This window comes from Rutilus rutilus (assembly GCF_951802725.1).
Source record: "Rutilus rutilus genome assembly, chromosome: 14".
Lineage (NCBI taxonomy): Eukaryota > Metazoa > Chordata > Actinopteri > Cypriniformes > Leuciscidae > Rutilus > Rutilus rutilus.
This window is the reverse complement of record NC_140219.1, coordinates 19,583,304-19,725,278: the sequence shown is the minus strand read 5'-3', so window position 1 is coordinate 19,725,278 and position 141,975 is coordinate 19,583,304. Positions and strand designations below refer to the sequence as shown.

General features: G+C 38.2%; 14 protein-coding genes across 24 annotated transcripts in view; 6 read left to right on the top strand and 8 right to left on the bottom strand.

The window, feature by feature from the left end:
- fibpa (fibroblast growth factor (acidic) intracellular binding protein a) overlaps positions 1-4,141 on the bottom strand; it is a 7,206-nt gene extending 3,065 nt beyond the window's left edge. Inside the window, exons 1-6 of the mRNA XM_084429912.1 lie at positions 3,862-4,141; positions 3,487-3,597; positions 3,206-3,404; positions 2,975-3,101; positions 2,757-2,857; positions 1,828-1,961 (exon numbers count right to left, since the gene is read on the bottom strand). Of these exons, the coding sequence (XP_084286038.1) occupies positions 1,828-1,961; positions 2,757-2,857; positions 2,975-3,101; positions 3,206-3,404; positions 3,487-3,571 (646 nt within the window). The 5' untranslated portion in view covers positions 3,572-3,597; positions 3,862-4,141. The remainder of the gene's footprint in view (positions 1-1,827; positions 1,962-2,756; positions 2,858-2,974; positions 3,102-3,205; positions 3,405-3,486; positions 3,598-3,861) is intronic.
- A 1,702-nt stretch (positions 4,142-5,843) lies between these two features.
- ccdc85b (coiled-coil domain containing 85B) lies at positions 5,844-7,856 on the top strand. Its single transcript, XM_084429822.1, has 2 exons — positions 5,844-6,368; positions 6,486-7,856. Exon 2 carries the CDS (start codon positions 6,645-6,647, stop codon positions 7,245-7,247), a length of 603 nt encoding a protein of 200 aa, XP_084285948.1. The 5' UTR covers positions 5,844-6,368; positions 6,486-6,644; the 3' UTR covers positions 7,248-7,856.
- A 2,194-nt stretch (positions 7,857-10,050) lies between these two features.
- fosl1a (FOS like 1, AP-1 transcription factor subunit a) lies at positions 10,051-14,882 on the bottom strand. 2 transcript variants are annotated; one of them, XM_084429684.1, is made up of 4 exons: positions 14,232-14,882; positions 13,404-13,664; positions 12,401-12,508; positions 10,051-12,307 (listed from the first exon to the last, which is right to left on the bottom strand). In XM_084429684.1, the coding sequence occupies exons 1-4, from the start codon at positions 14,382-14,384 to the stop codon at positions 11,729-11,731; spliced, it is 1,101 nt and encodes a 366-aa protein (XP_084285810.1). In that variant the 5' UTR covers positions 14,385-14,882; the 3' UTR covers positions 10,051-11,728. The 2 variants fall into 2 exon arrangements, with proteins under 2 accessions (XP_084285810.1, XP_084285811.1); XM_084429685.1 differs by having other exon boundaries at positions 13,404-13,661.
- A 2,849-nt stretch (positions 14,883-17,731) lies between these two features.
- yif1a (Yip1 interacting factor homolog A) lies at positions 17,732-21,936 on the top strand. Of its 3 annotated transcripts, none has more exons than XM_084429539.1 (9): positions 17,732-17,804; positions 18,116-18,154; positions 18,583-18,824; positions 19,006-19,110; positions 19,443-19,521; positions 20,429-20,486; positions 20,674-20,829; positions 20,932-21,025; positions 21,104-21,936. In XM_084429539.1, the coding sequence occupies exons 2-9, from the start codon at positions 18,124-18,126 to the stop codon at positions 21,260-21,262; spliced, it is 924 nt and encodes a 307-aa protein (XP_084285665.1). In that variant the 5' UTR covers positions 17,732-17,804; positions 18,116-18,123; the 3' UTR covers positions 21,263-21,936. The 3 variants fall into 3 exon arrangements, with proteins under 3 accessions (XP_084285665.1, XP_084285664.1, XP_084285666.1); XM_084429538.1 differs by having other exon boundaries at positions 17,739-17,804; positions 18,113-18,154; XM_084429540.1 differs by lacking the exon at positions 17,732-17,804 and having other exon boundaries at positions 18,026-18,150.
- Positions 21,937-22,286: 350 nt separating this feature from the next.
- On the top strand, positions 22,287-26,372 carry LOC311303213 (forkhead box protein N2-like). 2 transcript variants are annotated; one of them, XM_084429537.1, is made up of 5 exons: positions 22,287-22,341; positions 22,837-23,443; positions 23,552-23,673; positions 23,828-23,883; positions 25,302-26,372. In XM_084429537.1, the coding sequence occupies exons 2-5, from the start codon at positions 22,883-22,885 to the stop codon at positions 25,592-25,594; spliced, it is 1,032 nt and encodes a 343-aa protein (XP_084285663.1). In that variant the 5' UTR covers positions 22,287-22,341; positions 22,837-22,882; the 3' UTR covers positions 25,595-26,372. The 2 variants fall into 2 exon arrangements, with proteins under 2 accessions (XP_084285663.1, XP_084285662.1); XM_084429536.1 differs by lacking the exon at positions 22,287-22,341 and having other exon boundaries at positions 22,743-23,443.
- A 1,110-nt stretch (positions 26,373-27,482) lies between these two features.
- Positions 27,483-41,294, top strand: atl3 (atlastin 3). The gene is made up of 14 exons (XM_084429413.1): positions 27,483-27,623; positions 28,634-28,861; positions 29,065-29,199; positions 31,480-31,584; positions 31,682-31,732; positions 33,735-33,791; positions 34,298-34,390; positions 34,487-34,625; positions 35,441-35,568; positions 35,653-35,709; positions 35,805-35,876; positions 37,089-37,280; positions 37,378-37,617; positions 39,897-41,294. Exons 2-14 carry the CDS (start codon positions 28,658-28,660, stop codon positions 39,963-39,965), a joined length of 1,542 nt encoding a protein of 513 aa, XP_084285539.1. The 5' UTR covers positions 27,483-27,623; positions 28,634-28,657; the 3' UTR covers positions 39,966-41,294.
- A 1,122-nt stretch (positions 41,295-42,416) lies between these two features.
- Positions 42,417-46,978, top strand: cfl1 (cofilin 1). The gene is given in 5 exon segments (XM_084430900.1): positions 42,417-42,546; positions 42,549-42,568; positions 45,438-45,736; positions 45,976-46,052; positions 46,156-46,978. Coding segments are annotated over 5 exon segments (630 nt in total). The 5' UTR covers positions 42,417-42,431; the 3' UTR covers positions 46,275-46,978.
- Positions 46,979-47,073: 95 nt separating this feature from the next.
- Positions 47,074-54,565, bottom strand: prss23 (serine protease 23). 4 transcript variants are annotated; one of them, XM_084430899.1, is made up of 2 exons: positions 54,547-54,565; positions 47,074-51,815 (listed from the first exon to the last, which is right to left on the bottom strand). In XM_084430899.1, the coding sequence occupies exon 2, from the start codon at positions 51,795-51,797 to the stop codon at positions 50,667-50,669; it is 1,131 nt and encodes a 376-aa protein (XP_084287025.1). In that variant the 5' UTR covers positions 51,798-51,815; positions 54,547-54,565; the 3' UTR covers positions 47,074-50,666. The 4 variants fall into 4 exon arrangements, with proteins under 4 accessions (XP_084287025.1, XP_084287022.1, XP_084287023.1 ...); XM_084430896.1 differs by lacking the exon at positions 54,547-54,565 and adding an exon at positions 53,222-53,507; XM_084430897.1 differs by lacking the exon at positions 54,547-54,565 and adding an exon at positions 53,227-53,507.
- Positions 54,566-79,489: 24,924 nt separating this feature from the next.
- ubl3b (ubiquitin-like 3b) lies at positions 79,490-88,330 on the bottom strand. Its single transcript, XM_084431253.1, has 7 exons — positions 88,019-88,330; positions 87,818-87,919; positions 87,265-87,419; positions 84,034-84,142; positions 83,223-83,309; positions 82,940-83,017; positions 79,490-81,114 (listed from the first exon to the last, which is right to left on the bottom strand). The coding sequence occupies exons 3-7, from the start codon at positions 87,289-87,291 to the stop codon at positions 81,062-81,064; spliced, it is 354 nt and encodes a 117-aa protein (XP_084287379.1). The 5' UTR covers positions 87,292-87,419; positions 87,818-87,919; positions 88,019-88,330; the 3' UTR covers positions 79,490-81,061.
- A 1,809-nt stretch (positions 88,331-90,139) lies between these two features.
- On the bottom strand, positions 90,140-100,689 carry slc7a3b (solute carrier family 7 member 3b). Its single transcript, XM_084430895.1, has 12 exons — positions 100,564-100,689; positions 96,992-97,404; positions 96,588-96,749; positions 96,040-96,211; positions 95,611-95,729; positions 95,296-95,518; positions 95,037-95,176; positions 94,832-94,934; positions 94,184-94,416; positions 93,253-93,419; positions 93,037-93,145; positions 90,140-92,464 (listed from the first exon to the last, which is right to left on the bottom strand). The coding sequence occupies exons 2-12, from the start codon at positions 97,359-97,361 to the stop codon at positions 92,334-92,336; spliced, it is 1,929 nt and encodes a 642-aa protein (XP_084287021.1). The 5' UTR covers positions 97,362-97,404; positions 100,564-100,689; the 3' UTR covers positions 90,140-92,333.
- A 225-nt stretch (positions 100,690-100,914) lies between these two features.
- LOC311304053 (uncharacterized protein) lies at positions 100,915-107,718 on the bottom strand. Of its 4 annotated transcripts, none has more exons than XM_084430893.1 (9): positions 107,553-107,718; positions 105,172-107,122; positions 105,024-105,066; positions 104,327-104,479; positions 104,043-104,132; positions 101,607-101,672; positions 101,428-101,499; positions 101,242-101,309; positions 100,915-101,094 (listed from the first exon to the last, which is right to left on the bottom strand). In XM_084430893.1, exons 2-8 carry the CDS (start codon positions 107,101-107,103, stop codon positions 101,242-101,244), a joined length of 2,424 nt encoding a protein of 807 aa, XP_084287019.1. In that variant the 5' UTR covers positions 107,104-107,122; positions 107,553-107,718; the 3' UTR covers positions 100,915-101,094. The 4 variants fall into 4 exon arrangements, 2 of the variants coding, with proteins under 2 accessions (XP_084287019.1, XP_084287020.1); XR_014629875.1 differs by having other exon boundaries at positions 100,916-101,094; positions 104,327-104,496; positions 107,553-107,689; XM_084430894.1 differs by lacking the exon at positions 104,043-104,132 and having other exon boundaries at positions 107,553-107,689.
- A 4,258-nt stretch (positions 107,719-111,976) lies between these two features.
- foxo4 (forkhead box O4) lies at positions 111,977-118,890 on the top strand. Its single transcript, XM_084430892.1, has 3 exons — positions 111,977-112,557; positions 113,155-114,622; positions 115,675-118,890. Exons 1-2 carry the CDS (start codon positions 112,126-112,128, stop codon positions 114,598-114,600), a joined length of 1,878 nt encoding a protein of 625 aa, XP_084287018.1. The 5' UTR covers positions 111,977-112,125; the 3' UTR covers positions 114,601-114,622; positions 115,675-118,890.
- A 1,602-nt stretch (positions 118,891-120,492) lies between these two features.
- On the bottom strand, positions 120,493-138,293 carry sesn4 (sestrin 4). Its single transcript, XM_084430232.1, has 8 exons — positions 138,059-138,293; positions 129,840-130,037; positions 128,630-129,058; positions 126,902-127,016; positions 126,570-126,694; positions 125,573-125,739; positions 125,198-125,342; positions 120,493-123,321 (listed from the first exon to the last, which is right to left on the bottom strand). The coding sequence occupies exons 1-8, from the start codon at positions 138,122-138,124 to the stop codon at positions 123,232-123,234; spliced, it is 1,335 nt and encodes a 444-aa protein (XP_084286358.1). The 5' UTR covers positions 138,125-138,293; the 3' UTR covers positions 120,493-123,231.
- A 3,268-nt stretch (positions 138,294-141,561) lies between these two features.
- cUnhxorf65 (chromosome Un CXorf65 homolog) overlaps positions 141,562-141,975 on the bottom strand; it is a 5,353-nt gene continuing 4,939 nt past the window's right edge. Inside the window, exon 4 of the mRNA XM_084431212.1 lies at positions 141,562-141,830. Coding sequence (XP_084287338.1) covers positions 141,780-141,830 — 51 coding nt within the window. The 3' untranslated portion in view covers positions 141,562-141,779. The remainder of the gene's footprint in view (positions 141,831-141,975) is intronic.

The window sequence follows — 141,975 nt, the reverse complement described above, 5'->3', positions numbered from 1 at the left end:
TGGTTAGTTCGGCCGGTGTGTTGTAATTGGCTAAACTGCGTCCGGAATCTTCACGCCCATTACCTTTACGGGCGACAGTTGCATGTGCTCCGGACCCGGTCAAATGTAATGGTGTCAATATTGCCTCATCAGTCTGAGCCAGAATCAGACCCAGAGAGCGGTGATAAAGAGAGTCAAGCAGAACCTCCGCAAACACGGCTCTTACTAAACGTTTCTGAATGGTAATTTTTTTTTATTATTATTATTTTCTCAAAGAATTTCCATACGCTGTTACTTGAAAATGCTACTGTTTGTTAGCTTTTGAGATACGGTTTCCCCCTGATTAAACATTTAATATAACTGAATACAGGACTGAGTAATACCGTTTTTTAAATATATTGTTTTATTGATAGAATGAACAACCGTTTAACTATTCACAAAACTTACCGGTAGTTTACTCAGTTTGTCGTTTTCTTACATGATAACAGCAGCTGAAGTTTGCTGTTGCGATCATTTTTTGAAGTTTGTACACGTTTCTTATACACACAAAATAACATCGAACTAACTAGCTACTATAACCAAACAGCTTTGGCATTGGTTTGCGTTCTTGATCAAATAAAAAAATTACGTCATAAAGTATACATGGAAAATACGTTTACAAAATTTGTACATATTACAAATTCGGATCCAAAATGTTTGTACGCATCTGTCATATACTAAAGCCAGCGCTGGCATTTTTTTACATCCTTGATAAAACTAAAACATTACGTCTTAAATTATACAGGCAAATACATTTAAAATGATTAAATCTTACTTGTAGGTTGTGGCCCAACAACTGCTGCCTCTGGTTTTATAGCTGTAACTGCTTCATGTTGGAGTAATAGTTTCTTGTTGAATCCGACATTGAACTCGTGTAGATTCTGGAAGCTGTCTTCCGTAAAATGCGCAGCACAGAGAGCTAAACTACGATTGTAATTGTCAGGAACATAATCAAACTTAAATTTTAACCATTGTTGACGAACTACAGCGTCTGTAGGAAGCCTGAACACAGAAGACCTGACAGCTACAGCTCTCTCCACTATAACTCCTCCTCTTCGACAGCAGAACATGTTCCGGAGGGAGGGTTGATGTAAATGTATGGGTTAGTTACGTATAAAACCCGGGAAGTATCTCGTTGTAGTCCCATTAGAGTCGTTTTTGTAGGCATTAAACTTCCTGATTTTTAAAAGACGATATCTCCGCTTACGTTGAACTTTCAGCGCAGCAACTTTGCAGATACTGTTCATGCACCAACAGCAACATAACAGTATTTAAAATGAAAAAAGTGAAATAGCAATCAACCACCCCTTTAATAGGCGTTCCCTCTCGGGAGCAGGTAGAGTGTTACGCACGTGCATTTTTTCAAAAAGTGGAGAGGGCGGTTCTTTTCTAAAATTCGGGAAAATCCTCCACTATACCTTTAAGACAAACCATGCGCAAATTCAACACCATCGCTGAGTATTTTCTCTTTGAAACTGCAGTGAACCAAGGACAGTCTCAAAAACGCGGTGTTTGAAATCGCTGGCGTTTCTGACGTCACAAACTACCATGTAACCAAAAAAATATGTAATTTTGGCGATCAAAGATGGGTTTTAAGGGATAAAATAATTGACTACAGGGGGACGTTAAAAATGTTTGAACTTTATATTAGTTATACTAGTAGTTTTTGCAGTGGTATCGAAATTGGAAATGACATTGTGAAATTTAGTTTAGTAGCCATTATACAAGAATATTTGACCACTGATTGCAACGATTGACCAATTTCAAGTATTGCAGTTGGCTGTGTAAGAGCTGTGTAACTGGTCTTACCAACAGCTCCTAGAGTCCAGTTGTTGATGAGCTGCCCAGCACAGAAGGCAAAGTCCTGGAAGGTTAGATACAGCAACTTTTTCTTCCCCGTCTCAAAACGATTATTGGCAAAGAACACTATTGCAGCATAGTCTCTGGAGGAGGAATTGGCAAGATCGTTTAGCAAGAGAAGGTGAAAAAGCAGCAAATCAGCACTGAAGCAACTGTTCATGGGATGAATATATCACTCAACATTTACCAATACATGTTTAAGATCAAGTGTATCTGTTAACATTATTTACATGAAAACCAACATTAACAAAGGTTAATCAATGCTCTAAGAATATATCGCTCATTGTTAGTTCATGTTAGTTAATGCATTAACTAATGTTAACAAATGAAACCTTATTGTAATGTGTCACCGAAACTTCAAGGAATAGATCTAAGCAGAGTAATTTAAAGGGATACTCCACTTTTTTTGGAAATAGGCTCATTTTACAACTCCCCCAGAGTTAAACATTTGAGTCTTACCGTTTTCGAATCCATTCAGCCGAACTCCGGGTCTGGCGGTACCACTTTTAGCATAGCTTAGCATAGATCATTGAATCGGACAGGACCATTAGCATCTCTCTCAAAAAAATGACCAAAGAGTTTTGATATTTTTCCTATTTAAAACTTGACTCTTCTGTAGTTCCATCGTGTACTAAGACCGACGGAAAATGTAAAGTTGCGATTTTCTAGGCTGATATGGCTAGGAACTATACTCTCATTCCTGCGTAATAATCAAGAAACTTTGCTGCCGTACCATCAGTCCAGCAGGTGTAATGATATGACGCAGCGCCTGAAAATAGTCCCCAGCTCAACTGTTTAACTCTGGGGGAGTTGTAAAATGAGCCTATTTCCAAAAAAAGTGGAGTATCCCTTTAAGCAAATGTTCATTTCTTTCTCACCTCGCTAATTGATCAGGTAACAGAAAGTGCTGCCGTATGTTTTCCACAAGGGGGCCCTTGAGTTCTTCCACCACTTTGAACACTCGCTTGAAGTTGTCAAACTATATTTGAGGAGATAGATATAATCATTTAATTCCCAAAAGTGTCTTGGTAAAGCATCCAAGCATAAATCATGTCAATGAGAGATATATAGTTTCAAATAGAGTAGGTCAGCCCACCTGTCTTCTGCAGCTCTTCAGCGTAATGCCTGTCTTTGTGCTAACATCATCAAGGTCTTTTTTTGTTCCTTTGGAGAGTTTTTTTCCCAGGACCTCTCGAACAAACAAATCATCAAAAGCATAATACCTAGAAGAAAATGTGGATAAATGTAGTTTAAACTCAATAATACAAAACTATTCAATCAATAAATAAAAACTATTTCAATTGGCAAGACACAAATCAGTGCACACCGTTCAATGAGCATGGCTTGTCGGTCTGGCGGTATCTGAAACAGAAGCTGATTGGCTAGTTTAGCTGGGTGGTGTAAAAGTCTCTCGCACATCTGGAAAGTTCTGTACTGGTCCATGGTGTCACTGAGCAGCACTTCTGCACTCACCTCACACTCCTCCATTACACCTCCTTCTATCCGCACCGTCACTGCATCATTCACTATGAAGGCAACCACATTGTTATAAACTTCTAAGCAGGTATTACAGTAGTTCATAGTCTCATGCACTAAGTTATACTTTACCTGTATATCCATTCAACCACAGTTGATACACCTCTTTGTCCATAATGGTGGTGTTTCCAACAAATACATCCAGCTCCACAGACATCTTGACATCGGTAATGTATGTTTAAGCTGTACAGAGGCACATGGTCATGGTAAGTTAATACCAAACGGATGCTTTTAACATCCAGTGACTTTGAGTTGAAAGGATAGTCTCACTCTTTGGCACTTTTTGCAAGTCAAGAACAAGACTTGGCAACAGTAACGTTAAACGAAGCTACGGCCGTTAACAAATCATTAACCATTTAACTAATCCCTAACACAATTTAACACACCACACATCTCAGACATGCTACATGACGTATTTTCCAAATATACTAAGTGGACTTAACTTACCAGACACACGTGACAAACGTATTACCGCGACGGCTGGTTTTGAATCACATTCAGATGTCACAGCATTAACGTTAGGTTTCTTTTTTGAATGTCTAGTTCCTTTCAAAATGTACTCGCTCGAAAACATAAGCTTATCGGATACGTACGTAGAAATAATTATCACGAGTCGATTATGCATTGGTAACCATCACAGTTATGTTTACCAAACACAAACTGTCAAATCGAGCGACTTCGCTTCATCCATAGCAACAGCACACCGTTATGATTACTTCCGGGTGTGCGCCGCATTCGTTTTACGTCACATTCACGTGACTGTAGTTTCAGTGAGTGAGTGTTCGGGTATCACAACAACTGTATATTAATATGAGCCCACCGTCAACTGAACTGGTCTTATAGTCAAATAGTGATCTTTGTGACTTTAATAGGTTTGAATAGGAATACTGACACTTTGAAGTTAAAAAATATAGATGTCAGGAGGAGTAAAAAGAGATTTTGCTACATTGAATAGATCCTATTAAAGGACTATCCTACAATTTGATTGTTAAAATGGAATGCGTGGTTTAAAAAAAAAGAATCCATCATGGTGATAGTGGTAGCCTTCTAATAACAAGAGCTTTAATTTCAGGTAGAGGTAACCTAGATAACCAAGAAAAAGTTACTGACATCACAATTCTGGTCTATGATGCCCTTGAGCCATTTATAAAGGGAAATGTCCTTGTCCTAGCATAGGCAAAGCATCTGTGTGGTAAACAAAGTAACCAAATTAAAACGTTCACATTCCCTAGTTCACCAAAATCCCTCAACATTTTAAAATGTATTTTGAATTGTAAATTGGCAGGGAAATAACATTTATTTAAGATGATTTTATATGTGAGAACATGATCTGATTTATTATTATAATGAAATACCAGACTCAGAGACAGGATTATCATCAAACAGGTATTTATTGGACAGATAAAACGCACAGGTGAATAGCGAGGTGAATAAAGAGTCATTGATGATTGATAATAGTGAATAACAAAGTAATTTCCTTTAACTAGCTTGGGAGGAGACTATGACCGGTGAGTGGAGGAGACTGAAGAGCACACACTTCGTGGATGGTTGGAACAGGTTTGGAAACAAATAGTAAAAATACACAGGAGTGCTTTCAAATAGTTTCTTACATTTCCAAGAAGAAGATTAGACTGACAAAGACATATTCTCTGCTTTCAATATGTTTCCAAGTAGCCTATAACCATTCCATCATTACCAGCTTATTATTGGATATTTCATTACAATAATGTTAAATATGTATAGGCTACTTTTTAATCCCCTGCGCAGCAGTTTAGGCAACATAAATCTAAATGTTTTCCTTGCACCCAAACTGCAATTAATTAACTGAATCCACCAAAGGAGCGCAAGCGTGTTTTTGACATGTCCTTATTATTCTGCACCTCTCCCCTATTGTCTTGCATGCCTTTGTTCACCCCTCCCGTTCGTTTATCCGAAAGTGTGGCCTGTTTCCATTCTCACTCCAGCAACCCCCCTCTCACCCCTGGCCCTGGTTAACACCCACATTGTTATGTCCTCGTGCGAGCAATTGTGCTGGAGAGCAGGGAGGAAGGATGTGGCTAAATACCATGGCTTAAAGTAGAGAAAAAGCTTTTGTCACCCTTTCCGTTAGTTTTGTGTGTGTCCCGTGTGTATGCATTGCAGTCTCATCGCCGCAGTGGGAAGACCTCACCCAGAGATATTTCAACATAAACCAATAGCCTTTGAAATACAGTATCTCTTCAGTGGTAGGAGCTTTAGACAACAGCTGTGAGAGGGAAACTCTCACTAGCCAGGATACAGTGCAGATTTTACGGTAAGGGAAGAGGGGAGGGGGTGAAGAGAACAGCTAGGGGGAGGAGAGGAGGAGATGAGGGAAGACATCACTGCCTCCAACCACCACCACCGCCAAAGGAAACACTAATCTCAAGGAACATCTCAGCGAATTCCTCAGGAATCACCACGAAGTAAACCCGCAGGCTGCAGGCAACCTCGTTGATTCGGATTATCCGGCATAGTTTTTTGGTAAAAACCGACCAATCGCATGCAGCACTAGTGTAACCTGCCTGTCCTACATTTTGACTCTGATTTATTTATTTATTTTTCATATTTATAACGCGTTTTAGGAACGCTAGCGATTGGATATCTTGCCTATTTAGACAGTAAATAATAACGTGATTATGCCGTGGATTGCACTGGAATGAGTGGAAGTTAGGGCGGAGAGAGAGAGAGAGAGAGAGAGAGAGAGAGAGAGAGAGAGAGAGAGAGAGAGACGGATGCGGACGGACATTGTGATCCCTGATAATACAGAAGAGAAGAGATGCTCCACGGGGATTATTTTAAACCTCTCTGTTGACCTCTCATCCCATCCCGAGGAGCAGGAACAACCGCGATTGAGCTTCAGTGCTTCCCAGAAGCCCAAATACTGAGAAATTAATGCTGCCAAATACGATTTAAAACACCGAGGAGAGAGAGAGGTAACGTTAGGCCTGTTCAGTGTTTTACAATCGGGATGAGCTTGTTGTTTTAATCGTTGAACATGGTCAAAGACAAGCCTGTTTGCATATAAGAACTGTGATTTTCCCTTATTGTAGGTTATAAATATCGGACCGAAGAGGAAATGGCCGTTTTCTTCGTGCCTGGGTGAGGAATGTTGCGATTCATTTACAGTGACAGACATCTCATGTGCCTCGTAAGACTTATTTTGTAGTTTAACCGCTGTAATATCAATTGATGGTGAATTTGTCTACAATATGGGGAGCGACAGTGAAATATTGAACCGGGAGCTGTCAAAGATGTCCGATGAAGACTTGCTGACTTGTTCTAAGGAAGAGCTGGTGAATCGACTCCGCAAAGAAGAATCGGATAAGATGTCCGCTCTCATACAGCGCGGCCGATTAATAAAGGAGGTCAATAAACAACTGCAGGGACATCTGCTTGAAATCAGGGAACTCAAAGTCATCAACCAGCGGCTGCAAGAGGAGAACCAGGAACTTCGGGATTTATGCTGCTTTCTGGACGACGACCGTCTGAAAGTGAAGAAGCTCGCGCGTGAGTGGCAACTATTCGGCCATCACGCGGCCAAAGTGATGCGCGAGGACCTCGGCGGATACCTCAAGAAACTCGCCGACCTGGAGCGGATGCAGGACGGTCTGGTGAAGGAGAATCTGGATCTGAAGGAACTTTGTTTGGTGCTTGAGGAAGAGTGCGTGAGCAGAAGTGATTCCAGCCCGGGTGGCTCCACGGATCTCAACATACCGTGTATGGTGGCCCGGGATGTGGGTGACGGGAGCTCCAGCACCGGGAGTGTTGGCAGTCCAGACCAGCTGCACTTGGTGTGTTCACCAGATGACTGAAGGAGAGGAGCAGAGCCATATTACTTAACCTTCTCTCTTGATGCTGAGACAGACTTTTTGTCTACAAGAGTAGTTTACATTTTCTGGAAATGACATCTCAGATTTCAGTGGAAAAAAAATTGACCAGGACATCAGTAGGCTAGTTTACTCATGGCCTTTTGATGCCATAAGTACAGTTTCTCTATATTTCATTGATTAACATTTTATAGTTGGCAGACCTTTAAAACTTGAGGGAAATTATTGGGTGCCAGACAAAATAGAATTATTTTTAAGCTTTAAAGTGACAGCCTTTTCTTTCCAAACCTGTCCTCCTGCTGGAAAATCCATCTTTAAGAAATAGTTTACACAAAAATGCAAAATCTGTGTTTATTTACTCACCCTCATGTCATTCTCAAACCTGTAGACTTTCTTTCTTCTGCAGAACACAAATGAAGATATTGTGAAGATATTTCATTTGAAGAACTGTTTTTATCCATAAAATAAAACTCTTAGGTGTCCAAAACAGAATTGGACCCCATTGACTTTTACCGTACAGGCTTCACAAATTGGGGGTTTGTGAGGGAACTGCAAGGGGTTCATGAAAGCTAATAATTAAATTATAAAAGTGTGAAATTAAAATAATTTTAAAATAAGACAAAATAAAAAAAATATTTTAGGGCAATTTTTCAGCTGACAAAAATGTTTGGGAATCCCTATGTTTGGACAGAAACATAAGCATTTTCATAATATCTTCTTTTGTTTTGGTATGGAATGAATGAGAGTAAATCATCACTTTCCCCTTAAGCTGTGTTTTGGAACATGGTGGCCGGTTTCTTGCTGGTCTAAGCTAGTCGAAAACCATCTGGACCACCTTAAAATGATATGACAAACTGGTCTAATTCGGGTCTAAGACGGTCTACCGGCTTGAACTTTCTAGAAACCATCCACCATGTTTCAAAATCTATACATTTTCCTGCAGGCCTATTTATCGTATTAGTAGCATTATTTGAATGTATGTTTTTCCAAGTGTTGCTGGAATGTTTCCCTCTCATCTCTTACAGGGGTTGTAGATAGGGGCAAATTAGGGTTTAGTTTTGGGGTTGACATTTTAAACAACATTGGGAGAAACTGCTAACTTTTACCAGGTTTTACTGTGCACTGATCTGTTCACGGGCTGATGTTTCTCCTATGATGCACTATGACAGGGCTGCAATGAATCTTCAATCTTTAGAGATTCACATTTTTACTGATTAGAGCCATATACTATAATGATCTGTTTGAGATCATTTACAAAAAGCACTGAATCATTTTCAACAATGGAGAGGAACTGGTAGTATCAAATGATTGTGCAAAGCAAAGCCTCCATTGTAAGCAGATCAGATTTTTTTGTGAAATAATATGGCTGTTTTCGCTATTGTGGAGGCCCAAGAATGATTCACTGGAAATGCACATGTTACTAGACCACTTTTCTACAGTATGAGATTGTTAATTCTTGTTTATTTTGAACTGGACAGTATAATTCACTAGATGTAGTGACGTGTGCTCCACTAAACAGTGTTACTGTGCTCTGCACTGAATCCAAAATGAACTTTCTTTTGCATTAACCCCACTTTAACCATAGCTGTACTGTACAAAGCTTTTTGTGTTCAGTTGTTGCTTTGACAAGACTTTAATTAATACATGCTGAATTGACACTGATGTTTGGAGGGGAAAACATTGAAAGAAATGTAGTTTTAAAATTATTGTGCTATATATTGTTATTATTATAGTCATTTTTGTTATATTTGCTGCATTCTACAAGACCCCTCCTACCTAGGATTGTTCTGTTGTACATGTTTTTATTCCAAATATATGATCAGTATTATTTCAATGACTTCAGTTTTATAGCTACAAGACCCAGCTCTCTGATTGATTAGCGTTTGCTTTGTTTCAGGCTATGCTCATAGTAATTGAGATAGCTTTAAATACACTTGACTGACACACCATGTTCTGTTCTGATCTTTTTTTCCTCATACTTTCACTTTCCATGAAAAAAAAAAAGAAATGATATATATATATATATATATAGCATATAATGAAATTTCCCCTGTCATCCATGGCTTAACGAGGCCATAGTCATGCTGTAGCTCAGGCCTTAATTTATTGATGTTTCACTGTTTTATTTTTGGCATGCTGTTTGCACAGCAGCACCGGAGCCAGAAATACTTTCACTGTGACTGGCATACAGAGGTCCTTTCAGCAGAACATGTGCTCGCCGGTTCATTCAGTACAAACTCTTCATTATCTCAATCATATGTTCTCATGTCCCCTCTAAGTGACTCACTTGAAATCAGAGCGATAACAGAGGACACAGTGTGGAGGAAATAGGGTCGCCATGTTTATTTAATATGCTCTCTGTATATTTATGTTTTTTGCCTCTTTTACCTCATACGCACTCTTTTACTTTGCCACTTTTGTTTATCCAGACTATTCATCTTTAATTGTTTTTAATGTATTTTCCATCTTTTTGTCACCATAGGCTATTAATTGCACTCTTAAAAATAAAGGATACATAAAAAACAAAGAAACTTTAACATCAATTGAATCTTTCCATTGCACTAAAGGTCCTTTAATAGTGGAAAAAGGTTCTTCAGATTTTTGGAAACATTTTTCACACTTAGACTTATTCGTCTATGGATGTGAAAACCCCCTTTTTAAGTGTGATAATATTTTTTTATTTTAATAATCCTCGCACACTTGTCATGCAGAGCACATGATTTTTTTTTTCCCATAAGCACAAGCATGCAGATGAAACGGAAAAAGAAAACACAGAAAGTTTGTCCTGAGTAGAAATTTGATTTCTGTTTATTCTTTCAAAACATCACATTAAGATCAACACTGTTAGAGGAGGGTGTTTAACAACTGTTTCCAGTTCAGAGGCAAATGTGTTTGTGACTCATTGAACTTTTTTTGACGTCCTACTAGGAAACTGCGCGCTTAACCCCTCCTCACACCCCTGCTCACTTTCCATTATGTAACTTACTAAGCCTTTACTTCATTGCATATATCCGTGTGCCCCCTGAAATAACATTACGGCTACAAAAAGACTTTTGAAGGGGCAAAACTTAAACAGCTTTTTCATACAGAATAGAAATAAATGGAATTGCTAATTTTAAGGCACTATTATTTTACAAAACATCTCAGAAGTCATAATATTGTGTAGTATTCCCAATAGCAGCACATATTTTCAGTAATTGTTTATTTGATGTTAAACAGCATGCAACATGTTTCCAGTAAAAAGTATTTAAAAAAATATCTCGTTTTCAAAAATAAATACAAAACTATATGTGGTCAAGCAATAGTTTATCCAATACAGTCCATCTTAATAATTTACTTCTACTGGCCTGCGAAATCATTCACTTTTGTACTTGTAGGGAAAACCCACTGTAGTGTAGCCACTGAAGTGTTTGGTGAAGGTCAAATATAATTTAACCAGTGTAACAGTAAACCGGTCATTGAAGTGTACGTTCTCAGTGTTGAGATGTGGGTGTTGCGGGCATTGTATGTGAAGAACCAGGTATAGGCTGCATCCCTTCAGTTTCTTTCAAACTAGCTTATTCAGCACACACTGTTATTATAACATTATGTTTCTTAAAACCAAGGTTAAAAACATAAAATGACATGACAAAGAAATAGCATTACGCTGGCTGTGTAAATCCACAACCGTGCACAGCAAGACAGTATAACCAATACAAATTCAGATCCATCAATTGAAACCATAACATTTCTAAAATGAACAATAACATACTAATAAATAACTTAATAGACAATCTTTAAAAATTGCTTTAAACATCCCTTCCTGAAAGGCATAATGGTTGTGCTCACAAACTTGCTAGTAGGCCAGATATTTAACTGCGACACTACCATCAATGTTACGCTAAATCTGTAGTTAAAATAAATGAATATATATCAATAATATTATCATTAATGCCACTAGTCAAACGTTATGGGCTTTAATGTCAGTCAGTTTTCTTTTCAGTGTTATATATATATATATATATATATATAAATACAGTATGTGCTGTGATGATTTCAGTCTACTTCATATGAAAGATGCTTTTACCTCTCGTTTTGCACTACACATGCATAAAGGTGAAGTGTGTAATTTCTGCGCCACTATTTCTTTCACCAACTAAAATGGCAAAAATAAAGACCATTTTTCTGAAACAAATCACACTGTCTGTCATAGGTTGGACAACAGATGCTCCTGGTTTAGCCAGTATTACTGATCAGCCAACGAATGGCATAGTTGTGTCTCCCTATTAAGCTGGGACGTCAAAACCGTTACACACATCACCTTTAACTCGTGCTTCTGTATTCTTATAATGCATTTAAGTGACTTGATAATAGCCATTAATAAAGGTAAACAGAATACACAGATAAAAGCATAACACATGCAGTACTTGCTTATGCTTGCATGTAGTAGTAAGGACACTTTTGGAAGTCATGAACACGTTGAGAAATCAAAGGGTGAGGATGGTTGGTGAGTTGAGAGAATGATCTGACTGATCCCCGCTGCTGCTGCTGCGGCGATGAGCGACACCACACGGCTGAGGGTTACGAGAAGGCTGGCTGGTACCGTGTTGAGAGGGGGCGAGACTGAGGGCTTGGGATGAAGTCGCTGAGCTGGTATCCATCGAAGATGGGTAGCTGAAGACCAGGCTGGCAGAAAAGGGAGTCAGAGATGGAGTGGAGATGAGGACAGGAGTATGAAGAGACTCTGATTCTAGAGGTATGCTGGTAACAGTGGAGGCTGAAGCTGGAGGTGGGATGGTAATTTTGGGTTTGGGTTTGGGGTTTTTAGGCTTGGTGTAACTCTTTGATTCTCCAGAGGGTCCAGGAAGATCAGGGTCCGCAGGCTCAATCTTGATTCCACTCAGTGATGGGAGGTCACTGTTGGAGTCAGAGTCCGAGTCAGAGTCCTGGACTTTGCAGATGGGTTTATGGGCCTCGAAGACCAACTCAAGCTTTTCTTTTTGCTTCTGAAGCTCTGCAATCTCCTTCTGCAGACGTGACTTTTCATCCTCTAACTGGTCAGTTTGCTGTGAAAAGTTGAAACGTTCAGTGTTTGGGTCCAAGAAATACAAAGACATTTCAATTGAAAGGAAATGTCAAATGAAGCTAAATTAACTTACATTTTGCAATGTGTCAGTCAGTTCGCGTCGACGATTCCTGCACTTAGCCGCAGCCATTTTGTTACGTTCCCTTCTAATTCTACGCCGCTCAAGTTCCTCAGCGGATAGCTGGAGTAAGAAAGTAAAGCAAATGTAAGAAACGTGTAAATAAATTCATATTCATGAGGTAGTTTGACATTGTACACAGGTAGGAAATGTATAAAATACAAAATATATATAAATCTTTGTATCTAATTGGAACCATGGTCAACTCAATTTTTATAGTTGTTAAACTTGTGGAAATACTGCCATCTAGGGGATGAGATTTTTAATTATATTGCAAAAATCATCAACTACCTTACATTCTGAGGCAAATGGCAATTTTCATCTCTATTATGAATCAATTTATATTCTGTAAATTAATTTCTCGCTCTCTTTCTTTTGTGAGCATCATTTGCAGTTTCCTGTCCTTGTACTGATGAATCACCTGCAAACACCCTAGTGACTCAGGAATGAGTCATATTCCTTTACTCCAGTGAATCACATGATATCCCATTTCCTGTCTCAATATTTCAGTCTCACACTGCCATACTCAAGACTTGGATGCATGAGTCAAGAAGGATTTCATGAGTTAATATCGATCGAGCATCTCTGCGATTCATCCTCGGTAGATGCTGTCTAGTATCTAGCATATTATAAAATCATAAGTATTTAAGAGTCTTATTCTATGCTCAATACATAGTTCCCACTCTTCAATAAGCCCAAATGAGATTCACACCCTGTATGTATCAGCAAACACGTTCACAGATCACACATACACACTACAGACTCACAACAGGATATTACACAATCTGTGTCTTCCACGCTTTGATTTAGAATACACGCATGACTGGGTTTGAGTTTGGTTTTGGCCAAGACCACTGACAAAAAATGGAGAGGATGACAGGTGAACATGGTGACAAACCATGCTGTCACAGTCTCCCGTCATGACTCATCACGTAGACAGACTGACAATTAAACTTACATGTTCATTATTTCTGCTTCTTGTTGAGCTGCCGACAGCTGTAGCTGCTCTAATAACACCTGGCCGGGACAGATGTGATAGAGTAAGTTGAGGATTCATAGATGGGATTCTTGGTGGCAGTGGGTAAGATGGTCGAAGTGCCCTGGATGGCCCTGGGGTGCCCAGAAGGGAGGGCTGAAGCATCCATTGAAGGTCCTGGTTTGAAGTTATAGCATTAAGACTGGGCACAAATTGACTGGATCCTGCCACAGAATACTTCTGCTTTAAAGTACAGGAGACACAGATAATATTTGATCAGTTACCAAGGCACTGGCATCAGAGATTTAAGGAGGAGACTTTATTATATCTCATTATGACGCAAAAACCCATTGTTGTTTTATTTGCAGAAACACCCAGATATAAACACCAACCTGAATAGGCAATCACACTTATAAAGATAATAACATTTTTGTTATTCATACTACTGTATGCTCTTATTTGGTCAATACAATTTAAACCAGGGGTTCTAATTGTACTCCAGGGGGTCCACAATGATATTTAAAACGTATGGAATTACATTTTTCATGTCAATTCAAACATGCCTGAATATGAATTACAACTCATTTCTAATTAAAATACATAATATGCTAAGCATTTTAAGTATAATGATATGTTAGTTTTAAAATATCACTGAGGTAATTTATCTTTAATGAACAATGAAAATGGTACTGTAACTGTCAATTATTATATATACTTGGTTAAATGTTAATTGAAACTGTTTTGAAATCTTAAATTCCTGAAAGAGTATAACATTATTATCTTGTTAGATATGATATAAAAGACGCTTACCTGTTGTTGTTGCTGTTGTTGTTGATGGTGGTGGTGTTGTTGTTGAGTTGTGACAGTGGTTGTAGTGAGAGATGCAGAGCTCGAGCCTGATCCAGAGCTGCTTTCTGGGAAGGTCCGGTCGATTCCTCTGCCCAAGTTTCCGTAGTTGTACATGTATGCCGTTTACTCTTTAGTAATCCAAGGAAAACTGTTGTCTAAGTCTGTGAAACTCTGTGTTGCTTCTTTCTTTTCTGGGTCTGCTTCCCGAAAAGGTTCCTCCTACTTATATCACTGACAGTTCACGCGAAATTCAAAAGCAAGTTAAAAATCCACCTTATTGCGGGAAAGCGGTAGAATCCACCACGATACACCTGGGGGAGTCTTAGACGTTTCTGTCAACGTTCAAAATGTTCATATTCCATACAGCGATAGGATAACATGTAAAAAAAATAAAGTTTTAGAATATATATAACGCGGTTCTGTTTTCTGCTAGACTGGTGGTTCCATGTGTTCACAAGAATAAATATGTGATCAAGAGCCGTTCAGTTTTCGCCCCTCCCATCTTACGGGAAATGGTGCAGCCGGTATATTTGATATTTTTCAATGACGTATAGTCACATGGAAGATTACGTATATGACCATATTTGGATTTTTCCGGGAACTCCTTCTGCTTGAGCTAGTGATATGCGCTCTCATCTCTAAATCGAAACTTGAGCTTTTTACAGCCACTTTTTATAATTTAGTATTAATTTTATTTTTTTAATTAATTTTTATAATTTTTCCTGAACTAGCATGTGGGTTTATGTTAACACTTAGTAAGAAGTGTGTGGTCTACATTTAATTGGTCACACACAGCAGTTCACGTACTCTTCCGATGAGTAAATGTTAAGAGAGTGGTTGATCTTCCACAAGGGAAGTACATTGAGGTTTCAGCACGTTCCTGTGGAGAGACCACTTTAAAGCACTATACACTGAATGAATGCTATGAATGAATGAAGGGTCATGAAACAATTTTCACTGCTTTTCACAATTTAGCTGAATCATCCTTACAGCAATGAAAGGGAAAATGATTCATCGTGTCAGGGAGTGAAATCTTGATTCATGACCTTTCCTTCTCTCTTTTGAAAACCACAAATGATTGGGCAGTTCACCGTAGACCTGCAATCTGGTTTATTTTAAGCGCAAACATTTTACAATCATAGAAGATACTTGGAGCAAGCCTGTGCTTTTTATGTAAGTTGCTCTCACTCAGTCCAATTCCTGTTACAATGTTCACATCAGTGTCAGAAAAATATTTTGGCATCTTATGAGAGTACTTTTTCCCTCACCATATAAAACACAGTAGTGACCCTTTGTTAAATGCTTCTGAGTCAATCATCTGAAATAATTCTAAATCCAAACAATTAAAGGGATAGTTCACCCAAAAATGAAAATGCTGTCCTCATTTACTCACCCTCATGTTGTTTCAAACCTGTATGATTTCCTTTCTTCTGCTGAACACAAAAGAAGATATTTTAAAGAAGGTTGGTAATTAAACAGTTGCTGGTCCTCATTAACTTCCATAGTATTTTTTTTTTCCTACTATGGAAGTCAATGGGGTCCATCAGTCGTTTGGTTACCGACTTTCTTCAAAATATCTTCTTTTGTGTTCAGCAGAAGAAAGAAAGTCATACAGGTTTGGAACAACATGAGGGTGAGTAAATGAGGACAGCATTTTCATTTTTGGGTGAACTTTCCCTTTAAGGCTAACATCACCAAGTATTAAAATTGTACAAATTATTACAAGGGGCATTTTAATATCTGCTTGGGTAATTTCTATACATTTGGTGGCATTTTTGACCTAGTTAAGTTCTTATCCTGGTCCCTCTGACATCATTCGTACTTCCTGAATTTACAGTGCCAATTTCTACATACTGTAAATATGTTTTTCTTGTTTTTTGTGAAAACACAAAAAAGAAAATAAAGATATTTTAAGTTTTATTTTTATTACCATTCAAATACAGTCATTGTTGTTTATGACCACTTTTCAAAACATATGAGCATAATTTTCAGCATCATTATGACTCATTTTGGACTATTACAATGCACTCAGTACACTGATCTGATTGTGCCAAATGAAACGTTTGTAAAAATGAAACCAAAAGACTGCAGGATATATCTGCTTATCTGCTTTCTCCACCCCCACCCCCCTATTTAAATGGTATTTTGAAGTACATGTTTCAGATTTCTTCTGGTAAAATCTGGTTCTGTCCAGAGTGTTAGTGCCTCATTAAGTGAATTATGACATAAGCAGAATGGAATGCTGTGATGACACACCCCTTTTGCAACTCTCTGCAACATGCCTCAACATGTAGGCAAGGTGCTTCTTGCCCAGTGAGATAGGATGTGCTATTACTCAAGGCTTGGTACTGATGCAAGCTATTTACGTATGTTGACGTTCTGGACACTAAGAAATTAAGGGCACTCCCCAATGCCAGTTATTACACGTATCCAACCAAATATGTTGCTATTCTTTCATTTATCACAAAAATATGATATATAACCAGCATGATACCAGATAATTTTACAGTTTACCTGAAAAAAAAAAAGCGTATTATTTCTCACACACTTAGGTGTAATTATTGCATATTATGATGTATGAATGCTTTTATTTAAATGATTTCCATTCTCATAGTAATTGACTTTAAATGTGACATTAAAGACATGAATTGAATAAATTACGCATCATTTCAACAGGCCATAAAAGATTCTAATTCAATTGTTTGGCCTATTACAACAAATATATTCGGGTGTCTCAACTTCATGACTGACTGCAAAAAAACAGTGAAACATGAAAAAGGACAACTCTGTGGCAGTTATTTCTTTAAGATAATCGCTCTCTTTATGTCCAAATCAGTTTATCAGACTTATAAAAGAGTTTTTGTGGACCATTTTCCTGCATAAAAGTTGAAGCTCTGTTTTTATGAAGTTGTAATTTGACACTTTTATGAGAATACTGACAATTAAATGTCACCAATTATTATTATTTTTAATCAATGTGGCTCTACAAATCAAATGACCTATGATTATTTTTAAGCATCAGAAGCATAAATCACATGTATTTGTTATGAGAATGTTTAAATATGTTTAATAAACTATTTTATCAATAACTACAGACCAAATCAGCTTTCTAGCTAACCCCTACTGAGTGAGTTTAATTAGACCATTATTTTTATTTTGTATTTGTTTTTAAATATTATTTTAAATATTCATTGAGCCATGGTCCTTTTACACATTTAATTAAACGTATGAGAAAATGTAAGAAATAAAAAAGGGATGAAGCTTAATATACGCAACTGATTTACTGTGTTAAAATCATAGACTTTAAAAAAAAAATCCTTTCGGGTATTTTCCTTTCGGTTGCCTAGTACCACGCAGCGCTACTACCTTTTTGATTGCTTTGTTTGCAGCCAATCAAAATGCACGAACTTCAGTCTACGCAACGGTCATTCTAACCAATGGAATTATGATGTTTTCCATCTCTGCCACGCAGGCACATTTGTCATCAGCCAATGAGAAGCGAAGCGAGGAGGGTGTTAGGGTGAAGGCGTATCTGTGAGTATAAGCTAACATGAGAACTTATTTAAAAAACAATATTTCAAACTTATATTATACGTGACTACCAGTCGTTTGTATCCGCATGAAGATACATGTAATTGTAATCATTTTGGTATCACATTTAAGATTAATCGGACATGTTTTGTTAGTCATCTTTCAGATTAGCAACATAGCAAGCTAGTATATTATTACTAGTCTGATGCTGCTGACATCAGATGCAACATTTTAGTGGGGAGACTTTAATCGCTTAGACTGCAGATTTTTTTTCTGGTGAAGCTGATCAAATTATTTTTTGGAATTCAAAGCAGGAGAGAAGATGGATTTTCAACAGCATGGACACCGGGCAAGTACGTATGAAAGAACGTGGCAAAAGATTGTTGTTCTTTGACATACGTGGACAACTAACGTTACATACTGTACTTTAAAATCAGCAAAGTCTGAAATGAATACATCACGTGCAGTTTGGCACCAAAGTACAATGCAGACTGTAGAGTAACTGATTAGTTATCTTAAACTAATTAGATATCTTAGTTTGATGACGTGCTGGGTGTACTCTTTGCCACATCACATGTAATTAGTATGGACTGCTTTTATACCACAGGTCATAGTAAAAATAAAAAATGGAAAGAAGGATCCTATTATTTGAGAAGCATAGCCATACATTTTATGTGAGTTCTGCAAAGGGGATGTTGCTTTATCCGTCATTTCTCATCGTACAAAAATAATAAATAGCCTAATACAAATAAAAATAATTGTTTTTCTCCATGGCATGCAGCAAAACCCAGAGCCAGAGCATCTCCACCCAGTGGGGGTCCACTTCTTTTTGATGACACCAGTTCTGGGCCTCCTCCAATGAACAATCAGAACTACTACAGTTCAGGCTATAATATGGCTGAAGTGTCAGCGGGTGGTCAAGAGCCTGGAGTGGGCAACCTCTTTGCAGATCCGATGGCCAATGCTGCCATGATGTATGGCTCGTCACTTGCCAATCAAGGCAAGGATATTGTGAACAAAGAGGTGAGATGCCATGTTTGACTTGGGAGGTGCACAGTGATATGTTATGATAATGTGTGGAAACAACTGATCTAACTATAGATATCAATCATGCATTGCATCTGGCTTCTGAAAAATTGTAATTAATTTGATTTGTGTATTTATTTTTTTATTTTTTTTGTCCACCCTGTAATCTATTCTGCAGATTAACCGGTTCATGCCAGTGAACAAGCTGAAGAATTTATTTGCAGTTGATACCAAATATGTCATGAAGAAACTGATGATTCTCATTTTCCCATACACACATCAGGTAAAATGTAAATTCCTAAATCAAATAGATAATTAATGTTTATTAACATTATTTTCTCATTTGAATCAGAATTACTACTTTGTTTGCTTGACAATTTCTTTTGTCTCCAAATATTCTTAAAACTAAAAATGATTAAATGGAGCACAAAGTTTATTTAATCAGTTTTAATATTTTGTCCCTTTATCATAAATTAATTTCAAACTTGTCTTGCATCACCCAAATTCATGCAGAAAATCTAAAATTATTTAAAAGGTTTGTCTTGCCTTTCTTTGACCAGGTTTAATATAATCTTTTGCTTTTTTTTCTTTGTACGTTTACTCTGATATGATCAGGACTGGGAAGTACGTTACCACAGGGACGCTCCTCTCACACCACGCCATGATGTCAATGCTCCAGATCTCTACATACCCAGTAATTGATGTTTATTATTCATTTTGAGCAATCTGAAAAATCACTGATCTATGCGCACAACATAAATTATTAAACATCTTGAAAATAATTTGAGTTTCTCTAAGGCCCAAAACAAACATTAAGCAAGTATTTGAATGCAAGCTCAAGCTCAATCTTGTGAATTACTGCACTCTAAAAATGCGTCAGAGCACAATGCATAGTCTGCTCTGCGTTCTCAGCATTACCACAAGTGCCGATGTGGTGGACATTTCCATAAACTGTCTCCTCCTACGGCTAGTATTCTCTCTCCAGTCAGCCAGGTCACTTTTTTCAGGTAATGGCAGAGCAGCAGTTGAAGAGAATCTTTGTGAGTAAGTTAGATTTTATAAACATGTTTATAACTGGCTAGCTACCCGAATAATTACACGTCCTGATGGCACAGACATTTGAAGGGAACTCTACTGCTCCCTTGAGTACTAGGCTTTGTTAAAGACGTATTCCCCCGGTTTCACAGACAAGGCTTCAGCCTAGTCCCAGACTAAAATGCATGTTTGAGCTGTTTTAACTGAAAGCAACTTGCACTATATATCTTTTTCAATATGTCAGTGCCATTGTTTTGTAGAAATGTTTTTTTTAAACTTATAAAGCTACATAAATGCCACAATTGAACTAAGGCGTAATCCTGGCCTAATCTAAACCCTGTTTGTGAAACCGGGCCTGAGAGTGCGCAACAAAACTATGCTTACATTGCATTTGCATCTGTTGACATATATCTGCATATATTATGCATAATAGTAAGATCAGAAACAGCGTATTGGTGAATTTATAGATTTGTAGTGTTATTATTAGTTATTATATTACAATTATTAGTTGAGTTATCTGCTCAGTGTAGATTTCCTCATCAAATCTTTTTTTTGTTTTCATTTAGCAATGGCTTTTATCACCTACATTTTGCTGGCAGGAATGGCTTTAGGAATCCAGAAACGGTGAGTAATGGTGATTATCATAGGAGAAGCACACTGATGTGTCATTTTATAGACATCCTGTTGGATTTGTATAACAATAATTAGTCAACTAGCCTATTACATTCAGTAACACTGATGTGACCCTATTAAATGGGATTCATAAATGTTTAATATGACATGGATTTGTTTGTTTTCTCTACATGTTCAGGTTCAGTCCAGAGGTTCTGGGTTTGTGTGCAAGCACAGCTCTGGTGTGGATCATTATTGAAGTTCTAGTCATGTTGCTCAGTCTTTACTTGCTCACCGTTCACACAGACCTCTCAACGTTTGACCTTGTTGCCTACAGTGGATACAAATACGTGGGGTATGTTTCTGTTGGATATTATATTGTATTAGAGCCTAGTTTGTAATTGGGTTATGTGTTTTTTATATAGAATTAAAAACTATTTTTGTCTTTGTCTTTCAGGATGATTTTAACAGTGTTGTGTGGACTGCTCTTTGGCAGTGATGGCTACTTTGTTGCTCTTGCTTGGTCTTCTTGTGCCCTCATGTTTTTTATTGTGAGTTTTGTTTAGGAATTTGTTTAAAAGTGATGCTTACGCATTTAAGTTTTTCATTCTTTACATTTTTTTTTTCAGGTTCGTTCTCTAAAAATGAAGATCCTTTCTTCAATCTCAGCAGACTCCATAGGTGCAGGAGGGAGCGTCAAACCCCGCTTTCGCTTGTACATAACTGTGGCATCTGCTGCCTTTCAGCCAATCATCATTTACTGGCTCACCGCTCATTTGGTCAGATGACCTACAGTATTTATACTATGAAGGAACTTATAAAATGACAATGCTGGACTGGGATGGCTTCAAACTTTAGCATTGTTTAAAAAAAAAAGTGACTTACCATGATTGTGTTTTTTCACAGAGGATTTATGTGGACTGATCTTCAATATTGGCTTCATCTGCAGATCAGTTGTTGAAAATATAATCTAAAAGTTTTACGGGATTGTGTTTTTCTGCCATTTTCACATGGAGAAAATGGGAAAATGACCATCCGACTGCTCTTGTGACTTTGCCATGCTGCTTTAGTGTCACAAAATCCAGACTTCTTTTTAAAGGGATAGTTCGCCAAAAATTACGATTTTCTCACCCTCATGTTTTTCCAAGAAAAGAAACACTATGGAAGTCAATGGGAGCGGTCAACTGTCTGGTTACAAACATTCTTTAGATCCTCTTTTGTGTTCAACAGAAGAGAGAAACTCATACAGGGTTGGAAAAACATAATGGTGATTAAATGGAAAAAAATTGGGTGAACTATCCCTTTAAGAAGCATGCTAATCGATCTGCCCAGTGCTGTGATTCTTGTGTGATGTGTAATTGGTGAACACATGGTCAACTCAAGTGCCCTTTTCTGGTTATCTGTGCATGAATAGCAGTGTTTTCCTCTTTATAGCAAAATAAAGTCCATAATTTAGGCCTTTGAGGTGTGTAGAACTGTTTTCATCTTGAAAATTAAAATACTTGACTTTTGTTGTGACAGATCATGCGCTGTACACTCTGGGGCAAAATCCTGCAACCATGTTAGAATTACAAACGATGTTTTTCTATCGCATAGATAAGTACCAACGGCAAACATCAAACCAAACGCGTTTTATTTCATCCAGCTGATTGTCTCTTTAAGGAGGGGTCGCGCAGGAGGCGCGCCGGCTGCAAAGCGTCCTTCTGGTTTCCAAGGCAACGTGGGAAAGGACAGCGCAGACAGGACGGGATAGTGCGAGGCATAACAGCTTCTTTTGCAGATATTTAAACACTTTTACAGAAACTTTAAACTTATAAGAGAAAATAATAAGGGATTGAATGCTATAAATTCAGACCCAGTTGTTTAGGTAAGTTTTCGCCCTTCTTTTGTCTTGACATAAAGCGCTCATGCGAGCATGAATGCTTGGGTAATTATTCTAAATGTAACTTAATATTCTTGCGCCATTTTCTCAGGTGTATAGACCATGTGGCTTTGCTCTCTGTGGTAGAATAGTCGAACTATTTTCATTTCTGTTTCATAAAGCCTGTTCATATTTCGCATTAATTAGGCTGTGTTTGTTTAGCACCAGTTGAATGGTATGTAATTTCTCGCTTGACTACCTTGCTCAATGATTTACTCGCTTGTGTACTCAGTACTGTAAAAGAAATTATACTTCTGTGGAAGGGCAATGACTTTTACAGTCTCCTTCCTGAGTTTAATACCTATAAGTTTGTTTATTTAACAATTTCTAAATCAGAGTGTGCTTGTTTTGATAAAGAATTTTTTTTTAAAGGACATGTTTGCACGTGTGTACATAATATATACGGTGCATTAATATTAAGATGTTTGTGTGTTTCTACAGTTCAACAGGTTAATGTGTGGACCTGTATCTTGCTGCTGGGAAACAGATGGAGAAAGACACACAAGCACTGCCACCCCATTCTCCTCTACATTCCCCCCAAAATCATTCAGAAGCTCTTTCTTTATCCCCCTCTCTTCCACAGCCTGCCGCTGTTCTGCCTACGTCCCTCCCTTCCTCCCCAACCACCCCAGCCTCCTATCTTCACTTTTCATCAACCCCTCAGGTATATGGAGGATCACACTGCCCCAGTCCCTCCACAGTATCTGACCAGGATGACCTGACCTGCCTCAGCTGGTTGCATCAAAGAGGGAACCTGTTGCCCTTGCAGCCCCTTCCCAGAATCACGACACTGCCTCAGACTTTCGAGCCCATTCCTGCCCAACAGCTGCCTCCCTCCCCTGCCAAACCCCCGTACTCTTTTAGCAGTCTCATCTTCATGGCAATAGAAGACTCGCCTGAGAAGAGACTCCCTGTGAAAGGTATTTATGAGTGGATTGTCGACAACTTTCCCTACTATAGAGAGGCTCCGGGTGGATGGAGGAACTCTGTCCGACACAACCTGTCCTTGAGCAAGAGCTTCCAACGAATACATCGAGACAAGAGTCAGGTGCGTCAGACCCCTTTACTTCCAAAACACATTAATCAGAATGTTCTGATCTCTTCTCATATAGATGGCTTCATTTGTTTAATCAAATATTCCTGTATTGTTTTACAGTCTGTTGGAAAGGGCTCATTGTGGCGTGTCTGTCCAGAATATCGGCCAGCTCTTCTGGAAGTTCTTAAGAAAACACATTATTGCCATCGTACCAACAGCAACTTGTTGAACAAGCCTGTTTTGTGAGTTTGATTCGCTTTCTTTTAATACACCACCTGTATGATGCATAATATTGAATTATCTGATTTAATATGCGTGATGTCAGATGAACAAATGACTCTTTCATTTTTGATATATGATACTGATACAAGCATATTTGACCTCCATTTGAAACAGGTTGGAGGCGACTGATAATGGGCAGAACGTTTTGAGTGAGACCATGGAAATTTCAGGTCAGTCACAACTTAACTCTAATGAAAATCTACTAACCACTTATTCTTTTAATCACAATTATTATAGTTTAGTTTAGTGTCCAGCCATGGCTAAAAATTGGTCTTTGCTTAGCTTGTCATACTAACAATCAATTAATTACAGCACAACAGACCAAAACACCTAGAATATCATCCATAGAGGTTAATAATAAAAATATATTAAATCTAGCATCATAAAACAGAAAATAAATGTTCTGAAAAAAACGTTTACAAGTATATACACTATTGTTCAAAAGCTGTATAAATGTTATAAAAAATAAAGTAAAAACAGTTGTATTGTGAAATATAATTACAATTTAAAATAACTGTTTTCTATTTGAATATATTTTAAAATGTAGTTTATTCCTGTGATGGCAAATCTGAATTGTCAGCATCATTACTCTTCAGTGTCACATGATCCTTCAGAAATCACTCTAATATGCTGATTTGCTGCTCAAGAAACATGGCTTATTATCAATGTTGAAACCAGTTGTGCTGGCAATATACCCTTTTCTTCAGGATTCTTTGATGAATAGAAAGTTCAACAGCATTTATTTGAAATAGTAATCTTTTGTAACAATATAAATGCCTTTACTGTCCCTTTTGATCAATTTAAATGGTAGTGTATGATATTGTGCTAGCTTCTCTTGCATGCACTTTTTTTTTTTTATCCTCTTTTCCCAGACACGGTATGTTTGTGAGCTGTTGCCTTGGTAACAGCCAGACATTACCCTAGCAACTTATAGCCACTGACATAATGGCCGTCCTCTCTGTGTCAGGCTGTTTTACTACAGGGTCACTTAAGTAAAGATGTCTCGCATAATGGACAGTTTACTCTTCATTTGCACACATCTTTTACCATATACTACTAATTAAACAATAATGCAACAGTACAGTAATTGGTATTTGTTAGTGTGTTTTTTTGTGTGTGTGTGTGTGTGTGTGTGTGTGTGTGAATGAAAGACATTTATTTAAAGGGATAGTTTACCCAAAAATGTCATCATTTACTCACCCTCAAGTTGTTCCAAGCCTGTGTGAGTTTCTTTCTTCTGTTGAACTCAAAAGAAGATATTTTGAAGAATGTTTTGTAACCCCATTGACTTCCATAGTATTTTTTTTTTTCTACTATAACAGTCAATGGCTACCGTCAACTGTCTGGTTGCAAACATTCTTCTTTTGAGTTCAACAGAAGAAAGAATCTCATACAGATTTGGAACAACTTGAGGGTGAGTAAGTAATGACAACATTTTCATTTTTGGGTGATCTATCCCTTTTAAAAAAAATGATGCAACTGTGAGTCTCATATAGAAGAGTCACATAGAGTGACTGTCACACAAAATTCAGTCCTGTTCTGTATGGTACAATTCTCTTAATTCCATCACTTTCTCACTGTTTCTCAGATCTAGATTCTCTGTCTTCAAACCCGCCGTACTCTTTGATACCAGATCATGAGGAGCTGGTCCCCATGGAGTCTGTGGAGCTTACAGAGGTTGCTGGCGAGGATTCAGAGAAAGATCCATTGGCAGACAGCGGTTACATTGAGTTACACTATTATCAGTATCAGCAATATCAGTACCTGGTTCTTCCAGGAGACGCAGAGCTGGACCTGGAGACGGTTGAGATACTGCAGCTTGACGCAGAGGCTCAGGAGGCTGCAGGGTCACTGCTTGATCTCGCGGGAGGAAACCACTGAGAGGTTGCCTGTGTGCTATGTACAAGCATGGAGGGTTAATGGGGAGATGGGCCACTGTGAAAACTCTAGGCTTGATGTATTATTGGCACTTTATAACTGCCTGAACTTTTACTTACTGTCATAAAAGGTGCAACATAAGCAATCCCAAATAATGTAGTGATTTGAAAAGTCATTTGTAGCGACTGACAACAGCACTGTGAGAGTGTCCTTGGTATTAGTATATTGCAGGTAACTTTGGTTGAAAAAAGCATCTGGAAAATGATGAACGGTCATTAAGAACAAAATATTTATTGTTTATTGTCATAGTTGACAAGTTATATGTAATGCACTTCCATGCCATTGTTCATTAAGTCCCTCCTATTAAAATTCATTTAAAGATTTGTTGTATTCTAGGTTCAAATAAGAGGGATACAGTTCTGATGTACTTTTTTTTTTTTTTTTTTTTTGTAAAGAAAATTAGGTTTTTACTGTATGGAATTGTTCAAAATTATGAACATATTCAAGTATTATTGAGACAAACTGCCAGCTGTTAGTTTGGGTAGATGGAAAGATTAATATCTAACCCTTATTTCAATTGTCTATCCTTATTGTTATGCTACAGCATTCTGTAGTGATTAGTTTTCTGTGTAGTATGATGCATGTCACATTTTTCTTTATTCACGGGTTTATTTTTTTGTTTTTGTTTAGTATGTTAAACAGGTTGACACTAAATTACACTCTGAACCCATTCTCTTCATGTGCAACTCATTTAGCAATAAAGTACTGAAATATTATGATGAAATCTTTGCCTGATTTAACCCATGAAATTATGTTTACCGTAGTTTCCCAATTAGCAAACTCTTAGTATATTACAGATATAACAGGAATACTTTGGGGAGTGAAACACTGAAGTTAACAATTTCTCGCATGGCTTAATTTATGAAAATTACACATCTTAACCTTTAGATAATGGTTGGTTTGCAGTGGTCTCATCTGTTAATGTGGGTAATTGAGAGAAAAAGACCAGTGTTCTGAAAGTCGTCCTACTTAAGATGACCTACTGGTTTAAATGCATAATTTAAGCTACACCTTGAACAGCGTGAGACAGTAAAACTGTCCAGATGTGCTTCTGATGTAATAAATGTGCTGCAAAAGTGGGTAGTATTTTTCATATGTATGCATTCTGGGTAATCATCCTGAGAGGGTGGCTTGGATTTTCAATACACCTTGTATGTGTTCCTTTTAAATGTAATAGTTATATAATCCTAATGGATTGATGTACTGCCAAATGTACATATGAAAAGCAGCAAAGTAAATAAATATAAATGTTTAAATATATATATTTTTTTTGTTATAGTTTTGCAATATAGAATCAGTTTGAAAGTGCAGGTAAAAATGTCCCTTTAGAAATGTTTAATCATGAACATGTGCTATACAGATTTAGGTTAAGCTCTGCATACCAGCAGTTGTGTAATGTAGTGAATAAGATCATGTTCATGGGTGGTTCTTGGTCCTGGCTACTCTATGAAGGCTGCCATAATTGTATGACTCATGAGAAAACTAGAAGACACTCCCTAGATGTCTGGGAAAACTTTTTTGACTTTATTGCTTGTAACTTTACCCATTTCCATGATGGCATGAGCTAACGATTTTAAATGCATTGACATACCAGTAAAACAGGTCTGAATGTGCGTACAATGATGTAATATTAAAGGTAATATTCAATACGCTTTTTAATAAAACGGAGTTTTAAAAATTGGTTAAAGCTGTTAAGGCTGCCAATAATATCGATGTCCTCTGATTGGACCATAAAAACAAACCCCGCTGCTAGTCAAGCGAGTTTTACTCTGGGTCCTCATGGATGTTGTAGTTCTTGTGTGGCCTGTTTACAGTTGGAGTGTATGCAAATTTATTACCGTAAAAACTACCTTTCCTGGCAACACGCGCGGTGGGATGTTCTTTGACGGGCAAAGTTGTGTTTATTAAAACTGGACGTTCATACTCTGGAACAGAACCCGCGGAAGGTCGGCAGTGAAAACCGAAGGACAAGGTACCGGAATGAATTGGTTGTTTTTAAACTCAGTAATATGTCAGCTTGTTCAAGACACTTTTAAAATGGCTGTTTCGTCCGTTTCTCAAATACGTTGTCGCTTTGACTAAGAAACTCCTCAATGTTGGGGCGAGGCGACAGTAACTAACGTTAGCTAGTTTGATATCAGCTAACGTTAGTTTGATTTTATATTCCAATAATATTCATGCATCCTTTAAGATCTTACCACGTAAACAACTTCTGGTTCATATATGGAAAATATTACATAAAGGGTCTGGAATTTAGCCAGTCTGAACAAGAAGAGGAGGAGGTGTCTGCACTGTTTCAGATTTACTCATACATATTTACTATTGTTTGATAGGACCCCGAACACATTTTGTAGCAACACTGGTTGTTTTTATCATATTTGGCAGAAGTTGTTTAGTGGCAACTGACACGTTTCTAATTACTACATGCAAATAATAGACAGGAATTTCTGACATTTTTCAGCAGGTTTTTCTGTTCCACACCTCTTTTGATCGGTTCCAGTTGTGAAATTTTATTCCTCGGGGTGTGTTGTTCTGCTTGTACACATATTTGTGCACAAACTCTTCCACCAAATGCAAATCTCATTGGCTTTGTGTAAATTTGTGTATTTCTTAAGATGTTTCCACAGCAGTGTTGATTGTTCTTGTTATTTGCCCACGAGTGAAAGCAGTCAGAATGATTAAAACAATAAGTCACATTCAAGCTGGGGAATCAGTCAATGGAGAAGAGCATGCTTGAACCTTTTAACTGGCTTGCCACATCGCAATTTCCCAACAAACCCTGCCTTGCTGGCCAACAGGGCCTGTACTGTCTCAATAATGCCTTCCAGAAATGGATTTAATACACTCTCTTTGATATGTCCAAGCAGATATTAACAGCTAGCTTTAAAGGTCAAAATAAATAGTCATGCACTCAAATATGAACGTGTGCCCTTATTGTATTGCTGGTATTAAGCTGAAACATATTTATTGTCGCCCCCACAGAAAGCCTGTGATATAGGACAGAGAATGCGGGGTGAACCGGGGCCAGTTCAAATTGTGACAGTCAACAAGGAGGATCACTCCTTTGACCTGGATACAGATGCTCTCAGTCGAATTCTGTTGGCGCCTGAGGTTCGAGATAAGGATGTTGTGGTGGTGTCTGTCGCTGGAGCCTTCCGAAAAGGGAAAAGTTTCATTTTGGATTTCATGCTCCGATACATGTATAGGAAGGTCAGAAAGAAAGCCAGTGCATTCAATATTCAGATCATGTAATGCTGCACATAATTTAATATTAAGGCAAAAATCTGTCCAGATAGGATGTTTTAGGATGTTAGATTCCAAATACTTTGAAAGATCATTGGCTCCCTCTTGGTGTACTGCTCTTGAACAGGTTCCTACAATATATTCACCTCTCCTTATTTTGTCCCCTGCAGCCTGGTCAGGACTGGCTTGGGCAGGAAAATGAGCCCCTGACAGGTTTCTCCTGGAGAGGAGGCTCCGAGCCAGAGACCACGGGCATCCATCTGTGGAGTGAAGTTTTCATTGTGCGGAAGAAGGATGGAAGTGAGGTAACAAGCACCCAACAGCAGCCAGCGCACTGCGGTCATGTGGTGTTATTAAGAACTAAATACCAGAAACTATTTATTCACTAATAATTGCATACACTATTCGTATTTATTCACGCATTTGAACTTCTCACAAAAACGTTCTGCCTAATTGTGCCACGTGAATTTGTTCACAACCTCATTCTAATGTTGATGAATTTGAAATATTCTAAATGAGCGACCGCATAATATAAGTAATATAAGGTAAGTAATATATATATATATACTGTATATTATAATGTATATAAGACCTATATCTGTTTAGAATTTCATCTTAAAGGGGTCATATAATGGTACACGCACTTTTACAAGTTGATTGTACTGAAATGTGTGTTGGCAGTGCCTGTACACAACCATCATAAAATGATAAAAATCCATCCAGTGTTTTTTTTTTATCTTCTTATATGTTTTCCCCCATCTCAAATCAAGCTGTCGACGCCCCTCCCACGATTGTTGATTGACAGCAGAGTTTCAACACAGACCCGCCGTCGCTCGTGAGCGAGCTGTCAATCATAGTCCGCACGCACCGGCGCGGTCATTGTTGATACGCTGGAGCACTGTCTATAAGCAGAATGGCATCTAAGCGATTGTGGTGTTCTGTTCTTGGGTGTAATAAGGAACACAGCAGTCATTTTGATGTTCCTAAATCCGAACCGCTGAAGACGCAGTGGCTGAGTTTGTTTTCGAAGGGATTATTCCCCACGATCAACGTCAATGCTTTAATGTACTTGCGCAAATCATTTCACACACCAGACTGCTTTACAAACGAGGGTCAGTATAAAGCTGGTTTTGCTAAGAAGCTGCTCCTGAAAAAAGGATCGGTACCAACTATTCGTGTTCCTGCTGCACCTCCAGAATAACTGAAGTGATTGTAACGTTTTATTAACCTTTATATTAATATTTATATTAATCTTTGCAAATCGCTTGCTGCACGCTTCACGATGAATGCGGCTAAGGTTTACACTCAGGGTACATTATGGCATGTTTTCTATGTACAACGTTCTCAATATAATTCATAATCCCACGTTTATAATGAACAACGCGTTATGGTTATTGTGTTACTAAAACGGTGTACGCACAGAACAGAGGGGCGGGGTGAGCAAAGCTCATTATCATTTAAAGACACATGCACTTAAACGGCGTGCTGAAAACAGAGCTGTTTTTGACCAGGTAAAATGAGTGTTTTCTTACAATACTAATGAGAATTTTTAATTAAAGTATATTACAGACTTTTAATTTAGACCATAAAGAATCATATTAGCTTGTACAGAAATGGCATTATATGACCCCTTTAACGTGTTTATAAGGCCACCAAGTGTATGTGTGTTTTAGATGTTCCTACATTTTTTTTCATAGACTTAGAATACATTTTAGAATGAAAGTTATTGAGGAATCATGATTTGTTCGTGATTTGTTGATATTTAAGATCTGCTTCTACTTTGTTGTCCATTGCTGGTTGCACAAAACAAACTTACAGCATGACCAGTGTAGTCCGATTTGCGTTTGAATGATTCCAAGCTGGGTTTTTTGTTATTAATCATTCAAAAACCATTTCACTCACTAATCAGCTTGGGCAGTTACTGAATTTACATCTGAATGACTTATTTAACTGCAAATCATTACTTTTGGTCATATCTGCATCAAAAGAAATCAAAATTGTTGTGGCGTTAGGTTATTTTTAAGGCTTGTGAGATCAGTGTTACTAACTGGTTCTTTATATGACAATGTGTAGTTGTGTAGGCTTGTTAGGAACTTTATGATTTTGTTGTAATAAATGGAGCTTTTTTAAATATTACCAAAAATAGTTGGATCAATTATTTGTTGCTTTCTTAGATATGCTGAAAATCATTAAGTGGAATTCACCACAATTCCTGTCATTAGTGGTCTTGCATGTTTGAGATAAATTGGAAGAATAAAGAAATGAGATTGAATGAAGAACTAAATGACTAGCATTAGTCAGTTTCACTTCCCTAGATGTTTATTATGACGGTTGCATTATGAACTTTATTACTGTCTGAAATGTTATTAAGTGGTTTTTGTTCAGCGATCTGTACTTGCACAAGCCCTGAAATCAGATTCATAGCAAGTTTGTGGTCATTTCCTGTCAAGATTTTATCGTCAGTGATGCTTAATGCGTAACGTTTAAAAAAAATCGTCAAAACACTCTGATCACTTCTGGTCACTTGCTCTCTTGAGTTTGGAGAACCTTAGTACTAAAATGGAGCATTTTGTTCTTCTCTGTAGGTTGCAGTGCTTTTAATGGACACACAAGGAGCTTTTGATTATCAGTCCACAGTGAGAGATTGCGCCACCATCTTTGCCCTCAGCACCATGACCAGTTCTATCCAGGTTTCCACATTGCATCTTAACAATTTTGCCACAAATGACTTGAAAGAAGACGACTGGAAATGTGTCATAATTATAATGACTTTTTTTCTTCTTCTAGATTTATAACCTGTCACAAAATATTCAGGAAGATGATCTACAGCAACTTCAGGTTAGTCAAGTCACAACTAGCCAGCTGTTTTGTCTTGAGACTGTCCTGCATTTTCGATGTGGAAAACATTGTCTTTATTACACCACAGAGCAATTAATGGGTTAAAATCAGGGTTTCTGAGAGTCTTGAAAAGTCTTAAGTCATCCATACACAAATTAAGGCCTTAAAAGGTCTTAAATCAGAGCAGAAAGTCTTAAATACATAAAGTCATGGCATTAAATGTTGCATGCACTGCAAAAAATTTATAACTTCCTATTTTTTGTCCTGTTTTCCAATACAAATATCTAAAAACATCTTTAAATCAAGATACATTTACTTGAGATGCAAATGTAAAAAAAATTAAGTCATTTATTTAGAATAGAAATCTTTTGTAACTAGTGCTGTCAATCGATTAAAAAACATTTACATTACATTTTTCTGTAATTAATCATGATTAATTGCACCTAACATTAACGTGTGTAATATATATTTATATTGTAACAGCTTCACAACAGCTTCACATTTTTAATCTCCAAATGAATGTAGAAACAACATTAGCCTATATTTTAAATGTTTAATGACATCTTTTTATGAAAAAGGTCAGTATCATCGATACCAATACTGCTACTGATGTCTCTATGAAATTGATTTTTTTTCTTCAATTTTAGCCATTAATTATAGCCATTCAGCATCACAGTATAATTAAAAGGTATACATTTTAACATTTATTAGACTTACAACAATCTTCACATAAACTCATTGTAATAAACGTCACATTTACCTGTGCTCTTCAATATATCAGGGCTCATTTTTGTCTATTGGCCCAGTCAGACCAGTTCAGATTTTTACCTGCCCTGTCAAAATGCACAAAATGTTATTGTTTTCATTGTTTTTTGACCCATGTAGTCTTCACTGCACAAATTACAAATTAAATATAGATGAATACTAATTAAAGCTACAAAAGTGTAGAATAGTGAGTGATTTTCTCTTTTTCTTTTGTTCTTTGATTATCCTTAATGACAGACATCAGCATCGGTTTATTAGGCTGCTGTCACTTTAAGACATGACGTGGCTCTGACACGCATCCCATTTTCTCACAGCTCTTTACGTTAATTTAAGACTTCATTAAACTCATTTAACACTAACACTTTCGAGGATACGCAACGTAAAAGGCATTTTGGTATAATTTTGTGTGTTCTTGTCCGTTCAAGCGCTGTCTGAAGCAGCTTTCTGCGCGCACGAGTGTGTGTGTGTGTGTGTCACACAGACAGGAGATTCACAGACGCGCGCCAGTTCTGCACTGCGTTCTCTTTTGTTTCTTATCGCGCTTGAATGATTTAAAAGCATTTGCATAAATAACAGCGTGATCCTATGTAATGCTAGCCAAAGGATGATGGGGAAAAAACAGATGCTGTGTTAATTGCGTTAAATATTTTTAATGCGTTAAACTAGGGTGACCATATTCCAGGTCATGTCCGGCCGGGATTTCGAGATCGCCCAAAATATCCGCGATTCGGCTTTTGCTTTCTCGTCGCCATTCATTTTGTTTACATGTACACCTTTTGATTCAGTAGTACTGAATTAATTCCGATTGGTTAATCTGAATGTAGTGTTTACATGAACGCTAAACAAGTGATCGGTTGATGTGCGTGTAAGCATTGCTAAGAAAATTCCTGTGTTTTCGTCTCGTTCGGGATCCGTGTGAATCAGAATGCATGACCTGCAAAGCTGGCACGTACGTGTCAGTGTCAAATAACGTAATAATGTAAACATAATGAATGGTGACTGTAGAAAGCAAAAGACGAATCCCGGGCATTTTGGGCGATCTCGAAATCCTGGCCAGATATGTCCTGGTTAAACAGGACGTATGGTCACCCTAGTTAAACTGAAAAGCCCATCTGTTCTGATGCATCTCTGGTCTTAACCTTACAGACCATACAGTATATCACAGTCATTAGTCTTTTTTTTAAAATGGTTTTTCTAACTTTTTTATTACACCTGTCATTTTTTTGTGTTTGTGTAGCTGTTTACAGAGTACGGCCGACTTGCAATGGACGAAATCTTTCTGAAGCCTTTTCAGGTATGAACACACCTTTCTGTTACTGACATTGTAGTAATCTCTGTTAGTTTAAATGTGTTTGTGTCTGTGTGTACCTGTAGTGATGCATGCCTTCTGTGCTCACATTTGTATTTCAAATTTGTGGTTTTTATTTGCTTGGCACTCATTTAACTTTGTGAGCAGAATAACCTCAGGACCTCAAAAGACCTCGGGTGACACTGTGTTAAAATGATGGTATCAGATGCCAATATCATGGTATTCGAAATATTATATTGAATGATTATCATAATTACACCCTATTGTATTTATATCCATACCAAGATTCTTCAAAGAATACAGTGGTAGTACCGTGGTACCTATCCAAAATGACTGCATTAATGTGAAACCATGGACAACAATATCTTGAGAGCTCAGGACAGATGAATAACTTGAAACTTGAAGCTGAGTGCATCTAGACAGACATGTCTGTGCTTGTGCGTTTTATTGTGTGTTTCCTTAATTTCGGTGCAACTGTTTCTTGTCCACAGTCGCTTATGTTCCTGGTCAGAGACTGGAGTTTCCCATATGAGTATACATTTGGGTTTAAGGGAGGAAGCGATTTCTTGGACAAACGTCTTCAAGTATGTGACTAAGAATGACTTAAGGTTCACTATTTGTTCAGTTGTGTGTTTGTCTTCAGTGATCTCTCTCTTGTGTGTTTGTGTGATGATGTTCAGGTGAAGCAGTCTCAGCATGAGGAGCTTCAGACAGTGAGAGAGCACATTCACTCCTGTTTCACCTCCATTTCCTGTTTTCTCTTACCACACCCTGGCCTGAAGGTGGCAACAAGCCCTGCATTCAGGGGACAGCTGTGTGGTATTAGACTTCATTCATGTTTTATTACTCACACTAAACACTCTACCCTAGAGATGGGCACAAGTACCGGAGCATTTGATACTGCCAGCAGAGATTCAACTTGGAAGCACAATAATTGATTTTTTTGTTTTTTAACTTCGAAACATTTTTACGACTATTTTGTGATTGGTTACAGTACGTTTTTACAGTAATTTGTATTCAGATTTGTTTGACAAATTATTAGAAATGCTTAAAAAAATACAGTGTGGTGGGATGCAACAAACACCCACAATTTAAAAGTTGTGTGACAGACCCCCAAATTTGTTTCATTTATCTGTTTGGGCAAAATGAACAAAGTGCCCATTCCTAATTCTGCTGTTACACATCCACACAAAAATGACATGCACAACCATTCAAAAGTTTGGGGTCGATTGGATATTTTGTAATGCTTCAACGTTTTATGCCAACCATTTTATGCTTTGCATTTATTTGATCATAATACAGTAAAAACCGTAATATTGTGAAGTATTATTAACATTTAAAATAACATTTAGAAATCATTCTATGCTGAAATTTTGATTCACTTTTGATCAGTTTAATTCATCCATGCCAAATTAAAATATCAGGCAGAAAAAATCTTACTGAACCCAAACCGTACTAAAGTAGTGTATATATTTGTCAACACTCCATTTACTAATATTTGCGTATCTCACTGTGTGTGTTACTGTGTTTCATTTGCATTTTCAGAGCCTCATTTTATACTGGCATGGTTATGTTATTTGTTGTGTTTACATGTTCTAACTCTCTTTAACAATCACTCCATCTTCGATTCTTAGATGTGGCTCCAGAGTTTAAGGACCAGTTGCGTGAACTCATTCCCAACCTGCTCAAGACTGACGAGCTGGCTGTGAAAGAGATCAATGGGAATAAGGTGACCTGCAGAGGCCTGCTGGAGTTCTTTAAAGTGAGCACACAACTGGCTTATGAACATCTTGGTCCATATTTGGTTGAACAGAATTTTTCATGAGTTTTGTTTGTAATTTGTTAGGCATATATTAAGATATATCAGGGAGAAGACCTTCCACAACCTAAATCCATGCTAGAGGTAACATAATATAGTTTTACTAATATTTGGTATTTATTTGGTATTGCTTTATCACAAGATTTCATGGTTTTGATGTAATGTTTTGACTCATTCAGGCTACAGCAGAGGCCAATAACCTTGCGGCGGTGGCAGCAGCCAAAGACCAGTACTACAAGAATATGGAGAAGGTATGTTACCTGGAATGTGTTAAACTCTTGTTATGTGTACAATAATTACAGTCCCTCCCAAAAGGTATGCATAATGCAACTGCTGAATATGTTTTGTCCTGTGAAAATCACGAATCATTCATGTTCATTCATTTTCACCTTAGTATAAGATCTGTGTTTTGGATTCAATAAGATTTTCCTACAAATTCTGAGAAATAATCAAATGTCTTAAATAATAAGAGACAGATAAATTGTGCCACTGCTCGCTTGTCACTTTCATTTTGTTTTACTTGGTTAAGGCTCAAGGTGTCATTCTCACAAATAGGGTAAACATGGGGGAAGATGCCCCCCTTAAGAACAATGTGGATTTACTTTTAAACTGTAACATTTTGGTATAAGTTTAGCATGTTCAGGATGATTATGCATCGGTCAGAGTTATTATAGGAAAGAAATAGAAACATTTGCTAATTTAGTTGATATAGCACAAAATGTCAAATATTAAATACCCCTTCCTGGGGTAAGAAGCCAGATAAACCTTTACAGAATGTATAAATTACTTTTAATATATAATTATTATTATTAATATTTATACTGTATATGTTTTAAATTATCATTAATTTAAAATACTAAATCAACTATTCTATTCACTACCGTAAACTGAAGTAAACCTACCGTACTGAAGGCACTCGGTATTAAAGATTTTAAGAACTCTATAAAAACTCCATAGTAACCATATTTGACAACTACCAACCACCTAGTAACACCATAGCAACTACCAAAAATACCTTATCAACCACCCTGAACACCCTAGCAACGTCTAGAAATGCTTTAGTAACCACCAAAAATACCCTAGCAACCACCCAGAACACCTAGAAACCACCCATAACACCCTAGCAACCAAAGGTCTCGTTTTAGCTTTTTATCTATAAACATGAATGCGTCCACAAATCCCTCATTAACAAATAGGCACAAAAAAAAATTATATTCAACATAATGTAATGGCATAGATCAGTATTTTCCAGAGACACAAAATTAGATCAATTAACCTCAAAACTGTTTTCGGCTGACTAAATCTCACAAATGTTGATATTTAAATGACACATTTAAAAATAGCACTGTGCTGCAAACTATTGACATTTGCATTGGCATGTGGTGGTCGAACATTATATAAAAGGTTAAATGGATATTATGTCCTTTTTATTTCTTTTTTTATAAATTCCCTCTCACTGTTAGGTATGTGGTGGAGATCTGCCTTATGTGGCTCCTGACTCACTCGAGGAAAAGCACCGCTTCTTCCTGCAGATGGCCCTTCAGCTCTTCTCCAGCACTAAGAAGATGGGTGGGCGGGATTTCTGTCACCGATACCAGGAACAGTTGGAAACGGAGCTGATGGAGCAGTGGGAGTCCTTAAGGAAGCACAATGAGGTAACGGCAGCAGTGTGAAAAAGAATCAAAAGAATTGATGTGAGAGAATTATTTAGAGGATTTTATTAATTTCTTTTTGTACTCTTGTTCCTTTCAGTCCAAGAATGTTTTCAGTGCTTTCCGGACACCTGCAGTGCTGTTTGTCCTGATCTGCCTCCTGTATGTGCTGTCAGGAATTTTGCACTTCATTGGCTTGGAAACTATTTCCTTTGCATGTGACTGTGTAGTTGGTCTAGCCATGATTGCTATGCTGACCTGGGCCTGTATCCGGTACTCTGGCCAGTACAGAGAAGTAGGCACAGCCATAGACCAAGCTGCTGGAGTAATACTAGAGCAGGTAAATATATTCCTTTAAATAAAAACATTTATTAAAGGTGAAGCATGTAGTTTCTGCGACACTAGTGGCACCTAGCAGAATTACTTTCAAACAACCTTGCAAATGCCCCCTTTTGCGCATCATGTCTCCCCCAACTCAAACATCACAATCACAGCTTTTACGGGTGCTTGTGAAGGCATGTCTCAAAAGGTAAATGTAGCTACATTCAATAAAAGGTCCAAAATATTAGGAATACTTTTAGCTGTGTTGGTATGTGTCATAAATAAGCAATTGAGTTGTCTAATAACACTGTCTTGAGCGAATGTTAACGTCTCACTTATAATAAACCCATGCAACGTACTTGCACAGGGTGCATTTTTGACTTGAGGCTTTCTACGCTGGACACATCTAAATAAACATTATATACGGTTACATTTGTCTTAAAGGGTTAGTACACCCAAAAATGAAAATTCTGTCATTAATTACTCACCCTCATGTCGTTCCAAACCCGTAAGACCTTCGTTCATCTTCGGAATACGATATTTCTTTACTACCTTTTTGGGTAATTACATTGCAGTGTATGTGGGGTCAGAAAGCTCTCTTAATTTTTATTCCGAAGATGGTCTTACTGGTTTGTAACGACATGAGGGTGAGTAATTAATTACACAATCTTCCTTTTTGGGGTGAACTATCCCTTTAAGAGTTCAATACCTGTTTAATCTTTGAAGGTCTTAGGGCCAATCTCATTTCTCTGTCTTACCCCTTCCCCTTCCCCTACCCCTTGTCTGCGTCTTCCCCTTGCCCTTCGATACCGAGTGAAGGGGGGTAGGGGGAAGAACGTTTCTCTAAGAAATGAGACACCAGTCGATTACCGTTTGCGTCATCTTCCCTTTCCGCTAGCTGGCTGCTACGTCAACAGAGGCGATACGCGTTGACATAAACAAACGAAGATGCCGTCGTCTCGGGTTGTTATATCGATTGCCTGGTCTCTCTTTATCTTTGCACGCTTGTGTGCCATCAGTCAAAGACATTGTTTCATTGTATTTAATGGCGGCGCCGGCGACACCATAAGCAAAACATTAGCAAACGGCAAATAGCGCATAGCTGCTAGCTAGCGGTTAACTAGTGATTCAAAACAAAAACATTACAATTAAAACCGCTTGAACGTTTTATTAAAGGTATCATAAAACACGAGTGTCATTAAACTGCTGAAAATACATACATTTGTGCGACTCACTTCTGAGAAATTCCTACCCCTCTCTTTCAAGTGTGGTCCTCCGCAGACTTCGTTTCAAGGGCTATGTAGCCCTACGCCTTGGCCCTAGCCCTTAATCAAAATGAGAATTGGGATGCCACTTCCCCTCACATGAACGCGCAAAACCGAGGGGAAGGGGTAAGAGTAAGGGGTAAGACAGAGAAATGAGACGCAGCCTTAATGCAGAAAAAAAAAAGCCTGCTACAGAAGCCACGCCCCCAACTCTCGCTATAGGTCAGTGTTGCCAGACGTACGATAATTATCGTTTTTGTACGATAATTTTGACCTATGTACGATCAGTAATGAAAACAATCCCATAATGTACGATAATTTCAGAATTGTGTGACACTTCAAATGATGGTCGTTGTAATCGTAGGGCTTCTATACTCATTGATCTAGTTGTGGATTCTAGGTCTACCGTGAGAAGAACGTGAACGTGGTGTTACGCACGTCTTCCATCTCATCTCACGTTATGTCTTCTCTGCCAATCATCGTGGAGAATGACTCTCTCATGAGCACAAGTTAATGTTCTTTTTGTATATTGTATACAAAGTTGGATATCATTAACATGTCATCTCTGTATGTTTTGCAAGAAGAAGAAAAAAGTAACGTTCCTTCCACTGCGACTGCGCTTAGGTCAGGTCACTCTGGGTTTGGGCCGAGCTCGGAGCCCTCCCCCCGGACAGCACGCCAAATACGCATTAAACTTTACCCCCTCTAATTGTATGTAAGTGTGAACTCGTGAAATAGCTGTATTCTGTACGTCTGACTCGTGTACGATCATTTTCTTCCAAATATAATAATTTTGAGCTTCTGGTATGATACTTGGACATTTCCAATCTGGCAACACTGCTATAGGTTGAGCTGGTAAGAGATTGACAGATCTAAGCAGACCGCTCTCAGTGTATGGTGCCTGGTAGGCTCAATATTTACACTTTTGGGGGAGATAAACCCATGAATGACATACTAATAATAGTCAATGAACAATTATCTTGATTATGAGAATGTATTTTTAACATAAAAATCTTTTTTTTTTTTTTTTCAGGCTACAGATGTGTTAAACAAGACAAGAAGCCAGGGTCAGGTGGCTGCACAACATAAGAAGACTAGATAGCTTCTCAATCAAACCGAAGATGCCAGAACAAGATGTAAACTGCACAGACGCGACCAATGAAATGATACCAAATATCGAATATAGCACTTAAATCTCTCCTTATAATGCAGGTTGACTGATTTTTTTGCAAGATGTCTTAAACCAGATTTTTAAATATCAACACAAATATAAACCAAATATCACAAACCAGCAGTTTTTCAGGGACAATTATGTAAATTGCAAACTAATTATGTATTTAGCACAAGGGCTAAACTCTCCACAGAGCTGCATTGATACGTTTACAGTTGTTCATTCCTGTACAGCCAAATACATCCTCCATAGCAGGTCAGGGTCGTGTAACTTTTGGATTGCACTTGCATTGCGCTCTGTAGACACGTTGTTGGTTTGTTGTCTTTAGCCATGAATACCTTTGCACATGAACTGCCATTATTTCATTAAGGCTTGAGCTTGATAATGATGTTTAGTATTGAAAGTGTAAGTACACTATATTATGTGATCTTTGCAAGACCTTTGTTTTATTATCTCTGTACCAAATTGTGGCCTTTCTGTGCATTCCATCTCTCCATCATGTATACATCTGTTTATAAATTCTATGATAAATCCTGTCAATAAGTTTGTTTTACTTTGCTTCATCGGGGTAACAAACATATTGTATGCCATTCCAATTATCTTGAGTGCTAGATTGGTCCTGTACACCCATTTTTAACTGCTGGCATGTTTTCGGGTGTTCAAAACCATCCTGACACTTTGATTAAGTTGGACTGATAGTATTGATAGAAAAGCCAATATTAACTATTAAAAAATGCTTTGAGGAAAGCTCAGTCATTGCGCACTATTCTGTAATCATGTTCATATTTGCATATCATATTAGTAAACACCTGATTTGATTCTGTTTTTTTAGTGGTTTGAGCACTGTTGCGTCTTACTTTAATTTCGTTTTCATTTTTGTCATGCGACATTCCTCTTTCATGTATGATGTGGCAGTGAAAGAGTATACTTGGAGAATTCAGTTTCCAGGCATGTGATGATGTGTGAAAGCATATCTATTTTTCCAGATTTTTCCAGACAATGACAATATGTGTTTGCCCCCCAAGGCATGTCTGTAATGTGTCTTGTGGCATTGTTCTTTGTTGCATTCCACCAGAGCCTTGGTTGTGGGGTTTTGAATGTGTCCTGTGATCTCTTCACATTCATATACTGTAAAAAAAAAAATGGACCTGTCTAAACTGACCTACTAGGGATCATTCTCTGTCCCTGTTTATACTTTTTACTGTTACATACACTTTACATATATAAACCCCAAAAATAAAGATTTAAGCATGCAATGCACTCACGGGTCTTGTTTGTATTCAGATGGAAGCAGAAATGTCAAGAAGAGTCCACTTTTGTACACTAGGTGTCAGCATTGATTTGAACTGTGAGAACATTTCAGTGAGGACCGTAAGCATTCATTCATGGACACGTTTTGAACAGCCGTTAATTTGCAAGAGTCTACGAATGAGCAAAAGCGAGTAAATGGAACTATTAACTTATACGTCATTGGTTGATTGCAAATTGAAGATAATAAATTATAATGTGTGTTATTTGGTCTGCGAGAGATATGTTCTTCCCTCTTTGCAGTTTCATTCTTTCTTTGCTGCTGTACACCGCTCCCTCTAGCGCTTACTGTGTGAATTTTTGTCTATAGAAATGAAATGTCCTTGTTTCCTTATATGGCGATCGGAGTCGCGAGCCGCCTGATGTGCGCGGCTTTGGCTGAAGCGCGCTCACGACTGTCACCATTTGCTTCCTTATTTGGAAGCGAGTTAAGCGAACCTTAAAAAGGGGCAGAGACAAGCACAAAGGGTTAGGCTCAGACCACAGCGTGCCCTACGAGCCACTAACGAATATTGCAATCGGTGTAGTATGTTTTCAGTGCAGAATTAGTGGGACCAACAGCGCTTTCCATCATGTCACGTTACCGTAAGGTAGAAAGCGCCATCACCCAAACCTATTTAAATATTAGATATTAATTCATGTTTACCTTTAAATATAGTAATTAATTAAAAAGTCTTGTTAAATATTGAGATTTAATAATTAAGATTTAATTGAGATTTAAGATTAAATAATAATAATTACACACACACACACATATATATATATATACATATATATATATATGTATATATATATATTATTCATATATAAAAGAGTTAACATACATTTTAGAGTACTGTTAAACATGACACATTATGTGATATATATTGTATTTATGTTGTAAAATATAACTGATTTTTTTTAATAATAAATAAAATAATAAAAAGTGCAACTTTAAAATGTACAACCTTGTATAAACGCTTTTCAACGACCATACGTTTGTGCCAATGTACTACTGACAACAGTGAATATATTTTTATGTGTTCACTACCATTTGTGTGGAGGCCAAAACTACAGTTCCCATAACACCTCAATAAGCGCGTGACATGGATGCTCGCTCCCATCTGCCGCGCGGCCACGCGCAAAAGGGCGCGCCCGAGCGTTGTATCAAGTGTGAGAGCGAAGGACTGCATCACAGCTCATTCAATTCCTATCCAGACGCCGACTAGCACAGAGAAACAACCATGGTATGTCTATATTTAAATAACAATTATACAATTTACGGCTATTTCCAACGTGTTTGAAGAGTTTAATGACTAGGCTGTGGGCTTTTTAGGGTGAATGAATAATCTGAGAATCAAATCTGTCAATTAACGCCTCCGCCGACTATAGCTGCAGGCTACGTTAAGTACCGTAAATTGTTAGAAAAACGTTTCCTTGGCTCTTGTGACAGTGTTCTTTAAGCAGTTTTATTTCTATATATATATAACGTTGCAGTTAATCTCACAGCTCTCGATGTTTTGGCTGTGCGTGGCCTTCAGCTAGCATTCGGATGCGATGAGATTGGCAAAAAATGAGACCCAAAAACTACTGGCGCCATTTCCCCGCTCAGCTTCCTTTATTTCCGTGAGTCGAGGCCCAGGAAAGGCCTCGCTGCTTTTCATTACACTCTACCTACAGGCCCCATCTCTCCACACACCATTAGATCGCACGGCGAAATAAAGAGAGGATGTGTATAAATCAATGTCCGCAAACCGGTGTGTGTTTAACTGCGTTTTTCGTTTGCCAGATGAAGCGCTTTCTTGAGTCTGTCCTTTGTCTGAACACGGCCATAAAACACCATCGCTCACATTTGCCGCACCAGAGAGACTGCGGGCGTGTGTGAAAACGCAGATTATTCCCTTCTAAGGTCGAAGCCCCAAGTGTTTATCCTACGCTTTTCGTCTTTGGAACGCGTTAATTTTGCGGATATTTGGAACGCATGCACGAACACCGCAACCGTGGCCCCACCCTAATTCTTGATGCACAGATGGTGGTGGTTTATTTCTTTGACCGAAAAAAAGACACTTCGACTAGGAAAGTGTTTTAGGTCGATTGCAGCTCGGGGTTTATATGAAACATTATCAAATATATGCGCTGGGAGGAAGGAAGCCGAGTTTAAGAACCGTTACTTGTGCGTTTGCGTATCGTCAGGCAACGTGTGCACGACTACACTCTTCCTGGTTGGACGTAACTTTGGTGAATCGTAGCGTATCGGACGTTTTATCTTTGCTCGACGCGTTTGTTTAATTTTCCATAATGTATATGCACTTCGTTTTATCGGCATTTTGTCTTTAAGCACATGACGTTTCTTGTCTGTGACGCGCAGTGCTTGTGGGTATATTTGGTTGAATATGCTTTGCTTGCTTTTTTTATTATTTAAGCCGCTGCTGCGTCGCTTTCGTCAACTTGTTTCTGTAGACACGAAGAGACTTGAGATATTGAGAGGAAATTGCGTTCGTGTCGCGTGTAGGCTGAAGGAAATGCCGGTTCCGGTGTCGGTATCCTCGTCACTAGGACAATATACACGTCATAGGCCACAAACAAAATCTCTTTCTGTGAGAGGCAAGTGATGACTCGTTATACATCTTGTTGGTTTTTTTTTTAAACGTACAAGCTCTCTTTTCATTTAAGGGCCCACGATGTCATTTCCTGTATCTCATTTCTACTGTGGGTTTCACTTCTCAGTGAACGTGGATGATTTATCTGCAGCATTATTGTCCTTGTGCTTTAACTTTGGACTTTTACTCTTTTTTATGACACTAGATGACAGATGAGGGCGTGTTTTTTCTTTAGATGCTGGCGGAAGATCTATAATCTTTGATGGCTCGTTCAAAACTAACTTAATGTTTTAATTTTTTAAGCTTTTGTCTTAAACATTTGTAGATGATTCTAAGATAAGTATCTAAAGGGTATTTTCGCCTGAAACAAGGGTCCCACAATCATGGAAAGTATTTATACAGTTAGTCATAAAAGACTGAAAGTCGTGATTCATTGGTCAAAAGGTGTGGGAATCCTGACTATCCCTTGGGCCTGTAATGCCCTATTTCTTTCATTATTTGTGATTGTTAGGTAATGAGGCATCTTAATGCATTCCTGACACTCACACCTTAAGCAGACCCGGTTTCCACCCTTTAGACATGCGTTTCCTGTAAGTGGGCCACTCAAACATCTGCCCCGCAGGGCTCCTTGTTTCCACCTTTTCACATGTCCTAATGTGCTATTCAGAAGCTAGATCTGCACTAGAGAACTACATGTTCAGGTTACCACCAGAAAGGTTTTCTCATTTCTTTGAGATGTTTTCTGTTGAATGTTTGGTTATAGCAATTGCAGCATTACACTGATCCCTGTTTCTAATGGAAATCAGAGGACTTGAGTAGGTTCATGAGACTGGTGTGACTGAGGCCATTTTGATTTTTCACAGAAGAATCATTGTTTTGCAATCTAAAGCTGTACACCAGATTTGAATGACATGGCTCTCTTATAATTCTCTACGGCCAATTTTATCCACATTTAATGATCCTGCTTTAAATCAGATGCTCAGTATAAATTGAATCAACTCTTATGAGGAAGTGCCCAACCATCCCTCTGTTCAAATGTGTTGGAGGATGTCTGAAGTCGTGTGACCAGGAAAGAATGGTGCCTTGTTTAAACCGCCCTTTTTCTTTAACTTGCTATTTAGTTTTTTTGGGAGTATAAACCACATCACTGCAACAATGTATAATTTTCACCCAGAATGTCATTCGAGTTCTTTTGCTATGACTCTCATTCCACTGCCCTTGAAGTGTGCAGTCCTGTTTCTCCCATGGCTGGGTTTTTTGTTTAGTCACTCGCTTCTGTCTTGTGTTGCAAAACCTGCAGGCCCAGTAGTTTGGATTCAGCCAAATGAGGTCCCAAGTATTCAGTTTTGTTAAAAGGGCAGCCTAGATCAGACAAGACGGTTTGGTGCAAAATCCCATTCATTCACTTCTCGTTTTGCACCCACACATTCATGCATCCTTGCTCATCAGCTCACTCACTTCCCTCTATTCAAACCCATGTGACCTTATCCTGTGTGTGTGTTTTGTGTTCTCGCAGGCCTCCGGAGTCACAGTGGAAGAGAATGTCTTGACGGTCTTCAACGATATGAAGGTTCGCAAGGCTCATAGCAATGAGGAGGAGAAGAGCAAGAGGAAGAAGGCTGTTCTTTTCTGCCTGAGTGAGGATAAGAAGAAAATCATTATGGAGGAGGGCCAGGAGATCCTGCAGGGAGATGAAGGAGATCCCTACCTTAAGTTTGTCAAGATGCTTCCTCCCAACGACTGTCGCTACGCTCTCTATGATGCCACATATGAGACTAAAGAGACCAAGAAAGAGGACCTGGTTTTCATTTTCTGGTAAGTCTGTGAATGTGCTTCATTTAAACCAGGGGTTCCTAGTCCTGCTTTCTGCAGAGTTCAGTTCCAGGCCTGTCTGTAACTTTCAAGTGTTCCTGAAGGTCTTCATTAGCTGGTTCAGGTGTTTGATTAGGGTTGAAGCTGAACTTAGATCTCCAGTAACCGGATTGGACATCTCTGATGTAGACTTATGTCAAATGCTTGTGTGAAACAGATGATCTGATCTTTGTGTTGTCCAGGGCCCCGGAGAGTGCCCCACTTAAAAGTAAGATGATCTACGCCAGCTCCAAGGATGCCATCAAGAAGAAGTTTACAGGTAATGCTGTCCATCCAAAAAGGAAAATCAAAATGATGTACAATTATAAAATGTATAAATAAATGTGAGATCTGAAGCATTTTTGCTCTCTTGTGTTTCACAGGTATCAAGCACGAGTGGCAAGTGAACGGTTTGGATGATATCAAGGACCGAAAGACCCTTGCTGAGAAGCTTGGGGGTTCATCAGTGGTGACTCTCGAGGGGAAGCCTCTGTCCGATTGAGGCTGACATATTTCAGGGGTTAGCCGTTCATTCCGACATGGGTGGGGCAGGTGGGCCAGCACGACTGTTTGTGGGGCCACGGGGTGGGTTAATGTGGGTGGGGAGGGTTGGGCAAAAGTGACAGTTTCCAAACTCCACACTTGATGAAAGATGTAGGCTGTCATTCCAGTTCACACATACAATGAACAAGAACAAAAACATTAAAGAGAAAAAAAAAAAAAGATCTTAAAAGACAAAAATGAAGGATGATGATTATAAAAACAAAGTAATATAACTGTAAATGTGTACTGGCAGGTTTTCGTTCTTTCTGAGTTCCACGGGATTGTTGAAAGAAAAGACTGAGACAGCAGCCGTTACAATTCAGCTATACAACATACTCTTTGTTTTTAAGATTTAGGTTTTTTGTTTTTGTTTTGCCAAACATTTAGTTCCGTTTTTCTAAGTATGTGTGTTGACTAGGTTAAGTACAAAATTTTTCTCCAAAATCACACAATGTTATTGGACCATTCTGGGAACAGTTTACTTGCCCCTTCCCCCCTTTTTGTTTTATTTTGAGTTCACATGTTGTTTTAATGATTCCATCTGATTTAAATATTTCAAAATGTAATTCAAAACCATGGCACTGGTGTCAAGAAATTGTACACATTCCTTCTACCTGTAAAATCTGGGACCTAGTGGGTGAGCGGTCTGTTGATGAATTGGATTGAGTGGATTGATGGACACGTATGAAGTTTAGATGGGGAGCGATATATTTGGGCAGCCTGTGTACAGAGCTTTGATTGATATTGGTCAGTGGATGTTTTGTATCGTCTCCTTATCTCTAATAAAAAAAAGCACTAAACAACTCTGCTGTTACAACTGGTTTGTTTCTTCATGTTTGGCAAATCATCAGTGTGAAGGCTGGCTTTATTTTATTTTTTATTTTTTTTGTGCCCCAAGGTGAATCTAATCTTTAAAGTATTTGAATCTCGAGTTGATCTTTAATATGAGTTTATATATATATGTGTGTGCGCTTACATTGTTTATTCTGCATTTGTTGCTGTTTATCAGTGTCCAGCATGGTTTATGCACTGATATATGTGATGGTTGCAAAATTCATAAAGTTTAAATGGATCCAAACAAAGAGACTCTGATTGCTTTGTGATCCTCCCTATAGATTTGATGGGTGGCTTGGCTTTTAATAATGTCGTTCAGTAGACAAGCCAATAATAAAAATAGCTGATTATATTGAAGCTATGATTGCAAATCCATCATGTACAATCATTCAGTATTTGAAGATGATGGCATGTCAACTGCATTGGATACTATTAATAAACACGCAATTCCATTTAAACAATCAAATCAATTCCTTAACAGGCTAATTGGTTAAATCTCTCTGAGAAATGGCAGCAGTATCGTTTCACTGACAAATTTATATTTGTGGCATAAAGATGATTCCTCACTATCTTATGCCTGTCATTTTTTGACATTTAGAAGAGATACCACATCGAAGAGAGATGCAGGTGGGGTGACTGACGACTGGCATGTCACATCTAGTATGTAGAATATAAATGTGGATGAAGCTATTGCCAATAAACTGCCTGAGGATGGGTATCAGTAATTGAGAACATGCTGATAAACCGGTATTAAAGCATTTATTTCACTAAAAGTGCCACAGGGATTTCTGTGAACAATTTTGAATGACTTTAATTAATGATGTTTGTGTGTAGTAGGATACGCTCCAGTTTGTTCTTTAAAACATAGCTTACCGGACAATTTGTGTTATATTAAACCGTTGAGCTCCTGCAATACTGTTGAGTAATGTATTCACGTCAGTATAATCGCTCCTGACTGACTGACCGAACCGCGAGAACTTACTGTTCAGCCATGTTGTGAAAGACTCAATGAAAGATGTACACGTCAACCATTGGAGGGCAGTAGAGATTCATTTCAAAACCTTACTGAAAAAATGAACCTTCCTACTTCCTGTGCTGAACTACAATCGTCTGTCTGCACCTTTGCCTTTCGTAATCCAGTATTTTTGCAATTATGAATCAACAAATCACAAGCTATTAGTAGCTATTACAACACTGAACTCGCATATTCTCTATGAAATATAAACTGACAGTACAATACAAGCCAAAAAGTGTAAGTGTAATTGCTGTTTAAAGGTTGCCAATGGTTTCTGCCAGTATTTTTACGTCTTCCTCTGCTTACCACCAGAGGGTATCAGTGTCACATTTTACATACAGTAATAATTGTCTTTTGTTGTTCTTTTTATCATACTTGAAATGTACAACACAGAATCATATCTGCTATTATTACCACTTCTTTACAACATAAAAAAAGTCAAATTTGCAACGAAAAAAGCAAAAACGAAACATTTTAGTTTATTAAAATAAAAAGCTTTTTAAAAATAGAACTATAATCAACATTTACCCCACAACCTTTCTCTTAGTTTGTGTTTGTTTGGACTTTATATTAATTCAACATAAAAGAATAGGAAAAAATAATTTACAAACAGACACTGTAATTTTACCAATATGAGGTCTTCATCTATCTTGAAAAAGAGTATGTAACTGTAGAAGAGTGAATTGAATTCATGGGTTACAGATCCAGATGTATGCATTAAAATAAACTAAAGATCTATGCTTTTAATTTCTATTAACTCTCAACACCCACACTACATCTCCAGTCATCGATTTTGTTATTGTCATGTTCAGGGATGGAAATTAAGGAAGCTTAGCCATTTTTCCTCTATTTTAAGTCACCAAATAAACTCAGCATACACTCACCTAAAGGATTATTAGGAACACCATACTAATACTGTGTTTGACCCCCTTTTGCCTTCAGAACTGCCTTAATTCTACGTGGCATTGATTCAACAAGGTGCTGAAAGCATTCTTTAGAAATGTTGGCCCATATTGATAGGATAGCATCTTGCAGTTGATGGAGATTTGTGGGATGCACATCCAGGGCACGAAGCTCCCGTTCCACCACATCCCAAAGATGCTCTATTGGGTTGAGATCTGGTGACTGTGGAGGCCATTTTAGTACAGTGAACTCATTGTCATGTTCAAGAAACCAATTTGAAATGATTCGAGCTTTGTGACATGGTGCATTATCCTGCTGGAATTAGCCATCAGAGGGTGGGTACATGGTGGTCATAAAGGGATGGACATGGTCAGAAACAATGCTCAGGTAGGCCGTGGCATTTAAACGATGCCCAATTGGCACTAAGGGGCCTCTCAACAGAAATCGAGACTCATCAGACCAGGCAACATTTTTCCAGTCTTCAACTGTCCAATTTTGGTGAGCTCGTGCAAATTGTAGCCTCTTTTTCCTGTTTGTAGTGGAGATGAGTGGTACCCGGTGGGGTCTTCTGCTGTTGTAGCCCATCCGCCTCAAGGTTGTGCGTGTTGTGGCTTCACAAATGCTTTGCTGCATACCTCGGTTGTAACGAGTGGTTATTTCAGTCAAAGTTGCTCTTCTATCAGCTTGAATCAGTCGGCCCATTCTCCTCTGACCTCTAGTATCAACAAGGCATTTTCGCCCACAGGACTGCCGCATACTGGATGTTTTTTCCCTTTTCACACCATTCTTTGTAAACCCTAGAAATGGTTGTGCGTGAAAATCCCAGTAACTGAGCAGATTGTGAAATACTCAGACCGGCCTGTCTGGCACCAACAACCATGCCACGCTCAAAATTGCTTAAATCACCTGTCTTTCCCATTCTGACATTCAGTTTGGAGTTCAGGAGATTGTCTTGACCAGGACCACACCCCTAAATGCATTGAAGCAACTGCCATGTGATTGGTTGATTAGATAATTGCATTAATGAGAAATTGAACAGGTGTTCCTAATAATCCTTTAGGTGAGTGTATGTTGATCAAGTGTTACACAAAACCCAAGGGATGAGATCAGAATAAAACCTCCATCCCAATTCTAGTTTCTAAAAGTGCAAACAACAGTTTAAAGCTTCTGTAATGTGGAATCTGAAGGCTGTGGAGAGAATCACTTAACCGAGACAGCAACATAGTGTCGGCCCAGATCCGGCCCACATCTGGTACGTGTGGATTCCACGTGTACCAGATGTGGGCCGGATCTGGGCCGACACTATGTTGCTGTCTGGGAAGGGGGATCAAAGACTTGACAAGATAAATCTGTTGGTGTTGTCGACCTCAGAGTCTAAAGCTGAGTAACGTTGGCAGTATGGCGAGCAAAAACTAAAGGTAGTGGTTAAATAAAGTCCCAGCTCAACCCATGTGAGTAGCGATCTACCAGCAATGGACCTTCTTTCGTCTCAGATTCAGTAGCCACACCCGTAAAAGACTGTAAAGTGCAGGTTCCAAAATCAGGCACGTTGTATTTTGTCTATGATTTTATATTGTCCAATTCCTCTGTGTCATGTCTTCAGTCCTGATTGCAGTCCACCTTATTTCCATGAACCCAGTAACAGATCTGAGCAAACTTCAGTGGAGTGAAGCGAACAGCCACGTTGTAGTCACGATTCTCTCCATTGATTTCCAGCCACTGGTGGCCCGAGAAGATCCCGATGACCTTGCGCTCCCATCGCTCTAAAGTATCGTCCCACACACGTCCGTAAACACCAGAGCCACTCGCGCCCGGACGGGCGTCACAGTGCTGGTAGATCAAATCATTGGACTCATCCTCCACCGGACAAAAGCGGTACACCAGTTCCCCGGGCCGGTCACTGTCAAATCCAGAGAAGTGGATGCGTTTACCAGCCAAATTGTCTGAGGTGGGTGCCACAGCCAGCCGCATGAAGGGACGCCGGTGAGGCCAACGTAACTCTAGAAGTGCGTAGTCAAAGTCCATGCTGACCTCTTGAGGACCTTGAATCCAACCTTTAGGAACTCGGGTCCGTTTAACTCTCACCCAGCGCACCAAGGGTTTCTTCACAGGAGCCTGACCAGGCCTTGTACCGTTAATAGACGGAGGGATCAGAAAGCCCACCCTGAGTTTCCTCGCTCCTTTGACGTAATCCTTCCCATCGTGCACGCAGTGGGCTGCGGTCAGGACGTGCTGCTGGGACACCAGAACTCCAGTGCAGCCGGTAGAGATACGGACAGCTGTGGAGAACGGGTAGTCCAGAAGGAAGTGGTCACCGCGGATGTTAAAGCGCCCGTCTGAACCGTAAATCTGCCGTTTTAGCCGCTTATGTCTGGGAGCGGTTACGTTGGGCTGCCTGAAAGGAAGTTCAGTCTCATTTTCATCCAGGTCAACAGTAGTTAATGTTCGGGAGCCATCTGCATAAAGTGTTTCGAAAGCTAGGTGCTCTTTATCCATGTCTTCTTCTTTGTGGTAGCAGCTCTCGTTGCAGTGAGTAGTGAGGTCCAGCTGAGCTTTGGCGCTGAAGCGAGAGCGGGACAGCGGTAGGGTGGCATGAGGTATCAGCGAGGGGAGGTGGGCGGGAGACTGATGCCGAGGTTCTCTCACTGAAACCGAGCTGGGCAGGAGGAGTAAGAACAGCAGGCCAACACAGCAAGGATGGGCCAGTCCCAGTGCGCGGTTAGGCACCATGGCTAAGATGTATGCAACCTAAAAGCAAACACAAACATATATGCAAGCATGAAATAAAACTCAAGATGTTCTTAATTTTGCAGATATAAGGTCATAGAAATGTAATGGTTTCACTCTTAAAAAAAGTTTTTTTTTTTGTTGTTGTTTTTTTAGCATCTATGGTGCCACGACGAACCTTTATCATCCATGGAAACAAAAGGTTCTTTATAGTGGAAAAAGGTTCTTCAGATTATTACAATGTTCTAAAGGTTGGAGTGTCAACTTGTCCAGGCTGTAAATTGGGGCACAAATGTTGTGTAGGAGTGTATTTTCAGCCTTAAGAAAAAACTTTTGCAATTCAAAAAGGCATTGCTGTGAAAACCCCCATTTACAACGTTTATTTTTATGTTTAGCTGGCTCTTATCCGTTCTAATAGTACCAGTGGTTTTGGACTTATACTGATACCCATCTGCCTGGATCAATAAAGTTTGTTTACTAACCACTGTCACTTCATACCAAAGCTGCTTGTTTATCTTTTTTTGTTTCATTTGGTCTCATGCTACACTCTGTAATTTGAATTGTAATTTTATATTGTATTTAATTGTTTTGTTTAGTAGGCCTACTTTATGCATTGTATATGAGTGAAGTCACTTCATTTAGAATAAATCAACTTTTTATGTATGTTGTACAAATGTGTAAAATTAGCTAAATAAAATAAAAAGCTGACTTCACCTGTAAGTTTATATATGGAAAAAAGCTGAGCTACTTATTATTCCTTAGGTTTTGTCAAATACGTGCCTTGCCTATTCATTTTTCAGGTGGAAAATATCGATAATTTTTTTTTTTTATCAATACGCGACGCACATAATAGTCTAGACATAGGCCTTATACAAATTACTTGATATTGTCCCTTTATACTAGCACTTCTCATCTGCTCTATTCATCATGGACACCCATGTGTGACACCTGAGGAATTCCCTGGACACAACCTGTTTCCTATACAACATCCCTTTGTCCCGAAAGCCCCTAATTTCGTCTTTTTTGTTGTCTTTCACATCATGAATGAATGTCCAACGAACCCTACCGACGCCTTGCGTTGTTGTTAAACTCAAGGAAAACAAACTGTGTTTGCCTACCCTCACTTTCCCATCGCTCTGTACAAACCAACAACTACAATGCACTTGCGCCAATGGAAGCCAGGAGATAGCCTATTCAAAGATCTACACAAACTGAGCATTTTATAATGGAAAAGTGCGTTAAATAAAATAGATTTTTCGTTTTTTAATTTTGGTTTTGTTTGTTTTTTTGCAGCTTGTAGAATTAGACGGGAATTTAATTGTGTACAGCCAACAAGAGCAACAGTGTTTGACCCGTGCGCCAGAGCTTTACGCGCGCGTCTGACCGAGAAAATGACACAAAACAGTTTCGGAATTCGCGGAGGATACTTAACTTCAAGCTGTGTTAATAATGATCAAGGCTTGTTTAAATCCAAATCACAAATTCGTCTCCAGGAAGTTCACCGGGTATCCCATTCTCCAGGTTTACTCCCATCTCCACTGTGAAATGCTGGAGCGCGTGACAGGTCCACCAAAAACATACACAATCCTTTTAACCGCCAGCTTTTATTCACAAACGGCTTCTTTTCAAATGTCCTTATTTCAACAAAGCAGACAGCACACTTACTCTCCGCTGAATGGTGATTGCGGTAGTGCAAAACTGAGGTCGTCCAAGCCCAATAACCGAGGCGCAATATTGCGCATCCCTGCGGGGTCCTAGTGCCGCCGTCACAGGGACAAAGGGGAAGATGGTGTGTCCTAAACCAACATCAATGTGTGAACAGTCTGATACGTGTTCAGTACAGCACGTCATTATCTCGTAATTCTTTAAATGTAATGACAAACCTGTCTGCTAACAGAGCATTTATTCTGGGCATGTCTTGGCACACATTAAAATATTCCTACAGGTGTTTTTAAGCTGTCTATCAAACCTAGGTGACAGTCAAGGCAGGCATGTCTTTAGGATATACATTCCTTCTCAGTTCAGTTAAATTGCACTGCATTTACTATGCCACTCAACGCAAGTACGAACACATGTACATGTGTTTAGGTAATTCTTTTAGCATGTATTGTTTATTGTGACTCCTTAAATCTATAGGTGTAACGAATCTTACCTGTTAGGGTTTAAAGGGGTTAAAATGACCGATTATTGTGGGTTGGTCTCATGGCAGGACACATTCCAGAAATATCTGGGTGTGTTTCAGTCGTGATGGCGTCTTGACTGACCCATAGTGCAAGCTTGAATATAACCTTCTGACCTTGATCTACCTCAAGCACTCACACCACTTGCCCTAACCTGCACAAAAAATCCTTCCTTTCTTTCTTTCTTTCTTTGGTCAAAAGATTTGCATTTCTCAGACGCATTGCAAACAAACTAGGGACTTTAATGGCTAAAATATACAGCTTTAAACAGTCTCCAACACTGTGCGTGTGAATGTTGCAGGGGGAAAAGCATTTAGATTGCTTTTGTTGCTCAAGTGCATAGCACAAAGCATATCAAATTTGCTCGACTAAACTAGCCACACATAGTGCCAAAGTATGCAAGCCTGCAGCTTCAGAGTAAAAAAAGGGGGGGGGGTAATTGTGAGATATGTAAAATAAGAAACAAATTCACATTGTGGAATACAGTTACAATTGTGAGATTCTAAGTCACATTGCAAGAAATAAAGGCACATTGTGATACATAGTGGTAGATATAAGTTTAAATCACTTACTTTTTACTTTGAGGCTCCCATAAAGTTAATGTTACATCTGCTTTATTTCCAATACAAAAGATTTTTGCCCCCACAATACCCCAGGGCTGTTCTCTCAACCTGCGGTTTCGCACTAGGTTAAGGAATGCTTGAAGTCTTGGTTCTGGAAGGCTGTAAATGTCTAATACCATAGCAAAACACTGTTCAGTGATGGTATCAGTACTACATTGAGTGTCACTGTGGGTGAGCGAGATTTGGTTGATGTGTGCTGGCACTGACACGCTGTTCTCATTGTCTGTTTCCTGCTCCCCTTTCTCCTGGTTTTCTTTCAGACACTTCCAGACATATATCTTATTTAACATCACAAGCCACCAGAGACTGAAGTGGATATCATTCTAGCTGACAAGCCACTGATATTTGCTATGCTCTTTCACAGTTAGCGATAAGGGGTTAGGACATAGGAAATGCAGCCTAAAGCTCATTCACTCGACAGGAATCTGCTACCTTGGACAATCCCCAGATCTCTTTACAGTGGGACTCTTGTTCTTGACCTGTCCTGGCTTCATGCCTCGTGGAGGGAGGTGGAGCGGGGGGGTTCGCCATGAGGAGGGGCCTTTGAAAGTGTGTCCATTCCTCCAAAGCTGATCTTTTATCACCTCCAGCTCCAGCTCCAGCTCTGTGCCTCTGTGGCCTTTTCTCTATTCACCAGGCTGTCTATTTTCAGAACAACTGATTCTTGTCTTCTCTTCTTTGGGTTTTTTAGACAAACTGAAAAGCCTTTTCTCCAGCAGCACCAGATCATTTGCAGAGGCTTTGAAGCTCCTATTAAATGAAAAGGGGGAAATTCTTTCACCAAAGGAAGCAAAATAAGTCAATGAAGAAGACACTTGGTTCCTTTCTATTCACAGACATATACACAACCTTCAGTATAAAGCCACTGAAGAACAGATTTTGAGGCATGTGTTGACATATCTCAAAAGTCAATAAGCACAAATTAAAGTGAAGCTGAGAAGAAACACTTTTCCAGCTAAATACAGGGTTGGGAACCAAGAACCGGTTACATAAAAAAAACATAACTGAATGATTTATGTAACAGCTGATGGAAGACTGCATTAAAATGTTCTTGATAGTGTTCCATTTATTACTATTCAGCGCAATACATACCAGTGAAGTCTGATTCTTTTTAGTAAATCCAAAACATGTGCCCACTGAAGGTGATTTTTTATTCAAAAACTTCAGATTCACAAGCAAAAAACTCTTACATTCTGGTCCTTTTTAGTGAATGAAAAACACATGACATGGGGTTTATTTGTTCATGTTTAGAGTTCAGTTTAGTTTTCTGTTCATTGTTTCATTGTTAATCTCTTAGTTTGTTAATTAGTTCAGTTCTCCACCGTTCCTATACCTGTACTCTGTCAAATGTGTCTTGTCAATTATCTCGTTTGCTCCTTCGTTTGCCCATGCATTCAAGCCCTCTGTTCCAGTCAGTCTTTTCCCAGACAGCAACATAGTGTCGGCCCAGATCCGAATCCGAATCCGGAATCCAAATGTACCATATGTGGGCCGCATCTGGGCCGACACTAGTTGCTGTCTGGGTTGTCTACCATTGTTGATCGTTTACGTGTGATGTGGTTATGTTCTAGTGGATTCTTTTTTTTTTCAGTCGAACAGATGTATTATCAATTAAAGACTGTTTGTTCTATACTTTCCTTTGTCGGGGCGCTTCTATCGTGACAGACCAGTGAAGTCTGATCTCCAAGCAAAGACTCTTTTTAGTGAATCACAAACACTTGAATCAGTTGGAGTATCTGAATCATCATATTCGACTCCATGAACCAAGAACTGAAATTGTTGTACTTATGGCCAGTGAGACCAAATCAGTGTAATTACTGACATGATGTTTTAAAGATTCACTTTATTAGTGGTATATTACATTGTTATTTGTTGTTTTACATTGATCACTGAAATGGTTCCCGCAGTTTGCAACAGATTTGCATTTCAGTTTCTATCATATTTCTTCCTCAAAAAAAAAAAGTAAAATATAATTTAATGGAACCATTAAGGAACCAGAATCATTCCATTTTTTGTTTATCCCTGATTATAAGTGATTGACAGATAATGTGTATGGGGGATAGATGATAGCAGACTTTTTGTCTTGGATTGTAAGCTGAGAAGCCACAATAGCTTGAAGAGTTTTCAATACCAGTCCCTTTTAGGGGGCCATGCTTTCTTCTCTGGAATACAGGAATAAAGACCCAGACCTATTCAGTGGCACTCCTGTTAACTGCACTTTCAATGTATGTATGAACTCTGTCTTACACACACAGGTGTGGTTAGCGCACAGTTTCAAATCATTAGGGTGTAGTACAGAAGTCCCATTCTTTCCCAGCTCTTAATTCCCATCACACAGAGGCTGAGTGTACAGTAGCCATCCAAGCAAATAAGTATTGTTAACAAGATCAGAGACTCCCTCTGTACTCTTTAATCCATTAATTGACTTCTGGTTCAACCCAGTGCTTTGGACTCACAACAGTGGAAAAAGCTTTTCATAACAATAGTCATTGTGCTTGACTCGTTTCCACAGCATACTGCCAATCAGAGTCATGATAATGTGTGCATGGACTGGGGTGAGCGAGGCACAACCTAACGCCGGGCTAGTTGTAACACACTTGTTTTAAATACTTCCACACATACAAGGATGACGAAACTTATTTACTAGTTGCCATATCAACACTAGAGGAAAAATTGCGCCAAAATTCAGAAACATTTGGAAGATATCACTGAACATTTATTTAACCACAGCAAAAGTAAATTTCTAACTTGTGTTAATTTTTCATCTCTGTTTTTTGTGTTTATTTAAAATGAGACAAATCTGATATTATTTTTATCTCCAGTCTGTTATTTAACAGTTGAGATGGTTCTTCGCTAATCAGCAGAAGATGCTAGCTGGGTTTAAATCCCAGTTGTGCAGGTGGGGCACGTTGCATTGTAACACTGTTACAATGAGCCCCTATTAGAACTTCGCTATTCTATGCTTTTATGAATTCTTTTGAGAAACCATGAGAACAAGGTGAATAAAGACTGAGAGTCACTGTTCAGAAATTATTAACTATTATGTTGTGAACTATGCTGTATATATGTTTTGTGGTGTGTTTATTGTCAAACTCAAAAATGAGTTTATTTTGAATTATTAAAAAAATGCCATTATTTTATATGAAAAAGATAATAATTATATTTTATCCAAAAAAAAAAAATTTTTTTGTTTATCTTATATATTTTTTTGATTAGATCAGTTAACATTTTAATCTGTAATTTTCAGAGGTGGACAGTAACAAAGTACATTTACTTGAGTACTGTATAAGTACACTTTTTGAGTATCTGTACTTGAGTATTATTTTTTCTGGAAACTTTTTTCTTTAACTTCACTAAATTTGAAAGACAAATATCGTACTTTTTACTCCACTACATTTCTGTCATGGTCCTTGAGTAGAAAGTAACGTCAGTCAGGGGATGATTTTAGTTGCAGGGGTTGCATTTCGGTTGGAAATGAAAGTCAGATTGAAGTCTGAACCCGACGTTGGATTGACGTCACTATCCATCAGACAGACGTTGGATTTTGGTTGAAAAGAAAAGTCAGATTGATGTCAGAACCTGACTGATGTTGGTTTCTGACGTCAACCTGTTTTTCATTTTCAACGTTGGGTTTGGTCTTCTAAATGCTAAATTTATCATTGTTTTGGAGCACACTAGCTTATAGATAACAGTAAGGCTAACATATTCATACTAAAAGCCAACAAACTTTAAATAGGGCACTATTGGAGGGAACAGCCATTTGGGTGTCCGAAACCATTGTGGACGTTATTGAGTGCACTTATTCAGTCTCACATTCAATACTGGAACTGTGTTCTAGAAATAAATTTGATATTGATATTGGTATGATTCAGAGGCATAAGGTACTGTAAGGATTACAACAATGCAACAATAATAAAACAATGCATTGACATTTATTTTTTACTTTTGATACTTAAGTACTTTTAAAAACGAGTACTTCTGCACTTTTACTTAAAGTCCAACTGAAATCAAAATGGACCCTATTTACTTTGTTAGCGCATATTACTAGTCTTGTGGTGAACAATTAATCCGTGCAAGTTAAAACACGGAAAGAAATGTTTTGGCTTCGTAATCTTTAATCAAAATCTGAAAATGCCCCTCCCCTCTGCATTGGAGGACCTTCCCTGATGACGTATGCTTGACGGCTTGGGTTGAGAAACGCTTAACCACTCCCCTCAAACCGTTAGTCTGTAATGAGCGAGAGATGGAGAGGAGGAGCACTAGAGTAAAACCCTGCCCTCTGTTCAATATTCCTTTTCACTGGGAAATACGTCACAGCACTGGAGAAAAGTCGTTTGCAACTTCCGGTTCACGCGGACTTTAAGTAAAAATCGGTCTTTACAACTTATTATTAATAAATATTAATACATATTTTAATTAATACATTAAAATAACTATTAATAATTAAAATGGCAAAAATGCTAAAAGTACAGGTGCTGGTCATAAAATTAGAATATCATCAAAAAGTTGATTTATTTCAAGAATTCAACTTAACAGGTGAAACTAATATATTATATAGACTCATTACATGCAAAGTGAGATATTTCAAGCCTTTATTTGTTATAATTTTGATGATTATGGCTTACAGCTTATGAAACCCATGAAATCAAAATCCCAGAAAATTAGAATATTACATGAAATCACACAGTATATTGCACAGTAATAACATGGTCATTGAACCAGGTTTTGGTTCTTTTGGCAGTATGGGCAGGTGCAAATCCTGCTGGAAAATGAAGTCAGCATCTCCATAAAGCTTGTCTGCTGAAGGAAGCATGAAGTGCTCTGAAAATGTCCTGGTAGACGGCTGCTTTGAGTGGACAGCACAGTGGACCAACACCAGCCGATGACATGGCTCCCCAAACCAACACAGACTGTGGAAACTTCACACTGGACTTCAAGCATCTTGGATTGTGTGCCTCTCCATTCTTCCTCCAGACTCTGGGACCTTGGTTTCCAAATGAGATGCAAAATTTGCTCTCATCAGAAAAGAGGACTTTGGTCCACTGTGCTTTATTAAATCCAGAGTCAATGCAGCCGTCTACCAGGACATTTTCAGAGCACTTCGTGCTTCCTTCATTTTCCAGCAGGATTTGCACCTGCCCATACTGCCAAAATAACCAAAACCTGGTTCAATGACCATGGTATCACTGTGCAATTACAGTGTGATTTCATGTAATATTCAAATTTTGGGGGATTTTGATTTTGTGGGTTTCATAAGCTGTAAGCCATAATCATCAAAATTATAACAAATAAAGGCTTGAAATATCTCACTTTGCATGCAATGAGTCTATATAATATATTAGTTTCACCTGTTAAGTTGAATTCTTGAAATAAATCAACTTTTTGATGATATTCTAATTTTATGACCAGCACCTGTATATCAGAACTAAGAACCATGCCCATCAGCAACCATGCATTGCCTCCATAAATGACACCAGACCTTTATGAACCTAAAGAATGTAGTTTTTTTGCTCTTCCATCATGCCTTTTTTTTTTTTTGACCTCATCAATATATCAAACACCAGCTCTTGACTGTCCTCATCTGTTCTGTTGTTCCCCTTCAATGGGTCTGACATCTCCTCTCCCACAACACAGCTGTCCACCGACTCTGACCACTACTGTGCTACACAGTTTCTTCTTTCTTCTTCTCTAACCTCTTCTGACAAACTCTATCTCTCCCTCTCTCATTCTGTACTCCCCCTCCTCATCTCCCCAGTTCTCCCCAGGAGTTCCAGAGGTGCATAAATGCAGCTCTGCTTCCCTACAGTATCAGCTCATTCCCAACTTGGCAGCTCGAAGGAGTGAAGGGGAAAATCGACACAAAAACAGTTTGCAAAAACAAGTCGAGGAATGCAGAACAAAATAGTCTTATCGCAAAAACATTTATAAAGACCATGTAACTGGCTCCAAGCACTGAGTTACACTGTTTTGTTTAAATAAAAAGTTATTAATACTAACCTTTCCTAATCTTCGGACAACTTTGAAATGATAAGCCGCTAAGCGATAACCTGGAATTTATGTTTGGTCATTAGAAATCTTTAGAGAAATAATTCAAGATAATTAACATCATGAGATCCAGACTTTTTAAATAAATGCAGAAAAATAATAATGATGTTTCTTTATTTGATTGATTTGTCCATTTAGAAACAAAAACAAGGAAAGAGCAGCAATGTGACTTCCGACTGTGCTGGCATGATGGAAATGAACGCATTATTACCAAGCTGGAAAATGATTCTCATGGTGAGAGATGAAGCCAAGAAAAAGAGACGTTTTACTGAACCAACCGGCTGTCTGTAAAAGAAATGTCTTGCTTCTTGCAGTCTTACATAAACGTTTATTTTTCCAATTACAGTAGCTGTGAAACAGAAACACATTTCATACAGCACTTCAAACTATAGTTCACCCCAAAATGAACATTTTGTCATAATTTACTCTCTTCAATGTCATTCTAACCCTGTATTAAGAAATATGTTATGCAGAATGTACAATCTGCTCTTTCCTATAAAAGCAAAAGTGGGTGGTTGCTTTAAAAATAACAAAAAAGCAGCACCTGAAAGTATTGTAGATATCTCGAAATTGACTTTCTTTCTTCTTCTCTAAGCTCTTCTGACAAACAAAGTGGAAAGATTTTGTCTTTTAAAGACAAAAATGCACACAGGTTCGAAATTCCCGCATTAAACAGAATCTCAGTCTTTGTGTTAAACAATAAACCAAACTGAAAGACACAAGAGCAAGTAAGTTACGACAGAATTTTAATGTTTACATTTTCATGTTTGTTCACTCTTTCCATGTGGTTGAAAATGAAAATCGGGTTGCCGTCAGAAACCAACACAAGTCGGGTTCTGACGGCAACCCGACTTTCATTTCCAACCAAAATCCAACCCCGGACTGACGTTACTTTCTACTCAAGGACCTTGACAGAAATGTAGTGAAGTTAAAGTAAAACGTTTCCAGAAAAAATAATACTCAAGTAAAGTACAGATACTCAAAAAGTGTACTTAAGTAGCCTACAGTACTGTCACTAGTGTACACTAATACATTTATACATGAAAACAAATGACTATTGTTAACTGGTATAAAAGTGATTTCTGCTGAACATCAAGCTTGATCCACATCTGAGAGGAGTTGAGTAAATGAATTGGCCATGTTGGAGATTCCCAGCAGTGTTTTGAGTGTAGTCATAATGTCAGGATGGTAGACAGAGACAGCTGTAGAGATTCTGATGTGACTGCTGTGCAGATGTTACCACAGACACACTCCAACACTCATCTGGACGCCTGACCTTGTGAAAGGACTCCCTAAGTATTGGCCACTTTAAAGTGATCCACGTCAGCCTTGCACGAATGCGTGCTGTTTTCAAGCCATTCTGAGCGAGAACTTTTATAAATGTCATAAATATTGCACTGAAACACTGAGAGCTTTTATATAAGCACAGTGAGATGATTGGGAAAAGGACTTCCCACACAGCTGAGCAAATAGAAAATTCTGCCATAATCATGGCAGATTAATGCACATATTTGGGATAATAGTTCTCCACTTTGGGTTAATTTATGGTTCAGGCTATGAGAATGAGAGGAAGGATTATGAGGGAAAGAGAAAAAAGAAAGAGTATAAATGAATTTAGTTCTCAGTTCTCTGAGTCAGTTTTAATTCACTCAGATTCCCAGAGCAATAACTGAAGAAAACATCACAGAGTCACACAGAACATAAATGAAACAATGAAATTACACTTTTACCCACGTTGAATGAAATGCCTGCATTAAAGGGATACTCCACTTTTTTGGGAAATAGGCTCATTTTACAACTCCCCCAGAATTAAACAGTTGAGTTTTACCGTTTTCGAATCCATTCAGCCGAACTCCGGGTCTGGCGGTACCACTTTTAGCATAGCTTAGCATAGATCATTGAATCGGACAGGACCATTAGCATCTCTCTCAAAAAAATGACCAAAGAGTTTCGATATTTTTCCTATTTAAAACTTGTAATGATATGACGCAGCGCCTGAAAATAGTCGACCCTATAGTCTACCGAGCTGGGGACTATTTTCAGGCGCTGCGTCATATCATTACGCCTGCTGCACTCATGGTATGGCAGCAAAGTTTCTTGATTATTACGCAGGAATGAGAGTATAGTTCCTAGCCATATCAGCCTAGAAAATCGCAACTTTTCATTTTCCGTCGGTCTTAGTACACGATGTAACTACAGAAGAGTCAAGTTTTAAATAGGAAAAATATATAAACTCTTTGGTCATTTTTTTGAGAGAGATGCTAATGGTCCTGTCCGATTCAATGATCTATGCTAAGCTATGCTAAAAGTGGTACCGCCAGACCCGGAGATCGGCTGAATGGATTCGAAAACGGTAAAACTCAACTGTTTAATTCTGGGGGAGTTGTAAAATGAGCCTATTTCCAAAAAAAGTGGAGTATCCCTTTAAATATCATCTCCATTTTCATCTTCAACATTAATCCAAATAAAAGGTATTTAGTAAACATCAGAATTACAGACTCTTCTGCCTTCTTGATCACATACCTTCAACAGAAACTGATAACACACTGAATAGCAATCAATTGAGCTTATTGCTTTAACACTGCAGTATTATGGCCATGTTGGGGAAGAGAGCAGAAATCAAGATGTCAAAACCGGTGTTCAGTTATGACAGACAAATGGACGCAGAAAAATCCAAGTAAAAAAAAAGAAAGAAAAATATGCTCTGAGGCTCTCTATAAACAATCCAAAATATTTGCGGTGGATCTCACGGTGAACTGCTTTGCACTGCTTCTTTGTCTCTCACACGTGTATTTGCTCTGTATTATCAGACACTGACTGCCAGGATCACCCAGTCTCCGGCGGTGGCACGGCCAGAAATGTTAAAGTGAGTGGACCTTGGTGAAATAGGGTGGACCTCAGTGCCTACTCTCAAAATACATCATTTTACAAAACATGGGATAAAAATAATTTGACAATTAGGATTAGTTATTTATTGTCAGCCAAAAGTGTCTTGAAAACAACTAAATCCATTTATAAATAAACTAACCAAACAACAGAATAAGAACAATACATTTAAATGAGCGTGTGTAAGGCTTTAATTCCCCTGGCCACGACATGAGGCGGATGGAAATTTCTCACTCAAATCACTGCCTGCTGCTGCTTCTGATTGCTTTTAGAGGGAGAAACTGCTCATAATTGCTGGTCTAGAATCAGTTGCGCCATCATAATAGCGTATTGGCGATTTGGCAAACGATCCAGTGTGTATCTTTATTTGCACTCTGGAGAGCGTCTGGGTTTCCATTTACAACGTGTTTTTTTCAGCGCTGAGCAATGTAGCCAATCGCGGACATATCTATTGATCTCTTGAATACAATGGCCAACCAGAGAGTTAGAATCCACTCACTGCTCAAGTTTTCGAGTTTTTGTTCAGTGCTGAGCTCTGCATGCTCACAAATCCTCTCAACGTGTTTACATCATGTAAATAAGAGATTCATTGTGCAGTGTAGACAGCTTCATTGATCATAATCGGAACTTCGTGAGATCGCATCATCGCTATGAAATAGGGGAGACCGGGGATGGTTGTAACACGGGTCAGTTGTAACAATTCCAATCTGTCCAATCAGAAACTAGTTACAAATCACCTGATTCACTTCGCACACGCTCAGTTTAGTTCTTATTCCACATGTGATAAAGTAGAGCCCTGTGGCAAACACAGCACATGTTAGAGTGGAAAAAACAATTTTGAGATAAGAAAGTTACTTTTTTTACTTTTTTTGTTTTTGTTATGGGAATTTCTGCTTTGTAGTTAAACTCATCAAACTTTTATTATGTTTATTGTGTGTCTGTGTAGATATTTTCCATGCAAGTTGTTAGTGCTAATGTTTTGCCTGTTAGCTGTAAGGTGAGCTAGTTCATGGCTACATGACTCTGGGTTAGTTGTAACAACAAGACTCTGGGTTAGTTGTAACAACAATGAAACATTAAATTTTATTATGGCCAATACTATAGACTGACAGTAACAACTATGCTTACACAAATAGAATGTTCAAGTGTTCAAGTTCAATTTATTATGGTCAATTACTATGACAGAGTAACAACAGAGTCACACACACACACACACACACACACACACACACATGCGCGCACACACACACACACACACACACACACACACACACACACACACACTGTTCAAGTGTTCAATTTTATTAATTATTATTATTTAAAATTTCAATTCAATTTATTATTATTATTTTATTTATTATTTATTATAATTTTATCAATTTATAATGGTCCATTACTATGACTGAGAGTGACAAACACACTGAGACTAAGAGTGACACACACACATCAGTTATATCGAAGAGTGACACACACACATCAGTTATATTGAAAAGTCAGTGTTGAATAAAAACCTTTCAAAATAATTTTTTTGTCAAAATCCTTATTTCATTATGTTACATATCACCCCGGTGGATATCATAATGTTACATCTCACCCCAGGGTATGTTACAACTAACCCAGACTATGGGGTGAATTGTAACATTTCACTCCTCGTGTTTGAAACTAAACCATGCATTTTCTGTTTGTGTTGCAAAGATAATAGCTATGTCATTTAATAGCAGACACTTGTAACTAGTTTGGATCACATTTTGAACACACTGACTTCAAAGTACTACAAGATATAGACAGAAAGGTCAAAACTGTTACAACCATCCCCGGTCTCCCCTAAGGTGAGTGACAGCTTTTTAGTAATTATAAAGGGAGCGCACTTTGCGCACTTCCAAGGTGATATAGAGCCTAATAAGTCCAGAATTTGAATAAATATTTTGTTTTTCATGCTTGGCCAGCGGCATCAGCTAAATTCATGTATTTGAGCGATTATTATTGTCCAGTATGTGATAAAAACATAATTTTGTGTCTCATTTGATTGGGTGGACCAGCCGTCAGTCTGAGTGGGCCAGTGCCACCCTGGCAATAGAGCTGGTAAGTCCCGCCCCTTCCGCTAACCCCACTGGATCTCTAGGTTGAAAAATCGTCAATGCAAGTGAATGGGAGAAAATAATTATTTTCTGGTCCCGTTTGAATTGTGCCATGAATGTGAACATATGTTGTCTGTGAATTTTTTATATAATTTTTCGTGTAAAGAATGCTACAATTTAGCGGGTAGAAGTTTGATACGGTTAGACTTTGTGTGAGAGCACTTTGTGGACTACAACTCTTCGCTGCTTTCGACGCGTTTGAAACGTCACCACCACTCGCACACGGACACTAGCTCACGGATCCCGCTAAACATGGCTGTGTCTTTGGTGCACTTCACCGCCTTCTTTCAGGGAGAGGACAAAATCGTGAGGTTGGCGAAAACCACGGGTAAGTCAACTTTATGGGGTGACGTCACATAGGCTACATAGTCTTTCTCGTTATGTCTTTTCCACAACTGCTAGCCGAAGAATCATACCATATACTGTCAAACTCGTAACATGAAAAATTATATAAAAAATTCACAGACAACATATGTTCACATTCATTGCACAATTCAAACGGGACCAGAAAATAATTATTTTCTCCCATTCACTTGCATTGACGATTTTTCAACCTAGAAGTCCACTCGGGGTTTTACAGATGGGCGGGACTTACCAGCTCTATAGAGTGGTGCAGGTATGACGTCACTTTGTAGGCCAACAGGCAGTCAGCATCCCGCTGGTTCCCTCTACAAAAACCCAATAGGATTTTCCCATAGGCTTTTGGATTATTGCTAAAAACAAGCTCTGTGATCAACAAAAGTTTATTATACTTGCACGTTTTGTCCATCAAGATAATTATCACAGATGAACACAACTATTATGAATTTTTAAGCATAAATGCAGTCGCCAGAAGTAAAAAGCTAAATGTATAAACGAACTACACCACCACACGGTTCCAATAATTCAACGTCACCATCACTTAAAGCTTAAAGACATCTCTTTCAGTTTTTATGTAAAAACATTTTCCCAAAATGTTTGAGTTAGAATAGTTTGTAAGAGCACAATTATAACCATAACGAGGCTGTAAAAGCGGACCTTTTCGGCGTGATGACGTTTAATCTCCTTGACAGCCTCTATAGTCCCATTTAGCCACTTGATAACAGCTTCAGAAAATCACGAGTGAGGTAATATTGATGTATTTTATGACAAACCGTGAAAGTGTCTTGAGCTTGTGTTCACCACAAACATTATTTCAGCCATTTAACCAAAACCCTATTCAAAAAAACAATTGACTTCGGGACGATGGAACCGGAAGTGGTAAAATGTTAACTCGCTTCCGCGCTTTGGCCTACAAAGTGATGTCATACCTGCACCACTCTAAAGAGACAAAACGAAGCTGAATAGCAAACTGAGTTGAGTTGGGAATTGATAAGAATGACTAACAATTTACACGTCAACCATGACAACAGGGAGTGACCCGAGTAGCAGGCTGAAAACCTCTTGAGGGAGCGAGACTCATGTGGATATCTGTCTCCGCAACTGGATTGTTCTGGAATGACTAACGCAACATGCATAAAAGAAAATATAAACCACAGCTCATGATTAGAGCAGTCTGCCTGAAATATGAAAGGCCAACATTTCAGTTTTCAAAAATATATTCCTTTCTCAACCACAGACTTATTTTCTAAGCTGTCAGAATTAATATATATATCTATATATATCATAAGCTCATAAATTAGCAAGATGACAAAGAGACAAACAGAACAAAGACTTTTTCGTCTCCTGTGTTTCAAATGGGATTTCTAATCCACCACAAAGACACGTTTGAGCCTCCCAGTGCATTGTATTCGTCTGCACGACGGCAGTTTTCCTTCACCACAGCTCAAACTAATTACCAGACGTACTTCACAAGCCAAACAAACTGCAGCCTGCGTTTCGTCTCTGATACTGTGTAATGAGACATTTCCCCTTTGACACTTCACAACAATACAAACACAACTGCTTTCCCTTGCACTATAGGTGTTGTAGACACCACACATCAGTAAAAAACATTGTATCATACTGAGTATTAGAAAGACTTTTTTGGCTTCATTCAAAATGAAGCAAAACTATTCAGTTCTGCCACAATGTTTTCTTCCAGCCTGAAGCATTTGGAGTGCTTATTCCTGCCAAAATTGTGAAACAGGGGGGACAATGGATAGGACAGTTTTATGTTTTTTTATTAAGAGAGAAAAAACAGTGAGTCGGATGGAGGGAAGAAAATGTGGCTTCTTTTCCTGCTGCATTCTTTCCTTCATCAGGAATTCTCTGAGGTTTTGGCAGGACGCTTTTATGTCTATCTGCTTTACTTGGTGAAGGATAGACTGTATGGAGAGTGCTGGGATAACAGTGCAGGACACTGAAGTGTAAATCAGTATACAACCTCTCTACTCCATCTATTCATAAATAACAGCCATAAGACTGGGTCAAAGCAACCTCACACTCCTGGTGATAAAAACATCTCATAAATAATATTCTAGGATTACATGTGACCTCTTCGAGATTTTGATTTAATCTTCTTTACTAATCTCACCTTTGGTATTTCAATATATTTCAAAGAGCCCTGCCCTGACATGTGTTTTTTTTATCCACTTCTTTCCCTCTGATGTGGATTCCAGTGCTGTACCGCGAGCATCACTCCTCTGGAGCATTAGCACCAGCAAGACCAGGCTCATCACATCAGCACTGTTAATGCATGTCAGTGTAGCAGAAGATCCATGCACGATCTCAAACATTTAGTGTCTGGCCAAAGAAAACATGAGGGGAAAACATCATCCCTGTCCATGACAGCAGGAATCTATCTGAGAGAAGCTTATAAAAACAGAGCGACGGTGCTATAAAAGAGTGGATTGTGACAGCGGGTTTGAATCAGCAACAAAACCAACATCCCATCCTCGCATTAATCTGCTCAGAACAGTCGCATTTGACACAAGCTCTGTGCTCTATTCAGGACATAAAGTACAGAGGGAATGAGCTTGTTACAAGACCGTTACACTTGCATAAAGAGACGATGGGAATGAAGCTCTCTAGGGCCTTCCCATACTTCACTGGCAAAACCAGCAATGCAGATTCGAGAGGTGGCACGCTGACAAATCTCGTGAGAATCACGACTTGCTTTACGGCACGATGTCACGTACATCATATGAAGCAGCCTCTATGGAAGACACTAGCACGCATTTCAGACGTGAATCACGGCAGAGTCGACGAAGAAAGCACGGTCGGAAGAGTCAAGGAAAAGAAAATGACGGCTCTGCGTGAGTGGTATTTACGACAGTAACATTAAATACAAGTACGCCACAGCGACTCTAGGGGTCGCTGTTTGAGAAAAACGGAAACTGCATAGTGTGCCTTTAAGGGTCGTGCTTGGTTGAAAAAACTCTTTATAGATTTACAATTTTTTTCATTTACTTTATTTACTGACCCTCATGTCATTCTGTGACATTTTGTTATATTTTTTATGAAACAGGACATGGATAATTTGCTAAATATATATGCAGCTCTTACTGGCAGTTCATACCCAGACAGCAACATTGTGTAGCCCAGATCCGGCCCACATCTGGTACGTGTGGAATCCACATGTATACCAGATGTGGGCCGACACTATGTTGTTGTCGTCTGGGTAGTGCCCATATATGTTAGATTAAAAAAGGACAAAAAAAAAAAACACAAAAAGCACTATAAAAATGATTTGTTCTTGCTGGACATCAAACCTGATGGTTGCTGCCGTATTTCGTTTGACAGCTATACACAGGATAAATTGGCAAAATCCCACAAAGTTTATTCAGAAATTCTCTTTTTGGATTACAGATAAAATATACCATCCAGTTTTTGGTAAGGTAAGTCAAAATTTACATTTTAAATTTTATTCAAATAAATAATAGAAAAGAAACATGAAAAACATGGATGTCATCCACATACAAGAAAAATCTTTTGAGAGCTGTTATAGCTCTCAACCTCTGGTCTTCAGTCTTTCATGCTATGAAGCTTTGATCTGAAAACAGTCCTATGATTTAGTATTTTAACAGTGATCTGGGCCTGTGGTGCATGAGGTGTTGGATTTTTAAACGCCCCATATGTCATTAACGGCAGACTCACAGCAGCACAAATGAGCCACTCATAACAAATCCAGTTTCTGTTGTGCAACATTAAAGATAAATGATGCAAAGCTGTGCAATAAATGTCCCGCACTGACTTTCTGTTATCCTCTTGTGTATCAAACTTCAGCTCAGAGCATGCAGGCACAGCTGTAAACAGCGCTCAGACTCGAAGATCAGTCCCGCTGCTCCTTAATTAATAGCATGAGAGACTGAGATGAGATGATGCAGAGACTGGGCTGCAGCTGCGTGTCCTCTTGTTCAACCTCTATCTCTCTGTTTGGTCCGATTGAGCACAAAATCCAGTATCCCAAGAGAAAGCCTAGTCTCCCTAATACTCTGCCAAGCACAGGCTAATACATCCTCCTTCACAATTTTCCCCGGCACATCCCCAACGTCGAATTCCCGGAGCCAACAGTCTCCAGCATGCAGGAGAACAAGAGCTCCAACATCTTTAAAGACGAAATCCAGCTCATCCTTCTACACCTATATGAGAAATGATGAAGATAAATTAATCATCTCCAGGAGTTTAGATATTATGTACTGCTGCCAGTGTCGTGTCTGAATTTATGGTGAAGATCCAGAGCCACAGAGCCAGTCCTGTTCTAAGGCCAATAACTGTCAGTGAGGACCAAATGTGAAGCAGCTGTTATTATGCAATACTTCCTAAATGACCCACAGAAATCGCCCCAGGGTGGCTGGCACAACCTGAGCAGATTGTAAACTACTGACCTCACAGGTACAATCCCATCTAAAGACTTCCTGAGCAAATCTACAGGGAAGGTGTTGCAGATTAATGTGCATAGTTTTCCAGGGTGTTTAGTGAAGAGGACACTGAAAGCTGTCAAACTAAACTTCTTCCTGCAGTGCTGAAGCATAGACGGAATATTTTGACAGAATAAAGGAATATTCCGGGTTCACTATATAAATTAGACAGCATTTGTGGCATAATGTTGTTGATTATCACAAAAAAATCATTTCCACATGTCATTTTCTTTAAAAAATAAAAAGCAAAAAAATCTGGGTTGCAGAGAGAATGGAGAAAGGGGGCAAGTTGTAAACACTGAAACATTTTCTACAACAGTTTAGCCAAAAGACAAGCAATATAGCTTTAGATATATCCAATTTTAGCAACTGGATACCATAATAATAATAATGCATTTTATTTAAGGTGCCTTTCAAATCACTCAGGGTTATCATACATCAAGAACAAGAGATAGCGATAACAATGTCAAAGTAATAAATAAAAATAAATAATGTCAATAAACAGTAAAAGAGGAAAGCAACAATTACAAACATAACAACTGTTAAAAAAGCCTGATCTGAGTGCAGACAGTAATCATGAAGCATAAGCTATTCTTAATAAGTGAGTTTTGAGTTTGACTTTAAATTGGGATAGTGAGTCTGAATCACGGATAATAACTGGGAGAGATTTCCAAAGGCGAGGAGCAGCACGGCAAAAGGCCCTATGACCCTGCATGGTGGTTGGTTAGACGAGTAGAGGAGATCCAGTGAAGAGGAGCGGAGAGTTCGAGTAGGGGTAGGGCTGTAAAAGATCTGAAAGGTAAGATGGAGAGAGGTTATGAAGAGATTTGTAAGTGAGGAGAAGAATTTTGAATTCAATGCGGAATTTAAAAGGGAGCCAATGAAACTGTTGTAGGGATGGGGTAATAATATATGTTATATAGATGGAGTCCGGGTTATGATACGAGCAGTAGAATTCTGAATCAGCTGGAGTTTATGAAGAAACTTGTTAGATAAACCAGATAAAAGAGAATTACAGTAGTCGATGCGAGAGGTGACAAGCGAATGAACAAGAATATGCGCGGGGTGAGAGATGGACGGAGGCGAGCAATACTACGAAGATGAAAATAACAAGACCTGGTTATGTTATTGATGTGAGCTTCAAATGAAAGAGTGCTGTCGAAGATGACCCCCAAGTTCCCAACCTGGCGGTAAGGAAAACCGGAAGAATGGATAATGAAAAACTGCAGGACCTAGAGAGAATAGATTTAGTGCCTATAAGGAGTACGTTTAAGAAAGTTGGCAAAAAAACTAACTTTTATTTCGTGAAGGCAGTTGGTAAGACAGGAAGGCGGAAAAATTGAATCAGGATTTGTAGATACATGAAGTTGTGTATTGTCATCGTAACAATGGAATTTAATACCAAATTTAGAGAAGAAATTATCAAGTGGGAGAAGGTAAATTAGGAACAATAAGGGACCTTGGACAGAACCTTGGGGGACACCACAACTAACAGAAATAGGTTGAGATTGAAAATGATTTAGTTGTACAAACTATGTGTGGTTTGAAAGGTATGAAGTGAACCAGGCAAAAGGAGTATCAGTGATACCAATGGCGTATAAATGGTTCAGCAAAAACAAAAACAAAACAAAAAACATGTAAAGCTGTAACCTTTTAAAGCCTAAAACAACTGTAAAATGATTATTCGAACTGCTTTAAACCTCAAAAACAGTTTTTAATAGACCACTAAAATTATAAGCTTTGCATTTCTGCTTTTAAATCCTCCAAAAACGGGCCCGATTTACATACATTTCTTATCATACCCTGTTTTTGCTTTTGAAGTCAAAATGATTATTATTATCAACATTATGCTCAACCCGTTCAACTTGTACTGAACCCAGAATATTCAGTTGCTTCCACTGATCTTCTTACATTGTGACTTGTCCCCATTATGTATGAATGCTAAGCCAAAAATAGTCCAATATTTATCTAAAAAACTTGTTTAAAATAACCAAATACAAGTTGATATGAATCTACTATAGTAGAGAAGAAAATTGCAGAGTGGAGCCTGAAGCAGAGTTTGGGAGCTCTGACTGCAGTAGTTGATTTATAGCTCTCTGCTCTTTATATGATCATAATACAAGGGCTTCCTCTGCGTTTTTTAACAGGCAACCGTAATGGAAGCCAACACCTAGCAGAATAAACTGACCACCTGTCTGGGGTTGCACACATTTCTGTGGGCATCCCTGTGAAGGTTTATAGCACATTGTACAAAAAGGGATAAAGGGAAAGATTAATATCCTTGACCTTCACTTTACTTCAAGCTCATAATTCCCCCCAAAGCTTCCATGAAACATTAGATTGAACCATGGACACTATCTTCTTAGATGCAGATGAATATGAACTTCTGACATGTTCTTTCAGTCATGAACGGTCTGCCAGTAAATGATAAAGTGAGCTGAATTTTCCACATCAGTCAGGAGGCTGGTCTGGACACGTTTCACAGCACCGAAACGGAATCCCCAGATGTAGAATAAGCTGTCCCTGCTCAGATCTCTATAACACTCAATATCACACTAACAAGTGTGTTAATATTCAGAAAAATGGAACAATTGCAAGTTTAATATTGCTTTTATAGGACAGCTCAAGAAATAAACTTTACATTGACTGAAACTGAACTGACTTACATTTTAGACACAATATTGTCAGTGTCTTTGTGTCCAAACAAAGCCAAAGCAGACTCGACCTGCTTGTCTGAGGAAAGACTGTGGTGTTTCACTAAATGAATAAGTGTTTCATAATGAAGCAAATGATTCAACGGTTCAATCATGTCACCTGTCGCAACGTGTGTGTAACAATCTAACCATACAGAGTCAGAGGGATCCCAAAAATCCCCAGATTCCCCACCATTAATAATAGTCACAGTCTGTCTGGAATACACAAACACAGACATGCGGAGTGATACAAATAGTGAAAAGTCAGAAACCTGGGAATGCAGCCAATCAATTTCGAGGACCGGAACAAATTGTTTTGTTATCTATGTTATAAAACCATATAGGCAATTTGTATACATATTGGATTATTTGCTTTCAGTGTTAAAAAGCATTAAACTGGTTAATTTATAATAGCATTATTATCATTAATTTGATAACTACAAGAGGCTATTACGAAATTAATGTACACATTCACTTTAATGGTGGGAAAACTGCAGAGATTCCATTATATACAAAGGCAAACATTAAAAAACATTAACCACAAGCATTCAAGAGGATGAAAGGTTGACTGAACGTTGCAAATGCACATCTTCAGTATATAAATCAAACACAACAGGAACCGGTTAAGGCTTTGATGAGCATGACAAATTCCAGGAACAAAAAAAAAAGGAGACTATAGCTGAAAGCACTGATGTTGTTGTGACAAAGTAGTGGGAGAGGTTGAATTAATATCATCTGTTGAGTCCATATAGTGAATTTTGAACAGAATTGCCTATTGGCCATATGAAGCACAGATGACTCAAGTTTCAAACCAGAGAGACACACAGTGAACTGAATACAGAATGTTTATTCTTTATAGGTCAGTGAAAGGCAGTGTATGGATGTAGCAACCTCTCATTCTGTGTTTCTCTTTGACCTTTTATAAAAGATAATAAACAAACTTTTTTTTTTTTTTTTTTTTACTGTTTTCTCCCTTCTTTCTTGATCCAACCTGTTTTTCTCATTTTGGCTGGAGCTGCAGGTACAGAACATCCGTGGAGCCGCAGAATGCCTAAGCGAGTCCAGAAAACTTTCAGCGCTTTGTAATCCTTCAGCTCTTTTCCTAATGACTGACCTTAAATCCTCAGTGTTGTGAGAGATATTGTGCTGTTAAAACAGCAGGACAGCATGGCAACATTAATCCTTGTTAACAAAAAAAAAGTGATTCCAGCCATTATGGATTACAATCATTTAGAATTTGCAGAAAGACTTGTAATAAATCTCACACTGTGAAATATAATGTTTTTGGATTCAATTGTTTGTCCTGCAGAAATCAAATGGAGAACTGACTTCTAGATGACATGTAGCAATCTTTGACCTACTCCTGGTTCACACTTGTTTTGTCCAGCAGATTTATTAAATGTCTTAAGTAACATACAGAAACAAAATCCTTCATACGCCTTTTGAATACACTGTCACATAAAGGCACTTATGAACTTTTAGTGCTGGATGACAAAATGGAATGACAGACTCCAGTGACCTGAGGGTTGGCAGGCCATTTGGTTCCCGAAAAAAAGTCCCATGGTTATACAATGTGAGAAATAATTCGGCAAGCTTTCTCAAGTCAGAATGTACTACTCTAAACAAGCCACCATAAATCAAGCGCACAGATGGATTTAGTCCTCACGTACCACATCTAAAAGCAAGACGTCATATTAAGTCATAAGCGTGTGTTTGTGTGTGGCAAGCTGCTTTCGCAGATTGGATGGATCCACTTTAAATGCTTGAGAAAGATTAGCAGAGGAACGCAAACAAACACACAACAAAATCTTTATGACAAACATAGCAACTGAGCTAATGTTTGGTTTAGGCATGTGTCTGTATATTTTGTTTAGAAGAAGCCTAATGAAGAGTTATGGATAATGGGGGATGTTGTTTGCATCTCAGAGATGATAAATGCAAAGGATCCCCCGACGTGTGCAGTTGCAATGAAGTATAAAGCCATAAAGGACAGCTCACATTGATTTTAACTGCTTTAATTTTGTGGTTTTAATAATTCCTAAACCTGAAGAATACAAAAATCTGAGGCTACTATAACAAAACAAGTGACCGTCTGCATCCAAATATCCATACTTCCCTACTAAAACAAACTGCTGCTGGTAGGTCACATACAATGACAACATGGCGAATGCTGTACGCCTGGATTACATTCATGGTACACACATTATATATAGTAGAACATACTTTTTTTAATGGATGCAAATTAATTACTTATTCAAAAGTAGTACTTAGAGATTATGCGATATCAGATGCAGCCACTGTCTTAATGAGTGAGTCATTGAATTATTCACTCAACAGATTCGAGAACTCAACACTGATTCATTCAGGAATTCAACACCAGTAGTGTGATTTATTCTGTGGTTAAGGACAAAATAACTGGTAAGTCAATATTGATTTCTTGTTTATTGAAATGTCATATAAAATAAAGCACATTAACAATCGTGCTGTTGGTCTAAGTATCAGCATACTTTGATGGCCAGCAGTCTTGCTCGTGTGATGTTGCATAATTGTTTTATTATTAAAACTTTTTCAATGTGGTCTCAGACCTTTGGGCCCCACTGCATGAATTGATGGATTTCAAATGTGGCCACTAAACTTAGCAGTATGTGAATAAACGACAAAGAAGCCAAATGCAAAAAAATATCTCAAGAGAGGAATAGGCAGTCAACAGATTTTCTGTGGTCTGTGCTTCTCCTTGTTTGTGACTGACCCCTTAGCTGGAAATCTCCATAGTGATCCCAAAGGCTATTCGCTGAGCATTTTGGCTCCCTCTCCTCAGCTTTATACTGAGGGTCATACATCTAAAGCACCATCTCCTCAAAGAAAAAGAAACAAGAGGAGAGAAGCCAGTGCTCTTAATGCTTACTCACTACACAAAGAAAGACAGTTCGCAAGAAAATGTTCCAAAACCTCAACAAAAAAGACTTGCTTATTGTTCACACATCATCTGTGAGTAATTTGCGAGGCAGCAAAACGAGAGCGCTTGTGCTCTGATCTTCTCTCGTTAAGACCTATAGTTCTCATTATATTCTTCGCAACTTTTTAACAAGGAGAAAATAATGTTTGTTTGGATTGTAAACCCATAGCAGCGAACACAAAAATGCATTATTCCTTTTACCCCCTAAAAATTGAAATTGTGCACTTCCTGTAATGGAGATCCCCTGAATGCCTGTCGTAAAGAAAACCAGGCAATAGGGCTCTCGAAGGGCTCCAGACTCAATTTGATGATTCAGATGCAACAACTTGACACTTATTTGGTGTCTTCCAGCTTTCAAAACAAGTGCCTTTAAGTCTAATACAAAAAAAGTGGTAGAATTTCACCCTCATATAAAGTCTGTTTCAAATTATAGCTAAGAGAATTATACATTCGTATTTTGTACTAAATGGCTCAATTGAAACATCCAGCCTTCACATTTTATGTGCAAATTCCACATTGTCCAAAAAAAAAAAAAAGCAAAGAATAATCAATCAAATAGAAATTGCAGCACATGAGGGCACTGTCTAAAGAGGATAAGCGATAATACTGAAATGGCTGCATGACAGCTAACAGAATGAACAACAACAGCTGATGTTTATCACATTGCTGTACTAAAACAGTGTGAGAAACTCTCCACCCAGAATGCTTTGAGGCACATGTCTGCAAATCCTCTTTAGCTGGCCTCCCTCTATACCCCTCATTCTCTCTCCTTCCATCACCACAAGGTACAGAGCTCACATTGTTATTAAACGGCCCTCCCTCTCGCTCCTACTTTTTTTACAGTGGCATGTTATTAAACTCAAGGGACCACCTGGTAAAATAAACAGGCAAATAAAAGGGGAGATGTAACAAAGCCCCGTTGCCTCCTCCGGCCCTGCCATGAAAATAAAGAAGCGTGTCCGGTTCTCCTCCCACTCCAGTCAGGCAGCTCCAGCTCACGGGTCTTACTTTACAGAATTTCCTATGTCAAACCACAGTCGTATTCGCTCGTGTCATTCCTGTAATTGAGAAAATGGCTTCTGGAGGAGCTGGAGTGAGTGGTGAGGGGCGTGACCTTTAGTGCAGCCACGAAAGAGTTTCGCACATTCAAGACGTGTATCCGCCAGCTACAGATTCTCTCATGCCTCGAGCAGCAACTTGGCAGAGGACGCAAGCATGCGTGCAGAATGACACTCACACTCATGCCCTCTTTGTGGCAGGGAAATTGGCTTGACACACAATACTCTCCCAGATGCACTACAACTTGCTTCTCTGATAAGCGACGGAATACCACAGAGCAAATGATCTGGATGGACGGTCAGAGAGTCCAGGCTAACGGTAGCCTGCTTCGTTCACAGCTGGTTTTAATATCAGCCACAATGACAGTCTGCGAGTAGGACTGACAGAATTGGAACCTGAAGAAAAAGCAAAAACAGAACCATGCTGGAGCTGAATGTGACACATCCATCATTCTGTGCGTTTATTATTTTCCACTCATTTAACATGGAGGCCACATGAAAGATTGTGCATTTTAGAGTGCAAGATATATAGAGCTTGTTGGATAAAGGTCTCAAGGGGTTAAATAGATCACACCACTTCGACTGACCACATACATATTTGTGTTTGACCTCAGGGAATCCCTAAAACCAAACAGAAGGATAAAGCAAGGGGTTTAAGTTGAGGCAGCTGCTCCGTCACTCTCATTGTTTCTTTAAAATCACCCACGAGACTTCCTGCTAAACCATTAGTGGAGCTTTCTGTTTAGGTCGACCCTGGATCTGATCCATCCCTTCACACATAACAAGCAACAGAGACCCGAACTCACACAGGTTAAGTATATTATTACAGTTAAGGTTTAGAATATTGACAGGATTCAGACTGACTAAAGCAGAGCAAGTCACAAATAGGCCTATACAAGTATTATATTCAATAAACATAACTAAAAATGCTGTAATACATTAACTTTTTGGCTGTGAATACGAGTAATTGAAGTGAGTAATTAAAGACAGACTTTTAATTTTTGGGTGAATATGCAGCAGAACTGCTTTTAACACCAAAAAGAAATGTTTCTTGAGCACCAAATTCAGGCTGATTTCTGCACTGATGACTGGAGTAGCTAATGCTGAAAATTCAGATTTGACATCAAAGAAATAAATTACATTTTAAAAATATTAAAAAAGAAAAGTTATTTTAAAATGTAAATAGCTTAGCCTAATTGTTTACAAGTTCAGGGTTTAATTGTATTTTTATTTTATTTTTTTATCAAATGCAGCATTGGTGAGCATAAGAAACGTTAAAAATAAAATCTTACCGACCCCAAACTTTTGAACGTTAGTGTACACAAGTATGATATTACATTGGATGTATATTATTTTAGATGTTTAATATTAGATTTTCAACAGATAGGCTATTTAGCTTATATAATTAATTATGTCTTTCGCAACTCTTTAGCGTTATTATAATTGTGTGGCCCAGTCAGTGCAAAAAGAAACAGACGCACACCACGAGAAGTTCACTATAAAGCGATTAAGACACTAGTGTGTGTGTGTGCTGGAGTCAGTGCACGATCTGGACAGTTCCTCTTCCTCCAGTTCTCTGCCAAAGTCAACTGGAAACCTGGACATGTCTCAACAATAAGTCATGAAAGGACTTTTCAAAAACAGAAGGAAAATTTTATTAAACGAGAAAAGGTCTACAATAAATTAAGGCTCGTTGCAATCATTAAAAAGAGGAAAGAAATGTTATAGGTCACGGGACTGGGCCTGCTGTCGAACGGTCAGTGGAAACTGATGGTCATAAACAAAGCGACGATATTGACTATCATAGATATAATAGTGTTTGTGCTGGCTCGTTTATTTAATAAATGTTTAATAGAATGCTAATTGCCTCAACATAAGAGCTAGCGAATATTAAACCGTGATCAGACAGACAGGCCAAAATCATGAGGAAAAAGCACTCAGTAAAGGATAGATAACGTCACAGAACCATCCAGAGAACCGGAACCACATCGCCATCTAGAGGCAGAACCACAGCACAACATAAACACACAGTGCCGCTGATTCATTTATAAAGGACGTGAGAATGACATTCAACATATGTTATTATTCACAGAAGGCATCACTAGACCCAAAGTGTATATAATGTGCCAGAACATTTAGTTCCTGAAATAGTGTTAATAGCAGCAATTAATTGGTGTTGCAGTTACATACACATCGCGATTTCTACATGACTGTGACATTGTTGGCCAGATATAATTTTTAGTTGATAATTCAATAAATATGCTAAAAATAAAAAATAAAAACATTTTACACGGTATTATTTGAAAGATTTTATTAATTTATAATACAAGATTTAGGGATTTTTTTTTACATGTAATCATTTGTAGCTAATTTTCATAGCAGTGACAATGATAAAACACTCTTGCAGTAATTGGCCAAACAAAAGAAGATTGGAGACAGTTTCTGTGGACATTTCCACAACAAACTCACTATCTTTCCAAAAAAAAAAATCCTCATCCACTCTCACTCCCACACACACACACACACACACACAATTAACACGAGTCAGCCATCTGATGTGTACTAATAAAAACTCAGAATTGGACAAGATAAAAAGGTCCCAATTATAACTCCATTATTAATAATATTAATTTCCCACAATCAAAAGGCAAACAAAACAGACAGCTTACAAACATTAGGAAATAAAACACTCAATTGTTTCTTTCTTCTGGCCCAGTGGGAGGCCATTAGGGCCGGCCATCCCCAACGCACATTTTTACCTCTAATGCAACAACGTAGCAGGGGGTCCATGAATCCATAGCGCTTATAATGGGGGCTTTTACCAGCCCAGCCCTTCGCTCCAGACAGAGGCTTTCGGATGATTTCCTTATTCTTTGCACCTGGACTGTGTCCCTCAGGACGCATTTTAGACAAGCATGGGACAGGATACAGATGATATATCTTGACTGGGCAAGAAGAACAGTTTGTGTCACTTCACATCAAACACATGCTTCTTCAGCGGAGACGAGGAAAAGAAAAGAAAAAAACTCTATTCAAGTAGACACAGGGTGAATGGTTTTCAAAGGCGGCTGGTACACACCCAGGGCGAGGAAACACTAGACTAGGGTCATGCACAGATGTTGACGGAACTAGGTAGTAAGAGGAGTCTGGCGACTTTGAGATCCACTCTCGATTGGTCCTAGGACAAAGGCAAAAAACGCAGGCGGCCATGGCACAGTCAAATCCACCAGCGCTATAGCAGACTCCCTCGGTCCACAGCAACAGACTGGTGCTTGTGTCATCGCACCTCTCTCTCCGTAAGCTCCTTCTGTTTGAGGCAGGCAGGAGGATTAAGACTACAACACACACAGTGACTTCAGATAAGGATCCGTGTTAAGTGCAAACCAAAGTCTGTGATAATGACGCATATTAAGCTTCATCTGAGTCAGGCGTGTAATGCCAAGTGAAAACTGACACTTGGGTGTTGGGAGAACAGGAGGTCTCTCGAATACAGGACGTCCCTCTGAAAACCTGTTCGCACATCCGTTTACATAATTTCCTTTCAATGATTCAGGTATGTCATATTTGCGCGGTTTAATATTTTCAGAGGAGGCGGCCTATAAACAAATGGCCACTTTACCAAGCAAAAATCAATTTTGGCAACCAAACGAAACGAGAAAACCAAACCAAGGCAAACGTATGAGATTTGATAAACTTGGCACAAGAGAGTCTCCGGCTACTATAAGGAGCAAAAACACTGAACGAAAACCTAGTCGCACTGTCCCTGGAGCTGTTCTGTAATCATCCAGAATGCACCACGGGTTGGTGAGCAGAGACAGGAGCGGGGAGCAGAAGGACAGGAGGAGGTGGGGAAAGCTTTGTCTGGGTTTTACAGCAGTAGACAGCAGCTGCTCTCTGTAGTCTTCTCCCTGTTCCTCTGGCCTACGAGAAGAGAGCAAATATTAATTGACACCTAAGAAATCACAGGTCCTCCTTTGAAACACTCTTCAGTTACAAGAATGCGAGGGAAAAGCAGGACACTATGATGACTTAACAGAGGAGGAAATAGCCCATTTTCTTCCTTGAATGACAAGGTATAGTCTATAATTAATGAAGGGTGGTATTAAAATCAACAAACCACATTCAGAGCAGAGTTAATGTAATGCATTTCAGAGTGAAAGAGAATATTCAATGAGAAATGCAAATACAGGACTTGATTTTATACATCAGGAATGGATTGGATCAAAGTGGGCGCTCTATACGAACCAGGCCCAGTTTATAATCGGCCTCAAATTCTACTTCAAATAAAAGCTGTTCTTTTGAACTTTTAATCAAATAATCCTGTAAAAAAAAAAAAAAAAAATTGTATCACAATGTTTCCACAAAAATAAAACTATAATAATAATTAAAAATATTTCTTGAACAGCATATTAGAATGATTTCTGAAGGATCATGTGACCGAAGACTGGAGTAATGATGCTGAAAATTCAGCTTTGATAAATTATATTTTAAAATATGCATAAAGTTATTTTAAATTTTAGCTGTGTTTTGGATCATATAAATATAAAACCACAAAGACTGAGGGCTAACAAATGGGTCATTTGTTCATGTTAAAGGGATGGTTGAATATGATTTCACTTTTCTAACTTTAGTTAATGTGTAATGTTGCTGTTTGAGCATAAACAACATCTGTTAAGTTATGACGCTCAAAGTTCAAAGCAAAGGGAGATATTTGCTTTTAAAGAAATCGTTTTTTAAGGACTACAACAAACGTCTGGTAGGGACTACACGACATTCCTCCCGGGTGAGTGACATCACCAACCCTAAAATTTACATAAACCCCGCCCCCAGAACACGATTTATAGATTATCAAGACAGAATATGCTAATCAATGACTAGAAGATAACTACACATAAACTACATAAATTCACCGACTAACCATTCAGAAATGTTGTCTACATGTTGTCACTTCTTCTCAAGTCTCTCCATCTTTCTGACTTCGGTTTGAACATAAAAGGCTAAAAGTTTTTAATTTTTTTTTGATATTTTTAAAATATCAGTGCTTCACTGTGTGAGGTAAAAGGACACCGCCCTCTGTGCCGGGAGCATCAGCTCATTTGCATTTAAAGGGACAGACACAAAATGGTGCGTTTTTGCTCGCCCTCAAGAAGTGACAACTTTAACATGCTGTATAAAATTATCTGTGGGGTATTTTGAGCTAAAACTTGACATACACACTCTGGGGACATCAAAGACTTATTTTACATCTTGTGAAAAGCGCATTATACCACCCCTTTAACTTTATCTATTGTGAACGCTTCAGTGTGAATGCTGCCTAAAACAAGCCTCTGCTCTGAAGCCAGTGTTTCTATTTTATATTATCAGTACATCAAAGCATGCAACCTGCTTCCTCATTCCAAATATAATAATGACAAGTCATAGTGAACAAGAAGCTTGCTTCAATAAAGCCAGCACAACTGGTTAAACCGGAAGTACCAAGAAAGTTACAGACTTTACAGATCTTACGTTACAGTTTTGACTCAGCATTGTGTGACTGGATAAAGTTCAGTGTTAATGTGACCGTTTGCATCTTTATTATTATAATGTGTCTGGAAGATTTAAGCCAGTTGCTACCTGGCATCAGTCCTCCAATTACCGCTGTGTCCTTGTCCTTAAAACAAAAAAGTGGATGTGGATTGGCAAGCCAAAGACATTTAGCCGTGTTTAGAGCAGTAGGAGCTTGCCAGAGGAATATATCAGGACTTACCATGGGAGTTCGGCTCTGGCAGCGTCTCTCTGGCAACCAAGTGCATGACAGTTGTTCGGCCAGGGGGCAACTTCAGAGCTATTCAACAGAGAAGTGGCATTCTGAATATCTGCAAACAACTTGGCTACTTTGCCAAGTACAAACAGCTTCTGACCTCCAGCATATTTTAACATCCACTTTCACTGTCCTCACAATAACGTAGAGACAGACAAAGAGAGCGAAACAACAGCACTGTCAAAGTGCGTTGACTGTGACAGACACGCAGACAAGGTCTAGTGCTCACCTCCTAGTGTGACATTGCCATGCAGGAAGCGGCCCTGGAAGATCAGCCTCAGGATGCTGGGGCTGCTCACACTCTCCTCTTCCCAGCCTGCAATGCAAGTCATTACATTCACTACTGAAACAGGCTTGCATGAAGCTTCACTATGAAAAAAATGGTCAAGATCATAGTTGGACCGCATGTGGTCAAAGATGATATCCAGTGAAAGTAAATCAGCAATAAGAAAAGTATCTAATCCATATATTTATTCCATATACATCTATGACAGACACTACCATTCAAAAGTTAAGGTTTTATTATGCTCACCTTAGGCTGCATTTATCTGTGATGGCAAAGCATCATTAATCCCGTCTTCAGTCACATTATCCTTCAGAAATCATTCTTATATGCTGATTTGGTGCTCATGAAACATTTCTTCTTACCATCAATGTTGAACAGTTATAAGTTATGTTTAATATTTTTGAGAAAAGATTGTTTAATGAATAGAAAGTTCAAAACAACAGCATTTATTTGAAATAGAAAACTCTTTAGTCACTTTTAATCAATATAATGCATCCTTTCTGAATAAATGTATTAATCTCTTTCAAAAAAATCTTACGGACCCTAAACTTTTGAATGATAGTGTTGCCATTTCAAAGTGATTGTTCACCAATTTTTTTTTACATTGTTAATAACATTTTACAGTGGATGATGTTTAGCAGTTCCACATATATTATTGAGTTTAACTAAAACTTTCTGTGCACAAAAAAGTGTGTTAAACACAAATACAATACTTTAGCTACAAATACAATTAAAATATACACTCAAAACATACCTGCTGGCCAGTTTTCAAAAACATGGCGGGCAATGTCTGTGGCAGAGTCATTCGGAGAGAAAGTGAAATCCTGCGTCTTCCCACTTACAAGGATCAGCCGTAGATTCACCTGTATCCGAGTGAAAGGAGAGAGGAAACTAATTAAATCTTTAAATTGTGAAGCAGTGCCCTATATCTCATACACAGAGACATTTCCACCAAATAGACCTCAATGACCCTTTTATCTGCGCTCACCCCACAAAACATGAGACGACCTGGAGAGTCCTTTGCAGAAATGGGCATTCCCTCCTAATTAGATTTATGTTCAGCTTTAAGGGTGAAACTAGCGGCTACCCTCTTTAAAGGTTCCTGTGAAAAGGTCTGGTGAGTGGGGAAACGCAGGGTAGGGCAGAGAGGAAGTGCTAATGCCTTTTCGTTTGCATGTAGTGATACCAGTACCCCCTCCCCTCCTTTCCTAGACACCCCTTCACCCTAATGAGATAACCCCAGGTGTCCCAGACAACCCAGGGCTGAGTTATTAAATTTACATGGCCCATGCATAACCCCTTGCAGGATGAGGGGAGCAGCATGGTGGATTAGCACAATAAATTTGCCCCATGCATGAGTCCTATTAAAAAGCAACAGACAGACAATGCCTTTACAATCAGTATTAACACCACAAAGGCCAATGTTCATACGTTTAAGAGATCCATCATGCTGCCTAAAACATAAGGATTATTTGATTTTTACTGCCAACAATAATTTAAAACATTTCTCAGAATAAAAATAAAACAAAAAATTATTTTACTATTATTTAATTACTATTTTATAATAATAATAATAATAATAATAATAATAATGATTGTACTATAATAATTGTAATTCATTTTAAATAAATTCCAGCAATAATTGTTACAACAGCTATAAATTCAGACATAATTTTGCTGGAAAACAATAACATACAGTTCCAAACCTTACTGATTTAAGCATTTTTAACTCATTCTAATTAATGCTTAAAGACAATAATAACAAATAAATCTAATCTATGTTAGCCAGCTAAACAATTTTACAGTGGTTTCAATTTTAAATCAGTTTGCAACAATATTCAATACATCAGAAGAAAAAAAAAAAAAAAAAAAAAAAAAAAGTTTAGCCTTGCAATGATGACCTGACCTTGATCAACCAACACAAGATAGTGATTTCGCCACACTGCCCAATTTAGGAACTGAACTGAACTTAATAAATTTGGCAGCATCCTCTTTGAATATAAAAAGCACCATAAGACTCAATGTCCGCATAGAAAAGACACAGAGTGCCAATATATCAACCCATAATTAAAATCAGACCAGGAACTTTGAGATTCCAAAGAGTCTCTTGTTCTAGTTTATTTCTTCCAGGGTTTAAACGTCCCCCTGCCGCCTCATGGTTTTCAATGACTGCACTTTAAAAATTACATCACCCAAACTCAGTGTACAGAGCTTGGCTGGGCATTAATGCTTTCGTTCAGAATCAGATGAAGAAAGGGGTGGGGAGGGGGGCTAAGAAGGTGAGCCAGTTGGCCCTGGCACTGCTGTGTATAAAGCCACATACAAAAAACACAAAAACGAAGGAAAACTAGCTTCATGGAGACACTGCAACCAGTCAGCGGACCAGGAACAACTTTCAACATGTTTCTGAGAAAGTGGAAGTGAAAGAAGACATTCAGTTCCTCTGTTTCAACTGAGTACAAGTTGAGTAAATCGGTTTATATTATTATTTAATTTGAGTCAAACATACTATATTCGTGGCATTAACACCAGCTCGCAATAGGGGGGCCCGAGTTTTCCTTCCACCCCACCGTGACAGCAGCCCAGGTCATGACCCAAATAGTGGAAGCAATCAAATAACATGACAGGAAAAGGACAACCTCTTCCAGCCACAAAAATGTGTTCATCCTCTCGCACCACGTGCCAGCTAAATCCTTACTAAGGGCCCCCCAATGCCCTAACCTAACCTACTGTGAAATCAGGCTCCTGTGCCGAGGGCATTTGCAATGTAGGGCACCCCACCCCCATTCAGACACTCTTGAAAGTATTCGGCTTTCACCTATGGGGAACCAGCAGTGAGAACAAAAGAGGTCAAAGCATGATGCATGACGTCATGAAAACAGACTGTTTACAAACCCCCGATAAAGGCACAGAAAGCCCTTCTCCAGCCTGCTCGGGTGGATTTAGGGTGTTATCAGCAAATCTGTGATGGATAATATAGACGAGAGCATAACAAACAAATAAGCACTCCCTGCTGCCCCAGTTCTTAAAGCCTTGACAAATACAAAACACCAAATCTGCCTAAATGCCCCAGAAACAGTACGCAAACACCTCTATAATCTCACGGCTTATAAATTTGTCTGCAATAACTTCAATCATGTTGCTTTCATCCCAAAATTCCGAGTATGGGACACCATACTTGGCTACACGTCATGTCACTTTCAAATCGAGAGCTTAAAGGCATCACCATTTGCCCCATCCCCAAATAATGGCAGTAAGTAATCTCAAAGCAACAGTTAGACTGAGACTGTAACATACAAGATTAACTTAGTTTGTTCATTTCAAATTCACAACTTCTCTATTATTTATATACTATTACAGTATTTCTTTTTTTATTTTGTAGTTTAATTATGTGCTTTTGTCATTTTCATTAGTTTCAATAAACAAAAATGAAGTTTACAGTAGTAACTGAGTGGTTTACAATAACATAACATTTTTAGGCTTAAACTAATAAATTATTTCACAGACAGAAATGCAATGACGTCTCCCCACAAATGCGGATAAAGGGAACAGTTTACAATGAAAACGGTCATCATCTGTTTGCCCTTGGTTTGCATAAAACATGCAAGATGCATGTAGATTTTTGTGAATAATGATGCAAAGTTTAGTCTATTCATCAGATAAAGCCATCAAAGGTTTGAAAAATAGTTCATGAATCATAGTTTCCCCCGTCTTATAACTTGACAGCCATGGTCACCATGCACTTTCATAGCATGGAAAGGAGCAGCATGAACATTGTGCCAAGTAACTTTTATTGCATTTAACAGACAAAATATTGAAAATATAATCAGTTCTGTGGAGCAACAAGGTACAAATAGATGACAAAAATGTACATATTTAGTACCTTTAAGATTTGAACGCATTCTAAAATGACACCTGATGCTCATCATGTTGATATTGTGCAATGGTGCAGGATGTAAAGAGAGATCTGGCCTGATATACTCACTGTGTCAGGATCTCTCTGAGAGGTCATGGCTGTGATCAGAGGTGGAGGGCAAGCCAGGAATCGATGGTTGACCAGCAGTGAGAGGGCAGCACAACCCCTGGCACAAAGACTCAGTATGTGTCTTCTCCCTCAGGCCTTTCACTGCCTTGCACAGCCTAACACCAAGTCAATTATTCACAACATGCCACACAGGTTTGTTTACTATACACAGTCCAGTGGTCAAACCAGCATTAACACGAGATAACTAATTACTATCTTAAGTGACAGTTTACTAAGAAAAACTGCAAAGTCTAACAACATACAGGTAAGATGACAAGACATTACAAACACTAGACAAACACTAATTCACGAGATCCTGGTGAATGTTTAGCGAGAAAGTTAACTGCTAGGTAGTAACTCTAACTTAAGTGATCCGATATACTGATTAATGAATCACCGAAAACAATATAACGTTACAGCCATATAAACAATACAGAGCATATGGCTTATAAACAGATAGACGTTTAAGAGCGGAGCTGCTCCTGGAAATGCAACAAAAACAAACGTCACATACCTTTGCTCTACTTGACGTGAAGCCAAACTGTTGTTTGTATTACTGGATCAGCATTATATATCAGCTTGAGTGCTTGAATCCGTGTTAGGAATCCAGACCTGCCTGTGAATCAGACACCAAACCAGGATGAGCTCGACTGCTGATCAGGAAAAAAATATATAGTCCAAAATCAAAGACACATCAAAACGATGATACACGAACCATTAAAGAAGAGAGATGTCTCGATTATGATGCGAGAGATGTGAACGGTTGTATGAGCAGAGAAAGTGCGCGCGACCGCTGGCCTTGAGCTGGAATAATTTTGACTGCGGCAAAATAAAGAGGAACTAAAACGACCGCTTTGATCGAGTTACAGACGCCTATCAAATCAGGCGCGGTCGTTTGATGGTCCAGTGCTTTCGTGATATATTAACTGATGGGTATATCCATCGTTATAATCAGATTAGATGTAGCCAAAATCACTCGCAGCGTTCGATCAGATTAATGGTTGAGAATTTAAAGACACCGGAAGTCAGCTGGCCATATATGCAGGAAACGGAGCACAAGGCTTTCTGGGACTTGTAGTTTTAATGCAGCTCTCCATTTTGTTCGCACCTTGCAGAATGGCAGTCATTTCACATGCTGTGTGATGGAATGTGGGGTGTTCTCTCTCTCTCTTTTATATCTAAATGAGCTTTTCATCTTTTGCTTGTCTTTGATTTTAAATGTGTTTAAACGTTCTGTTATGCCATTATGTAAGCAAACTCAACATTTGGCATGAATACTGACTTTATCTTCTATTATGAAATTCCTTATAGAATTTAAAGGGATACTCCACTTTTTTTGGAAATAGGCTCATTTTACAACTCCCCCAGAGTTAAACAGTTGAGTTTTACCGTTTTCGAATCCATTCAGCCGATCTCCGGGTCTGGCGGTACCACTTTTAGCATAGCTTGGCATAGATCATTGAATCGGACATGACCATTAGCATCTCTCTCAAAAAAATGACCAAAGAGTTTCGATATTTTTCCTATTTAAAACTTGACTCTTCTGTAGTTACATCGTGTACTAAGACCGACGGAAAATGTAAAGTTGCGATTTTCTAGGCTGATATGGCTAGGAACTATACTCTCATTCCTGCGTAATAGTCAAGAAACTTTGCTGCCGTACCATGAGTGCAGCAGGCGTAATGATATGACGCAGCGCCTGAAAATAGTCCCCAGCTCGTAACTTCCAACGTGACCGGGACTTAGTTTGTCTAACCTATTAGACCTATTTTCAGGCGCTGCGTCATATCTTTACGCCTGCTGCACTCATGGTATGGCAGCAAAGTTTCTTGACTATTACCAGAGCCCGTCTACGGAGAGCCTGTCCACTCCCTATTTAGCCCTATTGTACCGAATTTTGGTTGTAGTACCACCAGAGTTCCACTGGGGGCGCTCGCCATGAGTGCAGAATCAATGGGAGTCAATGGGGCTAGACGGCTAAATTTGTCTCTTTCACCCGATTGCCGTTGAGAAATCTCAGATGTGATTGTAGATTTTGCAAGTTCAACATGGGTTTTAGGTCGAAAGTTGAATGAACGAGTACTTATGTCGTTTTGATTTCTTACAGGTTGAGTTGTTGTTGCCCATAACACGCTAGCATTCTGCTAATGACGTCAGCATTCTGACGTCATTGACATTTTGAAAGACTTTTTTAAAGCAAATAAGTGACTCTAAAAAATCTAACACCCAGCAATGTGTAATTTCTTTGCATCTCCTTTCGAATACAACATTCAAATTACTAGATAAAAAATTATATCCTGAGAAAAGTGGATTTTGAGGGGTATACCGCCATTGACCTCCATTCATTCTGCACTCGTCCTGTGAGCGCCCTCATATGGAATCGGAGTGGAACTGCAACCAGTTCAGAAGCCGGAAGTGTAGTGAGAGTGAAACTTCTCGCCATATTAGACATTCTCTGCTATTACGCAGGAATGAGAGTATAGTTCCTAGCCATATCAGCCTAGAAAATCGCAACTTTACATTTTCCGTCGGTCTTAGTACACGATGTAACTACAGAAGAGTCAAGTTTTAAATATATCAAAACTCTTTGGTCATTTTTTTAAGAGATGCTAATGGTCCTGTCCGATTCAATGATCTATGCTAAGCTATGCTAAAAGTGGTACCGCCAGACCCGGAGATCGGCTGAATGGATTCAAAAACGGTAAAACTCAACTGTTTAACTCTGGGGGAGTTGTAAAATGAGCCTATTTCCAAAAAAAGTGGAGTATACCTTTAATTGTTTTCACAGATAGACACTCTATTCTGCAATCTTCATTTTTAAAAGAAAGCAACTGAATGACAATACTTAATATATTTATTTGATGACAGCATAGCACATAATAAAGGCACATTGAATAGGCTATTTACATTGGAAAAATTCAAGCTGAAGTGTGTGATTTTTTTCAGCGTCAAAATACTTTCTCGTCCTAATATGCAGAGATAGCCTAATTTAAAGTAAGGATTTGTTTTCCTATGTACCCAAAAAGTGTAAATACTGCAGATCTATGTAGCCATCAACACATTCCTCTGTTTAAGCATCCCAACTGGGGTGCGTTTCCCAAAAGCATGGTCGCAAGTTCCGCTGAATTGTGTTGGTAACGACGGATACTTTGCGTCAGCTACTTTTGACCAATGGCAGCTGGTGGTGCGTTCTGGAAACGTGTTTGAAAACAGTAACTATTTTTGAAATTTCATTTGCTGGCATTAGTGGCACAGAAACTTCACACTTCAGCTTTAGAGAGAAAGTATGTACATGGATATGAAACCATAAGTCTTACAATACAGTAAACAGTGATGTCTTTTCAGTTACAGTAGCAACAATACAGCTATTAAGTCATGATGTAAATTTGATGTAAAACAGCTTTGAAAGAGTGAGAAACAGCTAGTCACAACACTGAGCCATGTAAAACCATTACTTCTGAGGAAATCTACAATAATACCCATAAGGGTCTATTATAAGAGAAGGCAGTGTCTGTTCAAAGGTAATACAACTGACTCATCATAACTAGTAGTAACAAGTAACAGATATGATTTTATAATAAACTGGAGGAAAGTCCCAGGTCAAGTACACAGCAACAATGTGTAAACATTAACTGTGAAACAATATTTGCAGCAAATTGCAATAACTTTTGAAAAATATACTGCACAAACAACTGTGTAGTGTAAAGAGCCATACACTATTCTGTCCATGTCAATAAAATGTACAAGATCACAGCAACAAATGAAAAAGCCACTAAATTCCCAAAGCTCCATAATCTCCATTTTCAGACCTACTTTGCCTTTAAGAAAAAGCATTTACATTGCAATGTTTTTACAAAAAAACATGAAAACAGCATAAACAATGTTATCTTAAGAAGATAACTACAATGGCAAAAATCTGCATGACAAATAAGAGCACTTGGAGGCTGACACTCAATGTGAAAAATTACTAATTTTGTCACACAAGTAAAAAACAAAAGACTATTTTAGAAAATAAGACATTTATGTAATGTCTGATTTTGCTATTAAGCACATTTAAGACAATGAGGTTTTCCTATTTTACATCCCAAATATGTACAGCTCAATAGAGACAACTTAAAAAAAAAAAACATTACATTACAATAAACAATAAATATATGTTCCTCCCACTGGTACATAAATACATCCATAAAGTTACAAAAATGTACAAGAATATACTTTTACATATAGAAATCTACTGATAAAATCCAATATTTTTCATGTATCACTTTTTCAATCATATCAAGTTTAGAAATGTAAGTTCTACAAGGACGTTTTGAATTCAAAACAATAAAGCACATAATATTTTACTAAATATATTACACTTTCCCAATTATCTCTGGTCCAGTAAACATATTTTGGTTCTGTTTACACAAATCCGAGTCATCTTTAAATGTGAATGTCAATTTTGCCATCTTGCCACAGTGCTGAACTCATGAGGCACATTAGAGAACATCATTGTGCAATTAGTCACATTCACTAGTGAATGTCAGTGTGCTATAAGAGAAAATTAGTGCATTTGGACATGAAGGAAGTTGAATACACGTTGCATCATGAATTACAAAAAAACTTCAGTTGGATACGCCCAATGAGATATTTGCTGCCTGTCTGAACTAAGTCTTTGAATAACCTATTTATTATGAACGAGATGAGTCACCCTATGACCAGAGAACACCCACAGGCAGAGACACCCAGTTCACAAATGTAACAGTTCTGGTCCATCTCTTAACCGGTACCAGAAGAAAAAAACATGTGCATACAAAGTACATGTAGGACTAGACCATAGTCTTGTCATAATGAAGTCTAGACATACATAGGTAACACTGTCACAGTACCACTATGCACTGACACAAGGTAAACTATTAGTAGGAAATACAGTTTACCTACTGAATAAAATTGGTCGCTTTTCGATGCATACTTCAGAAAAAAGATATGGTGCAAATTTTACAAAACTGGTTGTTACGCAGCTGCCATACCAATCTAGTTTGCTCTTCTTAAGGACTGGGCCCCTCATGTTCACGGTCATCTTCAGACAGGTAGATTGGCTTCTTTCCTTGAAAAATGGGCTCAGATTTTTTACCCTCAGAGCTGTTCCATATTCCATACGCAAAATAAATAAGAAAACCTAAAAGAGACATGTAATGAAGTCAAACTTTGAATGAAAAACTGGCAAAATATCCATATTAGTGTTCAATTAAAATACCATTCAAAATGTTGCGGTCGGTAAGATTTGTACGTTTTTGAGAGAAGTCTCTAATGCTCAACAAGACTGCAATTATTTATTAAGAAATAGTAGTACTAAAAAACATTACAATTTAAACCAACTGTTTTCTATTTGAATATATTTTAAAATGTAATTAATTGCTGTGATGACAAAGCTGAATTTTCTAATTTCTTATTATCAATGTTGAAAACAGTAGAGCTGCTTAATATTTTTGTGGAAACCGTGAACATTTTTTTTTTTTTCAGGATTTGATGAATAGAAAGTTCAAAAGAACAGCATTTATTTGAAAAAAATACTTCTTTTGTTACATTTATAAATGTCTCCACTGTCACTGTTTATTAATTTAATGCGTCCATCCTAAATAAAAGTATTCTTTTCTTTCTTACTGACTCCACACTTTTGAATGGTAGTGCACATTTAACACACAATTACATCAATTATCCAAGTCAACGATTTGGTATGCCATAACTCACCAAGAGCCATCCATACTGCGAAACGAGCCCATGTAGGTCCACTTAATTGCATCATGAGGTAAATGTTTACAAAGATACTGACCAAAGGCAGAATGGGGAGCAAAGGCACCTACGAAATGTAGACAGAGGAGTATTATAAGTACCTAAACATCTGACACTCTCAATTTTTCAAGCACAAGGGTAATAACGCAGCTTTGTTAATGTAAGTCTCTGTACCTTGAAACTGATAGCCTCTTTACTCTGGGGCTGTCGCCAGATGATGACGATGCAGACAGCAGACAGAACAGACAGGAGAACAACCAAAGTGATATAAAGAGGGTTGCCCATCCCCTCCTCCTGAATGTGCACTGACAGCAACACACACAGTATAGTGAACAGCACAGCTGAAGAGCAAAAGAGAAGGTGGTTATCTGCCTGTTCAACAAAAGTATTATTTTACATTTCCCTGGGCTTAAAGGTATAGCGGAGGATCTTTCCGAATTTTAGATAAGAACCGCCCTCTCCACTTTTTGAAAAAATGCACATGCGCAACACTCTACCTGCTCCCGAGAGGGAACGCCTATTAAACGTGTGCGAGGTTCTCCTCGTGCACGCTCTGTTTAAAAGTTGCTGTCGGCATCGCTCATACAAGATTACTTTCCAAAAGAAGATTTGCACTTTTTCTCCAAATAGCATGCCAAACTTTACCTGTCGAGTAGAAACTTCGCGACTGAGGCATCAGTGGGAAGCCCAACCTGTGTTTTCAGAGCACGCCATCGTGTGAAACAATCTCCCAAAAACACTCTGATCTTGTTTCTCTCTTCTGAGGCCTTTCTCTTCTTCTCATACAGTTCGTACAAACTTTTTCTCTTGCGACCCTCAGACATTTTCAAAGGACCCGGTGAAACGGCGAGCTTCAATGAATGGCTTAGCTCTAGCTCACCACACATAAACACCTGAAAGTGCGCATGCGCAGAAAGCGAAAACTAAGGGACGAGCACGTACGACGGCCTTACGTAAACATATCACCAGAATGATTGACACTTTGGTGGACCAATAGTTTACACTACCCACCCGGAAAAAGAAAATCCTCCGCTATACCTTTAACTTTACAGTTACATGTTGCAGCAAAAACGGTATCATAAGCCAAACCAAAGGAAATGCTTACATGTGGTGCCAGTAGCAAAGTAAACAATGCTGCCCGAAATCTTGGTGGGTACGTCATGGATAGGTTGCACCAGCATCCTTAAGGAAAACCTCTCCTTAAGGGGCGTTGTCTCCAGCTCCTGGCCGTACTCATCCCCACTATCCACATCTGCCATGGCTCCTTTAGCCTCCAGCCTCTGTAGCTCCATTGGCTTCTCATCCACAGCCCTGGAGCTAATGCTGCCTGGTTGATACCTGCAGATTTAAAAATAAATAAATAAATTAGACAAATAAAAAAAAAATTATCTTAATCCAGGCTCACCAAGGCTGCATTCATTTGATTAAAAATACAGTAAAACAGAAATATTGTGAAATATTATTACAACTTAAAATAACTTTTCAATTTGAATATATTTTTAAATGTAATATGGCAAATATGAATGTTCAGCATCATTACTCCAGTCTACAGTGTCACATGACCCTTAAGAAATCAATATAATATTTGGTGATCAAGAAACATTTATTATTATTATCAATGTTGAAAACAGCTGTGCTGCTTAATATTTTTGTGGAAACCATGAAACATTTTTTCAAGAACATCTGATGAATTGAATGTTAACTGCATCCATATTTCTTTCACTTCTAAATGGTAATTTAAGTAAATACTCACCGGAGAATGAGTACACAGACAGCGACCAGAGTGTATGCCAGCAGGGTCCCAATTGACATCAAGTCCACCAAGGCAGCGAGGTCAAACAGGAAGGCCATCAGGGCTACAGGGAGGAAATAAAGGAGATTATAGGAGTTAGTCACAATTACTAAAAGAGTTATCTATTGACAGACATTATATGAATATGAATAATATGCAGTTTTACCTGCTACAATGCCAGACACAATGGTTGCCAGCACGGGTGTCTTGGTTTTCTTGTGCATGCGGGAGAGGGAGCGAAAGAGCAGACCGTCCTCAGCCATGGCATAAATCACACGAGGCATAGGGAACATGGAGCCCAACAAGCTAAAGAACATCCCCACCAAAAAAAAAAAAAAAAAAAAAAAACAGTCAGAAAGGCATTAGTTGTTTCATGATGACTTTATGTCAATGTCAGTAATGTAATTACAGCTTCATAAACGTACCTGGTGGAAAGGGCACACAGAGACCCCACAGCCACAATATAGCGAGCAGGCTGCCAGTGCACATAATCAAAGGCCTCAGGAAGTGGACTCAGGACGTCCAGTTTGTAATAGGGTATCATGAGTGTGAGTGCAGCAGACACTCCGAAGTAGGCAAAAAAGCAGATGAGCAGAGAGGCCACTATGCCGATCGGGATGGAACGCATGGGGTTTTTGGCCTCTTCACCTATGACAACATCATCAACCAAGCTGGGGTGAGTTTGTTTTTAAAAGTAGGACATTCTGGTTTTACACGAGAAACGAGTTTGCTGAACTTACTGGTGGTTGCAATGCAGTCAAAGCCCACAAATGCATAGAAGCATGTAGCAGCGCCAGAAAGGACTCCGGTAAAGCCAAACGGTGCAAAGCCACCTGAGCCGAATTCTTTTTCAATGTTGCTAAGACATGAAAGAGATTTCAACTTTAAGTTTACAGACAACATAACGCATATACATTTTTATATACATTTATTTATACACACAGTATATAAAATGTTTTACGTATTTTTGTTTTGTTTACTACCCTTTCGTTATCATTAATTTAATTGTCCTTTTTATCTAATTTATTCATTTTATCCTTGTAATTTAGTTGTATATCTGTATTCAGTAAATATGAACAAACTGATCAGTTTTGAATTATGCTCGAAACTGTACTTTCCAGATTACTATTGCTTTGCCAACATATAAAAGTTGAGGAAGTGTGACTTACTGTGCTTCAGATTTGTTGGTGCCATTAAGGTAGTCCTCCACAGTGAGGTTCCAGTTGGCAGTGTCGCCTTTCACAAAGCCCGATATGATGACAAATGTCAGAACCACCAGGTTGATTCCTGTGAAGATCTTGTTGACAAATGCAGACTCACTCACTCCAAATGCCAATAATCCTGTAGTGTGGGAGGTGAGAGGCAGCGAATTCACACCATTATGGTCTTTTGCATGGCAATGTTGAAAAGAAAGAGTGAGCAACAGTCCTAAGACTAACATATATTGGTGAAGCGGATCATTTAAAATGATTTAATTCCTTCAGTGTAGCTTGTGTAGTAGAACCAATGAACAATCTTTTTTGGCTTCCCAGTCAGAAACACACTAACAAAAACCAGGTGTTGGATAAGAAGTCAAGAAGATTAATTCTGGAGCAAAGATCCACTGGCTTAATGGAATAATGGAAGTCTTGACTTTGAACAACACTTTGAGTCAACTAAGAATTAACTAGGCACCATCGTGTTGGACAGAAAAAGTAGTCAGAAAAAAGTTTCTTACCAGTGAGCAACAAGACCAGGATGAAGGCAAACAGATCTGGATACTCCGCTAACACCTTTCCAGTGTCTGGAAATGACATGGAGCCATTGAAGAAAACAGAGATCTTTTTCTGCACTAGATGGTCGAAAGTTGAGCTCCAAGCTCGTGCCACACTAGCTGTGCCTGTGACAAAGAGAAGAGGACATATGTAAATGCAAAAGACTTCAGAACGTCCACTTGTTAAGTTAAACTTAAGCACCTGCTCAAGAGTCCTTCACTCAAGTGAAGTAAACACTTCATGCAGTTTCAAAACCACTTCAGCTCATTCGTAATCGCATATAATTGGTCAAACTCTTGGGCTTGCATTCAGAATAAACTCTTGGGAGACGACAATTAATTGTTATATTTGAATTCAAAACGCTCACCAATCACATACGACAGAATGAGGTTCCATCCTGTGATGAAGGCCCATATTTCCCCAACTGTCACGTAGCTGTACAGGTAAGCGGATCCCGTCTTGGGAACACGTGCACCAAATTCAGCATAGCACAAGCCAGCGAGAACAGAGGACAAGGCCGCAATAAGGAAAGACAGCACGATTGCAGGTCCAGCCTTCTCTCTGGCCACTTGCCCAGCCAGGACGTATACACCTGCACCCAGTGTCGCCCCGACACCGAGGGCTATGAGGTCCAGAGTGGTGAGACAGCGAGCAAAGCGGGTTTCGTCCTGAGAGGTGTCCAGCATGCGGCGCCTAAGCAGCATCTTCCCAAAGGAGGCCAGTTTATTCTCAATCATGATGGATAACGTTGAGAAGACTGGGATAGTAAATCTGAAGACACTAAAGGAGAAGAGAAACAATATAAGTATATATATATATATATACACTTTTTATTTATTTATAATAATAAAAAAAAGAAATTGGGTCTTTTTTGTTAATTAGGGCTATTTTTGGCTATAACAATAACTATAATGATAACTATTTTAGCCTCCACACCAACGCACTATACTGTTATGTTTATTATAAGCATGTACTGCTTAAAATGTTTAAAATCTGGCTGTCAATGTTTTTATCGTTCATTAGCTGGGGAAAAAAATTGTTCGGAAAGTGATTCAAACTATATGGTTATCATTATAGGTGTGGTGTGGAATTCTCTATTTTCATTGAATTAGAATGATTATTAAAAATTTAAAGTTTTTGTCCTTGGTGTGAACGCCTTTTAACCAAGTCATTACATGTAAAGGGCATACATATTAGGGTGTCTGCTTCACAACACACCCGTAGGCACAGACAGAGCACTTTATGAACAACCCATTTCACCACAGGGCAGTTTGATCCATCATTAATAAGATTAATATCTAAGAGGTCTATATTGCCTTTTCATTATTGAGTCATAATTCATAAAGTACAACAGCTTTAGAGCATTGACATTGGTGTGGCCGGAAACAATTTTCAGGCAAGACCAAACTGATTAGTCACAATTTACTGGCTAGATGAAAAGAGCAGACTGGGTGAAATGGGATTAGTATCACGGCGGAAGTCAAAGAAATTAAAAATTATAGGAAACATTTTTAAAAAAAGAAAAGAAAAAAAAAAGATTAGGGAGGTAACTCACCCTCTGAATGCAGATTGGTGAATATTTTAACAATGCTATTTGAATACAGTGTTTACATATGACAAATAGTAGCGACTGATGATAAGCAGTGGCAGTCCAAAGCGTTGCACACTTTCATAAGGAAATAAGAGCACATGCAGTGAAGGTCTTCTTGTGTGGGTTTCTGACCAGCAGCTTTGAGTAGTCATGCATCTTTGATCAGGTCCTGTCTATGGAACACTAGAAGTAAACCTGCACCCGCTTACATGACTATTTTAACAGTTAAAAACTTTTAACACTAATCTTTAAGCATTCTCACCACATTTTCTTGTGTGATCAAAGCATATACTCACACACAAAAATAAAATGAGGATGACTTTTTTCTTTTAGATTAAACTCTTTCGGTCTACTGCTAAGGACACCTCTTTTTGCTAACTCCACGACGTCACTACACGGAAATCATTGACTTCCTTTCTAGGGTTTTTACATAAAACCACTAACACACACACAAAACAAAAACTTAAAGCAAACTATAAATCTAGCTAGCCCATGAAAATGGTTGTTAAATTGCGATAATTATCAGTAACCTCACATAATGCACTGCCCTGTCCTAGACGTTCCTCTACCCTAAGCTATTAAACAAATAACTAATTCCAAGTAATAACTGTACGTTCACACCGCCGCCGACTTGAGCTGCAAAGAATCTCTGGCCGCCCTGTCAAGGACGCTTGTCAAAAAGTACGGAGAAGCTTGTTGACGCTTTGGCCGCTCTGAAGTCTGTGTCACACCATGAAATGTAAACAGGAAAAAAAAACAAGCAATACATTGACACTAGAAACCTTTTATAATGACAGCATTTTTATAACCGTTTTGGTCACATTTGGTCGGGAAAAAATTATTTTGATTAATATGCGCGAGGGAGAGCGAGCAAGACGTGTTGTTTGAAGACGGTTAAGGTGAAGTGAGTGCGCGCGCGCGGCCGGGGCTCTCTCTCTTTTGTAACTGGTCCCTATATGAAAATAACGTCATAAATTTTATATAATAACGTCATAAATTTCATCATAAATGATAGGAAACCCAGCAACAGCGATTATCAGTTTCTCCTCCATTTTTTCGGAACTAATGTTTTGGTAGGAACGAAAGTTTACATCGTATGTTTCTCCGGAATCAGCCAGCGTGAAGGACGTCTATATTCTGATTGGTTGCTGGCGTTTTGCCGCTGCTTGCCGCTGAACCGCGTCATAGCTCATTACCATAAAGTTGAGCTTCTCTCAACTTTCAGATTGACGCTCAAAACGCTCAAAACGCCCAAAACGCGACGCCGATGGATTTGACGCTCCTTGCAGCTGAGAGAAGCCAGCTTCCATTGAAAATGAATGACTTCCGGTAACTTTGGAAGCTCAAGTCGGCGGCGGTGTGAACGCACAGTAAGCAGGCAACTTAAACAGGTTTGGACAAGGTGAATTCACAGGTCCACTGTCTATAATCTGACTATCCTGGCACCTGCTTCACCCTAGATGAGTTTTGCTGGTCTTAGAATCAGATTCATATATTTCAAGATGATGTCTGACAGCAGCCCAGGTTTTTGAAGCAAAGTGGCAATTTCACTTGGCCTTAACACTGATTTAAAGATAAAGCCAGTGATTTAACTTACATGCATGAAGTCCAATACTGCACAATTACTGGTGTATCGTTTACTTTTCAAATGGAATAGACCAGCAGCACCTGTATGACACCTATATTTACAGTAATGGAATTTCATCATGACTTAATGAAACTAACTTACACTACAGCTCAGCATCCCATTAATAATACTATAGTTTAAGACCCACAGGACATGAGTTACATATACATGAACTGATGCATTCAGTTTGGGAAGATTTATTAAAACTAATCGAAGAGGTTTTATTCAAACCATGTTTAAATGAAGTAAAACTGTACCTGGAAAACTAAACATAAAGAAACGTGCAATGACTGCCTACATGATGGAAACTATCATAGTGTCGCAAGACAGTATAATAATGTAGATGTAATTTGAAAAAAAATATACAAAATAATAAAAATATACATGAACGTATATTTTTATCATTATTAGACAAATATAATACGTTTTGGTGATACGATAACAAATATATAATTTTCTCGGATTGTTTGAAATGTATTATGCTAGCATAAATAAATACAAATAATAATATAGAGTACATTAAACATCGCGCGCCATTTCTACACGAGGATGCGTGATGCAATGATAAACATATGGGATTTCCGCTTTACTGTTAAAGAGGCTCTCAACACTTGACAGAAAACATAATTCAGATCTTTTACTTCACGAATACTCACTACGTCACATATGTGAAGATTAAGAATGACATTTTATAAAGAATAAAGGTTAAAAAGGTAGTTACCCTCTCTTGAGACGATGGAGTGAAAATCCAGACGAGACGATGCGCTGTGTAATCTAATCAAGAAGAATGAGTGGCTGGCTGGCAGGACGTGAATACTAAACTCAGGCGGAAATTCTACCCTTAAGTAATTTCCCCCCAGGCAGGGTCGGTTTTTTTTTTTTTTTTGCTGACGTCAATTGTAGTAGGACGGGTTACCATCGACGACAATCATTGTTTTGAGAGAGCGATGGTTGTTCCAGCATTTTTTAAGTCCTGCTCTGCTATGACCTGACTAAGGCAATGTGTTACAGTGGAAAATGTAAAATATGAATCTTCTCACATGCCTTTAAAACAAACAATAAACCATATTGTAGTATTTCAAATCATTTCATAATTTATTAGGGAAAGCCAAGAGACAATTTTTAATTAGGTTACATTTTATTAACAGTGTCTCATTTTTAGAAGCACATAAACATGCATAGAACTGCATAGAAATTCCACAACTGGTAAAAGTTACAACTTTCTTTGTCAACACTTCTCTTCTTTTCTCCTCTAAGTGCGGGAGAGATAAGAGACAGAATCAGGCAGAGGTATACAATATTGCTTATATTAATATCAGCATAATACAATCATTTGATATTTATCTGTAAAAAGAACAAAATGCCAGGAATAAATTGTGAAGAGACACAGAATACCTACTTAAATTCTCTTCATTTCCTTTACACACATCTCAAGTTTTTCCTGCAATGGTCCCCAGTTTTTACACTCTATAAAAGACAGGTATGCAAAACATAAGACATCATCTCACAATAAATAAAGGGAGTAAAATTATTGGAGAAATAATATGAAACTTTTGAAAAAAATAAAAAATAACAATAGAGATACCTGAACGCAAACCCATTAGTTCTTGGAGGACGCTCTCAAGTTTGCCTTGAAGTTGCAAACAATTAACACAGCCTGGATGGGGGGTTAAAAAGATTAGGTAGGTTTGAAAATTTTAGACACTATTTGTGAATTAGAAAACTTACTACATGATCTCTAAGATAATAACCAGCTAAATTCACCTGATTCATGTGCTCCGTCAGCTGGATGCACAGCATCACTCTCTACTGTAGAAAGAGCAGCATGTGCTATGGATACAAACACACATGAAATACATTAGAATGGAGATTTAAAAAAAAAAAAAAGAATATTTCACAAACATTTACTATACAGTTTTTGTCTATTCAAGATTTTTTTTTTTTTTAACAACATAAGATGGTAACATACTATTCCAACCAATATCTTATTGTCTTAACAGTGTTTGCTCACCATTCACACTTGCTCATCCATATGAACACTACCATTAAAAGGTTGGGAATGACATTTTGTTTTTAAAATGATTTAATATTAGCATGTAATTGATCAATCAAACATTTCTAATGCTGCAAATTATTATTAGTATTTACAAAAAAAGTTGTATCTTTACCAGCGATGCCAAAGCCGTTTTCAACAGCCATTACCCCAGTCTACTAAGAAAACACTGTCACCTACTTCTGTGCTAATTTGGTACAAGAGGACACTTTTCTTCATATACAAGCACAGTTGAAAGTGGCTCTTAATTGGTTCTTAGGAGAAAGCAAACTTGACCAAACCAGGACAGAGAGAAGTGGACAACAGAGGACATCAAAGGGTCTAGTTTGAGAAACACTCCTCTGAGGTCCTCATTTTGCAGCTTCATTAACCGGGGAAACAGCTTGATTCAAAACAGCTTGATCCTAACATCCATAAAAAAAAGTGTCTAGTGTGATCCTTTAATGAACAGTTTGAAGAACACAGAACTTATTTAAAACAGAAATAGTCATTTGCAACATTTTATAAAATATATCTATTTTTTCTATTTTACATTCATAATTAATGCAGTGCATTATGGTGGCACGGATGCCAATGTACCATCCTATAATTGAGTTTGAACAGACCTATAAATCTCCATTTCAAAAAGAATGAAAACACTCAAAGGGAAGGCATGTACACACTACTCCTTCACATGCATGAATTAAAAAGGTTTCAGCAACAAGCTCCCAAATGCACCAATCTATTCAGTAAGGCTATTACTGCGCCCTTAACAAGTATATCAATCAGTCTGGATTACATCTGATCAAGCAGGGAAAATCTCTTGCAAATAAGAAATGTCAATTTAATGAGTAAATTTTCTTGCCCAGATTCCTGGCGGCTTCAGGAACGAATATTTTGCAGTGATATGTCAGGAGCTGTCCTGTTGAGATTTGTCAGTGTGGCTTAAGGCAATGGGTGGCTATTTTCCACATTTAAGACATTTATAATGTTCTTGAAAATTGCTTTGACACACCCAATGCTTTTTTGTTCATAATGGACCAGATTTACTGGGCAAATTAGCGTGAGCGTAATCCCATAAAACCGCAGATGGGAATGAAAAGTTCCTGCGCGTGATCTACTGAAGACGCGCAAATGTAAGAACACAGATGCAGCCGCGTCATTTCCATAACGACCAATGAAATCTATCAAGAGCAGCGCAAATTTTAAGACATGCTTTTTTTTGGGTGCAACTGGTAATAATGGCACAAATACCAGTAAATTGACTAGCGCAAACCTTAGTAAATCACCTTGCGTGATTCATTTAAATACTGTCCTCCCATAGGTTTTGCATCTGAAAGGGAAACTCCTACAAATGCATATGTAATAAGGTCATCTGCAAAAATAACCCTGTCCATGATTTTTCAGTGCTCATTTTTCACTGACAGTAATTCTTAACAACAAAAGAGGGTTTGCGGTGGTGTAAGCTGTTAGTAAATCTGGCCCAATATCTTAATGTCTTTTAATTTTTAAATATCACAAAATATTGTCAGTAGCTAATATGTTTCGATCTAAAGTTGTTATTTCTCAAGATTTTAATCCAGTTATCCTATTACATCCACTGTTGATGCAAAGTCACATGAGGTTTTTTTTTTTTGCACACTAAAGGGATTTATTCAGTAAATAATACCGTACATTTCAATCATAGTTTATGCACATGTCTTAATATCGAATAAGACATTTATCTGCCTCAGTTGAGCACATATGTTTTTTTTGCGCATGTTAATAATTTATGCGCATCCTGGCGTTTCCATCCAGTTTTTTTTTATGCAATGTCCCAAAATGCGCATAAAAACAGGTGGATGGAAACATTACAATAATACTAGTTTTAAGAGGGTATAATAAAAACTTTAAAAAAAAAGAAAAAATGTACCACAGTCCCCGCCAACCACCACAAGAGAAAATACACCAGAGACTCATAATTACATTAAATTTTTACTTTAGTTGGCTTTCCAACTAAACTTCATTGGTTTAAAATAATTAAGTGTTATAGTGTTTAAAAGGTGTTGTAGACCTTCTGAAAGTATTAGAGATATACCGGTTATTCATCCAGACTCACTAATGCACTTATTTCCGATAGTTGTTAAAAGTAAACAATCATTATAAAAAATAAGGACAAATGATCGCACCAATTCTTTTTCTCTTTGCCGAAGGCAAACCATCATTGTTCAAGTGTGTTTGGCCCACACTGGGAAGCAGTGAATTCCTCGTCCTCATACCTTTCATAGATAGAATTAGAGGAAACATGATTGGAATGACAAAGCATTACATAAAACCAGAGTCCTTCATTTACATAATCATTTTGTCTAGGTATTTACCATGTATCCATGTTGCATAAAAGTATAAAATCAGCAACAAAATCTGAAGATACACAAAGGAAAAACTATCATGGAAAACCAATCATGAATAGTACCTTGTAATCCTGTTGTTGGTTTATTACTGGGCTGAGTCAGAATGGTTTCAACAGTGGATCGTGTAGGCATCTTAAGAGCCTGTCTTTTACGGGTTGGGGGCTGTAGTCCTGATGGTTTGTTTTGTGGTATACCAGAGCTTGAAGGCTTTGCAACTGCAACCACATTACAGCTTACAGAAAGCACAATTACTATATAATACACCATAGTAATAAAAAAAGTACAGTCATGTACACTATCATTCAATTTGAAAAGTCTAATGCTCACAGAGGCTGCATTTATTTGGTCAAAAATACAGTAAAAACTGTAAAATTATAATTTCACTGTTTCCTATTTTAATATATTTTGAAATGTAATTTATCCCTGTAATGCAGTCACATGATCTTTCAGAATTCAGTATATGCTCAAGATTGGTGCTTAGCTGCGAATTTATCATCAATGTTAAAAACAGTTGAGCTGCTTTTGAGGGGAACTTAATATATTAAGAAAGTTAAAAAAGAAAGTTCAGCATTTATATTTCTTATATATCTTTTGTAACATTATAAATCTATTTACTGTCACTTTTAAATAATTAAATGCAAACTTGCTGAATAAAAGTATTTTAAATAAAAACAAAAACCTTGAACAGTAATATAATTGTGCATGTATAAAATGTGTAAAAAAAAAAAGAAAATGAAAAAATTTGTATAAGCCACTCACCAGCAGTAGAGTTATATCCAGTGACAGAAGAAATCATAGAGGTCTGTTTACCAAAAAATAAATAAATAAATCACATTTTAACCCAATTAAACCCAACAAGTCCAAAAATTTTATGTATCCAAGTGACATAAAGCATAGAGTTTCCTACCTTAACAGTGCTAGCTGACACTGTGTTCTTGACAGGTGCGATGTTCTTCCCCTTGTTCATCTGTACTGATTTCCGGTTGCCAAACAGGGTGGTGGATGTTGTGTCGCGATATTGCGGAACCTGTGTCCCTTGGATAGTCTTTGGTTTGTCTGCTACTGAGGAGTGCATGGACGACTGTGGCCTTGGTGGAAGACTGGATTTGGGATAACTGAGCTTAGAGGAAAGTTGAGGAATCTGTCTTTTAATTGGAGGTTTTGTGGGAGGCTTGTTCTCATTTGCTGGTTCTGACGTACTGTGACTTGAAATGCAGTTCGATGTGACCTTCTGACCTGAGCTCTCAGTCGCCTGCACAGCACCAGTTCCATTGTGATTACTCACACCAACAAGCTCATCCTTCGATTGGGCCTCCATACTGTGGATCACAGACAGTCTTTTTCTCATAGGTGTGGGCTTTGCATCTCTCAGTATCTCAAATCTGGGTTCTCTGCCAAAAACGATAGGTGTGGATGTAACCATGAAGCTTGTTTTCATGTCCAAAGTATCATCCAAACAAAAAATACTGTTTCTGCTGATGTTTCCCATATCAGAGGAGGGAACGGACTCACTTTCAGCTATTATTTTGTGATGCTCCTCTGCTTTGAGCTCAGGAGCATCATTGGGAGCATCTACAGAGCAAACAAAAGCTAAGGTGCTTATCTCAACGTTTGTTTCGCTGCTGTTAGAGACTGGTTTAGAGATTCCCACCGAGTTAGAAGCACCACTGACCTGGTCTACTTCTAAAGCTAATTCTGTGCTTGAGGGCTTAATTTCTAGAGTGGTGTCCTTCAAAACTGGAACTTCTGGCACAGGAAGATCAGTGGTTGTATTATGTTTAGTAAACATCGTCTTAGCTGGTTTTAAAATATCTGAGCTCGATTGTTCAATCTCGCTAGAAGGTAGATGAGGTGCACTGGCTATTTGCTCCACAATATCAACCATTACATTGTCTTTTAAATTAGCTTCCTCTGTGTTTTTTATATTATCATCCAAAGTAGAGTTAAGATTTCCACTTGGTTTTTCTTGTGGCTGAATGTCTATGGTTACTTCAAGCTTTTCATTGAGCTGTTCTGTTGTAGTGTTTAAGGGTGCACTATTCACAGATGAATTGGTTTTAGAATGTCCACTATCTTGATTAGGAATACCCACGGTTGCATTAACCCTAGTGTCAGGACTCTCTTTAGGGTCATGTGACTGGACCAGGTCAACAGTGGTATTTCCTGACTCAGTCTTAATATTGGGGACATCAATATCCACTGTTGAATTAAGTCTAGGGTCAGACCTCTCCTTTGACTCTTGACACTCAAAAGTGCTGTTCTTCTCCCTTGTGTTGTGTAGATCAACAGTCACATTAACACCAGTGTCAGACCGTTCTTTCGAGTCTTGAGTCACATTAAAAGTGCTGTTCTTCAACACTTCACTTATAAAATCTGATTTCTCTAAAGATGTGGTGGATACCGTGGGTTCATTGCAGTGCCCATCTGCTTTATCTACTGTTGCACTAATGTCTTTCTCCTTCTGTATTGATCTAGTAGACATGCTTCCATCTGCTGACTGACAGTGCGCTACAAGAGAGCAACTAAGACTGGATCTGATGGCAGCCTCTTTACTTGGAGCTAAAACTCCCTCGTCCTTATTTTTTGTTTGATTTTCTGATGGTGTGCAACCAGGGGAATTCAACACAGTTCCGGCTTCATTTGAAAGAAACGTCGGGCCGACAGTGTCATCAAGAAATCCAGACACTTGGGGGAAAGGTTCATCTGCAATTGAATAGAAACTAGAACACACATCTGGCAATTTGATAGCCTGGTAAGAAGAAATGGGTTTCTGAAGAGATGATCCACCCATTAGGTTGCCACTGGCCTGGGCAAGCCTTTGCCTTAGAAAGCTCTCCATTTCAATAGCAGGAAGGTCTCTGAAAAAAAGTTAAAAGTCTGGGAATTCTTTTGTGGCTTCCTGAAACCTACTTACTAACAATCACACATCTCACAGAGGATGACACATGAGGAAACAAATATAATATACACAAAATATAAAACCAGTTTAAATTCCTTAAATACTGATCTAAAATTAAACACTAAAGTACCGCATTGAAGAAACGCAAATGTGTTATTTAAACATCTGATAATAGTTCGGGAAGTATAACATTACACAACAGACTAAAATACTAGAATGAACTCAGCTTGTAACTGACAACTGCAACGAATGTTTTGCTATGGAAACAATAACCCTTGATACGGAAAATTAGTAACGAGCCTACTTTCGTTAAGGAGCTAACAAACTCAATACTATTTCTAAACAAATAAACATATCATAATCATTAGGAAGCATTATATTCTTCTTACCAGGTCTCTAAACAGCCTCAGGCTGACTCTCTCTGAGTGTTAGATACTTCCGTGTCTGACGATTTGAAAACTGCGACATTCTAGTCATTGGACAAGACGCTCAGACTTTGACCAATCAGAGCGACGATCTGTGAGGCGTTTAGAAACATCACAGCGCCCCCCAGTGCTGGCAGTTATATAGAACGAAGACCTCAGTTCTTTCTTAGTATTATACATTTGCATATTTAACATAGCAACATAAGGGGATTCCATTGCATTCCATTGGAAATATATTGGGGGATTAAGGATCTTCACCCGCTTCATAACAACACAGAGATTCTTAAATGACAAAACCATTTAGCCATTCACCATTCACCATTCAGGACTCCCTCTCACACGCACACACATATAAGATATGCGCACACACCTATTTGTTGCTTCATTGTGCTCTAAAACAATTGCCTACACACTTGTCAACCTTCGATAGGCTATATTAAGTGAACTATTTATTTATAACAAATGGTTGCCTGTCACAGATAACAGTGAATTCGCGATATAGACGATGTAAATTTATAAACTTTGTTATGATTGATTGCATACATTATAGGTTGTTTAAAAAAATAAAGAAATAGGCCTACTTTTCAGTATTAACATCATAGAAATGGTTTATTCTTTTCTTGTTAACTTTCGTTTCCGTAAAATCTGTTGAAGGGTAAAATTCCATATTACATTAAATTTCGTATTTCATTTAAAATTCCATATTACATTTAAATTATCCATATTACATTTAAATTATGCATAGGCTATACTTTTATTGACATATGTAATGTGCTTACATCAGTAAGAATTATATGTGACAAATTCATTATTATTATTATTATTTTTAGAGCATGTCTAGAAAAACATTAAATGCTGGACATCAACAAGGTATAGGGGGAGACCAGTAACACATTTTGTATACAAAGTATATTTGTTTACTACAAAAGACGCCAATTCAATCCTCTACAAAAATATCACAGCCCTTATGAGTTGATGTCATATACATTTTGTGCCTTTGTTACAATCTTGCCCACTGCTGGGGTAAGTTGTAACAATTAAACAAAAGATGCAAAACCAGAGGCCACATTATGCAATAAGCTTCAAAAACAGGTATGTTGAAACGATCCAAAAGAACAATACAAAACAGTGTCTCTCTTTCTGTGACTGACCATATCAAATCCTGTTTGCCAGGTGTGTGTAAATTAGTCTACTCGAACAAACTCCCTTAACAGTATAATGAACACTTAACTCAGTGTGCCTGTCTAAAAGAACATGTAAGTCTAACAAAAAAACAGTGTAAATGTGTATGAGAGATTGTGTGTCTATAATGGTGAAAGTTTTTAAGAGTGTAGGCTTGGTGAGCCCATGCTGCTTGGCACAAATTACCCTCCCATTGACTTTGAGTTGCCATGACTCCATACAGGGTAAAATGCATTACATTTTGCTTGAGAAACTACAATTTGATGTAATATAAGTTATATTATTGTATCTGCAAATGTTTAAGCGTTTAATGTTTTTCTTTATGAAATCTGCATGTGCCTATTTACAGCCTTGACAACCATGATGAAGTGGGTAAATAATTAAATGATCATAGGACTCAGCTCAGGCCTATCAAATTCATTAAAGCATTGAATGTAAAAAAAGCCCTGTTGTAAAAAGTCTAAAATTCTGTATTAAATCACTTCACTTTGACTATTGAATGTTTATGTGACATCAAAGGCAAGTTAGGTCAGACATGGACCATATGTCAGAGATTGTCTAATTATTGGTAGTGTCGATGTAGTGATTTACACTCCTAACTACAAAGTAAAAAAAAAAAAAAATTTTTTCAACCACAAAACTAGGATCTGCTATTAACGCTTGTTTATTTTAACAATTATTTCACTTTTCTTTGTCAATCTTCAGTACAGGTTTTCAGTATGAATTATGAAACCATAAAAAGGAAAAAAATATGTTATTGTTTATTTTCAATTTAAAAGAGTTAACATAACTTTTTATTGCATACATATCTAATTGATAATGAGTACTAGTGGGACCGTGGGGTGTCAACTACTGATAAAAAAAATTAAAACCATTAATAAAAAGTGGTGTTATAATGTGTTTTTGGTCAAAAAGACTGTTCAATTAAAACGTTTTCTAAATAAATAAATTACTTAATCACATATCTAATACTGGTTTTCACCAGGAAGAGTTGCATCATGCTGTGTCCATACTGCGCACAGCAATTCTGGGAAAAGGGGTAATGCCTCGGAAGGTCCTGTGGGTATTGTAGTTCTCATGGTAGATCCGTGACCAGACAGACAAACGCATGCAATAAAAAACTTACGAGCAACAGCTGACCTAGAATGAACAACAACACAGTGACAAGTGAAAGTCTGTTTTAAAATGAGTACATTCAGTGGAGGTTACATTACACCACTGAAGGGGCTCTTCAAAATGTAAATGTATTGTATATAAACTTGAATTTAATTTCAAAACTACGTAAGAAACTTAGCCACGGGGCGATTTCAAATAATGGCATTGTGCGACATTGTGGCGTAAACATCTAACATAAAAATAGCTTCCATCCAATTGATCTTAATTAAAAAATGAGATTGCCATTTCAACGGGAACCATTTGGACAGCATGAGGTAAGGGGATTCCATTGGAAATATATTAGGGGATTAAGGATCTTCACCCGCTTCATAACACAGAGATTCTTAAATGACGAAACCATTTAGCCACAGCCAGGACTCCCTCTCACACGCACACACATATTTAGAAACTATTACATAACATTTTGCGTGCTCAGTCTTTTTCGGAATCCCGGTTCTCTCTGGTTGTGTATTTGCGGACACGGTACACGACTCATCACATGACTGACTTCAATTCCCATCAATCCCTTCGACGCATGCGCACGACGCGTTGTCTGGCAGTGGTAAACAGACGTCAGAAGGGAGTCTTCGCCTCGAGTCAAAACAAAACAAAACAAAACAAGTAAGATCTACGAGGAATGGCTGTTTGTCTATCTCCATTAACAGCAGAAGAGAAACGATTTCGCATTGATTTCAAGAGACGACCAAGTTATTGAAAAGAAGCAGGTTTCTTCGACTTTTACCGGAGGGATTTTAACTCATAAAAACTGGAGTTGGCTAACTAGTTACTCTCTCTGTAGTAAAACTACGCTTTCGAGTTTTCTCCCAGAGGCCGAGGTGCCGGTGATTGCCAAGAAGCGGACGGGCTACAACATTTTGTCTTTTCGAAGAACACCGACTGTAGTGTGATTTAGGAAGGCTTCAACGGGACGGACACGTTCGGCTTAGCTGTGCCCGCGCAAGCATCGTGTGTAGCTGCGTCTCGAGGAACATGGCAGATGGTGACACGCGCCAGCAGCACACAGCGTGGAGGACCGTGCAAACTTGAACGACAGTAACAGAGATTTTTTATTGTACGGTAAAAAAAAAAACATAAAACAACCCGTAATGATCGAGCACTCCTGTAAGATGTTATCTTGGTATTTTTTTAAATGTAAAATTTCGATCGTGATTAACGTTAATTAAGTTAAAGAGCCTTTCCCCCCGTAGTGCTTCTTTTGGCGATTTAACATTCTTGCTCAACGCATTTGAGTTAGGATGTACTTTAAGCCTTGCATTTATTTGTTTTAACTTAATAATGGATCCCAATTAAAAAATAATATGGCTTTGTTGACTTTGACAGGCAGCTCTAACAAGTAATTTCCATTAACTTGATTTCGTTTACAAGTACAGTATTCCTACATTGTACAGAAATACAACACTCAGTTTACAAGAGGGGTTGTTGTAAAACCCGTAATAAGGTGGTTTATCGCTTTTTGTAGAGTTCCTCAATTTGTCTGCTCTGTTTTATTTTTTCTTGTTCAAGTCTAATTGCGAAAACCAATCAACCATTCGCTGCTATTATAGGAACCAGTTGCAGGTTGATATTTTAGCAATTACGGCGCATGTTATGATTGGTTTTGATAGTTCACTTATTTAACTGCTTCGGCAATAATTTTTATCTGTAAAAAGGTGTTTATTTTTCCATGAAAAGTTCATAGATTATCCCGTCACTCCAGGGCGTCCTCTTTCCTGAGGTTTATTTCAGTAGTTGCTCTTGACAATCCAGCTGTTTTGATGTGTAGTGAATTTCCTTTGTTCTTTCTACATAAACAAAGAGACCCCCATTCTGTCCTCGTTTGCTCTATGTAAATCAGATGGTTTATGTTAGTTACTATTAAGGAGATTATTTGCCCCCTTTAATCTCCAATCTGAGGATTAACTGACGCTATATTGGTGTGTTCAGATTATTACGAATGTGCTGTTACCATAGGCAGTCACGGTTAAATTTAGTCTGGATTCTGTAGTGTAATATATCAAGCAAAAATAATAATAATAATAAAAAAATAATCAAGATTATTTTACTTATTTAGTTATAAATAGTCATACTCTTACTTTCATCGCCCAGTTGGTGGACTGAACCGTGTTTTTAAAAGCATCGCCCCCAAACTATTTCACTTAAATCCAGCCTTCGTCTGAAATTATCTGGATTGCATCGCACAATGGAGGAAGAAAACGTACCCCCGATTGACCCAGATTTTGAGCCGCAGAGCAGACCGAGGTCATGTACATGGCCATTGCCTAGACCCGACATCTCATCTGTCAAAGCCGGGGGGGCAGACGGCTCAGGGTCCGCTGCTGGAACTCCGCCCGCCGAGGAAGATAAACACGAGCCTCAGCCAATCATATCCGAGCCTGAGAAAGTCGCGCTCTCTGAGGGCGGGGTTGTCGCTGGAGTGGGCGGGGCCACGCCTCGAAAAGGCACTTCCCGGCGTAATGCTTGGGGTAATCAGTCCTACGCAGATCTGATCAGCCAGGCGATTGAAAACTCGCCAGAAAAACGACTTACTCTGGCGCAGATCTACGATTGGATGGTGAAAACGGTGCCGTATTTTAAGGACAAAGGAGACAGTAACAGTTCTGCTGGGTGGAAGGTAGGTAGAAGAAAATACTGATTGATAATTTTGAGTAATAATAATCAGGGTTTGAAATTAACCTTTTCACTCATCAACCTAATTAGCTGCTAAAATTTTAAGTTACCGGCCAAAACAAAAATATCAGAAATAAACCACATTTTCAAAAATCAAAACATTGAAATATCATATTGAAATCTATTTATTATAGAGCATTGAAGCCTCTCCTCCACTGACTAAAGAAGTAAATGATCCTTAAAATCATGCCCCAAAATATCATCATGATGACAAAGTGATACCCAAGCAATATTATTTCATAATGTTAAAATGTTCATGCTTCACAGTAAAGATGCTAGAAGGCGCTTTTGGCGTCTGTATAGTGGCACGCAAAAGTCGTGGATGTGCAGTATTTTACTACTGACAGCTAGGGACGGGAGTGAGACTCTGAGTGTGATAGAATGCAATCAAAACGCTCTGAATTGTCTAGTGAGTTCATAGCGTTACCTTCCACGGTTGATTGGTGGGATTTAATTTCAAACCCTGATGATCGTAACCTTGTTATGCAGTAACATTGTTTCTATTTCATGTGTTTTAAATTTGAGATTTTTTTCTATTTAGAACTCCATTCGCCACAATTTATCACTCCACAACAAGTTCCTGCGAGTCCACAATGAGTCCACGGGAAAGAGCTCTTGGTGGATGCTCAACCCTGAGGGTGGCAAGACCGGCAAAGCCCCACGCCGCCGCGCCGCCTCCATGGACAACAGCAGCAAACTGCTTAAAAGTCGTATGCGAGCAAAGCAGACTAAAAAGCAAGCTGGAGCAACTGGGATTGGAGGCTCTGGAGCTGCCCTGCAGGGTGAGGGTGCTTCCGGCGCCAGCGGTGCGGACAGTCCCGGGACTCCGGGTCAGTTTGGAAAGTGGGGAGTGAACAGCAGCAGCCCTTCCTCTCGTGGCAACCTGGATGACCCCGACATGTGGACAAGTTTCAGGCCACGTACAAGCTCCAATGCCAGCACCCTGAGCGGTAGGCTTTCTCCCATTGCCACGGGGCAGGAGGACGAGGATGACCTACCTGAGGACGGCCTTCTTGGTGGCTATTCTACGGGGAATCTTCCCCCAACACTAACTGAGACCCTCATGGAAGAACTGGATTTGATTGACGGGCTCACTTTAATGACGGGTTCGCAAGGGGGTGCGAGCCCAAGCACGGCTCCCCCTGCCCCGCCTCAACCTCTACCCTCTGCATCCACTCTGCTGCCTCGGGGGTCCAGCTTTCCCTCATTTAGGCAGCTGCAATCAACGAAGGCTTTGCAGGGATCCACTCCATCAGGGCCGCAGAGCTCGGTTCAACCCACCGCCAGATCCAGCACAAGCCCTTCCAGCTTTGGAAACTCCCTCTTCAGCCCTCTGCCTGGTCCTGGTCACAGTGGTTTCAGTGCTCGCGTGCCCTCCAGCCTCGAAGCTCTCCTGACCTCTGATTCGCCCCCACCAAGCGACGTCATGATGACCCAGATGGATCCTCTCATGCCTAGCCAAGGAGGTGGTGGCCTTTTGGGGCTTGCAGGATCTATTTCCAGCAGCCAAGCCAAAGCAGGTCAGATGATGTTGAGCAAAGGCATTGACACAAGCACGGTGGGGCAGATGAGCCTTCAACCTCAATCCCAACTCCAGCACTCACAGATGGGCTTTGGAATGATGCACTCACCCATGAACCAGGAACCGCCTCAGCTCGCAACCATAAAGAACCAGCATCATGTGCCAGGCGCTGGGCTTCTGCAGCATGGAGCTGTCCTGTCACCTGGTGGGAACGGAGGCCTGCAAGGTCTAGGCCAATTTGCTTCAGCACCCTGCTTCATGCCCTCCCAGGACCGTCTACCTACAGACTTGGATATTGAGATGTTCACTGAAAACCTGGACTGTGATGTGGAATATATTATCAACAGTGATCTAATGGATGGAGACTTGGTTGACTTCAACTTTGACCCCATCATACAGGGTGGGCAGGGCTATTCTGGGCCAGCGACCACACAGAGCTCCTCCCATAACTGGGTGCCCAGCTAACTCCATTTTAAGACGAGAACAGGTAATGTATCAGAATTTTAGTTTGCTTTAAGGGATAGCTCACCCAAAAATGACATCTCACCTTCATGTCGTTACAAACCTGTATGACTTACTTTTTTCTTCAGAACACAAAAGAAGACATTATTTATATATATATATTACTATTTTTACAGTATTTTTGCTCAAATAAATGCATAATTGATGAGCTTAAGAGACTTAAAAACAAAACAAAAATCCAGCTTTTGAATGGTAGTGTGTGTTTACACTGTAATGGGAAAGTGGTTTAAAATCTACTTTAATCAGTTACAGTACACAATGTCATGGTTATTTATTCAGAAAAATCATTAAATATGAAAGTTTTGAAATTTCAACACCTTTGTATGTAAAAAATACATTTTTGGAGACATGGTATAAAGTGTTCCATAAAATATAGAACATTGATTCTTTTATAGTGGTTTAAAATATTACTGGAATATTAGGGAGAAAAATGTTGTAAAAATACTTTTTGAGACAGTATAGAGTAGTGTATAATATGTTTAACAAAATGAATGTTCTTTGTATACATAGATGTCAAATGTATTGCTACTTTACAATTTAAAGAAAAAGTATTCTATATGTTGTTTTGAAATGAATTTAGAATACATATGTAGAGAGATTTTTGTCTATTTTTAGACAAATGATATCAACTAAATCATTGTCACTGGAGAAAAGTTCTCTTAAATGTGAGAGTAATTACAGGCAAACTATATTATGAAATTGAAGAAACTCTTATTTATTAATTGTCCATGCATCAATAAGCGATTAATCTCATCAACATTAGGGTATGGGTTAGTTATTCACTTTATTTCTGTTGGTATTTAAAAGATGTGTAGGGTTTCAGTATCAGTATTCTGAAGAGCATATATATATATATATATATATATAAAACGTTGACATTAATTTAACAAAAATGGTTGAAATCTTCTTTTGAGTTCTGTTTTTGAGTGTATGGTTTTGCATTATTTATATAAAGCTGCTCCTCTTTGTCTCCTAATATGTTAATGTTTTTTCTATGTATTTTTTATGTTTTTACAGGTTTATCCCCTCATCCTTAAAACAACTTCGAAAACAGATGTGGCACATTGTCCGAAAATATTCTCCAATTTTTTGCCTCTGCATTTGCCATCGTACCTCAAATACATAAACTGCTTTGGCTAAGGGCAACACACACTTAGCCAAGAAGTCTTTGTTGGAATTTTGAATTAGATGACAAAATAAAACCTCATACATGTCAAGTGCCAATGTCAACTGAAGAGTGTGCTGTTGGACACAGAGAACATGGTCTTGAAACACATAGTTTTATCACTTGTCTTATATGTGCAACTTTTTTTTTTTTTTTTTTTTTTTTTGAAAGGTGCTGTTTTTTGGCCAATCTTGGACTAAAGAAGCACAACTAATAAACAGCTAATCATTTTTATTGCATTAAGGCCTATGATGTGTAGTATAAGATGGAGATGGTACTACTCCTTGATCTTCTTCACACTGATAATGGAAGTCATTCAGCCAGGAGGATCAAACTCTGTAGCTTTTCTTGACGTGAACTCTTGCTCATTGAACAGCAGTGGAGAAGTCTGAGCATTGATGGAGTGACTTGCTGTTGCTCTCAGCCCCCCTCTGAGGATGAACATGGCACCACAGGAATGTTAAAGTTGAGAACAACATTAAGTGGCGATGGTTGCAGCAACCCCTGAACACAGAGCAGCTGAACTTTTACGCTCTCTCAACGATATGATGCATACTTGTGCATCAAAGGGCTGAAACGTTGCTGAAAGTTTCAAGGTGTTTGGTGACGCCGTGGTTCAATGTGCAATTAGCTTGACTTTTATGACCTCTGCTCTCAAGGGTTTTTTCCTGTGATGTGTTGAAGAGGCTGATAACTGAATGATGATTTAACTGTCTGCTCTTAAGTGTTTGTTAGTGATAACAACAGTATGAAGAAATGTGATTTTTCTTTTTCCACAGGGCATTTTGATGCATTTTTTAATCCTGCCAACAGGTTAAATGGTATAGTGTTATTGTTGGAAACTCGGTGCCCTTTTGCAGAATGCAATATCTGAAGATTTTTTTGTGTGTGCTGGAGGGTGTGTGTGTACATTTGTGTGCGTGCAAATATGTTTAATGCTCCCGAAACTTGATTCCAACACACTGACAACAGAATTCAAAGTTATGGTGAATCATTTCAATAAGGCACGAAAGAAAGTTTGTTTTCTGAGTTATATGCGAGTTTGAAGCGTATCTTGAAGAAACATGGCTACGATAATGAGATGTTATGGTTCCTCTGGCATGTTTGACTTTGTCAACAGAGGAAGCAACTATAGAAGAAACTATTTTCTCATTGATCAGTTTTTCATAAACAGCACTACTCATATTTTGTTTAAAAAAAATGTTATTAAAGAACAAAAACAGTTGGATATAACGACTATAATTCTAATTTAGATTGGAGAGTTATCCTTAACAGACTAATAAAATAAAAAAACATGCTGTTAATTAGCTTTTTTTTAACGGTCATTTTCTATGTAATCTTTTATTTTTGTAAAAGATGAGATGCATGTAGATTTTATACAATAACCAAAGGAACACTAAGGACTGCATGTTGGATGGATGGACGAATTGCAGTGCGAATAAGCTTTACAAAACCTTTCCGAAAAATCAACATGTGAACTAAATCTTAATTTGATTGGTTGCATGATAACGTTTATCAGAATACAATGCTCCAAAAGTTAAAATATGCTATAATTGTTTGTGCTAAAAAAAAAGCATCATGAACTTTCTAGGCAATGAATATCATCTCAAAAATGCTAGACTGGTCCAACCGAAAAGGATTAATCCAATGTTTCACTCTCAGGGTTACGAAAAATAATAATTAAAACAAATGAGATAATCATGTTATGACTTCAATGCTCACGGCTTTGTCTAAATTATAAGTCAGTTATGCAAGCCAACGTCACAGATATTTTACCATTGGAGAAATATATCTAATGTCGCAGTTTATAATGAGAGATTTAATGTATGCTTCTTTTTTTTTTTTTGAGTTGCTACAAAAACTTGTAAACTGCCAATGAACACTATAGCATGTCGCTCCAGAGCAAACCATACAGTTTTAATGCCCTTTTCTTTTCAACTTTTAACTTTTATTTGATCATTTTCTCAGATGGTTTTTACTCTATTAGTTTAAAACCAGCGGTCTGAAGGTTTATTCATTTTAGGGGTGTATAAATTGGCTTCAGTTTGAGAGCTTGACGTTAGTTACTCTTATGACATCAATGTAATGGTCTGAGTACATTAGATTAACTTAAAATGCGCTCTCCTTACAAAGGAATAATTTTGATCCTATTCATTGGTGCTAGATATTAAATGACAATTAAAGAGGGCCATATTTTATTGGTGCATATGTAGATATCAGGGCCTTTAATAATTTTATGCAACACATATTGAATACAGTTTCTTAATGTAGAACATAGTATGATAAATGTACCTTTGTTTTAATTCCCAAACTCAGTTTTTCTATTCATGATAAAAGAAGCTGTGAATGGGAAGGGAGGGACTTTGCCATCTCACCACAAATTGTGAATGGTGTCGGCGTGGTGTAACGTTTGATACAGCAACTGATGATTTCCAATCAACCGTTTACATTGATGCTCTTGTCTTTTGGGGCATCTTTTCTCATGTTTTTATGTTTGTACTTGTAATGCAGAACCTTTATGTGGTTGTTATACCTGCATGGTACATCTTCCAGAAAGCTTTAGGCTGACAGTCACCTTTGGCATTTGCTTTTGTCATTTAAATGTGTTGATATAAGTTGAATTTTTATGATTAACACCCTTGCTTAGTTTCATTTCTCAAAGTACAAATATTGTATCTGCCCCATCAGACAGATGTCACAGGGCTGCTGCATGAAATGCAGGAATTCCACACCTTCGCTCTTTCCAAATCAAAATCTCTCTTTCCTTGTTTGATATTATCATTTTTTCCCTTTAGTATTCATTCTTTTAGTTCCTTTAATTTCTCCAAGAGTTTGCTAAGTATCCCAGTTGATAACACAGGACATTAGTTTATGGTCTGGGTTGGGTTTTTTCCTCCGGTTTTGTTTTGGGTTATGGCGGGATGTAAGACTGACGAGTTGTGCATAGCCAATATACTGTATATGTACTTGATTGCTTATTTTGTTTGTTTTTTTGTCCCCACCCCCCCATATTTTGTTAGTCAGAGGCCATTGAAAGCAATAGAAATAAACCTAATCTGTTTAACGGAGACTTTTTTTGTTGTGTTCATTCTGTCATTGGTGCATTCATTTGACATTTAAGCTGTAGTAAACATGATTCACATTACAGCAGTTTGGTAAACTGAGGCTCAGAGTAACCATGCATATTAAACATATTAAATCTGATTGACCTGGCTGGCATGATGGTCGCACAGGAACTTGAGCTGATAATGCATCTCACCCTAAAAGAATATTCCATGTTTAGTCAAATTTAAAGTCAATCGACAGTGTGGCATAATGTGAATTAATTTGTTTGAAAATTCATTTCTAGGCTACTTGTTCCTCCTTTGGCTAAAATCTTGGTTACAGTGAGACCCACCAAGAACGATAACGTTATAATAATCATTCTAATTTTATCAGAAATTTTTAATTCTGTCAAACTCTCATGGTGTACCAAACCTGTATGTGTGTTGTTGTTTTTTTAACACAAAAGAAGATATTTTGAAGAATGTTGGTAACCAGACAGTTGACCATAGCCATTGTCTTCCATAGGAAAAAATGACTATGGAAGTCAATGGCTGCAGTTAACTGTCTGGTTATCTTCTTTTTAGTTCAACAGAAGAAAGTCGTACAGGTTTGGAACAACATAAGGGTGAGTAAATAATGACGGATTTTCATTTTTGGGTGAACTATCCCTTTAAGCGTTAAACCACTCACTTTTTCCATGGTGTAGCCACAAGACGTAAATAATACGCATGTCAACATGATTTAAAAAACAAATTACAATAATAATAATAATCAGATTTAGCCTTTTCCGTGTAAAGAAGGTAAATATATACAACTGTCACCATGACGTTGACAATGCTACACCACGGTTCTTCAAAATTGGCCTATAGGTCCACTGTCCCCCAGAGATGAGCTCCAGCCTTTATTAATATCACCTGTCTGTAATTTTCTAATAATCCAAAACATTGATTAGCTTGTTCTGGTGAGTTTGTTTAGGGTTGGAGCTAAACTCATTGCTTCAGGGCATTCATTATGAATGAATGAAAGAATTCATTATTAAGTGATAACAATCTAGGCTACTACTAATAATACCTAGGCCAGGGGATATTTAAAAGAACCCGCAGGGTAAACTCTAAATTTGAACAGCTTTACAGATCAAACAATACAAATGATTTTAAAGGAAGAGTTAATGTTAGTGATTTTATAACATTAGTTATAAATATTACTTTATAACATTTTATAGTATCACATTTCTCCTTTTAAACGCTCCATTTTATTAATCCTGGAATATTGTAATGCTTTATTTGAATTGCTCGTGTTATTTTCTCAAAGTGATTGTGAAGGGAGATCTGCCACTAGATGGCAGGATTGCAGTTAGCAGTAGCAGACGCCAAAAATAAACAATTTGGATGCCGCGGTCACGCTTAAGACATTTCCTTTGATTAAATTATTTGTAACCATAACGCTAGTTTGCTGTAGCTATCTAGGCTGATAAAACTTATACACATTCATACTTAAAAAGAAGTAAAAACAAGACACATCAATAATATTGCATATCTTTATAGAAAAAATAATCTTTCACATTTCAAAACTTTTTTTTTTTTTTGCTTGGTTTTTCAGTGTCTTTTATTTTTTTCTTTCTTTTTGGTCTGTTTAAATTTTTATAGCTCCTACATTTACGTGGTAAATAAACATTTTGGCAATAGCCAGGCTCGTTCAGTCAGCATCGCTGAGGAACCATCCTTTAACGTCTTCCAGCTGAGGAGGTGGTGGAGACAGTCTGGAAGTCTCCGCGTTTCAGGGATTTGGCAGACTGCCATTCAAGAACAAGCATTTAAGACAGTCCTGCTTAAAGGTAAGAATGGCTGTGCTGCAATTGTATTCTGCTCCTCCTGACAAATGTCTCCGGTTGTCTATTGCTGTTGGTCAGCCCGGATGATGCACACTCTTGGCTTGTCTTCCATTCTCAGCTAGATTTAATGCAGTTTAATGCCATACTGATGAGCCAAGAGCCAAAAGTCAAAAGGCACAGAGCGTCCAACACAGACTGCGGCTCATGTACTTCTTTACACATTTCTGCTGATTTACATATCTTAGTATTAAATCAAAACAGTTCGGAAAAGAGCAAAACTGATACAACAACATCACCCTCCCTTCAAAAACAAGGACAAAAGTAATGCAAATGATAAATATTAAAAACACACAAAACCAACCATAGGTGTTGCCCAAGTCATTCTGCCAACTGTAATTAGTTAACCAGAGCGATGAGAGTTTAACACAGTACAGGTATTTGGCCTTGTCAACAAAACTGGACATTGACTATATATGTTCATGGCATCAGAGGGTTCAACGCCCTGTAACAATGACAGCTGCAACCACACTTGAAGGGTTTTGTGCAAAAGGTTCAGTGCAAAATAATAATAATAATTTTGTGCAGGTCAGTTGTGGAAAAGATAGTGATGACAGTCCCAGACATCTTATAGTCCTGTCAGAAGCCTTCATTTGATCTATACCAACATGTCGACGCTAAAATCACAAATTATAAGCTTATTCTGAGCCCCTTCTCACATACATCACAAGGTGACTTAATTTTTACATGGTAAAATCTTTTAAAACAAGTCCTAATTATTGGATATTAATTTCTCGTGAATAAATGTCTACATTGGACAAGCCAGTATTACATTAACCAGTGTTTTTCACTGATCGCTGCTCCTTTCAGAATCCATTCAGTGTGTGAATTACTTAGGGCCTATTAAAATTGAAGACTGTAAAACATTTTTTAAACAGTTTTCAAAATTAGCATACAACATAATGGATTTCAAATACATACTGTGTTAATCTGACCAGTCCGTAAAGAGCAGGTGAAACCGGCTAGAAACTGAGAAAGTCTGAGAACACTACCAACAAAGCAAACATACAATTTAAAGTATTTTAGAAAATGCAATTCCGTTCAAATGCACACTGTAAAGCTGTTTAGATGACTACTGAGATGAATGGGATGAATTATTATGGATCCTATAAAAGTACCAATAATCAACCTTTATAGCACCCATGCAGAGAGGAGAGCATGTGGAAGATTTCGGAAAAAAACATCAATGCTAATCGATCTGGGGTGCGTTTCCCGTACAATGATGTAACTCGCTGCTTAACTACCATAGTACGATGCATCGTTGAAGAAATCAACTAGCTAGTCACGACTGTTTCCCGAAACCATACTGTCGCAAATTGGTCGTTCAACCACATTAGTAAATGATGTCACGCAGGCGGTGGAGTAACTACTACTTGTAATGAATCTGTTTGAGATGCATAGTTTTGCTACAATTCATGGACATGGCTTGAGGACTATTCCTCATTTTTCTCAGTTATTTTGCTTCATTTCCAGATTTAATCGTAGGCTCATACTCGTACTTCAATAACAACGCTTTAAATCTCGACTAACTAAAATACGTAAATTACATTATGTATTCTAAATAAAAGATGTAGATTGTACTGAATGTTAGCTTGCTTATTTGGCTCAAGATAAGGATTTATTGAATCCACGTCATGAAAACATCAAACTCTGCTTCTTACCACAGGTCGAGAACTGCAGTTCCAACCACACAACTTTGCGATGCTGTTTGCGAATGTTCGTTTGAACTATGTTTTCGGGAAACACCGACTCGAAAACAAATGGAACTTGCGACCAAAGTTGGCTAATGATGCTTTTGTGAAACGCACCCCTGAATAAGTGAAATCAGTACTCGGACGACCTGCTGTGTGCTGAACGAAGCCACAGCCGAAAGCTTATTGAGATATTATTTAGATGGATACTGTCTTAAAAGTGCTCATTAAAAAAAAGAAAGTTGCAGCCGTTGAACCTTCTCCTACCCTTTGTTAAATTTTGCTCTGGTCTCACTATTCTACATTCAAATGAAATATCTGGAAGCCATGTTAAGCAAGCACCTTTGTCCAGTCACTCATTTCCTGTAAACCGTGACCTTTCCAGAATTTGATACCTTGGAAACGGACAGTTGGACACTTCTCTCAATTGAATAGCAACAGAAAAAACAAAAACAAATGGGAAAAATATTAATAACAACAACAACAACAAGTGAATAAAAAGAATTGCACATTAACCATCTGGGATAAAGAAAAAAGAAAGAGAACATCTAACAAATTCACGTAGGAGAAACACATGCAAAATGACAGTAAGGGTGAGCGATTGCTTTGCACTTTTTTTTTCTTTCTTTCTGAAGTTTCACCTTTGGCAAAGAAACTTTTCACAGCAGTACCTTACGTCACACTGATCAACTCAGAGACAACAAATACAGAGACGGAGAGACAGATCTCTGCTTGTATTTCTTTGCCTTGATTTCCGTTGTACCACGTCCCTCTGTGGCGCTGTCCTATGCGATCATGTACTGGGTGATGGCTCTGAGCGCATACAGCAGCTCCGCCTGCAGACGGGCCTCCATCACTAACAAATTTACATGAACCTAAAACACAAAACCACAGAAAGATTAGCATCAAAACACTATTATAAAATATCATACAGCCATTTAAAGTAGATGGATATATAAATAAAATGCCATGTCAGCAGCATCTTCATGGCGAGTAAAGTAAATAACAAATACATTCAGGTGATACTTTTTTTTTTATATATATTTTTTTATAAATGCATCAGTTAATCATCTCAGATGTATTTGACTACAATGTTATCTCAAAGTAGTCCATTTACAATACAATGTCCTGTAAAGTATGTCTAATGTTCAAACTGAACATATGCAATTTGGTGCAGTTGCTGATATTTATATGGTCAAAAAGTAGACGTGAAACGATACATTGTTATATTAAGATACCGCGATATGAAAATGCGATGTAAACGATATGATTCAGGATAAAGTTAGTTTTATCCAAGGCTAAGCTTACTGTATTTATAAGGTATAATTAACCCAAAAATCTCAATTCTGTCATCATGTACTCGCCTTCATGTCGTTTCAAACCTATACGATTTTTGAAGAGATTTTTTTATGAAACCTGAGAGATTTCTGTCCCTCCATTTAAAGTAAATTCCCCTAAAATTTAAAAGATCCAAAAAATGTCATAAAGGCATCGTAAAAATAATCAATCGAGTGGTTTAATCCAAATCCAAGTCTTCTGAAGAGACACGATGGCTTCATAAGATTTACAATGACGCTCATACTGTAGTAAACACGGACAGTCAAATGCTTGCGTGGCGAGCGAAAACAACATGAGTGAGTAAATGCAGAATTGAACATTTTTGGATGAACTAACCATTTACAGTTTGGGAATAGTCATTTTGACATGCTTTCTTGTGATTTGAACTGTGCACGCTGCCGAAACGGCACTCCGTCAACATCATTTAAATCACCATATCACATGTAGTTGTAGAAGTACGATTATTTAAAACATTTTAGATGGTATATTCTTATATGTATAGTGCATTAATAGTGGGAGAGTCTGTGTAAGAGATCCAACGAAAACCTGCATTGGCTTTCAATTGTCTGCGTGAGAATTTTTTTTTACGTATACAGAGTTTCAGTGACGTTACTACATTAAACTGCTATATATATATATAGTTGAATGTAATGTAGAATAATGCAATGGGGGAATATTTGTAGGTCCTGATAATAAAATAGGCCTAATTATAATATTATTTCAATAATAATAATAATAATAATGGGAAAAAACCTCTTTATTTTGGCTTAAATTATCACTATCGTATCATGACACGAGTGTATCGTTACACCCCTACATTGAAACGCATAAATTCGTGTCATGAACCGCACAGAGTATAACGTCACGGGTTTCCATCTCTTCCAAATTACAGTGGTTATGGCGTGAAAGCTTGTTGTTTTGTTTCAGGAGGAACTATAAAAGGTGGCTGCTGTTTCGGTTGCGGTGCTCTGTGACTGACGTCTGTCTAACTCTGTATGGCATGAAACGCGCTGATGACGTGTGATGTCTGCGTGAGCAGGGTGCGCGGAGGTATGGGAATACATATGTTGTCAGGCATTGCACCATTGCATTCGGACCAAATGATTGGACAGACATTTTATGGTCCTACACCTTCCACAGACAATAATACACTTATAGTAAATGCATTTAGACCACTTAACTTAGTGATTGCAATCAGGATGTGAAGAGACTTTCAACCAACATAACAAATGTTTCTGGAACAAATCACCCTCCCTATCTTTAACATGATTTAAAAATAAATAAAAAATAGTTTCAAAGCAAAGATCATGTTGATAATTTAGAGGCCTTAGAGATTTCCATATTAAATATTATACAGTAGACTTAATAGGGTTAAGCAGATGGTACGCAGCACAAATTTTGATAGGAAATCACCTTCTCTGAAGCTTTGACAGGGCCCCAGGACAGCGGGCATATAGGGGTCTTGCTGGAGTCGGGGTAGCAGGCCACAGCTTTAATGTAAAGTTTCAGTCCACGCTCCAGTAACCGGTTAACTTCCCCATAATCGTAATCATCATATCTGAAGGCAAACATGTCAATGTAAGTGCTTTGTTTTTTTTTGTTGCATTTTTCAGCTTGTTCAAGTTGATGAGTCACAAGACAATTTTAATGTAGGAGTGTGTAGTTTAAAGCTAGGCTAGAAATAAACTCTTTCATTTCATGTTTCTTTTGCATAATAAGTGCAAACTAAAACCAAATTGCAAAAGTGTAATAAAAAAAAATAATAATAAAAAATTCAGGGACCTGTACCTGATTCCATAGATACAATGAATGTAGTTCCAGATGGCTCGTTTGAGATCGGGACTGTGAGGGAAAGGGAGGGAGGCCACATTGCGGAATCGCTCGTCTAACAAGTGTCCTATATCAGAGTAGAGCCTGTTTACCAACGAAAAACCATGATCCTCCCATGAATAGTCCTGCACAGAAAGACAAATAAATAGTTCATAACATCAACTTTACCACAGAATTTTAAAGATTATTAAAGGTAATTTCTGTATAATATTATATATAATGTTATGTTATTATAATTTAAAATAACTATTTTGTGTAATCACTTTGTGATGCAAAGCTGAATTTTCAGCATCATTCCTCCAGTCATTACTGGAGTCTAGTGTCACATGATCCTTTAGAAATCATTTTAATATGTTGATTTTCTTATTATCAATGCTGAAAGCAGTTGCGCTGCTTAATATTTTTGTGGAAACTGTGATAGTTTTTTCGGGATTCTTTGATGAATAGAATAAAAAAGAACTCTAGTAATAATATTACTTTTGATCAATTTCATGCATCCTTGCTGAATAAAAGTATTAACTTCCTTAAAAAAAAAAAAGACAGCTGATTTGGTGCTCAAGAATCATTCCTTATTATCTGTTCCGTCACTTTTGATCAATTTAATGCATCCTTCCTGATTAAAAGTATTTATTTATTTCTTACTCCAAACTTTTGAATAATAGTGTTAGGATAAAAGTAAGAACGTAGTAAGTTGGAATAAAACAAACTATATTAACATCAAAAAATTTAACTACAGGAGTTGCATCCAATTCCCATTCAAATCAGATGTAGGAAGCCTAACAGGGATTTGAGAGGACTTGTCAGAGGCACAAAGCCTCCTTTTAAGGTTTTGAGAGTAACGTTAAGTTCTGACCGTCTTAAGAAGGGCGGGCATGAGCTGTATTTCTGACCCTTAGTACCCTTTCATGCTACTACTTTTGGTAGGTGACACCCAATGCAAACTCTCAGTCCCCACCTGCACCCGGAATACTTGGAAATGGTCCTCCTCCCGTCTGGCAAATTCCTGGTAGCCGAATTCTGGATCTGTGACGAAGCGAGAGGGGTCTGCAGAAAACATCGCCTCCTCCTCCTCCTCTACATCTAATATGGAGTTGCATTTGAGAAAGAGAAAGGCAGGTTACGAAAGAGGGTCCATGAGAGAGAGATATATACACACAAGAAAATGCGCTTGTGTAAAAATAACTCGAAACATTCGTCCCAATCCAAAATTACGCTTCCTGTTTACAGCAGCGTTTGGAAACATGGTTACACAACACACTGTCTTTAAACTGGCGAACAACATCTTACCAGAATGTAGGAGTGTCTGTGAATGAAGTCGGTCTCCTTTTCTTTCCTTGATCTCCTCCTGTGATTTTTGAATTTGTTCTAGAAGGCAAGCAACTTCACAGCTGGAGTCTAGAGACTACACAAAAAAACAGAAACAGACCACTGTTAACAATAAGACATTCTGGTTTTGCCCAAATTACAACTGACTTCACAATGCTTGCACACTGCTGTACTAGGGTTGTCGAAAATATTGTTACCTAAGAATCATGCTGATAAAAAGAAGTAATGATAGCAGTATTTCTACAGTGTTGATAGTGCCAATTCAAAGTATCCAAATGGTATTTCCATGATCAAGCCAGCCACGATCAAAATATGTGCCTATTGTGAATATCAGAAAATGAGTAGAAAGATTGTACTTGTGCTGTATGAATGTTTGTAGAATTCAGTTTTTGTAGTTTTTTTGTAATATAACTGAAGCAGTCTCTTGTCCTCACCAATTTATTTGATCAAAAATACAGTAAAAACAGTAATATTGTAAAATATTACAATAATAAAAAAAAAAATGCTGATTTGCTGCTCAAGTAACATTTCTTATTATTATCAATGTTAAAAACAGTTGTGCTGTAATATTTTTGTGGACACCGTGATACAATTTTTCTCAAGATTATTTGATGGAGAAATGTTTAAAAGAACAGCTTTCATTTGGAATAGAAATATTTTGTAATATTAATGTTTGCTGGCACTTTTGATAAAACTGTCAACTTTATAAAAAAAAAAACAGTAGTGTATATTTGATACTTTTTTACATTTCTGAATGTTTACCTGAATACTGACACTGCAGTTAAATACAAAAATGTTCCTCTGTTTACATCATTTGCATCAGTGATGTATTGCTTTAATTGAATAATAATTAATATTAACAAATTAAAAGTGCTCAGTGGTGTATTAATGGTCAAAGAACTTTTTTTGTATTGCGACGACTAGGGCTGTAGTTCTCGCTGGCATTCGGACTCGGATTTGTCTCGGTCTCGGCCACTGGTCTTGCCAAATTATGGCTTTTGGTCTCGACCGAGTCCACATACGCCGCGATATTAAAACAAAATATTATTGGAGGGAAAGTGAAACACTGGCCACCTAATAACTAGCGATGGGCATTTCGGCTCTTTTGACTCACAAACGGCTCTTAAACTCGCTGAAAGTCCACCGCTAGTGCAACGTGAATATTCACATGTTTAATTGTCCATAACAACCCGAAAACTTGCCTGCTTACCTTGCAAATCTAATTAATGGGCAAAGTTTTCCGACTTTTTTTTCTTACCTTCTTTTTTCATTGCGTGTATGATTGACAGGAACAGAATGTGAGGCTGATCAGACAGTCGAAACGAATGTGTGTGCTCCTTTAGGCCTATATAATCATTTTTTTGCTGTTCTTTGAATTAGTCAATTATTTTAAATAAAATTAAAATCATTCATTATTTCATTATTACATAATGATTTAATTTCTATAGGCTATATTTTTTAGCAGACTTTTTTTTTTTTCCTGTCCTGGACTTGGTCTTGACTCGGACTCGACTAGTCCTGGTCTTGGACTCGACAAAGGTGGTCTTAAGTACAGCCCTAGCGACGACTCTATGCTGTATATTTTATCTGATTTTTGTTATTTACCAGCTGCTTCAAAACCCGAACAAATCTAATTCAGAGTCAAAACATCTTTTATCAACTGAAACTGTTGTGAATGATCATTTATACCCTTCGGCGTGATGCCTTCTCTGTGGGTCCGGCACGGGGCGGTGATAAGGCCGTGTTGCCGTTAGCAGCATCACAGAGACAGTAACCGGGGGGCGTGCCGTGATGCACTCTGGGAGTGGGAGTGCCATCAGAGTCAGAACCAGAACCAAAAACAAAACTGCAAAGGGAGTGACAGTGGGCCAGCAGAACCACCGCCTGAACGAGCTCAGCCAGAGACCAGCACTGCTCTCCCGTCTTGAGCAGAGCCTGTATGTGCGAGCGTGCCGTGAGCCAAGGCTGATGGGCCAGGACCTTGTTGATGTGGTCAAGGTGCTGTAGACGTGGGGGTGCAGCCTCCAGCCCCTGAAGCCATAACGGGTCTCCACCCACACGCAGAAACTGAGCTGAGTGCAGAGACACCAGGTACCTACAGTGATGCCGTGCTGCAGCCTGAAACACAAATATGTGTCATCAAATAAAAGCAATAAAATCGAGATATTACTTGAGCCTGTGATCAACTGTAGAGCACGTGCAAGTAGGGCTGGGCAGTATGATAATATATGTATCGTGGCAACAATATAAAACCTATCGTTAGAAATTTCGCTGTATCGTTAATATTGCGGTATGCAAATATGTCCACGTAGCATGTACGAACATGTATGAATGAGAATAAGAATAGCACATGCAAGATGTTAAAAAGTTATTGAGTGCAATGGGCCGTGAAATAAAGAGCTCAATGCGGTGATCGCGCTGACTGACACATCCGAAGCACACGCATAAAAAGATGCCTTTCTCAGACAGCATGCGATCTCGAATTCATTTCTTTTTCGCAGCTTATTGCGCTTAAATGGTCAAATACACATATTATGTCAGAATGCCCATCGTGTGGAGAATTCAGACTATTCATGTACCGGTAAGTGAATTAGAAGTTGTGTCTTAAGTGAACATAAACTGTTGGGTGAAAACCGGATGCGTGTCAATATATTATATCTGTACATTAGATCTTAAAGTAACAGCAGCCTAATATTCCTGCTGCCATCTGTGTCATTAATGTCAATCAAACAACAATAAAAATTTGATTTAATTTCTTACTACGTTAAATAAACATTATGTACAAGTTCTACTGTATTTGTCCCATTGTTTGAAATTTGAAACAAACAAAAACACATTTGTGAAATAAAATGTCTCGTAATGTGAAATAAGACGTAATGCCTGATCATTCTGATCTTACCATGATGGCAATGTAGTGGCGGTAGGGCAGGGGCAATGGGCCATCCATATAGAGGATGTAGTGCTGTGTGCGCAGGAAACTCTCCAGGTATTGTGGGTGAGAGGCCATCTGCTGAGACACCGTGTCCAGACGCCCCCTGTTGGCCAGAGCCTTCATACACAAGAGAGAAGCACGGTCTTTCTCAGAGTTCACCATCACCTGCAAGAATAATAATAAAAAAACAAAAAACTGAAATTTACATACAAAAGGAAGGTAAAAACAGCATTTAGTGAATAAAACATACCTATTCAGTGCAGTTTTTGTGTGTAAAGTTTGTTAATCTCAAAGGAACCACTTTAAAATTAAATTCCTTGAAATATTCCTCAAATAGTTTCCCAAGGAAAAAAAAAACGAGTAAAGGAATATTAGCAAACAAACACTGCTTCTGCCACGGGTCCTGTGGGTTTCGAGGGACAGCAATAGACATTCCACACTTAGTTCCTCCTTTAGTATACAGACTAGACAGACGTCTGTCGACCTCAATCTCCCACTTTCACGCCCCAAGATGCTTAAAATACATCAAGATGATAAAAACAGCAACTGGACACCATACCCATGGATAACCACAGACATAACTTGAGATCTATGGCTCAATCATCCATATTTAGCATATGGAGTCTAATTTACACAATTAAGACACCTTGTGGAAAGGAAATCGATGTGAATATAGCAAATATATGATGCCATTGTTTAATTGGTGTTGAGGAGATCTGCTGACTCATGTCTTCATGCTCTTAAATGCTGACTGTGAGAGAGAGAGAGAGAGAGAGAGAGAGAGAGAGAGAGAGAGAGAGAGAGAGAGAGAGAGAGAGAGAGAGAGAGAGAGAGAGAGAGAGAGAGAGAGAGAGAGAGAGAGAGAGAGAGAGAGAGAGAGAGAGAGAGAGAGAGAGAGAGAGAGAGAGAGAGAGAGAGAGAGAGAGAGAGAGAGAGAGAGAGAGAATCGTTCACTAATAGTAAAGGATTAGTTCACCCCAAAATGAACATTTCCTAATAATTTACTCACCCCAATGCCATCCAAGATATCCATGTATTTCTTTCCTCAGTGGGAGAGAAATTATGTTTTTTGAGGAAAACATTTCTGGATTTTTCTTCTAACAATGGACTTCATTGTTTACCATCATTTTTAAGTCCAAATCAATGCAGTTTCAAAAGTCTTCGAAATGTTTAAACGGGCGACTTTTTACCTTCAATAGTTCGGATTGAGCTGATCAACAAACGGACAGTGAACTACGTCATCACGTTGAAAGGTCACGCCGGCGCCGGCAGAAGTACCGCCCCACTGTTTACAATCCGACCGTACGTAGGAGGATAGTTCAAATAGTATTATATATATATATATAGTAATAGTATTCAGTGAATATGAATGAATAGTATATTAATAACATTCTGATGAATATGAATAGTAGTTCAAATAGTATTGCCGGCGCCGGCGTGACCTTTCAACGTGATGACGTAGTTCCTGTCCGTTGATCAGCTCAATCTGAACTATTGAAGGTAAAAAGTCTATAAATGATTTAAAAAAAAATTGAAAATGACCTATCGCTTCGCTAGATAACAACCTCTTCTTCAGCTGTGATCGCGTACAGCCCGTTTAAACACTTCAAAGACTTTTGAAACTGCATTGATTTGGACTTAAAAATGATGGTAAACAATGAAGTCCATTGTTAAAAGAAAAATCCAGAAATGTTTTCCTCAAAAAACATAATTTCTCTCCCACTGAGGAAAGAAAGACATGGATATCTTGGATGGCATTGGGGTGAGTAAATTATTAGGAAATTTTCATTTTGGGGTGAAATAATCGTTTAAGTTACATTCTCCAGTTTGAAACTACTTTTTTTTCTGGTGGTGGGGGAAACTATGAACCAATTAATATCAATTTCACAATTCCACACAGAAATTCGTCACATTCTGGAAGTTCAACGTTTCGAAAGTGCAATAACAGCTCTGTGGAAATGGTAGATTTTTGATTAACTAAGCAGTGAAACTACACTGGGTCTATAGGCTAAGGCTGCACAACATGTGCAAAAACACTTTTTTTCCCCTGTATTTTTTCTATCACTATTATTTTCTATTATCATTATTATAACTAATGTATGATAAGTACATTTTACAATAAAACAGTGATTTATTTGACATTATCTTCAAGATAAATTGAACTCATTTAGGCAGTTTGTCCTGAAGACCTTTCAGTTTCAATGTGAATTTGACAATAGCTTTTCTCAAACGAAAAGGTGAAATGCTCAGCGGTGAATTCTCAGAGCAGCTCTGGAGATGATGAAGTTCATGTGTATGGTCCACATACAGTGAGACGGCAAACCCTGAAAAGAACCATGACGAAACTGAGCCGATCATTCACAAAGAGACAGATAGAAAATGCTGAACTTTTTGTCACATGCACCTAATCGTCCAGATGTGGGCTAGTTATCATTGCTAGTGCGTGATATGAGATCAATTCTAGTGTTCGACAGTCCGTACTGGCAGCAGTTATTCCTTCGAGTAAAACGCTGCTCCGTGGGTCTGGCTGGAGTTCGGTTACACTTTCTGGGGGGAGAGAAGAAGATGAGCTCTGACAGAATGCAAACATGAATGTGGTCACGTATTGAATGAAATCTTGTTACATAGCTACGGCGGACAACTGAGGGTCATGGCCAAAACAGCCCTGGGCCATCATAACTCCTCCTGACACTTCACACTGAAGGCAATCTCTTAACATTTTCACAATTTCGTCGAGCGTTTTCACTTGAATAATAACAACATGTTCACTTTGCGCCCTCACAAACCGATGGGGCCTTTAAAATCTGGACTGTCAACAGGATCTGTATGATGATGAGGATTTTATGTCTTTTGAACAACTCGGCACCTAGTTTAACATCCCTCATTCACATTTCTTTAGATATTTGCAATCATGTAGTAGTCTTATCATGCTAAAAACCATATCCATTACCACCACCTATATCTACTTTAGAAACTGTACTAGAACTCAAACCACATGCTGAGAAGATTACTGAAACAGTGTATTCAATACTGAATTCAGATTACCAAGATTTCATGACCTTATCGAAAAAACATTGGAAAAATACGCTTGAAGTGCAAATGCCAGAGTCGTCTTGGCAAGATGCTTTAGAAAGGATACATTAAGTATGCGTCACACAATCATTCAGTTAAAAAAAAAAGAGTTTCTAAATTGCACTGGTCTAAGATGAAGCTGGCCAAAATGTACAACAAAAGTATATGTAATAGTCAAAAGATGCAAAAGCCAGTCTTTCACATATGTTTTGGTCATGCTCAAAACGTACAAGCTTTTCAAAAACAAAAATAATTTATATTATTGCAAGCCTGCTCACTTTCTTCAATGCTGATTGTGAGGGAAAGTATGTCGGTAATAAATTATGTTAGGCCTTCCCTTCCCAGCTCTTCATACAGCGGCTGGCAGAAAGGAGAGGGTTATAAATAGTTCTGGAGGACAGCTGAGATAGCACTTGCATAGATAAGATAGAAATGCCATTCCTGCGCAAGGGACACCACGAAGAAACCAAGATTCCAGCGTTTGTGCGAGATATAGTCAACATCTCTCAAGACAGGTTCTTAGAGTAAACATTCTTGAACTTAAACGCTAGACTAAACCTTCAGTCAATATTTGTGTCTCTTAACCCAATTTAAAGTGCATTTTTATTGAAATGGAGTTCTGCATTGAGGTGCAAACTGTGGTTTGTTCTCTATTTGGAAAATGTGTCAGCCTAACCTGTTTACTGAGGTATTTGAATGACTGAAACTCAACATTTAATATTATGACCATTTAAAAAAGACACTAAAGCTGGTTGATGACAGATTTTGAGAGCCACAATGATGAAACAGGAACAAAGAAACTCTTCTTCTATCAAAGAAAAATATCTGTGTCAAGTCAGCGTTGAAAGTACGATATGTTTCTGCCTGAGAAAAGGTGTCTTGACTCTTCAACAGAGTCAAGGCTTGCAAAACATGCAAGGACCATGGACTAACATTACAGTTACCTAGAAAGTCAGGCATTTTGATACACGTTCCAGATCAAGAGTCTACCACTTCTATTTTTATATAACTTCCATACATTTGTTGTGTCCAAAATGACACACTACACTTCTATGCACTATACCTTCAAGTAAATGAACTTTATAAGGTTATTTTCTCATCAGAGTCTGATCGACCCTCCACCTCCAAAACTGTGGCAGTTGAGTGTACCAAGTTTTCAATATTTCACACTTCGTTTTTTCAGGTAATTAAGTGCATCATCCAGGCATTTAATGTTTAAGTTTCAGTATGAACACACTATTCATACTACAAAATAGTACTACATAACATTGGAATGCACCTTTTGTTTAGATACTGTATAGTGCACTAAGTTTTAAGACTAATGAAGTGAAAATATGGTCGACTAAGGGCCACATTGGCAATATAGCACAAGCCATTTAAATGGGATTAAGATGTTGAAGTCAGCTTCAAACAACGAATCAAACACTAGTATCCATTGGGACGCACTTTCCCTGGTAAACAGATCACATGTCTCAGAGTCTGTTTGCAATGCCCAAAACTTTTCAGCAGTGACCCAGAAAAACAGGCAACTGCAAATACAGACATATATTCAACATGCTATCGTGGTTCAATACAGAGTGTTAGTTTCATAGCCTGTATCGGCAGCTTCACAAAATCAAAAGGGGAGTCTCTATACCTGGAACGAGACAAAACAACGTGCAATTAACTACTAATGAAACTTCAGAGGGAAATTAGAGACTAATGCAAGTCAGATGAGAGGCTGAGAGACGCTCACACACCCACACAGATGCGGCTCAACGAACCGCTGCAGCAGATGCTGTCAACTGAGGAGTTTTTTTATACCAAAACTGCGATCAACAAAAGTTAAAGGTTAAACTTGATGTTTAGAGTATACAGTTCAGAAATAACAACTTCCCAGTTCATGGTCAACTGTGTAGGGTTATTTTGAAACTTGGGGTGATTTTTGTCAACACAGAATGCCTCATTAGCACCAGTAACATGCACCGACATGTCTTTACCAACAGTCAGCACGAAACAGGAAGTCAGTCTCATATCCTCTTGGCGAGTCGCTCAAATTCATCTGAAATCTTATTTATTGGGTAAAAAAGTGCCACTTTCAGCCATCATAATTCCCGTTTCTGTGAAAATAATGATGCCATGTATGGTCTTTACATAATAAATCAATTATGTGTTAGATAAAAACAAGTTAATGTGCTATGGAAAGCAGAATCTATGTTTTACAGATAAAAAATAAAACAAGAGTGCATGATCACTCCATGTACAAACAAAACAGCGTTTAGATTTGAATACATTTGCATGTACCCTTGCATTGAGATTTGAATGAGTTCATGTGCTCGTTCTAGCTGGTCAAAAGGTCTAAATACCACCAAAAAAAAAAAGTTTTGTAATAAGGGAATAGAGAGCTAAAAGGGAAAGTCCACTCAAAAATGAAAACGTACTTATGAAATTGTTAACTCACTGTTCCAAACCTGTATGGCTTTTTCTTCTGTGGGACATAAAAGACATTCTGAGAAATTGCTTTTATTTTTTGCAAACTATGGTCACCAAATCAGTCTGGTTACAAACATACTTCAAAAGATCTTATTTTGTGTTCCACAGAAGAAAAAGTCATACAGGTTTGGTTTGGAACAGCATGAGGGTGGGTAAATGATGACAGATTATTTGGGTGAATTATCTCTTTAAATGTGCAACATCTTGTCATTCACTAAACCAAAATAACCAAGACAGCAGACATAGTGAAAACAGATAAATATAAGCCTACTGCTCGTCTTTTGTCATTTGAGTACTGTCTAAACATGAGGCTCTAAATGGCGGGGGGGGCTTCAGTTCAGGGCCCGAGTCCAGAATAAGAGCAAGATGCGATATTTAATCTGCATTCTCAGAAGGCCTGGAGGGCTCCATCCTTGACACCCGCAAATGTCCCAACTGCAGTTGCACAAACCCCATCGCTCTGCTGCCTCTCTACAAAGGAAACACTATTTTGGCCTGCCAACCTGGAAGCCAGGAAGAACAAAACAGCCAGCTGCACCTCACTGGGGGTTGGACTGAAACAAGCCCTGCAGCAAACACACACACAGTAACACACAAACAGACAAACATGGCAAGCCACATATGGAAGCAGTCAGACAACCAGGAAGACTGACATTTACATAAACAGACGGTGACATATATTGAGCAGCTTGCACATGACTGTCAGTGAAGTGAAGGCAGATTATTGATGAATCACATTTCTGTTTGGAAAGTCCAAGCTTTGGTCTGCTGGTGAAATCGCTTAATTAAGTCATTTTGCCAGCGTTGTGTTCTTCATATCCAGAAGTGAATCATGGTGTCAGTTATTCCTCTTATTTTATCCCCTTCCTCATGCGTAAGCTGCATAACAGATTACTATTGCATTACAATGTTTTTCAACAAATTTTACCATAATGTTCTGACATGGTTATAATAGATATATATTTTAAAGATGCTCTTCATGTGAAAAACATCAGGGGAGATTTGAAACACATACTGTGCCATTAAAACACTTCTCACCTACAGATATTTTTCCTGAAGTGCGTCTCTTACAAAAGGACTAGTGGTTAGTTGAAGGGAAAAGGGAACGAGTTTATGATGTTAACAATCCAAGTACAAGCTAGGGGGATTTTTATGGGCTGGCAAATGAAGAGCATATTTCTGAGAAATGATTAAATGACACATTCCTCTATTGTTCTCCTGTATGCGGAACAGCGCCGTCACAACAGCGGCACCCTCAGGTTTCAGAGGGTACTGCACGCGATTGAGGAGAAAAACAACTTTGATTGGCAGTACATCAGCATCACATCGCATAAATGGAGAAAGAGAAAACACTCACACTTCCCAAAACCAAATAGTCAAGCATGAAGAAATGGTAACACATGTTACATCTTCCCTTAGAGTCGTGCAGATTGTGGTGTCACGTCTTTCATGGTTGTTGTAACTACAAAGGGCTTTGTGTCCGCGCGACATGAACTGCGAAAAAACACTACGGCAGCGCTACAGACAAATTACAGATTTTCATTTTCACAAATGCTTATACACAAGCTTTGACAGGATGATAAAGCATGCAGTTAAACATTAAAACTCAGTACCAGAGGACAAAAAAGAAAACTGAAAAATACTAAATCGATTGTCTTCATTCATGTATGAAACAAAAAGAGATTCACCTTTTAAATGATTCAACAAATGGCTCAGACATGACGGAGTGCGTCAAACCCACAAAACTTCAACATGCCAGCATAAAAGCGTATTGTCATGTAGGTTAACATCATTTCTTGAAATCCATAACCATGACTTAATCTGCACCAAAGGCTCCCAAGATTGTTCCAGACTGCAGTCTTAATTCCCCAAGAAGCTTAAATGTAGAATATCTCCAGCATTAACAGCAAAACGTCAGGTTTTTCAAATGCACATTGCACACTTTTACGAGTAACGTTAGCCTAGTCCAAATAATAGTTGCAATATGAAACAATGGCCATCTGAACTGAGCATATGCGCGATAAAAGGGGATTATAAAGCTGAAATGCAAAAAGACTTGCAGAGCTTCTTTTAATTACATAAAACGCAAAATAGGCGACAAAATAATGTCAGAGGATCAGTATTGTTATGCGAGCAGACTTTGGTTACAGATGAATGGCAGGTCAGCACAAACGTCCTCAAAGTCAGATTAACTGTAAAACTGCAGCTTTACACCGTTTAAGCACTTTGGTCTCGTCATAAATAAACTTTATTTCAGGAACAATGAGTAAATAACACAATGAATTAGCGTTTAAATCTCGAAGTGAATAGTTACTGGTTGAAAAGTAGCTATCGGAAGAACAAAACCGACAGAAGAAAGAAAGACATCTTGATTCTGCAAATATGTGATTCATGTAACGTTACGCTTAAAAATAACGGATAATATTTATGGCGATGAACTGGCTTCTTTCAAAGAGGGTCTTTTGAATATGTATGCTATTTAAAATGATGACATAGCCTAAGTATGCGATTGAGGAGCGTTTTGAACATGAATGAATGAACGATATAACTTGCTAAGCAGATGAACTGTCAACTTTGAAACTTCTCAGCAAGAGTCTAGATACGTTTACAGACAATATCTTCACTTCAGTGATATATGTTACCTGATTTTGAACAAACTGACACTGGGTTCCAAGGCGATAATCCATGATTTTCGTGCAGATGATCATTTTCCTCCCTGTAAGTGCATGAATGCGGCTCCTCTGGCTTTCTTGGTTCTTCTCACCGACTCGCTAACAAAGGCCAGACCGCTATGAGAGCTACATGTCCGGACATACAGCTGCAGTATCAATGGGTGAAAAAAAAAACAGTTGACAGACACGTCCAGTGATGTTGTCCAATCAGAGAGTTGGAAAGGTGGGTCTAAGAGTGGAGCGATGGCCAATCAACTTTCAGTACTGGATTTTGTGTGTGTGTGACGGCTGTGTTTGTCCGACATGCGAGCCAATGAGCGCTGTCATGTGGTGGAAAACTACCTGTCTGTTAAGCACGTAAGCCCGCCTACTTTCATGACGCAATGCAACCTGACAACTGATTACAATATCGCGCTGTCTGTGAGAATAACTTATATCTTGTTGTGAATTCATTATTTGGCCGTTATTTCACTGGATCAAAACTGTAATAGACATACATAGTCAACATACAACATCATAGTCTTACTGCTCAAGAGAAAGTGTTTAATTCCAATCATTCGAAGCTCTACGTTATTTATAAAATCATTGAAGTCAGGGTGAAATGGAAGTCGAGTCTCTTCCCTGCTGTGACGTATATAGGCTACGAGTGAAACTGCTTCTCGAACAAGAAAAAATATAGCGGGATTTGATTTGTCCATTGGGAATCGATTGGATTATTGGATTTTAAAATTAATTTAAATTTCAATAAAAAATGTAAAATAGAAATAATTTATGGTTCCTATTTTCTTCCAGATGAGACTCTCACTGCTATAAAGGCCTTTTATTTATTTATTTATTATTTATTTTACATTGTAACAACTGAAATATGCTTAGTCATGCATTTGGAAAAGCTCAATCAGATATATTCGACTGGAAATTGGACCATAATACACAAGGAGACTGTACAATTCTTGGAGTTGGTGAATACAGCAGCTGTTTAAGAGAAGGTGAGTCATCCGTTTCATGCCTTATTACAGAGTGTCATAACAAATATGACAAAAGTGCTTATTCAACATGCGATGTCCTCTAGTTCCGTTCACCTCAAGTCAGAGTGATGTTAACAAAAGCCTTTGGGCTCTCATTGTCTGGACTCAATCCATCATCTCTCCTACTACATGTGAATAGGCTCTTGTTTTGGTAAAGGTCTTAGTATTTGGAATACAGTCAAATGTACGCCGTTAAACTAAGATGATTTCTTTTTACTTTGGATAAATGCATGTGATACCTGCAGATTAGATCCTACAATGGAAGTGCATCAGACCTGACCCCAGACACTGAAAATGTCATCTCATTCTTTTTTTATTGATATTTGTAAAATGAGCATTGCAATCTTGCAATAAAATATGTTTTACCATGTTTGTCTTAAGGGGGGTGGAAGGGTGAAATATCAACAAATATTTTAATTTGTATCACTGTTTGATTGTATTGTAAAAGAGTTTGCTGACATGCCGTTTACTCAAGGACGCGTCTGTATGGTAATTACACGGTAATAAATAGAATTTATGAAATCTCTTAAAAATGTAGGGCCACATGTCTGAAGAGCATGTAAATATTTGTTTAATATCAAATGCACTACTTCTTTGCTGTGTCTGTGTTAAAGCACACTGCACAAATCACATTTTGTTTTAATCAAAGTACATTATCCTAAATGGTGCACTGTAAACTAATACAAGCCTCTTTTACTCTATCTCAAGCAGAACAACCAGTCGATTCAGCTGCCTCACTCTTCTGGATCCCTCAAAAGTGCCAGTTACTGCATCATAAGTACTGAGGGTGACCCAGAGTGCAGCGAATGCTTAAAAAAAACAAGACCCTCTGTCCCGCAAGAAGAAGGGACTTGTGTTCCTGTGTTAACAGTGAATAGCAGATTTTTGAAAAGACAGAAACTCACAATGGGACAAATTGATGCAGGAAGCAAATATTTACAAATGTATTTACAATTAATTAAAATATACAAATTATCATGAAAATGAAAGGCAAGAAATCTAAAAAAAATTTTTTTTTTATATATAAATATGGTCCAGGGAGAAGATTCTGGAATTACAAATAAGAAACATTGAAAATAAGGCATACGTAAAAACTATGCAATGAATAAACAAATAAAGTTATTTCTAAAGATTCTGGTAAATAAATCATAAAAAATAAGAATAAGTAAAACATCTAAAATGGCATGTTTTAATATATTAGGATGCTTTTTTTTTCACTGCTAGTCATTTTATGACTTTCTTCAAAGTACAGCCACAAGGGGGCAATTTATACAAGTTTACTTTGAAAAGTTGATCTCATTACAATATACTTATCTTTTATACCAGCCTCCTCCACAAACATCTCATAAAAACTATTTACACACACACAGTAATGCTGGCTGATATCTAATTATGAGAACTTAAATGTACAAAAGAAGCCCAATGAAACTCTACATGGTTGTTCACACAAGGGGAAGTGAGGCATTACGTATTGAGCACAGGCAAGACAGCTGCAACCTTCACTTTGTAATATAGGCCAGTAAGGCAGTTTCAGTTCAGCATTGTCAATCACATTCAATCTCATCACACATTATGACTATCCCTTATATGCACCTTCCAGAATAACTGACATTTGACATTTCCAAATTTCACAAGCAGGGCTTTAAAGAAAAAGAGGTATATGTGCGGTACAGCATCAGGGAAGGATGTCACAAAACATTATAATGGCCACAGACGGTAAAACCGCTAACTGGCATTTCACCCACTCGTTCCTGTCTAATGGCTGCATTCCGCCCACATTGTGCTCTGGTGAAATGCTGAAAAGGAAAAATCTATGTGCTGAGTAACACATCATAAAGTTCCTTGCACCTGCAGGGCCTACGTACGTTTTGCTGAAAGTCTGCAGCTGCATGGATGAGAGAGACATACAAGATACTGATCTTGAATTATATTTCAAGATATCATCATGCCTCTGGCATAAAACTTATTGCAAAAATACAGTTTACACCCACTCCGTCAGCATTCAGACAGGTTGATTGCTTACCAAATATAGATACACGCATTAAAGTTTGTGCAGTAACTACACACACACCAACCTATGAACATTCCCTCTTAGATTCTCTCTTAATTTGTACCCAGCTGGGAAAAGCTTGGTAACAAACAGGTATTCATACTAACCAATCACAGGCAAGACGATGACCTCATCTGTTGCTTAATTGCAAGGGGCCAGTGGAAAATTCCAACATTTTTTAAAAAAGAAAACAGAGAAATAAGGACAGAGGGACAGATACAGTGTGTGTGTGTAGGGTGAATTCAGGTTAATTGGGGTTGGAATTGGAATTCAGGTTAATATATAATAATATCGATAGATAGATAGATAGATAGATAGATAGATAGATAGATAGATAGATAGATTGATAGATTTTCATTGAAACATTGTTTTAAGGAAATTCCTTCCCTTCCCTTTCATCTTCCAGCAGAAGGATGTACCTGAGTTTTATATAGTCAATATAGTAACTTTGAATCTCCTAATGAAAAAATAAAAAGTAATACAGCACGTATGATGAACACGTCTGTATTTGAATGAATTAAACTGGGACTCAACATTAAAAAAGAGCATGAAGACTGAAGTGATGGTGTTTTCTCAGTTCCTGCTCTTCCTGTCCCCTGTGTGGCGCTGGACTTCATCATTTACATCCATCAGCATTTACATGCGTAACTTTCTTGCGTTTTTTAATCTGCACAGCCACATGAAAACAACACACAAGATTAGATTATTGTTCACATAAAGTTATATTACCAGTTGTTTTACAGGTACGTCTGTGTATGTCTTACAGTGAATATCTGGCCACAGTATACAGTCAATTGAACAAGATTTTTTTT

Coding starts and splice junctions, on each gene's coding strand:
- foxo4 (XM_084430892.1), top strand. CDS start 112,126: ATGGAGGAAGAAAACGTACCCCCGATTGACCCAGATTTTGAGCCGCAG. Junction 112,558..113,154: donor ACAGTTCTGCTGGGTGGAAG/GTAGGTAGAAGA, acceptor TTTTCTATTTAG/AACTCCATTCGCCACAATTT.
- yif1a (XM_084429539.1), top strand. CDS start 18,124: ATGGATTTTCAACAGCATGGACACCGGGCAA. Junction 18,155..18,582: donor ACAGCATGGACACCGGGCAA/GTACGTATGAAA, acceptor CATGGCATGCAG/CAAAACCCAGAGCCAGAGCA. Junction 20,830..20,931: donor AGTGGATACAAATACGTGGG/GTATGTTTCTGT, acceptor TTTGTCTTTCAG/GATGATTTTAACAGTGTTGT.
- ubl3b (XM_084431253.1), bottom strand. CDS start 87,291: ATGACCTCTCAGAGAGATCCTGACACA. Junction 84,143..87,264: donor CTCAGAGAGATCCTGACACA/GTGAGTATATCA, acceptor ACTCGGATACAG/GTGAATCTACGGCTGATCCT. Junction 83,310..84,033: donor TTTTGAAAACTGGCCAGCAG/GTATGTTTTGAG, acceptor CTTGCATTGCAG/GCTGGGAAGAGGAGAGTGTG.
- atl3 (XM_084429413.1), top strand. CDS start 28,658: ATGCGGGGTGAACCGGGGCCAGTTCAAATTGTGACAGTCAACAAGGAG. Junction 33,792..34,297: donor TCTTTCTGAAGCCTTTTCAG/GTATGAACACAC, acceptor TCTTGTCCACAG/TCGCTTATGTTCCTGGTCAG. Junction 34,626..35,440: donor ATTCAGGGGACAGCTGTGTG/GTATTAGACTTC, acceptor TTCGATTCTTAG/ATGTGGCTCCAGAGTTTAAG.
- ccdc85b (XM_084429822.1), top strand. CDS start 6,645: ATGGGGAGCGACAGTGAAATATTGAACCGGGAGCTGTCAAAGATGTCC.
- slc7a3b (XM_084430895.1), bottom strand. CDS start 97,361: ATGATTGAGAATAAACTGGCCTCCTTTGGGAAGATGCTGCTTAGGCGC. Junction 95,177..95,295: donor CTGTGTGCCCTTTCCACCAG/GTACGTTTATGA, acceptor GATGTTCTTTAG/CTTGTTGGGCTCCATGTTCC. Junction 94,935..95,036: donor TGTGTCTGGCATTGTAGCAG/GTAAAACTGCAT, acceptor TCCTCCCTGTAG/CCCTGATGGCCTTCCTGTTT.
- prss23 (XM_084430899.1), bottom strand. CDS start 51,797: ATGGTGCCTAACCGCGCACTGGGACTGGCCCATCCTTGCTGTGTTGGC.
- sesn4 (XM_084430232.1), bottom strand. CDS start 138,124: ATGATCATCTGCACGAAAATCATGGATTATCGCCTTGGAACCCAGTGT. Junction 126,695..126,901: donor ACAGACACTCCTACATTCTG/GTAAGATGTTGT, acceptor ACTCCATATTAG/ATGTAGAGGAGGAGGAGGAG. Junction 125,343..125,572: donor CATTGTATCTATGGAATCAG/GTACAGGTCCCT, acceptor GTTTGCCTTCAG/ATATGATGATTACGATTATG.
- LOC311303213 (XM_084429537.1), top strand. CDS start 22,883: ATGGAGAAAGACACACAAGCACTGCCACCCCATTCTCCTCTACATTCC. Junction 23,444..23,551: donor TACATCGAGACAAGAGTCAG/GTGCGTCAGACC, acceptor ATTGTTTTACAG/TCTGTTGGAAAGGGCTCATT. Junction 23,674..23,827: donor TTGTTGAACAAGCCTGTTTT/GTGAGTTTGATT, acceptor CATTTGAAACAG/GTTGGAGGCGACTGATAATG.
- fosl1a (XM_084429684.1), bottom strand. CDS start 14,384: ATGTACAACTACGGAAACTTGGGCAGAGGAATCGACCGGACCTTCCCA. Junction 13,665..14,231: donor AACAACAGCAACAACAACAG/GTAAGCGTCTTT, acceptor TGTACTTTAAAG/CAGAAGTATTCTGTGGCAGG. Junction 12,308..12,400: donor TGACTGACACATTGCAAAAT/GTAAGTTAATTT, acceptor AACTTTTCACAG/CAAACTGACCAGTTAGAGGA.
- LOC311304053 (XM_084430893.1), bottom strand. CDS start 107,103: ATGGAGAGCTTTCTAAGGCAAAGGCTTGCCCAGGCCAGTGGCAACCTA. Junction 104,480..105,023: donor TGGATATAACTCTACTGCTG/GTGAGTGGCTTA, acceptor ATGTGGTTGCAG/TTGCAAAGCCTTCAAGCTCT. Junction 104,133..104,326: donor ACCAACAACAGGATTACAAG/GTACTATTCATG, acceptor TATCTATGAAAG/GTATGAGGACGAGGAATTCA.